The 107,500-nt window shown below is 38.2% G+C and overlaps 2 protein-coding genes across 4 annotated transcripts in view; one reads left to right on the forward strand and one right to left on the reverse strand.

Annotated features, from left to right (window-relative positions):
* The first annotated feature begins 20,380 nt into the window (after positions 1-20,380).
* LOC121390760 (ER membrane protein complex subunit 1-like) lies at positions 20,381-64,333 on the forward strand. The gene is made up of 25 exons (XM_041522667.1): positions 20,381-20,477; positions 24,537-24,667; positions 27,933-27,998; positions 30,088-30,190; positions 31,076-31,107; positions 31,827-31,917; positions 33,675-33,833; positions 35,629-35,737; positions 37,342-37,506; positions 38,084-38,155; positions 39,431-39,529; positions 44,493-44,586; positions 45,525-45,641; positions 46,047-46,102; positions 48,448-48,618; positions 49,655-49,819; positions 50,070-50,240; positions 52,736-52,861; positions 53,357-53,441; positions 54,257-54,379; positions 56,089-56,210; positions 57,177-57,387; positions 60,267-60,351; positions 62,217-62,365; positions 63,829-64,333. The coding sequence occupies exons 1-25, from the start codon at positions 20,386-20,388 to the stop codon at positions 63,987-63,989; spliced, it is 2,955 nt and encodes a 984-aa protein (XP_041378601.1). The 5' UTR covers positions 20,381-20,385; the 3' UTR covers positions 63,990-64,333.
* Positions 64,334-69,500: 5,167 nt separating this feature from the next.
* Positions 69,501-107,500, reverse strand: part of LOC121389920 (sodium- and chloride-dependent glycine transporter 2-like) — a 46,959-nt gene continuing 8,959 nt past the window's right edge. Inside the window, exons 2-15 of one of the 3 annotated variants that reach the window (XM_041521586.1) lie at positions 107,007-107,202; positions 106,126-106,257; positions 105,101-105,228; positions 87,998-88,185; positions 86,649-86,787; positions 84,245-84,379; positions 83,387-83,490; positions 82,534-82,658; positions 81,709-81,821; positions 80,211-80,339; positions 76,298-76,397; positions 75,571-75,677; positions 71,817-71,987; positions 69,501-71,281 (exon numbers count right to left, since the gene is read on the reverse strand). In XM_041521586.1, coding sequence (XP_041377520.1) covers positions 71,138-71,281; positions 71,817-71,987; positions 75,571-75,677; positions 76,298-76,397; positions 80,211-80,339; positions 81,709-81,821; positions 82,534-82,658; positions 83,387-83,490; positions 84,245-84,379; positions 86,649-86,787; positions 87,998-88,185; positions 105,101-105,228; positions 106,126-106,257; positions 107,007-107,202 — 1,911 coding nt within the window. In that variant the 3' untranslated portion in view covers positions 69,501-71,137. Of the gene's footprint in view, positions 71,282-71,816; positions 71,988-72,008; positions 73,817-73,878; positions 74,094-74,192; positions 74,471-75,570; positions 75,678-76,297; positions 76,398-80,210; positions 80,340-81,708; positions 81,822-82,533; positions 82,659-83,386; positions 83,491-84,244; positions 84,380-86,648; positions 86,788-87,997; positions 88,186-105,100; positions 105,229-106,125; positions 106,258-107,006; positions 107,203-107,500 lie in introns of those variants that run through there. The other 2 variants (XM_041521587.1, XM_041521588.1) reach the window with 2 other exon arrangements.

Raw genomic sequence — 107,500 nt, forward strand, 5'->3', positions numbered from 1 at the left:
TAACCAAAACCGTTCTAATGCCAAAAACAATAGGTTATAAAAAATAAATGTGTCAAATTAACATATTTGAGTATAAATACATGGCATACTTCAACAATAAAACTTGTAAAATAATCCCCAAAACAGTAATATTTTTTGGTGAAATTTTTTTACCCTCCTATAAGTCGACCCCCCAAGTTATAAAATAATTTTTGGGTGAAAAAAATTCGACTTATAGGCGAAGATATACGGTAGTGTCTGTCATTTTAAAACTAGTGTGTCTGTCATTTAAAACTAGTCTGTCATTTTAAAACTAGTGTCTGTCATTTTAAAAACTAGTGTCTGTCATTTTAAAACTAGTGTGTCTGTCATTTAAAACTAGTGTCTGTCATTTTAAAAACTAGTGTCTGTCATTTTAAAACTAGTGTGTCTGTCATTTAAAACTAGTGTGTCTGTCATTTTAAAAACCTAGGGCAGGACGTAGCCCAGTGGTAAAGCGCTTACTTGATGCACGGTCAGTCTGCGATCGATCCCCGTCAGTGGGGCCATTGGACTATTTCTCGCTCCATCAAGTGCTGCACAACTGGTATATCAAATGCCATGGTATGTGCTATCCTGTCTGTGGGATGGTGCATATAAAAGATCTCTTGCTATTAATGATTACCAAATGTTTGACATCCAATAGCTAATTAATAAATCAATGTGCTCTAGTGGTGTCATTAAACAAAACAAACTTTAACTTTGAAAACCTAATTAAGGTTCAAGCACGCTGTCCTGGGCACATACCTCACCTATATGGGCCATCTGTCCAGGACAGTGGGTTAGTTTTTACTTGATTAGTGAGAAAGAAGAGGGTGTAGTGGTCCTACGCCTACCCACTGAGCTCTTAAGAACTTGCTCTGGGTTGGAGCCGGTACCAGGCTGCGAAACCTGTACCTATCAGTCTGTAGTCTGATGGCTTAACTACTGCGCCACCGAGGCCAGTTCATGTACATGTACATGTCTGTTTAAATTGAAAGATAAAACAAAACATGATTGTCAGAATAAGCTATGAACATATTCCAGACTGAAATTGGCAAAGGTCATTACTGTAAACAAAGAACAGCTAGAGAAATCCACAAAGTAAACAAATTTCTCCACCTCAAAGCACAGGGCAAACATTTTTGACAACTAATTTTAACAAGAGCCAAAGCTGTGAAATTGTACGGATTGTGTCCCACCTTCTGACGTGATGCTTAGCAACTATAGGTACCGTTAGCATGGAGTACAGATCTGTACTAGTACATGTGTACCACACGGCAACTTTACAATGTAGGTACTCAGGGACGGATACATGATTTTATTGGGGGTGGGTGGGGGGTTGGGGGTAGGGAGCTCACAAAATTTTGAAGAAAACAAAATTGAGTTTGTCAAGGAAGGAAAGGAAATGGTTTATTTAACGACACACTCAACACATTTTATTTACGGTTATACAGTTTGTCAAAGGCAAATAAGCTCTGTAAGGACTTCAGGGGCATGCACCTCAGTGAATTTCAAAATAAAGATGCTCAAATTGGTGTTTTCAAGGCCACTTAGTGTTGTACATGTATGTATGTGTGTATGTATGTGTGTGTGTGTGTATGTATGTATGTATGTATGTATGTACTAATGTATGAATATCTATATATTGTATGTATGTCGAGGTTGACTGTTACATACATAGATATTAACGCACTGGCACAGGGGGATAATTAAATCCTTTCTGGCCTCACAAATGGTCCCATGCCGTTGCTGGGACTCGAACCTGTGGCACCGATTCGCTTGCAAATTGCAAGACTAACCACGATGCGCTCTGAGCTATCGAGGCATCCATAAAAGGATGCTCTTTAACTCAACCACATGCATGGGGCCTACAATCTATGCGGTCGATCCCGCTTACATGCATGCATGTATGTATGTATGTATGTATAGTGGGTGATGGATTACAAGAATAAATTTAAAAGGATACTTTAAAGGAATTGGGGGTTATGGCACAGGTACCCCCAAACAGAAACCCCTAATATAAATACTATAGTTACAGATATATATATTTATCATATTATATCTTACATTTTCAGTGAATCAAAGTACCGTATTGTTCCTATTTGTAGCGCCCCCTCTAATATAAGCGCCCCCTATGATCACGAGAAATGTATCATGAAACGGTACCCGTAAAATAGTAAAACTGGCTTACCTGACTGCCGACTTGCAATGATTATAATAGGTAAACAAATAAAATCCAAACAGGTGAAGCACTACGACACTAGTATGGGCGAACAGTATGTCACACATGTCGTTTATCAAATGTATGTCGCTGTTATCTCCACGCAGAATGAACGCACGACACTCCGTTAACGCTGTTCAAAACCGGAAGTACAAACATACTGGTAGGTATTTACACCGACACCGTAACACCGTTTAAAAAACGGGTAAATGATAACTTTAACTGAACTGCAAACTGGAGTCAAATGTCAACAATTTAACTAAACTTAAAACTGGAGTCAAATGACAAGAATTTGTGTACACAGTGACAATCAAATACACTCCGCAGGCCCTATATGCCTATGTGCACAGTACCATGTATTTCGACAAATCAGCTGACGATGTACGGTACGCTACGTCATTTCAACAAGAAAACGTCGTTGGTGGAGTGACTCGGCGGCAAAGCTTTTGATGTCTCAGCAAGCCAGACGCATTGACAGTTTGATACGAGGATTTTTCACACGTATTACGAAACGTGTTCTAGTACTCTAATTAGCGCGCCCCCTTTGTGTTTTGTATCGCGCCCGGGCGCTACAAATAGGAACAATATGGTATGTGATATTTTTCAGATCACATACTTTAAGAATTTGATAACTTTGCAAATTAGATGCAAATTAGTCGAGGTCTCAGCACTAGGTTTATTGACATTTAAGCAAACGTACTTGGGTGACACTCCATGATTGACTTATGCATTCATAGTCATCAAATAAAAACATTTCAATGGCAATTTGACACTGAAAGTTGTCCAGCGTTCAAAAAACAAAAAAAATTAGGCACAACTTCATTTTGATGTAAGGACATCCAAAATGACGTCATTCGAGTTTGACGTCATTTCCATTCAAGAACACACTGCGACACATATTCTTACGTCATTTGAATATCTGGTAATGGCGGACTGGAATTAAAGTTGCGTGTACAGTTTACAAAAACATGTTGTATTAAGTTTGAGCTTATATGATAAAGATATTATTACCCTCGTGTATTTCGGTATCGTCAATATCATATATTAGGAATAAAAATAATGTATTATGCTCGCCAGAGGCTCACGTAATACAATTTTTATTCCTAATATATGATATTGACGATACTGAAAAAACACTCTGGTAATAACCTCTATATATATATATATATATAAAGAGTACTCTTTATTATATAACATTACAATAATATATTTGACGTTATTGATTGGGGATACCTGTGGGTTATGGGATCCCTGTGACCCTACTCTGGATCTGCCAACAGTGCATTTTTGCAGCTAGGGATGATTCGTACAGATCCATTTTCTTTCCCATATATATATATATATATATATATATATATATATATATATAGGACATAGATAGGACAGCACAAAATCCAATGCCAGTGGGACCCCCAAGGAGGATTCATCCTATGCCTGAAGCACCTTAGCCGAGCACTGATGGAAATTATCACCCTCGATGACTGGGGTATTTTCCATTCCCATCCACTGGCAGTGCCCTTGAAGTTATTGAGTATTCATACTCTTGTCTGTGGGGAAGGTCCATATAAAAGATTGCTGGCAAATTGTTCATAGCAAAAGTTAAAGTTTGTTTTATTTAACTACACCACAAGATCAGATTGATTAATTAATCATCGGCTTTTGGATGTTTGTGGGTAACAGTTCAAATAAACATGTAAAAGTAAAGCTTGTTTTATATAACAACGCCACTAGAGCACATTGATATTTTTATCTTATCATCGGTTATTGGATGTCAAATATATGGTCATTCTGACACAGTTTTTTTAGAGGAAACCCGCTTTCGCCACATAGGCTACTCTTTTATGACAGGCAGCAAGGGATCTTTTATTTGTGCTTCCCACAGGCAGGATAGTACAAACCATGGCCTTTGATGAACCAGTTATGGATCACTGGTTGGTGCAAGTGGTTTACACCTACCCACTGAGCCTTGCGGAGCACTCACTCAGGGTTTCGAGTCGGTATCTGGATTAAAAATCCCATGCCTCGACTTAATCTGAACCCAGTACCTGCCAGCCTGTAGAAGATACACATGTAATTACAGTATGTGGTACTTGCAGCCCTGCTTCTCTCTCATTTGTGCAATAATTACTTACAATTCATCCATACATGCATGTATTCACATTTATCATCCATTAAACTTAAAGGCTTTTGTAGGAGATATTGCTGGCACAACAATTTGCGGTATCTCCTGTGATATTCTCCTAGGAGATATTGCGTCTTGTGTTACGTCACTGTGTATGTTTCAGCGCTAAACCTATCATTAGTGACGTCACGCCACTGTCGTTCTGCTAGTTGCCAAATATATAGCGACATTCAACCCACAATACTGATATTGTTGCAATTGTTGCAAATGAAAATAATGATAATGGATGATAAAAAGAATATCCCCTCGTGTCTTGTGATATCATACTTACAGGCCATCGGATTTCACAGTAACGATCGTTTCCGGTAGCGTGTCGGCAAAACCACGGAACCGAAATTTCTTTTCCCATGATTATTATGTCGATTAAAAAAATACATGTATATATATATATTATACAAATAATAATGTTTCTCATATAAAACTACTGGATAGTTTTCAACACAATCACGACACCCGATTCGGATTTTAGGGTTCGCCATACTTCTCAGTGTTCGAGTAAGCCTGAATCAGAGTTCGACACTGAGCTCAAATCAAACCCGACCAAAAATTGTAATATTGACATCAAGTACCTATGTTCCAAAAAAGAAGTCTGTGTCGAAATTAGTGAGTTTGAAAACGTGTTTCTTTCCACGGGTTTGTGCGTTGGATAATCGGTAGCTTGGGCGGACTCAACCTTTTCAGCCCAGAACTGGCTGTAATGCAAACAGATCGATGTATCTTGCGTTCAGCACTCGCCATGACTCGGTGTATCTCGGTGATGGTGCAAACGGCCAGTTGGGGACTTGGTGATTTTCAGAACTACTGGGCATCATTAAACTTATTAACATATATAATAATCGACAATGATGAATTTCCACATTTAGTTTATTCAAGGACAAACACAAAGCCTCAGAACGATGCTTACACATAGGTCACCGCAGCAGGTGGAATTAAAGGTGCATCATAATCATCATATAACATTAATAAAGTAATTACACTAATCTGACAGAAAAGTCAGTGTTAAAGATGAACAGTTATAAATATATTGAAAAATAAAGATTACTGCTGGCTTAATATATATATATATATATATATTAAAAACCTTTAAACCTGGATTGGAACCTTTATTTCATTTTCTTGTTAAACAAAAGCACAGTAAGTTGGCTGGTTTGGAACCTTTATTTGTTGTAAAAAAAAAAAAAACCCAGTCAGTTGGCTGGATTGGAACCTTTATTTGTTGTCATTTAAAATAAAAAGTCAGTTGGCAAGATTCGAACATATTACTCAACCTGCATAGCATTTTGACAATCTATTGCATTATGGTATAAGAAATGGGTTCCCATAACTTGTTTTCATGAAACCTAAAAACAGCTTCCGATGGGTTCCCATGATCTCAGGGCACGGAACCTAAAAACAGCTTACGATGGGTTCCCATGATCTCAGGGCACGAAACCTAAAAACAGCTTACGATGGGTTCCCATGATCTCAGGGCACGGAACCTAAAAACAGCTTACGGTAGGTTCCCATGATCTCAGGGCACGGAACCTAAAAACAGCTTCCGATGATCTCAGGGCACGGAACCTAAAAACAGCTTCCCATGATCTCAGGGCACGGAACCTAAAAACAGCTTCCCATGATCTCAGGGCACGGAACCCAGAAAGTGTTTCCCATGAAATTTGAAATCCTATAGCTTGTACTTTATCATCACTTGTTGATAAAAGTATAAAAATCCTTGGCAAGCCTCAGATTTCAAACTTTTATCAACTCGTGCTGATATCACAAGACACTTGGGGAGTATAATCTGTATCTCTCGTTCTCTCTCAATTTCGTTCTCTCTCAAATCTCTCTCGTTTTCTCTCTCTCGCACGCACTTTCTCTCTCTTTCTCTCCGTCTCCCTGTCACATACACCCTTAAGGCTTAACCACGTTAGATATTAAATAATTATAGTTTGTAATATTCTGAGGTAGTACTATCAACAAAATTAATTTCCTTTTACTTAACATCACCTGTCTTTTGAGACAGGTACATTGTAACATTTATAAAGATCATGCATTCCCATCTTTATCACCACTCGATCATGATCTTGCCATTTAAGAGCTACATTGTAACATTCATAAGATATACTCACAACCATGCACCTTCTATACATCCAAAGTTTACACCGAATCCTGTACCTAGGTACATACCTACAGGTATTAACCTTGACTAGCCACTGAGAAATACATCTGTACTTGTATGTATGATATAGGTATCGCTGCGACAATCAGTTGGTTCAGTGACAACAATTTGAGCTAGCTGTCCAGTAGTGATACAAGTGCTAGATCCAAATAACACTGCTAATATCGTTGAAGAATGCAACACAAATAGGACGCTGGTGGAGCCACACTGCTAATGCTCTTTCCACCTCTATTTTGGGGAGTGTCCATACATACATGTTTACTGTATGATAAGTAAATGTCTGACAACATATCAGCATCCACATAGCCAGAGTTCAAGCTATATATGTATTGGTATTACATGTATATTGTACAGTGCTACACTGTAGTTGAAGCTGAATTAAGCCACATAAAAAAATTACTTGTTTAGCATCCACCCATTTCAATTTTTCCAGGTTGGGAGGGACATTTTTAAAAAGATTTTGGTATGTAGAATGGCGGAAGGAAGGAAATGTTTTATTTAATGACGCACTCAACACATTTTATTTACAGTTATATGGCGTCAGACATATGGTCAAGGACCACACAGATACTGAGAGAGGAAACCTGCTGTCGCCACTTCATGGGCTACTCTTTTCGATTAGCAGCAAGGGATCTTTTATATGCACCATCCCACAGACAGGATACTACATACCACAGCCTTTGTTACACCAGTTGTGGAGCACTGGCTGGGACCTGAAATAGCCCAATAGGTTCTCTGACAGGGATCGATCCTAGACCGACCGCACATCAAGCGAATGCTTTACCACTGGACTATGTCCTGCCCCTGTAGAATGGCGGAGTGCAGGACGAAGACATCTAATGAATTGTTACCACTATTTATAGACAAATTAAGGCATGTTTTAACCTATTCACTCACTCCATTGTATGATTGTTGTACTTACATGATAATGATTCAATAGAAAACCAAACAAATGGTGTTGATGTTAACGCGCAGGTGCAAGTGGTACATACTTTGTCCGATACAAGATACAAAACAAATGGTGTTGATGTTAACGCGCAGGTGTAAGTGGTACATACTTTGTCCAATACAAAATTTACGTCATGATGAAGTTCATCGGTGAATGCGCAAGAGGGTTTTTTTTAAATAAAAAATAAGAAATATTTGGAGGTTGGGGGCATTTCTCAGGTCAGGTTAAACAAGTCATTTTTTAATGTATGCTTAGGGCAATACATTTTGTTATAAATTCACCAAAATAATAATGATAAATAATAAATAATAATAAGGCCTGGTGCAAATAAGACTCAATTTTCTCGTCTCCAGTATATTTCAGCTTCTGAAAATTACTATTAATGTGATATTGATGGTTCTTTGTTGTCAATTAATTTGTATGTACCCAATTGATATATGTTTTAAATTTCAGACAAATCACATTAACGGAAGTAAAGATACCTAGAAACAAAGTTGATAACACCTGTGAAAAACGGCAACTTTTTGCATTCATGACAAGCATATTTGAGAAAAACTGTAATTATGTGCAAATTAAAATAACACACTTCCTTAAGTGAATATAATATATATGCTTACATAGTAATTACCGCAAAATTTGTAATCGCAAAAATCAATGAAATCGGTCAATAAATAAGATTTCTGCGGTACATTTTTGAAAAATGGGTAATTGTCTGGGGCCCAAAAACACCTTTTTTCCCATTTTACTTGTTTCTGCATGAATAGAAATTAAGATAAATCAGTTATTTGTGCCTAATATGAGTAATTTCATAGTGATAATGTAAATAACTAGGGTAGTTTATCCTTTCTATGCTTGTCACACACTCTACTCGTTTCCTTTGGTAGCATGTAACACCTGTCCCAACCATAACGGTGGTGGTTCTTCCTTATATATTGTTGTGTAGAATACTATTAGTTACACTATTCATCCAATTCTCTTGGACACATTTCTGTAACCCCATATTATTATTTTCTCTTACAGTGGGCTTAATTCTCAAAGACAGTTCCAGACTAAGGACCCAAAACTAGTGGTGTCCCAACCATAACGCTTCTGTCCCAACCATAACGCTTCTGTCCCAACCATAACGCTTCTGTCCTAACCATAACATCAACAATATAGATTATTTTTTAGCAATAATATCACTTTACATGCCTCTAAAAGCTACCAAATTTAATAGCAGTGAATGTTTCAAACATGTTTTTATGTCATAAGAAGATTATAATGTACAATATTTTTTACTTGATCATAATATTGACATTGGTGTCTTAATTGTGTTGAATCACAGAAAATATTTAATTCAAAGAAATTTATTACTATATAACATTGTATAATAAGTTATAGGACATAAACAATGCAAATAATACACGTATTTGCTACAAACATGGATTGTGAGCACTTCCTTTGAAGCTACAGTTTGTTGTTTAATATTGTGTGTCAACCATAACGGTCATGGGCAATGGGCCTTTGAGTGGCAATGTATAGATAATCATAGATTAAATGTACATTGTTGGTGTTTGATTGAGTAGTTAAGCTGTTTTATATTCATGTGCACATGCATTACAAGTATGTGGGTATCCAATACACATTTAGATTTATTGACAAAGTTCAGTTTATGTTCAATCATTCGTAAACTTTTTCATTGAAAGCACCAAATATTTGATATATGAAGGTTATGCATTCTAAAATTCATTCAAATGAGGTACCAAACATTATTTAGTGAATAATATGTGTATATGCTATGAAACATGGATTGTGAACAATTCTTTTGAAGCTACAGTTCGTTGTTTATTATTGTGTCCCAACCATAACGGTCCAGGGTAACGCTATTGATGTGGGCATTTGAGTGGCAATGTATGACTAATCATAGATTAAACGGACACTAAGTACATAATTAAGTAACTTTGAACTATTTTTATGTTGTCCTGGTATTTAGTTCTGTGAAAGTTTAATTTCATTTGACATTTTGGGATGTTCAAAATGTCACAGTTCTTTGAAATAACACTTCTATGATCACATTTATGTGAGTTTTTAGGAAGCTAAGATTGTTTTAAATGATTATCATATGAATGTATTATATGTTTTTATGATAACTAATACAATGTCAACTATTAAATGTTAATTTGTTCAAATTACTATTGTAAAGCATGTGTCCCAACCATAACAGTGAAATCCTATTCAGAATGAAATATTCAACAGCTTATATTCATGCACTTACAAGAGATATCTTCTTCAAATTTTCAGGAAGTTAAGTAAGCATGTTAAGACATTTTTACCAATCTAAATATCTGCCTTGTTATTTAAAAAAAAAATTCTCCATAATTCCAGTTTTTGAAAATACATATAATGTTCTATGTAAAATGTCAATATCTTTTTTATCAGCAACCATTTATAGATGTATAGATGTTTATAAAATTGCATTAGGTCCATGCCAACATATCAACACTAAGAAACTGTGAAGATAATAAATAAAACTTGTATTATTAACTGGTCAGAATATTACAATGAAATTATGTCCACTGTATTCAAAATAGATACAAATTTTCCTAGTTCTATACATCTTTGCCACAAAATTTATTTTTGTCATCAAAATATATACTATTCCCTGTAATAATTGCTGAAAATCGGACTATTTGTTAAGTTGAATTTTTGGTCTAGTATACTTTTATAACCAGTGACCATACTGTCAACAACATTGTTTATCCTGATGTTGCTAAGTCTGGTGATTTTAGTCTTACCTTTACATTACAATACATGTACAAACTAAAAAGATGAAGCATAGGTATAATGTTTTCATTGGCTGTGGCATAAATGTTTGCATTTACATGTAGCTCAATATTGATTGTACAAATGTAGCTACATTTCTCATAAATTACATGTCCTGCATCAGTAAAGCTTCATTTATAGTTCTATCTATGAATGTTCACCTCAGTACACATCAAAATTTGTTTTTCAACTTTATTATTTTAAAATTTTAATTTAATTTTTTGAAGTTTAATTTTTTTTAATGTTTAAAAAAAAAAATTAACATGCATTAAGATAGATATCTACAGATACACTATCAATGACACTGATTAAGTTTATGGCAGGCCAGACATTAAATTCTGTAAAATTCTTGTTTGCAATTTACCATATATATTTTACAATTAATATATTATTATATTTTGCTTTTTGTTGGTATTTTTATGATCATCTGATTTAATTGGAATTCAAAATAAGAAACCCAAGTCAGTACAGAAATTATAGTTTTTGGACAGTTTCTTCTTTCTGTTCATCATTATCTGATAGGCCAAACTATTAACAATGTATATTAATATAAACTGTTGATAGATGACAATAGCAAAAATCTCAACAACACAATTGATTTGAATTCCCCCAACCCAAGTTTTATCTTCCACATATATCTTTATCAATTACATCCTTCACTGGAAAAATGTTGGTTTATATATGCCAATTCATGTTTGGATACCTGTATCTGCCAAGGAATAAACTTAAGATTTTAGCAGCACATTGTATTTGAATACAATATTTATTTTATTTGTACACCAGTTTGAATTCACAAAATGGAACATTTGATATAATACAATATTCTTTAAATTGGTGGATTATCAATAATTCATTGTTTGGTCAAAACATAGAAGCATAGAATTAATTGATAATAGTATTTTTGTATCTACATAAATCAGTGTTAAATATCTGAACATGTTCCCACGAACGTCCAATTTTTCCGTTTCCAATTCTTGGTGGTGAGAGCAAAAATATTGAAAATAAAGGCAATTTCTTTTAGGTACATGTGCATTATCTAGTCAGTTTTGCCAATTTCTCTATACAGAGAGATTTAATACATTTTTAATCTTTACTCAGTTTAACCAGCCATCTTGAATGTCACGTCCTGGCCCAATGTCACGTCCTGGTTCAAAGTTTGAGGTGGTTATATTTTAATCATTTAATACAACCAGTCATCATTATACCTTTTATTTATACTTGGAACATTGAGAAGAAGGAGAATTAAAAGGTATTTTTATTTCTGAAAAATAGTTTTTAAATAAAACTAACTTTTATATGTCAAATCAGCCAGGACATGACATTATATATTTTAAAAAATAATTTAATACACTAATTATGATATGAAAGAAGGGAAAGTAGTATTTTTATATGCAGTATATTATAGATATGATGTCCTGATACCTAATTTTTAAATTTGACGTAATGAAATATTACCAAAAAAACAAATGTCACATCCTGGCTTACAATTTTTTTTTCTCCAAATAAAACTGTCATTAAAACATAAGTAAATTGGCAATAAAAGTATATTTGTATGTGCTTAAGGGTGTTAACTTTAAGCTATATTAAAAACTTAGTTTAAAAGATCATTTTGAAATGTCCACACCCATGGACCAAATACCACGGAATGGCCCTCAAATGTCACACTTTATTTGGCCATAAATAACAACATTCATTTTTTTTAAATCAAGAATTACCTACAAAAAAAACGTAGCATATTAATGAGCCTTTATTTTATAGTACATACATACATGTTTAGCTAATTCCTGCCATACAAAAATATTCATTAACTTTTGCTCTTAAATTTAACAATTGTATCTTCAACTATACATATAATGCATATGAATATATTCATCAAAACATTATCTAGAACTTAATACGACAATCTAATTTATTGGAAAGAGGAATAGTTTAACTTGTCCTGTCTTGCTTAGCACTCTTGCCCCTCCCCCTCCCCCCCCCCCCCCCCAAAAAAATACAAAAATATTATAATAATAAAATGTATAGATATAGAATATAGAATATATACTACTCAAAAGAATTTAAGGGTCAAAAATTTATAACCAAATAAGTTTCAGAGTGTATTAGATTGATGATGTAAACTACACCAAAAATTTAATTTATTGTTCCATATTTACAAAAAACCACAAATAAACGTCACTGTATACAAGAAAGTCACATGACATTCTGTCAAAGTTGAAGGTTGTCAAACATGGATTTTACACATTAGAACATTCGTTTAATAGTGTGTGAATCCACCCCTAGCGCGAATACACTCGACACATCGTTGCCTCATGCTGTTGATCAGACGTCTGAAGAACTCTTGGGGAATGGCCTGCCACTCTGCCATAAGAAGTTGACCCAGATCATGAAGGTTGGCCGGAGGGGCATGGTTATCCCGAACTCTCCTGCCTAATTCGTCCCAGGCGTTCTCTATTGGGGCCAAGTCAGGCGAATATGCTGGCCAATCCATCCTGGCGATACCTTGTTGTCTGAGAAAGTCTGTTACCACCCTGGCACGGTGGGATCTGGCATTGTCATCCTGCAGAACTGCCCCGCCGCCAATCTGCTGAAGGCCTGGGAGAACCAACGGCCGGATAATCTCATTCAGATAGCGGATTCCATTCAGATTGCCATCCACCACATAGAGGGGGGTCCTGTGGTGGATAGAGATGCCGCCCCATACCATGATGCTGCCACCACCGAACCGGTGACGTTGTCTAACGTTAACGTCAGCGAAGCGCTCCCCAGGACGTCTGTAGACACGAACCCGACCGTCGTTGAACTGGAGACTAAACCTGGACTTATCAGTGAACATCACTCGACCCTACTGAACACGTTGCCACCGCAGATGAAGTGTGCACCAGTGACGTCTGGCCGTTCTGTGATGTGGTAGGAGTGGTGGTCGAACAGCCTGGCGACGGCAGCGTAGATTATTGGTTCTCAGACGATTGCGTATGATTTGATCAGACACTCGAGTTCCAGTCGCAATCCGCAGATTGTCACGTAATCGGCGTGCAGTGGTTGTGCGTTGACGTAGAGCCATATTGGTGATGTAGCGGTCCTCTCTATTTGTAGTGCTTCGGGGTCTTCCCGAACGTGGATGATTTCGAACAGAATTCGTTGCTTGGTACCGTTGCCACAGTCGGCCAACGACACTCTGACTGACACCAAGTCTCAGAGCAACATTTCTTTGCGTATTGCCATCCTGAAGCCAAGCAACAGCCCTTCCTCAATCTTCGATAGTCAGTTGACGTCGTACCATTGTCGAATTTGGAGTGTGCACCGTACATGAACGCAAGCTCCAATTATACAGAAATTCAGCATTGTGAACATGGAATACACATGCAAAGCGTGCAAATGAAGCGCTTTGTGAAAAAGCAAGTTATGGGCACTTAGCAGACCTTTTGCTTTCGCCCTAATTTACGTGCAAATGTAAGCATGTTTTCGCCATTAGAACTAGTCGACAGTGTCAATGACAGTGGATTTTAATTCATTTATGGGTTGCTTAGACCCACTTTCGTCAAAATGGAACAATACCATGTGTGACATTATGGTCTAACTAATATAATTGACATTCAGAAAATAATGTCGAAAATATCGTCTGACCCTTAAATTCTTTTGAGTAGTATAGAATATATAATATATAATATAATATAATATAATATAATATAATATAATATAATATAATATAATATAATATAATATAATATAATAGAGTTCTGGCCAGACCAAAGTTCCAAAATTGGTATTTTCCTTTTTGAAAAGCATGGATGGGACAGAAAAGGTGTGATTTTTTTTTTTTTATTAAATATATATATATATTTGTTTTAATGTCCTCCTCATCTGCCTTGGTCCGTCCTCATTGGCGATGTTTCCCTCTCATTTGCTTTGGTAGCATAAATACTTTCTTTCACATTGTCCATATATAGCTGCTTTAAGGCAACTTTAATGACTTTGCCCCTCATTTCAGCCCAAAATGTCATGCTGCATCAAAATATTATTAGGTGATAGGGTGTTGTATTATTTCTGGTATATATGTTGCTGTTGTAGCTACCACTGTAAATTTTAAAAAATAAAAAATGTTGACAATATTTTGGGGGAGGGGATTATATACATGTTACATGCATTGTCCATTGTACTGTACTTGATCATAACTATGTTAGACAGAAGCATAAACAATGCCATGCCAGCTCATCAGGCGATAACTGTAACTGGCCTTGGTGGTGTCGTGGTTAAGCTATCAGACATAAGGCTGGTAGGTACTCAGTTCGCAGCCCGGTACCAGCTCCCATCCCGAGCGAGTTTTAATGACTCAATGGGTAGGTGTAAGACCACTACACCCTCTGTTCTCTCCCCAACCACTAACCCTCTGTCCTGGACAGCCAGCCCAGATAGCTGATGTGTGTGCCCAGGACAGTGTGATTGAACCTTAATTGGATAAAAGCAACACAATAAATTGAAATGAAAACAAAATGATACCTGTAACATGAAATCTGTGGTACACACACACCTGATCTCACTTTAAAACAACATTTCACATGGCTTTAGATCTCATTAATTTAGCTTTTTGTGTGTCCGAAGCACAGTGAAAGTTTTTTTGGGGGGAGGGGGGTTGGTGGAATAAAAAGCTGTACATGATGTTACTAACACTGTGTAACAACTGCTGAATGGTTATAAATAACTGCAAATGTACATTGTATTAAGAAGAAATCTGTTTCCATCATCTTGATATATATATATATTATTATATATACTAAAAATGTGTTGTGATTTAAAAAAATAGTGTTAAAAATAAGGAATTGAATGAAGGAAGAAATGTTTTATTTCTAGGCTATTTCTCGTTCCAACCAGTGCACCACTACTGGTATATCAAAAGCTGTGGTATGTGTTATCCTGTCTGTGGGATGGTGCATATATAAAAGATCCCTTGCTACTAATTTAGAAAAATATGGTGGATATTCAAGGCTAGCTCTGGCACTCGCCAAATATGCCAATTGCGAATTTTAAAAACAATTGGCGAATTTTATGTTAATTTGGCAAAATAATCTGAATGTAATAATTGATATTTTGTTAAAAAATAACTGAGTATCTACAAAATTTGGAAGTTTAATAAAAATTTGGCAAACTTTTCTGCTGGTCCTGGGTATTCTCTTTAAGTTATCGAGTCTAAGACTGTATGGTAATGTGTCAAAATTACCACGTTTGACATTCAGTAGCTGATGATTAATAAATCATTGTGCTCAAGTGGTGTCATTAAACAGAACAAACCTCTCCTTTTTTGTGGCATCCACTGAATGTTAATTCAAAAACCACATTTTAGCACAATTACCAGGGTTCAATTTGGCCCAGAAATCAATTTTAAGGAATTAAGGACTTTTTAAGTAAAATTAATGCTTTAGGGGTTTTAAAGGTTTTTATTAATTTGTTCTTGTTCAAATTTTATTGTCGATGAAAATTATTCTGAATTATTGTCATGGAAAACTTTAGAAATGAAAGACAAGCAGACGACAACAAATATGATGTTGAATGCACGAATCATACATGTACGTGTATATACATCAGTGTTCTCGCTGCTCCATTTAAGCAGGGCAGCCTGCCCTGCTATTGCATTTTGCCACCCTCCTTTTACGTTCTCCGCCCTCTTTATTTTTCTGCACCCCTCTTTATTTTCCAGCACCCTACTATATTTTACATCACCTATCTCCGCTATTTCCAAATGCACACTTTTTTTCACACATAAAAAAACAATGATCAGTCTGCACACTGGACATCAAAGGAAACAGGTCGCGTTGTATTCGAAAAAGCAATTGACGAAACATTTATGACAGTTACGGTAACGTAATTTATCAGTATCTTTAACAACCTCTATTTTTCCACATACCTGTATCCATTTGTATGTTTAATACACACAATAAAAGTTATATTTTATTTGAGCAATGAAAACATTTTTATTTTTTATGGATTCGGCAATCTCCAATTGAAAAAAACCCCACTTATTTGGTGGCAAATTTGTCACGTGATCAGAACGGTCATTCTGTCTTTGTTTCCACTAACTATCATCTGATATTTTGTCCTCAAATGCAGATGTAATTGGTTGTAACTGATGATTTTTACTTTCTGTCATTTCTGTCATTCTGTTTACTCAGCAGTTCTTTATAAAATATTGTAAACTTTTCATGTTGAGGGGATGTCACCGCTTATACAAATAACAAAGTGGTAGTGTTTATTATTAAAATCAGTTATCTTGGGTGCCAAATAATATATTCACCGCCTTGACAAAAACGAAACTACTGTTTATCAGCTGGCGATAATATTTTATCACAGCGATCGATTCATTCGATGAAGATGGAAATAACAAAAAAATTATCCGACATTAGGGGATCACTTTACAAACATCTTTATTGTTTTTCGTATATCTTGAAATCTTAAAATAATAATATTAAAACTTTTATCGGTTCAGCAAAACCGGAACTGCCTGTGAATATCAGACCAATAACATCTTCAGTTCAATTAAAAGACGAGTCTGCTTATATTTTGTATAAATAAGGAGTATGTCTTTCCACAAAGTCTACCAACACACAACAGTATAGTAACCAAGCTCCCCCCACTCCACTCCCTTTTTTTCTTCTTTTTTCGAAGGGTGTGGTACCACACGGCCGCCCTGCTTTAATTTTCACCCAGCGAGAACACTGATACATATATATCCAAGAAAACATACCTCACAAACTTTGAAGCATTACAGAGTTAAACTATGAACCACATTGTTTAACAACTTTGGTAACTTACTCTCCTATCTTTAATGACTGTTAGATTTTACCAACATTTTGTCCAGACACAAATCGTGAAAAAAACCCATTACAACATGACATAGTTTCCACTTACTACATTGTAATATCTATATCTATCTCGACTTTGCTGTGAAATCCTAGGACAAAATACATGGAAAGAAATCTACTTGTTACACACACACACACACCCATTGTAGTTATAAAGAGGGAACCTCACCATAGCCCTAAATCGAACCCTAACCCTAGATCTACCTAACCCTAGCCCTAAGCCTAGTATTAATCTAAAAATTTAAAGTTGGGGGTAACAGGCAGATATTGAACCCAGACTTTAAGGGCACTGACAATACATATACAGGTTTTTGGATTGGAGGTTTTTGTTGTTTTTCATATTCATGATATTATTGTGACTGTCACACTTGTGCAGTCTTGCATTGTAAACACAAATTTGTGGTCTGAAATTAAGATAACATGGTGTGCATTAAAACCAGGCATTAAAGTAAACACGAATGGCAAAAGAAGCTGACAGTCACAGTGGTATTGTTTGGTTCTGAAAGTATAAAACTGCCACTGGTCCTGGAAACTGGAAAGAATGGTTATAAACTTGTGAAGTTGTGCATGACAGCCTACATAAAACATAAACTAGAACAATAAGGAAACGTTACTTTAACTAAATAATTACCAAATCACTTACCAAATACGATTGTATTATCCAATATTTCACAAAGAATGTTACATTATTCCTAAACAATACAAAATACTTGAAAAAATTTTCCTCGCCTTGGATTAAAAATACTTAAGTCGGCCATGACACCGGAAATTGAAAGAAACTGAAAGAAAACAACGGAGATCCAGTTCGATTTGTTTGTTCTGGGTCTGTACTAGATCGGGTACTCTGTCTTTCGAGAGCTAGATGGACATTTGGACAGTTATAATCGCTCTCTCATTCAAAGGATAACGTTTTGATTCATAGCTGTTAGTGACTGCATTTTTTATTTTTTTTATTTTAAACAATATTTATTCATTTAAAATAAATGAAATGGATCGGCAAACAGGCTGTAGGCCTTTGTAAATGCCTCATCTCTGACTGCATTTGTTTAGATATGTATGTAACACAAGGGAACGTGGCACGTACCCCCCCCCCCCCCACACACACACACACACACACACGTACATACACTTTTTTGGCACCTTCCTATTAACAGATCTTGTTCATATCTAGAATAATAATTAAAAAAACATTATTGTATAATCACAATTGGATTATTTTAGTGGAACATACAATTATATATAAAACTATCTAAATAGATAGTTAATGTAATCAGTAGGACATGTAGCGTACGTACGTACATGTAGCGTGTGTACGTCAAATCTGTATGTGTAAATCGCTGGCACAAGCTGCTGTATATTATGTAATCAGTTTTGTATGTGATGTTTATATATGTTCTATGGATCTCTGATCTGAAATAAAAATCTATTATTATTATTATTATTATTACTACTAACGTAGACAGCGGTGTTCATTTCACTGCATTGGTGGTGTTTGTACTGAATTAATTTGATACCGAGTCAGACACTGACATTATAAATTTTAACTGTCTGACTTAAGATCAATAACGTGGCTTAGATTTCAAACAAAAGTAAAGAGATCGAGTTATATGCATACAAATATCTACTAAATAAATACTATCCATTCATTCAGAATATTTATTTAGCGTTGTTACATGTGTTTTCTTTTAGGATACTGATCCACGTTCCTGATTATTACTGGAGAAAGAAACAAACGTTTGGAAATATGTCTCACGGACGTAGGAAGGTGCCAAATAGTTGGGGGGGGGGGGGGGGGGCACACACATACACAAGCACACATATATATTATACATATATATATATATATATATATATATATATATATATATATATATATATATATATATATAATTTAGAAAAACCCATCGCTGCTCCCACAAAGTGGGGACACCTGCCACCCACCCCCTTGCCGGCTTCCTACGCCAGTGGGTCACACAGTCTTATCTTTTATTCAAAACTCCCGCTGCGATGGCTTCCTCCAGGCACGGCGGAAGCAAGTAGACACTGGGTGGCTGACTGAGATCGATGGCGCAAAGCAAAGTTTCGGGGGTGGAGAGGAGTCGGTGGTATGTTCCCCCGTAAAATTTTGAAGAAAACTATTTGTCCTGTAATTGATGCTATATTCTACAAGTAAAATTCCTCTAAAAAGAAAGAAGTTTGTTTTGTTTAACGACACCACTGGAGCACATTGATTAATTAATCATCGGTTGTTGGATGTCAAACATTTTGTAATTCTGTGGTCATAAGAGGAAACCCGTTATATTTTTTTCTAATGCAGTAAGGGATCTTTTATATGCACTTTCCCACAGACATGAATTAAAGCACATACCACGGTCTTTTTCCAGTTGTGGTGCACTGGTTGAAACTAGAAAAGACCCAATCGGCTGAATGGATCCACCGAGGTGGTTCGATCCTGCGACGCAAGCACCTCAAGCGAGCACTCGCCCGACCGAGCTAAATCCCGCCTCACTAAAATTCATATCTGCCTTAAGAATTACTACCAATAATATTTTCTATTCAGAATTATTGGGGGAGGGGGGGGGGGGGGGGCTAAAGCCACCCAGCCCCCGAACCCCCACCATGCTCCGTCGTTCCTGTTCTTCTAGAGTTAAATGTAAGAACTGCAATAATTTAAGGTTGAAACGAATAACAAATTGCAGAAGTTCAATCTTTATAATTTATTTTTTCTTTAATGCCTATGGCATTGTAAAACCCAAGGAATACAACTTCAAAGTTGTCCGACTCTGGACAGATCGTGTCCGACTATCAATCTGGGTTTTTTTTCGACTAGCAGCGATGGATCTTTTTATGCACCACCACACAGGCAGGGTAGTACATACCACGGTCTTTGATATGTCAGTCGTGGTGCACTGGCTGGAACGAAAAATAGCAATCTCTTTTACCGTACTGGCTTTTTAGGCTACACATTACACTGAATGACTACGTCGAGAACCAAAAAAACACCCCCACAAAAAACCCCAACCCCAAAACCAACAAAACGACTGGTTGACCTTCCAGGTGCCACTAAGGAAGGACATTAAATTTTTAAGTGCGTCATACTTATTTAAATGCCGATGTTATGAATATCGATCGAATGAGACGCTTACATTTTCACGACTGAGCACGTTCTGGATGTTCCGAATAATGAATCGAATACCACTGGCTAAGCCAATAGCAATGGCGGCAACGTGGTTATATGTGGTGTGTTTTGCACATCTGATATTGCAAATTTGTGCAACTTACGAAGATCAAGCAGGGAAGTTTGATTGGTATGTGTAAAATCAATTCTACACATACGTATGTAATTTATATATCGATACCAGAGAATTTGAAGCTTTGGTTTTTTAATATTTTATAACTATAAGCCTATCTCAGTGTATCTGCCAGACTAGCCCGAGTACTCTGACTGTAAAGAGAGCTAGACGGACATTTGGACATAAACACGCTCTCATTACAGTCAGAGACCAACCTATGTCTTTTTTTGGCAATTCCTGACTACCAAACGGTAGGCAACGAGTCCCGCTCTAATACCATAACAATCCTATGTTTGACGTCAAATACCTTTACATCAATAATTTTCGAGTTAAGTGATACAAAAAAATCCACATATTAATAACTAATACACTTACTACAGAAAGAAACCCGACAGCACCCACATTCAGCTACGCTTCGTGACACTCCGTCGCAACAATTGCAAAGCTCGGCGATCTATTTCGAGACGTAGACCACGTGATCACGCACTGGGCGATTCCGCCTTGTGCAGCAGTTACAGGGGCCATCTCATATCAAGCGAAGTTACAACATGGAAGAGTTGGCTAATGCCGTTTTGGATGAATTTGAATTTCATTACGTCATTAAACCAAAACAATTACACATTATTGATTCCATTTTGAATTTGAAGGATACATTTGGGGTGTTATCGACAGGGTACGGCAAAAGTATGTGCTACGTACTGCCTCCTCTTATGAGATGACCCCTGTAACTGCTGCACAAGGCGGAATCGCCCAGTCTCGAAATAGATCGCCGAGCTTTGCAATTGTTGCGACGGAGTGTCACGAAGCGTAGCTGAATGTGGGTGCTGTCGGGTTTCTTTCTGTAGTAAGTGTATTAGTGATTAATATGTGGATTTTTTTGTATCACTTAACTCGAAAATGATTGATGTAAAGGTATTTGACGTCAAACATAGGATTGTTGTGGTATTAGAGCGGGACTCGTTGCCTACCGTTTGGTAGTCAGGAATTGCCAAAAAAAGACATAGGTTGGTCTCTGACTGTAATGAGAGCGTGTTTATGTCCAAATGTCCGTCTAGCTCTCTTACAGTCAGAGTACTCGGGCTACTGCCAGACAAGCTTAGAAGTTAGTCCGTCCAATCATTATGTAAACATGGTTTTTTGTAAATAATTTCAGTTTGGTTTGACATAAGAAGAAAAGCAAAACATTTTTAAAAATAACAAAAATATACAATTTGTATGTCCAATTTACAAATTAGTTGGCTCAGACGTAAATAACTTGTAGTAACTTTATTCCATAGTATGAAAAAAGGTGTTCCCTGTGGGATTATAAGACTATATATAGAAGCTACTTCAGACTGCATTTCTCCATTTGTCACTTTTACTGGGTGTATGGGGATAATTTGATATCTTAGCCCAAGTATTCAAGAGTAAGATGGACATGTTTTGGATTGATATAATGGATTGCTTGTCAATTCTTACCATAGGCATAGTTATTTTGCACAACTAGTCCGTCCCTTCCTCCTACAACTGTGCATGTGAAATATGACGTCATTTTGTCGTCTCCATCTAGTTGTGGATGAAACAATTGAAGACGTTCTTTGTTATTCATAAACATTTTTTTTTAATAATATAGATAATAAAATAATTATTACACTCACAGAGACTACAGAGTCATACTGATTTTTACAAAACTTGTATGAGGATTCATGTACATGTATTACACTCGCTATCGCTCGGGCAATACAAAAATCAAGAGTCGTTTCGTGAAATCAGTATGTCACACAGGCTCGTGTAATAATCTATATAATAGTTACATTTATTATCCACATGGTTCAACATAACCGAGTTAATAATAATCATACGAAGCACACATGTAATAACAAGTGTAATGACGTAATTGTGGAAAGCAACAACATAACATGACGTTGCTTCTCCAGTCCTAGCTCAGACTGCATTTGAACTATGAGTCGTATGACGTCATTTCGTTGTCTCCTTCTAGTTGTGGCTGAAACATTTTGAGTGGGTCTTGTTGAACATGTGTTCATAAAGAAAACAACAATAATAATATGGATAATAAAGAAATTATTATACTCGCGTGTGAGTCGTACTGAGTTTACAGAACTTGTGTCATGATTCATGTATTACCCTCGTTCTCGCTTGTGCAATACAAAAATCCTGACACTTGTTTTGCAAAATCGGTACGACACACAAGCTCATATAATAACAGTTGAAAATTAACATGAAAACCTTGGTCTCCAGCAGGGCCAGTTGAAGAAAAATCTTACAGGCCCTTCTCAAATTCAACTAGCCCTCCAGTTATCACATTCCAATTTAACTGCACAGCCAAATTCAAAAATAAAATGTTCTTTGTTGAATAATAACCATGTGCTCATCGTATATAGTCCGTTTGCTTCAAACGGAAACCGATGAATTGGCATGTAACTTCATAATGAGTAAAGTTAAAATTCATGAATATAAACTTAAAAGCATGTTATTAAGTTTCTGTTAGGTCTTCATAATCTAGGTGTCAGTCAAGTGCATGTGTTTTAATGGAATTTGTTAAAGGGGTAGAGGTACTCTGACTATCTTTTTGTCTCTCCATATAAACCTGAGTACACACCCAACTGACAGTAAATATCTTCAGGAGGTTTATTTTAAAACATTTCGTTGTTTAATATGACATATTGCATTTGTACAAAACTGTATGCAATATATATATATATGCCTTATGAAGTGTACATTATATTAGGTTGCGCTGTAGAAACAAGAACCTGGTTGTCACAAACACACATAGCTGGACACTTTTTTGAAAAATGTATGTTATCAGTATAGGTAGTACTAAACCAAATAACTTCCGGCTGGGTCAAAGTTCGAGGTGCACCCAACTTTTGATAGAGAAATCCTGTGATTTGTGATTAAATGTGAGTGTGTTGGTTGTAAAAAAAAAAAGATTCATCTGGGCAAAAAAATGTATGCAATTTTATTTCATCTAGTAACCACTGTGTCAAGTAGTCTTATGCTTGAAACATGTATGGGGTACCTGTAAAAAAAAGTACTCAAACTGTGTGCAGAATTAGGGTAGTCATAGATGCTACCCGTTATCTCAGAAATGAGCAACTTGACTCCCATTTTTTTCTGATTCACTTTAAGGGTGAGGGGTGGTAGTATTTATATCCGTGGCATTTATGTCGATTGATACGTTGCAGGTAGGAGTTTTAGCCACATATGTTACTATTGTCGTCTATGGGATTTGATTTGATAGTATACACCCTATAATAACTCAAATAACACTTTTTGAAAAAAGAAGTCCAGTATAAATAAAAATGTTTCTTTACAAATTATTATTAAATTATACATATTAAATATCATTTTTAATATACGGGTCGAGACAAAATGCTAAAACAGCCAAGGTATGCAGTTTGACTTGCATTGTCTCTGAAGTAAAACAAATAAATAATGCAGTACAAATAGAATAAAGGTATCTAGAGCTGCACGTGCTGTGGTATATAAACTAGTCTAGAGTGGCAGTCCTCGTAGCGATAAAAGAGAGATGAAATAAACTTCATGGCGATGCAAGGGGGGGGGGGGAGGGGGGGTAACATTTCCAGTAAAGGATTTCCTCTGGAGTGGCTGTCCTCCTATAGACTAAGTACACACACATGTGCATTTAATTTGGATATTGTAATAAAATAAATATCGAAAGAAAAATAAATCTGTGAACAGCAAAAAAAACAACAACATTTTACCAAAATATAGGATGTGTCATATTACAAAGAATAAAAACATGCTTATTGTTTAGTACGATCAGTAATATTTGGACAGTTATGTCATCATGTAAGTTTTGGTGTCACTTTAGATCTGATCTGTTCTTATTTCATGCAGATCGCTTAAACTTAAAACGATACTAACAACGATAATAAAATTGATGGTCGCCAAACGGACTACCTTTGTAAAATTCTTAGTTGCCCTTAGCCAATAAAGGTCACCATGGGCGACCGGGCGACTGCTAATTTTCAACCCTGTAATAATCTCTATGTATGTAAGTTTCATTGTGCAATAAGCAGGTGCCAGACAATTTTATTTTGTTCATTTCAGGAAGCAGTCGTATGTTGGACGAGTTGAACATCTTCACTGGGATCAGTCGGCTGCGTACAGTGGAAAACGATTTCTAGTGGCCACGGACAAACACGTCATTGCGTCTATTCACGCACACAATGGCAGCTTGGGTAATTTGCCTTGCATAACGTGTCATCAGTTCCGGGGTCAGTGGGTAACGTAATTCGGTCGTAGAGATCTCACCTGACGTGCCATGGGTCACAGAATTGATTAGTGTTTGACAAATGTTTAAAAAGAAAGTCACTCACCCTCGTAGAAGCTTTAGCTAGTGTCCTATGTATAGTAATAAAGTTGATAATTTCCAAGAGTTGCTCTTGGTGAGCAAAATATTTCCCAAAATTATCTATATTAAAAATCCACAACAAAACAACATTTTTCCAATAAAATACCAAGTATTACATGTATGTAATTTTTCTTCCAAATTAGAATAAAATTCGGCAGTTGTTCCTAAAAGTAAAAGCCCTGATTTTCACTAGCTCAGACCAAAAATCAGTTGGTGGAAGCGAGGGCTAGTGGATTTGTTGAACCTTGACTTATTGCCCTTGATGGACTTGATTCCCCCCCACACTCAGTGCCAATAGGATTGCAATGACTAGAACACCAAACCGTATACATGTGTACTGTCCTGTCTGGGCAAGTGAATATAAAAGACCCCCTGCTTTCTTACTATGAGTGGCCTAGATGTAGCAGCAGCGGGCTTCTTCTGTTGCTCTTTACTTGATCAATTGTCAGAATAACAGTATGCATTAAAGACCTTTTACGTGGTAAAGTGCAGGCATCGAAATAAGCATTGTGTTTGATAACCCATTTACAGGTTACCACAAAATATAGCCTGGTAACCTATGGGTTACCACAACTATATGAAAGTTAGAATTGAATTCCTGTTACTACTACTTTTAACACCCTTACATGTGTGCCAGATGATTATTGTAGTATAATTCAGGGCAAAATATTTCACGAGAACCGTTGTTCTGTTCGCGTGTCTGTTACGCAACTTTAAAATCACAAGAACCGCCAATCGGTTTGTGTGGTGAACAATTACATTATAAAATTAAAACTATCATAATTTTTTATATCAGTAGTCATTTCCCTAGAAATTAGTCAAGGCATGGTAGACCAAACACTTTTGGGGCATTTTCACCATTTTCGGGGCACTTGTTTTTCATTAAAAATACACAAAAATTAATTGAAATAAACATTAATGTAATTTATGTGCTTGCTTTAATAAATGATTAGCAAAAGATATAAAATGCATATTTTATTGATTAATAATACCTTTTTTGGTGTTTTATAAAGGCAATTTTAGAATTAATTACTGAAAAAGGCTTGTTTAATCTCAGGACAGCATGGTGCTGATTAAGGCAAGATGGTGCTAGACTATTGAGGCATGGTGCTGATTAAGGCAAGATGGTGCTAGACTATTGAGGCATGGTGCTGATTAAGGCAAGATGGTGCTAGACTATTGAGGCATGGTGCTGATTAAGGCAAGATGGTGCTAGACTATTGAGGCATGGTGCTGCACCATGCTAAAACAAGCTAGGGAAAACACTATATCAGTAATGAAAGTGAAAATCAATTGTTTTTAAATACATTTCAACCTCCAATGTAGCACAGAACCGTAGTTAAGTGTTTTAGGATTATGTAGGCCTAACTCATCGGTTACGAGAACTATATTCACATAACCGAACAATTGGTTACCTAAGTAAAACTCACGTGAACTGACTTCCGGTTACCTAATATTTTGAAATATTGTCCCCTGTAATTGCTTGCAGTTGCATAAGTGCACGCGAACATTGATGCAATTCCTTACGAGAAAATGATTCGCGGAAGTCCGGAATGCATTGCCTGGTTTATGTCGGGAAACGAAACTACCGTTATGTTGAATTTTTTTTCGGGAACGAAACACTGTTCTCAACTTTTCTTACATGTGGTAACCTCCCGGTAGCCTGAGCAACCGTTCTCGACTTATTTCTTACATGTGGTAACCTCCCGGTAGCCTGAGCAACCGTTCTCGACTTATTTCTTACATGTGGTAACCTCCCGGTAGCCCGAGCAACCGTTCTCGACTTATTTCTTACATGTGGTAACCTCCCGGTAGCCCGAGCAACCGTTCTCGACTTATTTCTTACATGTGGTAACCTCCCGGTAGCCCGAGCAACCGTTCTCGACTTATTTCTTACATGTGGTAACCTCCCGGTAGCCCGAGCAACCGTTCTCGACTTATTTCTTACATGTGGTAACCTCCCGGTAGCCCGAGCAACCGTTCTCGACTTATTTCTTACATGTGGTAACCTCCCGGTAGCCCGAGCAACCGTTCTCGACTTATTTCTTACATGTGGTAACCTCCCGGTAGCCCGAGCAACCGTTCTCGACTTATTTCTTACATGTGGTAACCTCCCGGTAGCCCGAACAACCGTTCTCGACTTATTTCTTACATGTGGTAACCTCCCGGTAGCCCGAACAACCGTTCTCGACTTATTTTGATGCCTGAAAGTGCTTGCTTGATGCACGGTCGGTCTAGGATCGATGCCAGGGCTTCTAAAATTTTATATAAAATCCACTAGCCATGGGATCAGTGATTTTTTAAATTTACTAGCCACGATTAAAAATTCACCAGCCCTACTTTACATGAAGTTAATACGATTTTTACTTATAGTAATAATGTCACCTAAAGAGGGAGCTAGATCTTAAAAACACAAAAATTGGGGGATGGGGGAGGGGGCAGGGGCAGGATATTCATATTTACAAAATAAACTGAAATGAAGCATTTCACAACTTGTTTTTCACTAGCCATTGGGCATGGCGATAGTAGTTCTGTACCAGCCCAACATTGAATATCACTAGCCATGGGAGTGGGGCTATCATAATCTAGAAGCCCTGGATCCCTGTTGGTGCCATTTGTCATTCTAATGACTGGTATATCAAAGGACATAGTATGTGTTATCCTGTGTGCGACAGTGCATGTTAAAGATCCCTTGCTACTAATGGACAAATGTAGCGGGTTTCTTCTCCAAGACTATACATGTCAAAATTACCAAATGTTTGACTTCCAGTAGCCCTGTGATTGATAAATCAATGTGCACTAATGGTTAAACATTAAACAACATAAATTAGCTCTCTCTCTCTCTCTCTCTTTCTTTCTCTCTTTTTTTTTATCATCAAGTGTTGAAATAACTATGAACATGTATTAAGGTCCTTTTGAGATTTCATTAAATAAATACTGTTTTTCTCTCTTACACGTTTCATTTGATGAAGAAAGAAAGAAAGAAATGTTGTATTTAACGATGCTCTCAACGCGAGTGCTTTACCACTGGGCTATGTCCCGCCCCCATTTGATGAAGATGTAATTGACACGTTTGTTTTTCGTTGTTTCAGTGTGGAGGAAAGTGTTTGAGCAGTCGGTCCGGGGGAGAGTCGATTGTCTGCTGCACCAAGGCAACCGTAAGTTTCTCTTCAACATAAAACTTTTAACCAGGGCTAGCTCCAAACTGTCTATAAAACTTGAAAAATTGCAGAAATCGCCAGTTACTTTCTAAAAAATGTCAATTTTTACCTGAAATTATTTCGCCAAATTAAAATAAAATTTGCCAACTACTTTCAAAATTCGCAATTGGTGAATTTGGCTAGTGCCAGATCTAGTCCTGTTTTGACTATTCTTCTCAGGGTTAGCTCTGGCAGTTGCCAGATTTGCAAATTGCAAATTTTGAAAACAACTGGCGAATTTTATTTTTAGTTGGCGAAATAGTTTTACTATATTTTATTATAAAATAACTGATTTTCTGCCATTTTTGAAGTTTAATAGATAATTTGGAGAAACTTTGTGTTAACCCAGAGCTAGCCCTACTTCTAAAACATTGTGTTCACCCACCCTACTTCTAAAACATTGTGTTCACCCACCCTACTTCTAAAACATTGTGTTCACCCACCCTACTTCTAAAACTTTGTGTTCACCCACCCTACTTCTAAAACTTTGTGTTCACCCACCCTACTTCTAAAACATTGTGTTCACCCACCCTACTTCTAAAACTTTGTGTTCACCCACCCTACTTCTAAAACATTGTGTTCACCCACCCTACTTCGAAAACATTGTGTTCACCCACCCTACTTCTAAAACATTGTGTTCACCCACCCTACTTCGAAAACATTGTGTTCACCCACCCTACTTCGAAAACATTGTGTTCACCCACCCTACTTCTAAAACTTTGTGTTCACCCACCCTACTTCTAAAACATTGTGTTCACCCACCCTACTTCGAAAACATTGTGTTCACCCACCCTACTTCGAAAACATTGTGTTCACCCACCCTACTCTAAAACATTGTGTTCACCCACCCTACTTCTAAAACATTGTGTTCACCCACCCTACTTCTAAAACATTGTGTTCACCCACCCTACTTCTAAAACATTGTGTTCACCCACCCTACTTCGAAAACATTGTGTTCACCCACCCTACTCTAAAACATTGTGTTCACCCACCCTACTTCGAAAACATTGTGTTCACCCACCCTACTTCGAAAACATTGTGTTCACCCACCCTACTTCGAAAACATTGTGTTCACCCACCCTACTTCGAAAACATTGTGTTCACCCACCCTACTTCGAAAACATTGTGTTCACCCACCCTACTTCTAAAACTTTGTGTTCACCCACCCTACTTCTAAAACATTGTGTTCACCCACCCTACTTCGAAAACATTGTGTTCACCCACCCTACTTCTAAAACTTTGTGTTCACCCACCCTACTTCTAAAACATTGTGTTCACCCACCCTACTTCTAAAACATTGTGTTCACCCACCCTACTTCTAAAACATTGTGTTCACCCACCCTACTTCTAAAACATTGTTTGTGGTTGGGCCTTGGCTCGGTGCCAGAGTGATTGCTTGAAAATCAAAATATTTCACGTGAACTGTTGTTCTTTTCACTTGTCACGTACGCAAATTTATCATTCAGGTATCTGAAAATTACGAGAGCTATAGTTGAGTTCGCGCCTCGCTCGCTTAAGTAAAGTTTTGCGTAACCCATTTTTGTTTCGCGATTTGAATTTATGACATCTTTTACATGGTCATGACGGGTTACGTAAAAACGAAATGGATTATTGAATTTGTTTTTGAGTAACCCGTAAATTGTTTACTCAAATATTCCATTCTCAGAGGCCTGCCAATTAGATATGTGGTAAATTGTTGAACATTCGGAAATTAAAAGTCGCAAGCTTCAGAAGATAAGAAATTTTAATTTCGAGGCAATTGATTGGGTTACTGTACTGTGTATCTTCACCTATAAGTCATTTTGTTTTTCATAATAATTTTATTTTATAAGATTTTTTGGGGGGGCAGGTGGGATTGACGTATAAGGGGGTAAGCCAATAACACAATAAATATTCCCGTTTTGGAGCTAATTTTGCACATTTTATTGTCAAATTATGCCAATTTTTAATACTCAAATATGTTAATTTGAAAATGTCCTAGGTATTCTGTTTTTAGTCACTTTTGTACTCAAATTTTGTTTCATATTTTATGATGTGTGTTTTTCAGTTCTGTTCAGCGTACACTCAGGAGGTTCCCTGGTTCGAGGCTGGTATTCGGGCAGCGGTAACATGATGTGGGAAGTCATGTTACAGTCTCACCTCAGTACCAAGTAGGTTTTAACATGATGTGGGAGGTTATGTAGGCTCATCTCAGTACCAAGACGGTTTTAAAATGATGTGGGAGGTTATGTTATAGCTCATCTTAGTACCAATAAGGTTTTAACATGATGTGGGAGGTTATGTTATAGTCTCACCTCAGTACCAAGTAGGTTTTAACATGATGTGGGAGGTTATGTTAGTCTCACCTCAGTACCAACATGTGAGAGGTTATGTTATAGTCTCACCTCAGTACCAAGTAGGTTTTAACATGATGTGGGAGGTTGTTATAGTCTCACCTCAGTACCAAGTAGGTTTTAACATGATGTGGGAGGTTATGTTATAGTCTCACCTCAGTACCAAGTAGGTTTTAACATGATGTGGGAGGTTATGTTATAGTCTCACCTCAGTACCAAGTAGGTTTTAACATGATGTGGGATGTTATGTTATAGTCTCACCTCAGTACCAAGTAGGTTTTAACATGATGTGGAAGGTTATGTTAGTCTCACCTCAGTACCAAGTAGGTTTTAACATGATGTGGGAGGTTATGTTATAGTCTCACCTCAGTACCAAGTAGGTTTTAACATGATGTGGGAGGTTATGTTATAGTCTCACCTCAGTACCAAGTAGGTTTTAACATGATGTGGGAGGTTATGTTATAGTCTCACCTCAGTACCAAGTTGGTTTTCAGAAGTCTTAACATTAAGAGTTGTTGAGGATTTGTAAGAAATAGAATAATACATTCGTGTCTGTTAGATACCATTTATCTCACAACTCGTTGTTTAAAAACGTATCAAACTGGCTTTCGCTCGTTAGATATATTTTAAAACAACTTGTAATGAGATAAATGGTATCTAACGGCCACTCATGCATTTAACATTTTGTTGTTTCTGTTTCAGACCGTCTGCGGTTCTTGTCGGGAAAAACAAAGGTAAGTTACACTTCTGTATGAGTCAGTATCAGATGAGATCAAGTTCCTTAATGGACAGACCCCTTGGGCTTTTGTTATTCCAACTGGTATACAGTGAAATATCTCAAGACCGGACCCTCTGTAAACTGGAATCTCCTCAAAACCGGACGTTTCTGAAAACCAGGACAGAACTTAACCTCTCTAAACTGGATCCCTCTTAACACCGGACATCTGTCTTGGTCCCAAGGGTGTCCGGTTTAGATGGGTTTCACTGTATATCAATAAAATGGTAGTATTTGCTGTCCTTTGTGTGGGCGGGATGTAGCCCAGTGATAAACAACTTGCCTGATGTGTTGTCAGTCTGGGATCGATCCCCGTCGGTGGACTCATTGGGCTACATGTATTTTTCATTCCATCCAGTGCACTATGACTGGTATATCAAAGGTTGTGGTATATGCTATCCTGTCTGTGGGATGGTGCATATAAAAGATCCCTTGGCAGTTGCCACTAATGGAAACATGTAGCAGGCTTCCTCTCTAAGACACATGTCAGAATTATCAAATGTTTGACACCCAATAGCCGATGATTAATAAGTCAATGTGCTCTAGTGGTGTTGTTAAAGAAAACAAACTTTTAACTTTTGCTGCCTATATGTGGGAATGCAAAGGACACCCCACTTCACCAAAAATAAGAAAAAGTGACCTTTTTTGTTTAAAAATGACAGTTTTGTTCTTTTGCAGCGGAAAAAGTAATTGTTGCAACAGCTCACGGCTTGTATGCTCTGCAGTCAAACGATGGCAAAAGGTTGTGGGACGTTGATTTACTTCACAGGTAAGAGGCATTACAGTTTTCACTAAAAAAAATCTTGTGTCACTTCAAAATATCCCTTGCTACTAATGAAATTAATGTAGCAGGTTTCCTTTCTAAGACAATGTCAGAATTGCCAAATGTTTGACATCCGATTGCCGATGATTAAGAAATCAATGTGCTCTAGTGGTGTCATTAAACAAAACAAAGTTTTTAAAAACACTTCATTCAGCTCCTCATTACATTTTTGTGGTCAATTCCATTTCTCACGATTATTGCAGGGTTTTTGCCACAGGGTAAAACGGGTATGGTGCCATACCCAAATACTTTTGCAGATTTTATTTGTTAAAGTTAACTTTTTGACAAAATTAATTACTCTTATCATTACCCTATGATTTTCTTAACCCTAACCTTGAACTTAACCTATTTTCGTTCTGGGGGAGGCCATCCCATACCCCATGTTGACTGGTTGCATTCAATTCCATTGCGCCATACCCAAAAATTTCTTTTGGGCAGAAACACTGCACAAACTGTAAGTCTAAATCGGTAAAATGTGATTATAGTTGTAGACCTCGCTGTTTACGGTGAGCTGTCACTCTCACTTCCCATCACTCGCCTAAAACTTAGTTCAAGGAGAGTAATTTTTAGCTCCCCTTACCATGTGAATTAAAAAAAAAAATTGGTTAAGAAGGTTTAAATATTGATGCTCAATATTTTAAATGGCTCCCCTTTAATCCTAAGTTCCAGCCAGTGCTCCACATCTGGTGTAACAAAGGCTGTGGTATGTAGTATCCTGTCTGTGGGATGGTGCGTATAAAAGATCCCTTACTGATAATCGAAAAGAGTAACCCATGAAGTGGCGACAGCGGATTTCCTCTCTCAATATCTGTATGGTCCTTAACCATATGTCTGACTCCATATAACCGTAAATAAAATGTGTTGAGTGTGTCGTTAAATAAAACATTTCGTTCGTTCCTTAGTTATAAGAACAATTAATCACTACCCTCAACCTTTTTTTCACATCACGGTCTGTAGTTGTACCTGTGGATGTTCATCTCAGTGTATGTTTAAAAAAAACTAAACAGTTAAATTATTTCATTTTCATTGCACTAATAAATTAATTTAGAATTTTACATCTCAAATTTCTTTTATAAAATTATAAGATGTGGCTTCTTTAAATGTTTCATATTGCTGAATTAGTATTGCATAAAAATTTATTATTATTTTTTATTTTTTTTATTTATTTTTTTTTTTATTATTTTTATTTTTATTTTTTTTTTTTTTTTTTTTTTTTTTTTTTTTTTTTTTTTAATGAAATATTCTTTTAGATTGGGATGAAAAGGAATATTTTATTTTTAAAATTTTGATTAGCGACATTTCTAATGAATTGAAAATTGATTAGGCCTATAAAAATGTGTTTCAGGTTTCATTACAGTAGGGTAGGTAGGTAGGAATTTTTTATTTTTTTTAAATCGAATGAAACCAAGAAACCGTAATTGGTCATGGTGTTCTGAATCTTGTTTGCTTATTACAAAAAATCAAGGATTATGATTTAAAGAATTTTTTTTTTTTTTAATTATTTTTAAATTTTTTTTTTTTTATTAAAAAAAGTTCATGGTCACTACATAAAATTAGGGTAGGTCGGGAAACTGGAAATGCATATATATTTTTTAGACCTTAGCAACTAGTTTAATGTTTTGATATTGTGTAGCGATTTATGAAACATGTGTAGCAAATTGTGCCGTGATACTGAACATAATGTTCCCTGTGTAATATTTCAGTGATACGGTGGCCCACTGGTTCATGGTAAACCGTGACCACGACGTGCTCTTGGTAGGAGTCTCACCGGGATCCAAGGTCACAGTCGTTAAGGTCGACCACGAAGGAAAGAAGGTGACAGAGTACTTGGTTCCTGCGATGTGGATCACAGAAAAAACAAGGTAATTAGAAAATAAAGATTGCCGTTACTCTGGTGGAATCTTTGTTTTGTAAAAAAAAATGTTTTGTATGGGGTGGGAATTCTCGTCGGATCAGCTTTTTTCCTCTCATGGAACATTTCATTTCCTTGCATTTTAATAGTCCTTTCCTCCAAAATGTGTCAGATGGCATAGATTTTAACCTAGGATTTCAAGAATTTCCGAAACCCCTCTAAATTTCCTCTTTTTATTTTTTACAGTTCACCAATTCCCACCCCTGTTTGTAAAGTGTAGGGTGAGACCTTACTATGGACATTGCCTGTTGGTCAATCCCCAACATATTAACATTAATAAATAGTTTTTAAAAATATCACTTCCGATAAATAAATCCGTATATAAAGAATTAAACCCTTTTTTTTATCTCAGCTATTTGAAAATAGAAAACCCTAATATTTTCCTTCTGTTCCCATTAAAGGGACATTCTTGAAATTGCTGCACTTTTTAAGATGTTATCGACTAACAAAGAATTTTTTAACAATTGTAATTACATATCAAATATATTTTTCTGCATAAAATATTAGTGGCTGTATATTAAACGTGTTTCTGATCGTTCTAATATTTGTACTAGGTTAAATTTCATTTTATTTCCAAAAATATAATTTTTTCATACGTACGAAATTATTTGAAGACAATCCAGTTTGGGCTTCTTACAAATATTAAGATGACCAGAAACACATTGAATATACAGACACTGATATTCTAAACAAAAAAATATATTTAATATGTAAGTTTAATCATAGAAGTATTTTATAAGTCCGGAACATCTTACAATGCAACAAACTCAGGAATGTCCCTTTAAGATATCAGTATCCCATCATTCTCTTTTCCCTTTTCTCTCTTCAAGTTTTCTTTTTTCTCGTTTATTTTATGTTTTCTAAATACAATTTATGATTCTTTTATTTTAATTTCTGGAAAGATACGTTCATAGTGATTCTATTGTTCTAATAAAGAGACACTTCAATGTTTGAATGGTTTTGTCACTGAAGTTTAAATTGTTGGGCAGGGCTTCTAAATTATGGTAGCCCCACTCCAATGTCTAGTGATATTCAATGTTGGGCTAGTAAATAACTAATATTGCCAAGCCTGACGGCTAGTGAAAAAAAGTTGTTAATTGCTACATTTAACACTATTTTGTAAATATGAATATCCTAACCCCCACCCCTATATCTAAGGTTTTTTAAACTCTATCTCCCTCTTTAGGTGACATACGAGTATTACTATTGGTAAAAATGTATTTAATTAAAGTAAAATAGAGCTAGTGAATGTTTAATTGTGGCTAGTCGATTTTTAAAATCATTGATCCCATGGATCCCGTGGATTTTTATAAAAATTCTAGAAGCTGTGTTGTTGAGTTGCATATTGCAATAAAGATTTGTTTTATTACTCTAAATTCAAATTCACCTGAGGTGCTTTCATCATAGGATCGAACACCCTCGGTGGACCCATTATGTGACTGCAATTTTCCCAGTCCCAACCAGTGCCACACAACTGGTATATCAAAGTCCATGGTATGTGCTATCCTGTCTGTGGGATGGTGCATATAAAAGAATCCCTTGCTACTAATGGACAAATGTAGTGGGTTTTCTTTAAGACTATATGTCAGAATGATCCAATTTTTTACATCTAGTAACCGATGATTAATAACATCATTGTGCTCTAGTAGTGTTCTTAAACAACTCAGACTTTTACCTAAATTCAAATATTGCTGCTGCTGCTGTTTTACGTGTAATGTTAACTGGACTGCTTTGTTTTGTTACAGCTGTCTGATTTTGGGCCAGTCTCACTTTCTCTGTTATGAAGACGCATCATTGAGATTCCAGCTCCTCCAACTGCGAGAGGACAAATTGTTTGCTTCAACACCCCTACAGGTCTGTTCACCAAACACTCTTCACAGTCGTTTACAACCTTACAATTACAGCACTGACGTTGATTATCCATAGTTCATCCATTTCAGGGAGGGGTGAGGCGTAGCCCAGTGGTAAAGCGCTCGCTTGACATGCGGTTGGTTTGGATCGATCCCCATCAATGGGCCCATTGGACAATTTCTTGTTCCAGCCAGTGCACCACGATTGATATGTCAACGGCCGTGGTATTTGATATCCTGGCTATGGGATGGTGCATATAAAAGATCCCTTGCTGCTAATTGAAAAGAGTGCCGACAGCGGGTCTCCTCTCTCAATATCTGTGGTCCTTAACCATATATACGACGCCATATAACCGTAAATAAAATGTGTTGAGTGCGTTGTTAAATAAAACATTTATTTCCTTCCTTCCTTCCTTTGTTCCTTTTCAGGGCTAGCTCTAAGTGAGCAGACAATTTCACCAATTATCTATTAACCTTTACAAATTGCAGAAACACAATTATTTTCGAATAAAATATAAATTATTTCATAAAATTATTTTGCCAAATTAATATAAAATTTGCCAATTGGTTTTAAATGTCGCCAATTGCGAATATGTCAAGTGTCAGAGCTAGCCCTGCATTTTCTTCTGATTGACATTAACTGATTAACAACACCACTAGAATACATTAATTAATCAACAACTATCAGGGAAAGTTGTATAAAATTACTATTTTGTTCCCATTTAAAATAACACTTTGTCAAGTAGAGTGGCAATCCACATTAAAAAGCTGTAATATTATCTGGATGACAACAAAACCTAATTTATAAATAGAGAATAATACATGAGTTTCCATTTCATACCATTTATCTTACATGTTTATAAATGTATCTAATGAGCGAAAGCTCGTTGGATACGTGTTTAAACAACGAGTTGTAAGATAAATGGTATCAAACGAACACAAATGTAGTATTCTATTTCTTACATACCTCGAAACAATAAAAATATAAACAATATAATGAACTAAATTATGTTGTTACAGAACGTAGCCTAACTGGGTCATGGCATATGGATACTTGACTTTAAGCATACAAACCACATCATAACCAAATCACAACTGTATTAACAGATCAGTTTTCCTTAAAAACTAGACCACTCTAAAACATTTGCCAACCACTCAGAAAATGAAAAGCGAGCATTTTAATGTGGTGAAGCATTGTAATAATTCCGCTAATTTTGAAGTTGAATGATGTCAGTATTCCAATGACGTCACTTTACATCTCCCTACAATAACACTAAACTGGGTCATGACCTCTCAGAAACGATCTCCAACATACGTTGTATATGATTTTGATACACAGTGGTGGTCGTCTTCTACACGGGTGTGTAAGAATTACCAGTAAAAATGTCATTAAATAAGTGTTTTCATTTCATTTACCAGTAAAAATGTCATTAAAGAGGTGTTTTCATAGTTTTTCAGTTATATGTCCTCGGGTAGTTACATTGGTTCTCGGCCTGTATAAATCCTAGTATCTATAACAAGGCCAGTATGAAAACATCCACTTAACAGCATAACACTATTAACCCAGTGATACAAAGATTAAATGCAAAAACATTTTCTTCCTTTCAGAGTCTTGGTTTGAAGCCAACGACGGACTCGAGTCTTCAGCAAGGACTACCGAGATCGAACACGCTGGAACCGCTGTTGGAGGCTGTGTTCCGCGTTGCCAGGGACCACGTGGCCGTCTTACAGATATCAGAGTCAAACATCAAAGTGCTCAGAGACCTGCCCGAGGTATAAACCAGTCAGTGTAGTACTCATGGCCCAGGAAATGATAGTAATGTCTTTTTAACAACACCTAAGCAAATTTTAGCTCAGGTCGTTTAGTGTCGAGCAGATGGTTATTTTAATACCTTGGCTAGGCAGAAACAAGGTGCTGACGTATGGGTACTATACTGTATGTCTGTATGCTCTCACTCTCTCCATCTCTCCATCTCTCTCTCTCTCTCTCTCTCTCTCTCTCTCTCTCTCTCTCTCTCTCTCTCTCTCTCTCTCTCTCTCTCTCTCCATCTCTCTCTCCATCTCTCTCTCCTCTCTCTCTCTCTCTCTGTCTCTCTCTCTCTCTCTCTTTTTCTCTCTCTCTCTCCCCCCCCTCTGTCTCAAACTATCTCCCTTCATTGTCTGTCCCTCTCTTTTCACCCATACAAAATAACTATGTCATGATAATGATACGTGTAAAAAAAAAACGATGCTCTTGATATATGTTTCGGGAATAAAGTGATGCTATAGATGTGTATAACGATTCACAAATGAAACGTTGATATTGATGTGTCACAAAAGATACTGATATTGATGTGTGGGTTTTTTTCAGAGTTCAGCTGCACAGATTGTAACATACGATGACATGGACATACTACAGACTGTCCAAGTAAATGGGTCAGAGGTCAGTTGTAATGTAGTTCAAAAGAATGACTGTATCCCAATTTGTCTTACATATGTTGTTGTTGTTCTTTTTTCTTTCTTCTTCTCCTTTTCTTCATCATCATCATTTTCTCCTCCTTGTTCCTCTACTTTTTTTACCGGCCTCGGTGGCGTCGTGGTTAGGCCATCGGTCTATAGGCTGGTAGGTACTGGGTTCGGATCCCAGTCGAGGAATGAGATTTTTAATCCAGATACCAACTCCAAACCCTGAGTGAGTGCTCTGCAAGGCTCAGTGGGTAGGTGTAAACCACTTGTACCGACCAGTGATCTATAACTGATTCAACAAAGGCCATGGTTTGTGCTATCCTGCCTGTGGGAAGCGCAAATAAAAGATCCTTGCTGCCTGTCGTAAAAGAGTAGCCTATGTGGCGACAGCGGGTTTCCTCTACAAAGCAGTGTCAGAATGTCCAATAGCCAGGGATGAGAATTTTCCGCGGATTTTGGACCCCCAGGGTCGATCCTGTGAAACGTGTAAATTCGTTGAGAAAATTGGGGGTAGGGTAGAATATAGGTATATGCCTTGCAGTTAAAGTTGAGGTTGTTGTGCAGCTGCTATCGTAATGTAGCGGCCACCATGTTTATTTCGATGCACTATGTACGAAAATGAAACAAAACTAGCTTTGTGTGTATGTGTTTAGTACTGTTTACTACGACCACTGTGATTGGCTAAAATTGAGACGTCTGAGGTATTGAGATGTCTGAAATATTGAGACCAATCAACGTAGCCCTTACAGTTCTAGGCCTTGCAATTATAAAAAAAACCTATAGCTTCAGGGTGACCCCGGCTAATTTCAGCTGAAAATACAAATTGTCATTCTCATCCCTGAATAGCCGATGATAAGATAAAAAAATCACTCTAGTGGTGTTGTTAAATAAAACAGACTTTACTTCTACTTCTTCTTCATCCTTTTTTTCTTCTACTTTTCACCCATTGTCTTCTGTTTCCTTCTTCTTCACTTTCTGCACCTGATGCTTCTTATTATTTTCAATCGGGTAAATGACTAGTATATTTTTAATATTTAAGCATCTTTTTTTTTTATATTAAAGATATTAAGAGATATTATAAAGATATTAATCCTGAATATAACATCACAAATTATGTATTTGTTCAATTTATCAGATTACAGTAGGTATGGCTGATAGTATATCTTTTGATAATGTATAATACATATCTCTATTAGATAATTAACTTAATAATCAGGATTTAATGGTTGTATATATTTACTCTTGTTTCTAGTTCCTCACTATATCGGCCTATAACCTGAAGACGGAGGAAGAACTCGTCGATCTCGTTCAGACTCACTCGTTTCCCCACTCGTACGGCCTGCCACAGGAGGTTTGTTGTAATGTGTCATCTATAGTGACTCGTTTCCCCACTAGTGCGGCCTGCCACAGGAGGTTTGTTGTAATGTGTCATCTATAGTCACTCGTTTCCCCACTCGTGCGGCCTGCCACAGGTGGTTTGTGTAATATGTCATCTATAGTCCATCCAGGGCGGAACATAGCCCAGTGGTTCAGACTCACTCGTTTCCCCACTCGTACGGCCTGCCACAGGAGGTTTGTTGTAATGTGTCATCTATAGTGACTCGTTTCCCCACTAGTGCGGCCTGCCACAGGAGGTTTGTTGTAATGTTTCATCTATAGTGACTCGTTTCCCCACTCGTGCGGCCTGCCACAGGTGGTTTGTGTAATATGTCATCTATAGTCCATCCAGGGTGGAACATAGCCCAGTGGTTCAGACTCACTCGTTTCCCCACTCGTACGGCCTGCCACAGGAGGTTTGTTGTAATGTGTCATCTATAGTGACTCGTTTCCCCACTAGTGCGGCCTGCCACAGGAGGTTTGTTGTAATGTTTCATCTATAGTGACTCGTTTCCCCACTAGTGCGGCCTGCCACAGGAGGTTTGTTGTAATGTTTCATCTATAGTCCATCCAGGGCGGAACATAGCCCAGTGGTTCAGACTCACTCGTTTCCCCACTCGTACGGCCTGCCACAGGAGGTTTGTTGTAGTATGTCATCTATAGTCCATCCAGGACGGAACATAGCCCAGTGGTTCAGACTCACTTGTTTCCCACTCGTACGGCCTGCCACAGGAGGTTTGTTGTAATATGTCATCTGTAGTCCATCCAGGACGGAACATAGCCCAGTGGTTCAGACTCACTCGTTCCCCACTCGTACGGCCTGCCACAGGAGGTTTGTTGTAATATGTCATCTATAGTCCATCCAGGGCGGAACATAGCCCAGTGGTTCAGACTCACTCGTTCCCCACTCGTACGGCCTGCCACAGGAGGTTTGTTGTAGTATGTCATCTATAGTCCATCCAGGGCGGAACATAGCCCAGTGGTTCAGACTCACTGGTTCCCCACTCGTACGGCCTGCCACAGGAGGTTTGTTGTAATATGTCATCTATAGTCCATCCAGGGGGGGTTCACATAGCCCAGTGGTTCAGACTCACTGGTTCCCCACTCGTACGGCCTGCCACAGGAGGTTTGTTATGTCATCTATAGTCATCTATAGTCCATCCAGGAGGTTTGCGGAACATACGCCCACAGGAGGTGTTGTAATATGTCATCTATAGTCCATCCAGGGCGGAACTCCCAGTGGTTCAGACTCACTCGTTCCCCAGTCGTACGGCCTGCCACAGGAGGTTTGTTGTAGTATGTCATCTATAGTCCATCCAGGGCGGAACATAGCCCAGTGGTTCAGACTCACTCATTCCCCATTCGTACGGCCTGCCACAGGAGGTTTGTTGTAATATGTCATCTATAGTCCATCCAGGGCGGAACATAGCCCAGTGGTTCAGACTCACTCGTTTCCCCAGTCGTACGGCCTGCCACAGGAGGTTTGTTGTAGTATGTCATCTATAGTCCATCCAGGGCGGAACATAGCCCAGTGGTTCAGACTCACTCGTTCCCCAGTACGGCCTGCCACAGGAGGTTTGTTGTAATATGTCATCTATAGTCCATCAGGGTGGAGCCCAGTGGTTCAGACTTTTCCCCACTCGTACGGCCTGCCACAGGAGGTTTGTTGTAATATGTCATCTATAGTCCATCCAGGGCGGAACATAGCCCAGTGGTTCAGACTCACTCGTTCCCCAGTCGTATGGCCTACCACAGGAGGTTTGTTGTAATATGTCATCTATAGTCCATCCAGGGCGGAACATAGCCCAGTGGTTCAGACTCACTCGTTCCCCAGTCGTACGGCCTGCCACAGGAGGTTTGTTGTAGTATATCATCTATAGTCCATCCAGGGCGGAACATAGCCCAGTGGTTCAGACTCACTCGTTCCCCACTCGTACGGCCTGCCACAGGAAGTTTGTTGTAGTATGTCATCTATAGTCCATCCAGGGCGGAACATAGCCCAGTGGTTCAGACTCACTCGTTCCACAGTCGTACGGCCTGCCACAGGAGGTTTGTTGTAGTATGTCATCTATAGTCCATCCAGGGCGGAACATAGCCCAGTGGTTCAGACTCACTCGTTCCCCAGTCGTACGGCCTGCCACAGGAGGTTTGTTGTAGTATGTCATCTATAGTCCATCCAGGGCGGAACATAGCCCAGTGGTTCAGACTCACTCGTTCCCCAGTCGTACGGCCTGCCACAGGAGGTTTGTTGTAATATGTCATCTATAGTCCATCCAGGGCGGAACATAGCCCAGTGGTTCAGACTCACTCGTTCCACAGTCGTACGGCCTGCCACAGGAGGTTTGTTGTAGTATGTCATCTATAGTCCATCCAGGGCGGAACATAGCCCAGTGGTTCAGACTCACTCGTTCCACAGTCGTACGGCCTGCCACAGGAGGTTTGTTGTAATATGTCATCTATAGTCCATCCAGGGCGGAACATAGCCCAGTGGTTCAGACTCACTCGTTCCACAGTCGTACGGCCTGCCACAGGAGGTTTGTTGTAATATGTCATCTATAGTCCATCCAGGGCGGAACATAGCCCAGTGGTTCAGACTCACTCGTTCCCCACTCGTACGGCCTGCCACAGGAGGTTTGTTGTAGTATGTCATCTATAGTCCATCCAGGGCGGAACATAGCCCAGTGGTTCAGACTCACTCGTTCCCCAGTCGTACGGCCTGCCACAGGAGGTTTGTTGTAGTATATCATCTATAGTCCATCCAGGGCGGAACATAGCCCAGTGGTTCAGACTCACTCGTTCCCCAGTCGTACGGCCTGCCACAGGAGGTTTGTTGTAGTATATCATCTATAGTCCATCCAGGGCGGAACATAGCCCAGTGGTTCAGACTCACTCGTTCCCCACTCGTACGGCCTGCCACAGGAGGTTTGTTGTAATATGTCATCTATAGTCCATCCAGGGCGGAACATAGCCCAGTGGTTCAGACTCGCTCGTTCCACAGTCGTACGGCCTGCCACAGGAGGTTTGTTGTAATATGTCATCTATAGTCCATCCAGGGCGGAACATAGCCCAGTGGTTCAGACTCACTCGTTCCACAGTCGTACGGCCTGCCACAGGAGGTTTGTTGTAATATGTCATCTATAGTCCATCCAGGGCGGAACATAGCCCAGTGGTTCAGACTCACTCGTTCCACAGTCGTACGGCCTGCCACAGGAGGTTTGTTGTAATATGTCAGCTATAGTCACTCACATCCTACAAAAAAGTTTTGGTAAATAATTTCAATTTGGTTTCATGTAAGAAGAAAAGTAAAAGTGTTTTGGAAATACCAAAAAAAAGTCTATTTGTTTATTCAATATAGAAATCAGTCGGCTCCAAAATAAATAACTTGTAGTAAATTTCATAATATGAAAAAAGGTGTTCACTGTGAGACTGAATGTAGACCATTGGTAAATAAATGAATCTTTAAGGATGCAGGAGCAGGATGTATTTGAGTTGGTAACTTTGGATTGCTATTCTATTTAAATGGATATTATAATCAGTCCTCCAGATTAGTTTGAGCAGTTAGTTATTTCCTCAATGTTTGAACGAATTGAATATTACCACCTGTTCTGTTTGCATTCGATTATATAAAAACACCTTTGTGAGGTAAAGTTTTTTTTTTTTACTTTTTATTACTGCCATATTTTTCCAGAATGCCCCCCCCCCCCCCCCACCCCCCTTTACTTTTCATCCTAGAATGAACACTGGGGGATCAAATATGAATCTAGTAAACTCTTTTGTCTGCATTTTCCCTGGACAACTACATGAATAGCCCAATACTGAATAGCCAATTGCATTGTAAAAACATGCTTTGACCTCAGCAGGAGATTTGTTTCGAAACCCCCTCCCCTCTCCCCCCCCCCCCCCCCCCCCCCCCCGCCTATGCCCATGATGACACCACTAATGAATGAATGAATGAATGAATGAATGTATAACGACACCCCAGCACGAAAAAATACATCGGCTATAGGGTGTCAAACTATGGTGAATGCAAAACTAGTGATGATCAACATCAATATAAAAATACAAGAGGTAAATAACAACACAGTGTAAAGAACTGTGCAAAAAAAGAGAACCTCCCCCACACACACACACTTAAAGCAGATTGATTAATTAACCATGAGCTATTAGATGTTGAACATTTGGTAATTCTGATACTTAATCTTTAGAAGAAAAATTGCTTCCAAAGTATTAGATTTGTTAATTGTAAAGTTGTGGGAATCCAAATGGATTCTGGGAGACTTTGTTGATAAAATAAGCTGTGGAATGTAAGACAATAAACTCTCACAACTCGCAGTGCAGTGCAGTGTAAAATGACTTGCAATGACGCTATGATGTTGCTTAAGAGTGTAAGAGAGCTTTGTCAATTACATGTAGGTAGTACTAAACCAAAAACTTCTGGCTGGGTTAAAGTTCGAGGTGCACCCAACTTTTGATAGTCCTATGATTGGTTATAAATGTGAGTGTGTTGGTTGTAAAAAATAATAGTTTCATCTGGGTAAAAAAATATGCAATTTTATTTCATCTAGTACCAATGTGTCAAGTAGCCTTGTGCTTGAAACATGTATGGGGTACCTGTAAAACACAAAAAAAAGTGCTCGAATTTTGTGCAGAACTAGAGTAGTCATAGATGCTACCCGTTATCTCTGAAATGAGCAGTTTGACCCCCAATTTTTTCTGATTCACTTTAAGTGTGAGGGGTGGTAGTATTTATATCCGTGGTGTATATGCTGATTGATACACTGCAGGTAGGAGTTTTAGCCACATATGTTAGTACTGTCGTCTATGGGATTTGATTTGGTGGTATACACCCTGTAGGCTTTTGGATTGCATTATGTTGAGAGATCTTGTTTGTGAAAAACACTGGCAGGATCTTATTTAAAAAAAACCCTTATTTACAGATATTCTCTTTGGTGTTTGCACGTAAGAAGGATCATCGTTTGGGCTGTAAGATTGTCCTTCTGGGGGAAGACTTTTGTATTCATTATAAATCAGGTGAGTGAAGTCGGCCATTCAGCCTAGTGTATAATGTTGTCTTATCTTGTAACTTGTCCATAATATCAATATCAATATAAACCCATTTAATATTTTGATGTATTAACATTGTTATTAATTTTCTTTGCTGCCAATGGGTCATGTTTACAAGCCAATAAGACTTGTATACCTCAGCGTAACATTTTGTGCTAATTGTGATGATGTCATTTTACTAACTAAGGCAACTTTAGAACTGTGATTTACTTAATATTGAATTAAAATTTTATTTTTGATGTGTTATAGGATAAATAGAATTTGCTTTTCATGTTTTTAGTCATCTGTCCAACCGGAGGAGACTGTAGGTTTGGTGTCCGTCTGTCCATCCATCCGTCCGTCTGTCTCACATAGTTTTCCGGTCTTTTTTGGACAGTGCCTCCATATACAGAGCTGAAATATTGTTTATAGATTTATCATGTGCTGTTAAAGATCACATTTGACTTCCATGACGGTATACCAACTTTTCAGAGTTACGGACCTTGAACTTAAGGCATACAAACATTAATTTTGTTGGTCCTGGTCCTGGATGGGACTGTGGGTTTCATCTCCATCCTTCTGTCTGTCTGTCTGTCTGTCTGTCTGTCTGTCTGGAGAATTGAAATATTGTTTAGCAGACTTTTTTTCGCAATGTGTGAAGATATTGAGCTGAAATTGTGTGTGTAGCTTTATCACGTACTGTAACCGATCAAGTTTGACTTTCCTTGCATTAGGAGTTACCCATTTTTGACAGAGTTATGGCCACATCAAGTTTGTCTTTCATGGCATTTTATTCAGGGGCCATAACTGTCAAAATGGAATTTAAGAGTTATGGCCCTTCCTTGAACTTAAGAGATTTGTTGGGCCCGGTAGGGACATATAATGTGTTAGTAGTCCTCTCAGAATGCTTGTTTTTCTTGTCACAGGCAAATCTTGGTGGCACAGAGAGGAGTCTCTGGCGTACATATCGGCTGTGGAAATGGTTGATTTGCCAGTGTCTGAAAACCAGGCCAAGTTCGAGGACGAATTCGGTTCAAGAGAAGGTAAGTAACTTTCAGTTAATAAATACATTGTCTTCAGATATCCAAGAAAAACACATCCCAGGGTTAACTCTGGCTTTTAAAAAATTGGCAAATTTCAAAAATAAAATTCCTGTCCAGTCCGAAAAAAACATCTTTAAAAAATCATTTATTCTTACTTTTTTTTTTTTTTTATATAGAACAGTAAAAAAAACCTTGATGGTATATTGATTTTTTTTACATGCTTTGACAATTTTAAATTGAAATTCTAGTGAAGTATAATAATTGGATAATATAAAATTTTGGGTCTCTTTTTTTAGCACTAATATTTTGTTAGAAAAAATATTCAATGATTTGTGAAGGTAAAATATTCGTTGCTCTTTGACTGATAGTAGTTGTGTAATGTTTGTTTCAACTTGAAAATTTCAGGTGATGTGGCTGCCATGTTTTACAAGAGAATATTAACCCAGTTGTCACAGCTACAGGTGAGTCAAACACTTTGTTTTCTTAGTGGCAGGCGGGGCAGGATGTAGCCCAGTGGTACAGCGTTTGCTCGATGCGCGGTCGGTGTGGGATCGATCCTCGTCGGTGGGCCCATTGGGCTATCTCTCGTTCCAGCCAGTGCACCACGACTGGTATATCAAAAGCTGTGGTATGTACTACCCTGTTTATGGGATGGTGCATATAAAAGATCCCTTGCTCCTAATCGAAAAGAGTAGCCCATGAAGTGGCAACAGCAGATTTCCTGTCTCAATATCTGTATGTTCCGTAACCATATGTCTGACGCCATATAAAAGTAAACAAAATGTGTTGAGTGCGTCGTTAAATAAAACATTTCTTTCTTAGTGGCAGGCATGAGGTGTGATTGGTCTAAGGATCGATCCCAGTCAGTGGCTTGACAAGGGCTTACTCTGTTGATAGCGGGTTTCCTCTCTAAGATTATATATCAAAATTACTAACTGTTTGACATCCAATAGACGATGGTTACTACATCAGTATGTTCTAGTGGTATCATTAAACAAAACAAACTTTTAACTGTTGGTAGTTAAATTAGCCAAATGCACATTAATACAGGCTGAGTGCTTGCTAGACTGATTTTTACACATAGCATTAATTGAATGTGATGGGACAGGATACGATGAAAACCAGTTGTTTGCATGTACTCACTCTTCAGAACTGGGTTCTTAGTAAGAGTTGTAACAGTTCAACTGTCCAGGGCCCTCAGCATGCGGATATACATGTAGCTTCACTTGAGGGGTTGAAGTATATAATGAACGATTGAATGAATGTTTGACAACACCCCAGCACGAAAAATACATCGGCTATTGGGTGTCAAACTATGGTAATGCAAAGAAATAAGGTGATGATCAACATCAATACAAAAATTCAAAATTCAAATAAAAACACAGTGTAAAGAACTGTGCAAAAATACAAATATCACAGATAGATACTGACTTTTACTCACAATTTCAATTTGTGCTGTATTAGCCATTCTCAAAGAGAATGTTACACCCCTGCACCACGGTGAGGTTACAGCATGCGCAGGCGTGAAGTATATAATGGAAGGTCTTCTATATTATGGTAGCCCCACTCCCATGGCTAGTGATATTCAATGTTGGGCTAGTAAATAAATACTATTGCCTTACCCGACAGCTAGTGCATTTTTGGGGTTAAATGTTGCAGATAAGTATTTTGTAAATATGAATATCCTTTCCCCACCCCAAGCCCCCCCCCCCCCCCCCCCCCCAATGTTAGTGATTTTAAGCTCCATCTCCCACTTTAGGTGACATATCTGATTATTACTATTATTTAGTAAAATTGTATTAACTTAAAGTAAAGTAGGGCCAGTGAATTTTTAATTGTAGCTAGTAAAAAAATTTAATCACTGATCCCATGGCTAATGGCTTTTATAAAAATTCTAGAAGCCCTGATAATGGTGTTGGTATAAAGTGCTCCTACTGGCAGTAGCTAGTGGGGATTTCCCTGTGAGGTCAGCTAGTAGAATGCACAGCGCTAGCTCCGCCTCACCTGATTTTGTCCTGCATATTTTAAAAATCATTTTATTTTAATTTGGAAAAATAATTTCATGTAATGATTGATATTTTGTTGGAAAATTTGATACCGTGTTGGAAACTAACTGTGGTTTTGTGAACATTTTAAAAAAGGAAAGAAAGAAATGTTTTATTTAACGACGCAACACATTTTATTGATGGTTATATGGCGTCAGACATGTGGTTAAGGATCACACAGATATATTGAGAGGAAACCCGCTGTCGCCACTTCATGGGCTACTCTTTTAAATTAGCAGCAAGAGATCTTTTATATGCACCATCCCACAGACAGGATAGTACATACCACGGCCTTTGTCACACCAGTTATGGTACACTGGCTGGAACGAGAAATATCCCAATGGGGCCACCAACGGGTATCGATCCTAAACCAACTGTGCATCAAGCGAGCACTTTACCACTGAGCTATGTCCCACTCCGAACATTTTAAAAGTTTAATAGATAATTTGGCACAATTTTCTGCCCACCCAAAGCTGACCTTGACATAGCATTCTTATTCATAGAACAGGCATTGAAATTAAGGATGTTTTCGCTTTTGATTTGCTAGAATTGAAAAAATTATGCATTTTATATATTTTGGGCTTCCATCATAATTTTATGCTTCCGACTTGAACTCTGGGATTCGCGGAAGCATGGAATCTCTAGTCACAACCTTTTCTGGCACCCAATAGCCGATGTGTATTTCATTCATTTATTCTCTGGAAAAACTCCGGTTCGAATCCTCTCATTGGATATTGATTTATGTGTTACATCTATTTTAGACGTTCTTCGAAAACATCATCCACAAACTGCAGGGACCGCGCCACCAGCATGCACCAATGATGGACGATGACGAAGATGTTGATGATGAAGAGGACGAAGATGACGAAGATTTGACGAGAGATGAGTTTAACCTTCACAAGATCATTGTCGTCGTCACGGAGGCCGGAAAGGTTTGTTAGCTTTCTTTTACATATACAGAATATTGTATCAGTGGTCACTAGATTTGATGAGAGACGAATTTAATCTTCCCAAGATCATCATCGTTGTCGTTATTGAGGCTGGAAAGGTTTGTTGCTTTGTTAGGTTTTTTATATATAGAGAGAATATTGTATCAGTGGTCACTAGATTTGATGAGAGACGAGTTTAATCTTCCCAAGATCATCATTGTTCTTATATATAGAGAATATTGTATCAATGGCCGCTAGATTTGATGAGAGACGAGTTTAATCTTCCCAAGATTATCATCGTTGTCGTTATTGAGGCTGGAAAGGTTTGTCACTTTGTTAGCTTTTTTTTCTCTCATTTATTGAGGTTACTGTATCAGTGGCTGCAAGATACTAATGATGGGTATTATGAGGTTACTGTATCAGTGGCTGCAAGATACTAATGATGGGTATTATGAGGTTACTGTATCAGTGGCTGCAAGATACTAGTGATGGGTATTATGAGGTTACTGTATCAGTGGCTGCAAGATACTAGTGATGGGTATTATGAGGTTACTGTATCAGTGGCTGCAAGATACTAGTGATGGGTATTATGAGGTTACTGTATCAGTGGCTGCAAGATACTAGTGATGGGTATTATGAGAATTTTCAATACGGTGTACATGCTCTTTTTATGCCAACACAGGTAGATACAGTTGTCCTTTTGATCCTTTTAAGGTATTACTTTTCCAGCTGAGATGACATCAACTTTGTATTTAGGTCTGATCTTACGTTTTTACATTTAGGTCCATTCCCCACAAACTATTAAGTCCTAGATCAATAAAACTTGGTTTATAGCTGCATCTAGATGAATGAAATTTTCAATGCATGTTTAAACCATTTAAAAAAAAAACATTTTAAAATTTAATTTAATGTTATTTTAATTTTTATTTTAAAAGAACTGTATAAATTCTAAATGGCACGTGACAAATTATATCTGTATTCACTGAATCAGTTTATCAAAGGTTAGACATTTAATTTCACTGAATTATTTTTCTTGTAGATTTTTGGAATTCGAAGTCACACTGGCAGGATCATTTGGCGTCAGTACCTGCCAGACTTGTGTCCCTTTGACCGATACGGCCGTCACAAGATGCTGCTGTACGTACAGAGAACGACGGCTCACTTCCCTCATCCCCCACAGTGTGTGGTGCTGGGCAAGAACAAGGTAACGATATAATACTCACTTTCCTCACCCTCTGCAGTGTGTGGTGCTGGGCAAGAACAAGGTAGTGACACAAACACATTTATTATATAATACAATATAGAGATTATTGCCCGTATGTGTTTTTGGTAGTGTTAATATCATATAAAAATAATTTCACACTCTCGTTGGATTAAATTTTTATTCATAATATATAATATTGATGATAACGAAACAGGCTTTTGTAATAATCGATATCGTTTTTTCCCTTCAGAAAACTGGCAATGGAATGCTGTATGCTTTCGACCCCATCGCTGGCACGCCAGAGGCGGACATTTTTCCTGGTGGGATGGACATTGGCTTTGAGGTCTTCCAGCTAGCCCTGATGTCGGAGGTCAACGAAGAATTCCTGAAGGGCTTGATTATTGTCGGAAATGACCTCAAGGTGAGTGGGGTTCTCCCATACTGACACCAACATTGTACAGTTTTGGCAGAATTGATGTGATTTTTATGATTAAATTAAAACCTAAAGTTTTTGTCTGTTTACTGAAGGGGCGGGACGTACTTCAGTGGAACGCGCTTGCTTGATGCGCGGTCGGTCTGGGATTGATCCCCATCAGTGGGGACATTGGGCTATTTCTCGTTGCAGCCAGTGCACCATGACTGGAATATCAACGGCTGTGCTGTCCTGTCTATAGGATGGTGCATATAAAAGATCCCTTGCTGCTAATCGAAAAGAGTAGCCCATGACGTGGCGACAGCAGGTTTCGTCTCTCAATATCTGTGTGGTCCTTAACCATATGATCGACGCCATATAACCGTAAATAAAATGTGTTGAGTGCGTTTCCTTCCTGTTTACTCAAATAATTATTGTTGGTTTGTTTTAAAAAATTGAAAATTAAAATTTTTTAAAGTTAAATAAAGATTATATGGTAAGACCTTTGGAAAATAAATTTGATCTGGTTGTGACAAAAATTGAGGAGAGTGATTAATTACTCCCCTAACTTAGATTATGGGGAGCAAGTTAAGATATTACCATTTCTTTCTTTCTTTTTACTTATTTTTGTGCTCATATCCAATTATGGTTCCAGCACGCTGTCCTGGGCACACACCTTGGCTGTCTGGGCAGCACAGTGGGTTTGTTGTTAGTGGTTAGTGAGAGAGTGGTCGGTGTAGTGGTCTTACACTCTCTCTGGGTGGGTGGGCTGTGAACCCTGTACCTACCAGCCTTATGTCCGATGGCTCAACCACGACACCACCGAGGACGGATATTATATGTTGTAGAAGCATCACGAGGGGTATATGGCTTTTTATGTACCCTCTGCGTGTTCTTTTACCCCGAGCCGAAGGCAAGGGGGTAAAAGAGCACACAGAGGGTACATAAAAAGCCATATACCCTGAGAGATGCTTCTACAACGAATTTATCTTGCCGACATGTTAAACCATATAGCCAAATAATCAAAATAACGCCAGACAATAATTGTTAACAATTTATTAACGGAGCCGTACCACGCGGACGCGAACGAAACCACTTGCCAGTGACGAAAAATAGTTCCATCGATAAACGAGTTTTTAACTTCAAATGTTTGTAATAAGAAATTGTCTGAAACAGATATTAATAAAAAAAACCCACAAAAAAACCCACTTTTTTTTATCAGAAATGTATGTAATAAAAAAAAATAAAAAAAATAAACTGTTGCTAATCGCGCATTAATACAATAACACTACGACCGTAATTAGGTGGCCGAGTTCAACATTGCAGCTTTTAAAAGTATTGAAAAAGTGTATTTTATAGTAAAAATAAAATTAATTATGTATACTTGATTGATTATCAATGTTATTTATAATCTAATTATTGCTTTAGCATTAACTGGGGTGGCTGGAAACTGTGGAAATTACAGACGGGGTATAAGAGAATTTGGCTCCGCCCACAGGGGTATAAGGGATTTGTCCAACGGCAAACAACCAATGAGATTAAAGAATTTTACATGAAGGCGAGATAATACCATTTATTCCGCAATCACTGTATTCATTGTCAAGATATGATAACTAGATAATCTCTATTTTTTTGATCAGTGACCAAAAATATAGGTCATGTGACATAAGCCCGACTCGACTCGAGTATTTCAGACTAGATTTTCAATAAACATACTCTTTAAATCATTTGTTTTAGTACAGTAAATGCAAATAAATTTTAGTTTCGAGATAACAATACAAAACTTGTATATTTGTTTATGAATTGGAAAGGAAATGAAATGTTTTATTTAATGACGCACTAAACACATTTTATTTACGGTTATATGGCGTCAGTGTTTATGAATTGGAGTTTAGAAACGCTTTTTGCATGTGACAGAATCTAGCTAGCGTCTTACAAAGAATGACGTTATGTATCTTGTATGACGTCATATGGCAAAAGCCTTGCTAGGTTGACGATACTTAATTTGCGTACACAAAAATGGAATAAATAATGATTTTCCAACTATTCCTGTAGGATTGCAGGATAAAAGAAATAACTGGTTACTGTCTTAAGATGTTGGCTTTATCCTTGCTCAGGTTGAATGGCGAATGCAGCTTGGCAGGGCCTCGCCACCAGCAAAATCAAGGTGAGCTGAAGATGACTTTCCTGAAATTGTTCTAGGCGAGCAATCACATGATATGTCAAATAAAATGCATTAAATATTTTAGTGAGAGGCGATCAGTTTGCCACTCTCCTAAAACCTTCCAAGCGAGGGTGGAGGGGAGCGGGAGTCATCACTCGCCTTTCCTGACGAAGACAGAGTGATAACTCACCTTACAAAATGAGCTGTGATAATTAAATACACTTTCGATTGCAGGTTTGGACATACACTACCATTAATACCACCAGCATTAATTCTAATAAAATTAATTGCAGATTTGAACATGCCCCAGTGTTAAACCAATATTAAACTTACCTTTCAGATTCGAACGTACCCGGAGTCCGTGAAATCTGTGGTCAAGAAACTAGCACCGAAATTGTTTCTACACCTCACCAATGTGGACACTGGGACTATGACCGGCTACAGAGTTCTTGTCAACGATCACGAGGTATTGCTTATTCAGGCGAACGTTTCATATGGGGATTTATCCAGGCATTCAATGCGTCTGAACATAGACCCCTTTACAAAAGAAAGTGGCACTGAAAATTCTCAATTTGTGTACTAAATATTCCCAATATATATATTTAATTATGTGTGTTCTAATAATGTTTTCCTCATCTTTTGTTTTCTTCTTGTTTTTAATGTGTGGTCGGTTTATGATCGATCCCTGTCGGTGGGCCCATTGGGTTATTTCTCGTTCCAGCCAGTGCACCATGACTGGTATATTGAAGGTTGTGGTATGTGCTATCCTGTGCTGGATGATGCATATAAAAGATCCCTTTTACTAATGGAACAATTAAGTTGGTAACCCTCTAAGACTATATGTCCGAAGTACCAAATGTTTGACATCCAATAGCTGATGATTAATATATCAATGTGCTCTAGTGATGTTGTTAAACAAAACAAACTTTTAACTTTGTTTCTGCTTTTGTTTTCTTTCCAGGGTATAAAAGCAGATCCTATGTGGAACATAGATCTACAAGAGCAGTACCAGAAAGTTACAAACGTTATCTCCAAGAGGGTCGATGGTAAGTACTGTCTCGCCTTAATGAAGTAAAAAGGCGAGATATACAGGTATGTGAGAGCTACGCGGAAATGGTTAAATGTGCTTTTCCATTTCGTCTAAAAAAACCACCCAAAACATGATGTTCAATACTGTTGACCACACATGATTCATTTGCATGTTTTCACGGTTTCAAGTTTATGATGTGTGCCTTATATTAAAGTTATAACCAGTTTAGATTTGTTAGCATTGAATGCAATTTTTGGCAGTTCCTGGGGTTGCAAACAATAATTTTCCTTCAGGGGCCCTTGAGCAGTAAGCTTTTTTGTTTCAGCCCCTCTCACATCCCTGGATATAGGTGTTGGCCTACGTTTCCGACAGCATTGGCGACAGGGTCACATTTTGTGTTTAGCTGAACATTACAGCTTGACATTTAACTCATTTAATACTCACAAACTAATAAGTTTGATAAGTCCTAGATCAGTGAAACTTGATTTGTAGTTATGCCTATGGATGTTCATCACAGTGCACTTAACAAAATATGTAAAAAACAACAAAAAAACAACAACATTCTTAAGGGAATACTAAATTAAGTCTTTTGGACTGTTACAGACTTTCAGAGATATATATTTAATGTGATATTGCTATAACAATAATTAAAAAAAAGCATATTGAATTAAATAGCAATAGCATATGGAATTAAATAATTGTCAAAATCCCTTTTTATCAAGAATACCTTTATGATAATTATTTCATCTAGGGATCATTTAATTTTGTCAGGTTTTCATATTTCATAACAGTTTTTGTATTTTTTCAATTAAAATTTATTTTGTCTTTCAGAACATGTACACTCACAAGGTCGTGTCCTCGGTGACAGAAGTGTGTTGTACAAGTACCTCAACCCTAACTTGGTTGTCGTGACAACCGAGGGAGAAGAACCAGGATCTGCCCAGTCTCATAAGGGTATGTGTCAAATGGTGATTGTGGGAGGTTGGGGAGGGTAGGGTCTTTACAAGTACTCGACCCCTGCGCGTGCTGTAACCTCACCGTGGTGCAGGGGTGTAACATTCTCTTTGAGAATGGCCAATACAGCACAAATTGAAGTTTAGAGTAAAATTCGGTGTCCGTAAAATTCTGTGATATTTGTATTTGTATTTTTGCACAGTTCTTTACACTGTTTTTGTTTAAACCTTGAATTTTTGTATTGATGTTGATCATCACTTTATTTATTTGCATTACCATAGTTTGACACCCAATAGCCGATGTATTTTTCGTGCTGGGGTGTCGTTAAACATTCATTCATTCATTCATTCCCTTTTCGCCTTTCAAAAAAATCTTATTCGAAGTATGCGTCAATGAAAACTACCCAGAGCACACCCACATCTTCACTATAAATTTTAGTTATATTGATATTTGTATTTTATTGTTTTTATTTACCTGTTGAATTTTTATATTGATGTTGATCATCACTTTGTTTTTCGATTAGCATAGTTTGACACCCAATAGCCGATGTATTTTTCGTGCTGGGGTGTCGTTAAACATTCATTCATTCATTCATTCATTACAAGTACTCGAGTACTTGGGGCCCGTGCCGAGTTTAACAAGACTCGAGTCCATTCACATACCCGTGCAAGGAAGAGCACTCATTTAATTATATTTTTTACATCATTTTGCCATATGTTTTGTGCAGGTTACATTATAGAGCTATGAGATATGGAAGGAAAACAAAAGTTGAATGTGTGGAATGTAATACTACGGCATGATTTGGCTTCCATGTTCAGCACTGGAATTAAGATACATAATGCTATTTTACTTTATTCCTTAGTCTCATTATCATCGGGTACTCGGGTCCAGGTCGAGTTTGACCCTCGAGTCCTCGAGTCCAGTATTTTGGACTCGTGGAGATGCTAATTGGAGGGATGTAATCTGTATGAGGTTATTTGATTTATTTAGATATTTGCAGGGCACTGAACATGCCATTAAGGCATTTTCTAGAATTGATCATGAATGTAGTGGTATCGTTGTTAAGCCATCGGACATAAGGCTGGTAGGTACTGGGTTCGCAACCCGGTACCGGCTCCAACCCAGAGCGAGTTTTAACGACTCAGTGGGTAGGTATAAGACCACTACACCCTCTTCTCTCTCACTAAACACTAACAATTAACCACGTGTCCTGGACAGACAGACAGCCCAGATAGCTGAGGTGTGTGCCCAGAACAGCATGCTTGAACATTAATTGGATATGAATGAAGTAAATGTAAAGAAGAGGCAGTAAGCATTATAATTTTATTTCTAGTGTGGTGGGAATACTCAAAAAACATTTTCCTTCTGCCACTCACGTTATGATTGATTTTGGGAGAGCACTAGCAAGAGTTTTTAATGAAAATATTTCTATAGTCCATCCCATCATTCTATAAAAAAAAAATTTGTAAATAATTTCAGTTTGGTTTTACGTAAGAAGAAAAGTAAAGGTGTTTTGGAAATAACAAAAACAGTACTATTTTTGTGTACAATTTACAAAACAGTTGTTTCAGAAATAAATAACTTGTAGTAAATTCCATGGTATGAAAAAAGGCGTTCCCTGTGGGACGGACTATAGTAATGTATGTCATGAATAAATAAAAGAGAGGAATGTATAAAAAATACTGTCATGTTTCCTTCCTTTCCTTTAGGCCCTGTGAACTACTTCAACGTGTATCTGATAGACGCAGTGACGGGACACATCGTCTTCCATCTCAACCACAAGCGAGCTAAAGGACCAGTGGTCGTCGTACACTCAGAAAACTGGGTCGTGGTAAGTTCATCACTCTGCCGTCATTGTACACAGGGGCGGGATGTAGTCCAGTGGTACAGCGCTCGCCTAATGCGCAGTCTGTCTTGGATTGATCCCCGTCGGTTGGGCCCATCAGACTATTTCTCATTTCAGCCAGTGCACCACAAATGGTATATCAAAGGCCATGGCAAGTGCTATCCTGTCTGTGGGATGGCACATATGAAAGATCCCTTGCTACTAATGGAATTTTGCTGGTTTCTTCTCTATGACTATATGTCAAAATTATCAAATGTTTGACATTCAACAGTTGATGGTGGCTGGATTTATCCAAGTTGGTTTGGGTGCTTGCTTGATCCATTCAACTGATTGTGTTTTTTCTCGTTCCAACCAGTGCACCACAACTTGTCAAAGGCTGTTGTATGTGCTTTCCTGTCTGTGGGAAAGTGCATGTAAATGATCCCTTGCTTCATTATGAAAAATGTAGCAGGTTTCCCCTGATGACAACTTTCAGAATTAGCTGGTGTCATTAAACAAAACAAACTTTACATTTTCCAATAGCCAATGATTAATAAATCAGTGTGATCTAGTGGTGTCGTTAAACAGAACAAATTTTTGTTTTAAATTGTCAGTTATTTATTCAATTTGAGGCATGATGTAGCTCAGTGGTACAGCGCTCATCTGATGCGTGATTGATCTAGGATCAATTCCCAACGGTGGGCCGATTGGGTAATTTTTCATTCCAGCCAGTGCTTCACAACTGGTGTAACAAATGCTGTGGTACATGTATATGCTATTCTGTCTGTGGTGGTGCATATAAAAGATCCCTTGCTGCTAATCGAAAAGAGTAGCACATGAAGTGGCGACAGCGGGTTTCCTTTCTCAATATCTGTGTGGTCCTTAACCATATGTCTGACACCATATAACCATAAATAAAATGTGTTGAGTGCGTCGTTAAATAAAACATTTCCTAATTGAATTTATTTTCAGTATTCCTTCATCAACGAGAAGCACCGGCGCCCCGAGATCGCCGTCCTGGAGATGTTTGAAGGGAAGGAGCAGAGCAACTCGACGGCCTTCACCTCATTCAGCCCTCCCCCACAGCCCCTCATCCTCCGCCAGTCCTACATCTTCCCCCTGCCCATCTACACCATAGCAGCCACCATCACCGAGAAGGGAATCACCAGCAAGAACTTGATAAGTAAGTATACGTATTATCACAGGGCTAGCTCTGAGTGAGCAAAACAATTCGCCAAATTGTCTATAAAACTTAAAAACATTTCGCCAAATTGTCTATAAAACTTAAAAACATTTCGCCAAATTGTCTATAAAACTTGAACAATTGCAGAAATTGCCAGTTACTTTCTAAAAAATGTCAATGTTTACATGAAATTATTTCGCCATATTAAAATAAAATTTGCAATTAGCGGATTTGGCGAGTGCCAGAGCTAGCCCTGTATCAGATAAGGTCATTTCTTACACACCCGTTGGTGAGAACACTATGCATTATTTCTGTTAACACATACCCTGTTAACACACGTACACAATGTACATTTCTTTACACACCCGTTGGTGAGAACACTATGCATTATTTCTGTTAACACATACCCTGTTAACACACGTACACAATGTACATTTCTTACACACCCGTTGGTGAGAACACTATGCATTATTTCTGTTAACACATACCCTGTTAACACACGTACACAGTGTACATTTCTTACACACCCGTTGGTGAGAACACTATGCATTATTTCTGTTAACACATACCCTGTTAACACACGTACACAGTGTACATTTCTTACACACCCGTTGGTGAGAACACTATGCATTATTTCTGTTAACACATACCCTGTTAACACACGTACACAGTGTACATTTCTTACACACCCGATGGTGAGAACACTGCATTATTTCTGTTAACACATACCCTGTTAACACACGTACACAGTGTACATTTCTTACACACCCGATGGTGAGAACACTGCATTATTTCTGTTAACACATACCCTGTTAACACACGTACACAGTGTACATTTCTTACACACCCGTTGGTGAGAACACTATGCATTATTTCTGTTAACACATACCCTGTTAACACACGTACACAGTGTACATTTCTTACACACCCGTTGGTGAGAACACTATGCATTATTTCTGTTAACACATACCCTGTTAACACACGTACACAGTGTACATTTCTTACACACCCGTTGGTGAGAACACTATGCATTATTTCTGTTAACACATACCCTGTTAACACACGTACACACTGTACATTTCTTACACACCCGTTGGTGAGAACACTATGCATTATTTCTGTTAACACATACCCTGTTAACACACGTACACAGTGTACATTTCTTACACACCCGTTGGTGAGAACACTATGCATTATTTCTGTTAACACATACCCTGTTAACACACGTACACAGTGTACATTTCTTACACACCCGATGGTGAGAACACTGCATTATTTCTGTTAACACATACCCTGTTAACACACGTACACAGTGTACATTTCTTACACACCCGTTGGTGAGAACACTATGCATTATTTCTGTTAACACATACCCTGTTAACACACGTACACAGTGTACATTTCTTACACACCCGTTGGTGAGAACACTATGCATTATTTCTGTTAACACATACCCTGTTAACACACGTACACAGTGTACATTTCTTACACACCCGTTGGTGAGAACACTGCATTATTTCTGTTAACACATACCCTGTTAACACACATACACAGTGTACATTTCTTACACACCCGTTGGTGAGAACACTGCATTATTTCTGTTAACACATACCCTGTTAACACACGTACACAATGTACATGTGTTAACAAGTTCAAGACATAAGATTAGCTGCTCCTAGGTGATGACCAGTTCACCAATGCCATATATCCAATGAAAAACAACATGATTGAAATCGATTAGACTGTGACTATAGTTAACCTGACAATTGTGTGTGTGTGACATGTAAGTCAGCTACAAGTGCAAAGGGTTGTAAATATCTTTTAGTAAAAAAATATGTTAAAATGTAAGAAATAGAATAATACATTTGTGTCCGTTAGATACCATTTATCTCACAACTTGTTTAAAAACGTATCAAACTTGCTTTCGCTTGTGAGATACATTTTAAAACACTTCGTTGTGAGATAGATGATATCTAACGGCCACTCATGTATTATTCTCTATTTATATAAACAGGGTTCTTATGCGTCCTGGAAATCCTGCAATGTCCTGGAATTTTGTGATTTTAAAATCTAGGCCTGGAATGTCCTGGAAAAGGCCTTAAATGTTATTGTGTCCTGGAAATTTAGGCCAAAAATTTGGTGGTTTATTTTTTTTTTGCATCTTTACTTTTGTTGTCATAACCTGTCTAAATTCAGATTACAATTGTTTATTGACTGAACATTTAATGTCCTGGAATATTTTTTTAAATGTCCTGGAAAAGTCCTGAAAATGTTTTTTTCAAGTGTAAGAACCCTGATGAATAATGTTTGCTTTGCTTTAGCCTAATCCACCATTTCTAGTAATTAGGTAATGTGTTGAACAGAAATAAAATGGAAGAAGAAATCGTGATCAATTGAAAGAAGTTGGAAACAGGGCGGGGGGGGGGGGAGGGGGGGAAACTCGCAATTGTGTCTAAATCAAAGGAGTTGAAAATAGTGGAGGGAGGGAAAAAAGAAATAAACAGGTAAAAGCAATTGTGGCTAATTCTAAGGAGTTGGGATAATTTGTGTCGTTCTGTCTCAAATGTTGATTTGTCAGACACCAAATATCCATAGTTTAAAATGTGCTCAGTTGTTGTTAAACAAGTATTCATTTTCTTCATTTTGTTTTTGATAGCAGATTTTTAGGATATTAAACAAGCTTCCATTTTCTATCATGTTTATGTACCGAAGAAATAATTTTCATGAGGGACATAAACATAATATAAAATGGTAGCGAATTTAATATCCTATTTATTAACCATAATCGATCTTAATTTATATAACTCAACTCGTTTGGTTGACGTTAGTGTATTTTTAACCATGTGGGTAATAATAACTATTCTGTGTATTAATTTCAGTTGCCTTGAAGGTTGGAGGTTTGTTGTCTTTACCGAAAGCTCTGCTTGATCCGAGACGACCTGTCATTCCAACTCAGGAAACCATGTAAGTAGAGAGTGGAGTAAACTACATGTTTCTTTCTCATCTTGCAGGATCTTATCAGATCTTGCAGGATCTTATCAGATCTTACAGGATCATATAGGATCTTAAAGGATTATATAGGATCTTACAAGATCATGTAGGATCTTACAGGATCATGTAGGATCTTACAGGATCATATAGGATCTTACAGGATTTGTAGGATGTTACAGGATCATATAGGATGTTACAGGATCATATAGGATGTTACAGGATCTTATAGGATCTTACAGGATCATATAGGATCTTACAGGATCATATTGGATCTTATAGGATCTTACAGGATCATATTGGATCTTACAGGATCATATTGGATCTTACAGGATCATGTAGGATCTTGTAGGATCTTACAGGATCATATAGGATCTTACAGGATCATATAGAATGTTACAGGATTTTATAGGATCTTACAGGATCTTGTAACTGTCTGTCTATCCGTCTGTTCCTCATAGTTTTTGAGACATCTTGAACAGGGTTCGACAAATCCACTAACCCTCGGTTCCGGCTACTGAATATTTGGTCTGAGCTAGTAGAAATTTTCAACTGTGTTACTATAATACATATGTCACTAGCCAAAGCTTCTGTGAGGGATGGTGTCTTTTTCAAACATTTGTCAAACACATGTGCATTTCCTTCTCAAGATATTGAGCTGAAATTCCGTTTATAGCTTTAACATTTACTGTTACAGACCAAGTTTGACTTAAATTGCAATTTACCTATTTTTAATCGTTTTGGCCCTTGAACGTAGGAGATACAATAATTTGTTATGCCAGGTAGGGGAAATTTATTGCTTTAGCAGTACTCTCAGAATGCTTGTTTTACCTGATTAAAGGCCAAAGTTGTATTATCTGACTCACTTAACCGTTTTTTCTTTTAATGTGAAGGCATCACCAGTGTTTAGTATTACTTGATTTCAATGTTATGTTGTTTTCATGCTGCAGGGAGGAGGGAACCATTCTGTATATCCCCGAGATCCCGCTTTGTTTTTCCTTTATAGCCAAGATACGACCAGTGACTAGTATTGCTCGATTTCAATGTTACGTTGTTTCCATGACGCAGGGAGGAGGGAACCATTCCCCGAGATCCCACCTTGTTTTTCCTTTATAGCCAAGATACGACCAGTGACTAGTATTGCTCGATTTCAATGTTACGTTGTTTCCATGACGCAGGGAGGAGGGAACCATTCCCCGAGATCCCACCTTGTTTTTCCTTTATAGCCAAGATATGACCAGTGACTAGTATTGCTTGATTTCAATGTCACATTGTTTCCATGACGCAGGGAGGAGGGAACCATTCCCCGAGATCCCGCTTTGTTTTTCCTTTATAGCCAAGATACGACCAGTGACTAGTATTGCTCGATTTCAATGTTACGTTGTTTTCATGACGCAGGGAGGAGGGAACCATTCCCTGAGATCCCACCTTGTTTTTCCTTTATAGCCAAGATACGACCAGTGACTAGTATTGCTTGATTTCAGTGTCATGTTGTTTCCATGACGCAGGGAGGAGGGAACCATTCCCCGAGATCCCGCTTTGTTTTTCCTTTATAGCCAAGATACGACCAGTGACTAGTATTGCTTGATTTCAATGTCACGTTGTTTCCATGACGCAGGGAGGAGGGAACCATTCCCCGAGATCCCACCTTGTTTTTCCTTTATAGCCAAGGTACGACCAGTGACTAGTATTGCTTGATTTCAATGTCACGTTGTTTCCATGACGCAGGGAGGAGGGAACCATTCCCCGAGATCCCACCTTGTTTTTCCTTTATAGCCAAGGTACGACCAGTGTTGTCTTGTACTACTTGATTTCAATATTACTTTGTTTCCATGCTGCAGGGAGGAGGGAACCATTCCATACATCCCTGAGATCCCGATCAACACGGAGGCCATTCTCAACTACAACCAGAGTGTGTTCAACATCGACGGGATCCACACAGCTCCGGCCGGGCTCGAGTCCACCTCACTGGTGCTAGCTTACGGCATAGGTGAGTCGCATTCAGTTTTAAAAGTTTTTTTTTTTTTTTTTTTTAACACAACCACTACAGCACATTGATATATTAATCATCGACTATTCAACATCAAACATTTGGTAATTTTGACATATAGTCATCGGAGGTAACCCTACATTTTTCCTCATGCAGCAAGGGATCTTTTATATGCACCATCCCACAGACAGGATAACACATACCATGGCCTTTGATATATACCATTCGTGGTGCACTGGCTGGAACGAGAAATAGCCCAATGGGCCCACTAACGGGGATCGATCCCAAACCGATTGCGCATCAAGCGAGCACTTTACCACTGGGTTACGTCCCGCTCTCAGTTTTGACAAAGTCACAAAGGCAAGATATAGGACCTGGTATTATTCACTCTCAGGACAGGACGTAACCCAGTGGTAAAGTGTGGTCGGTCTGGGATCGATCCCTGTCGGTGGGCCCATTGGGCTGTTCCTCATTTCAGGCAGTGCACCACGACTGGTATATCAAAGGCCGTGGTATGTACTACCCTGTCTGTGGGATAGTTCATATAAAAGATCCCTTGCTGCTAATCGAAAAGAGTAGCCCATGAAGTGGCGACAGCTGGTTTCTCCTCTCAATATCTGTGTGGTCCTTAACCATATGCCTGACGCCATATAACCATAAATAAGATGTGTTGAGTGTGTCGTTAAATAAAACATTTAAGTCTACGGGGAAGAGATTTAGCTCAGTCGGTTGATTGCTCACTTGAGGTGCTTACGGCTGAGGCTCGGACCATCTCGGTGGATCCATTCATCTGACTGGGATTTTTCTCTTTCCAACCAGTGCACTATATATTAAGCTGAAATTTTGTGTATACTTTATCATTTACTACTACAGATCACGTTTTTACTTTCCTGGTGTTGACACTTTTGACAGTTATAGCCCTTGGTTGTACTATACCAAATAAAATCCCATAGGCGACCATGTTAACATTTGTGTTTAAAAACACTATATGCAATATATCAACCAAACTATGACCCATTAGTATCAGTACTACATCCCTACCTCAAAGTATTAACTGAAGAAAATGGTAACTTTCATGGCTCATTTTCGGTATGACCAGAGGTTTTTACAACATCCCTAGTTTTGCACAAAATTTGTGTACTTTTTTTTACAGGTACCCCATTCATGTTCCAAGCACAAGGCTACTTGACACAGTGGTACTAGATGAAATAAAATTGCATACAGTTTTAGCCCAGATGAAACTAATTTTTTTGACAACCAACACACTCACATTTATAACCAATCACAGGCCTTGTGGTGTTAACTTCTCTATCAAAAGTTCGGTGCACCTCGAACTTTGACCCAGCCGGAAATTATTTGGTTTAATGTTACCTTGAACTTACGACATGTATTGCTTTAGCAGTACTCTGAGAATGCTTGTTTTAAATGTTTTATATAAAATGTTTTCTTTCTTTTTTCCCCAGATCTTTATTACTGCCAAGTGACTCCATCAAAGATGTTTGACGTTCTTAAAGAAGATTTTGACTTTTTCTTCATCGGACTGGTGCTAGTGTTAATGATCATAGTTTCCGTCGTCTCACAGAAATTTGCTGCCCGCAAGGCTTTAAATAGAGCATGGAAATAATAGGCTGTTTGAATTGTTAGGCAATCTTTTCAAATTGTTATTTATTCAGATAACGAATAATGTATTTTGTGTTTACCTGGGCATTCCTTCTGTATGAAAAAAATGTTGTGTATTTATGTGTGTGTATAATAATGTGTATTTGCTGTTGGTGTGATATGAGAAGAGTTCAGGCATTAAAACCGATAAACGCCATTTTATCCAAAAAAAACGACTTCTAGTTCTATTACTAGGGACGGGACGTAGCCCAGTGGTAAAGCGTTCGCTTGATGCGCGGTCAGTCTAGGATCGATCCCTGTCGGTGGACCCATTGGGCTATTTCTCGTTCCAGCTGGTGTAACAAAGGCCATGGTATGTACTATCCTGTCTGTGGGATAGTGCATATAATCTTGCTGCTAATCGAAAAGAGTAGCCCATAAAGTGGCAACAGCGGGTTTCCTCTCTTAATATCTGTGTGGTCCTTAATCATATGTCCAACGCCATGTAACCGTAAATAAAATGTGTTGAGTGCGTCGTCAAATAAAACATTTCCTTCCTTTCTTCTAGTTCTACTATCATTACTCAGTTCAAGCGTTATGTTCTGATTTTCATACTTTTCATCCCTGAACATCTGTCCTTTATTTACTTTACTTAGTTCAACTTTAGATTGTCCCTTGTGGACTTGATATGTTTTACATAACAAAAAAACCTTCTATTGCAAAAAATTACTAAAATAACTTTATCGGGTTTTGCACCTGAACTCTTCATGTGTTACTGCGAGAAGTGTGGATAATGGGATAATGTGCATTTTAAATGTATTTTAGACCTTGGAATAAAAGACGGTGGAACCAATTGATCGCCTTTAGATCGCCTGAATAAATTTCTGCGATTGAAGCAACAATGAAACTGCCCCACAACAACAGTCTTATCACTTCATCTTGAGTGATGCGGTATATATACAAAACTTCACATACGTTGTTTTTGCTTCCTGTTTATTGCACTCATTTATTTTGCGCAATAATATATACCATGAGACCATGTAGTAGTCGAGTGGTATGTTCTTTGGCAAAATATATGAGTGCAATAAATTGGAAGCGAAAACAACATATGTGAACTTCTGTATTTATTACATACCTTCTTTTATGTTTTAGGAAAACGTTTTTTAATTTAATGTCATAACAACACTGTTAAATCTATGATCAAAACTCCTTTCATGGATTCATTTAACGTTAAGAATCATACTCTGCGGAAGCCCTGTGTAATGTTTCAAATACGATGTGATGTAATTTGTAAATCATATATGACGTCAGTAAGTAAAATGTGCTAACTGCAGTAAAAATAAAAAGGAAATTCCCCATTTAAAAGTTCCGGTCCATATCACACATGTGCGATACAAAATAATAAATTTATCACACGGTAAGATTGAATAGGTATGTAATAAAGAGGTTGATTCAGGGACTCAATTTGTTACTTGGTGGTCTTTTGAATAATCAAAAATTAATTACCTGAAGCCAAAAATCAGGGGATAAATTTTTGGAACCCCTCAAACTGCCTTTTATTTCAGGTGATGCATTTTATTACAGTTTACTGTTTCAAATACGTACATTATACACACGATTTACTGCCAACAGAATTTACATTAGTGGTTTTGTACCCAGTTCATTGACATAAATTACATTTAATCATTCCAATTGTTACCATGACACTACACCAGAGAAGAACAAATCAATCATCACCATATATCAGAATTTGTAACTAAGCACTCGTGTCGCCAAGTGATAAATGTGTAAAACATTACTGGATTGGCCTCGGTGGTGTTGTGGTTAAGCCATGTTAGACAGAAGCATAAACAATGCCATGCCAGATCATCAGCCGATACCTGTAATAACTGGCCTAGATGTTGTTGCTAAGCTATCGGACATAACGCTGTTAGGTACTGGGTTTGTATCCCGGTACCGGATCCCACCCAGAGTGCATTTTAATGACTCAATGAGTAGGTGTAAGACCACTACACCAACTTCTCTCTCACTAACCATTAACAAAGTAATAACTAACCCACTGTCCTGAACAGACAGCCCAGATAGCTGAGGTGTGTGCCCAGGATAGTGTGCTTGAACCGTAATTGGATATAAGCACAAAAGTAAATGCAGTGAAACCTGTGTAAACTGGACCTTATTTTGACAGGATTCTGGTTTCTTCAGGGTCCAATTTAGACAGGTTTCACTGTATATAAACACACACACACACCCCAAAAAACCCCCCACAAAACAACCAACAACAAAATCAACCAAACATTGCATTGTTTTTAAACTGTTTACATTTCAAACTAAAAAGAAGAAGAAATTATCTTGAGAATGTTTTCAATTACCTCAGCGAGTTTCACTTTCATTTATTCATCAGTGCCATACTTTGCCAAAAAATAACTTGGGGTGGGGGGGTGTAGTTGTGAATGGAGGGACAGTAATTGAGTGTCTCCTCCAGCAAGACAGAAACGGCACTTTTAAGGAGAAAAGTATTTTCTCTTGGGGTTGGGGGAGGAGGGGTGCCCTTTCCTCAGCTATATTTGGCTCTGTACATGGTTTATTATGTGGGTACTGACCAATAACTTTCCGTAATTAATGATCATGATCGTGTGATGTTGTGTGATCATAATTAAATCACTTACACCAAAATATTTTGCAGACCCTAAATTTTGGGATCAGGGGCCTCATTCACTAAACTCGTAACTTTGCGATCTCGCAGTGCAGCGCTAAAAGACTTGCAAAGAGGATGCTTTGTTGTCTAGCAGAGCCTAAGAGAGCTTTGTGAATTAGGCCTCTGTTTATTTTAGGAGTCTGCCGGAATTGTAAATATGATGTGATGTAGATATTCCTGGATTCCATCTCCTAATCTTGTGTGTCTGGTCAAAAATCTGGGATTCTTGGAATCACGGATTTCTGTGTTGTGTATATATATATATTTACATGTATAATTGGTGTGTAATCGGTGATTATCTGTCAATCATGTTTAATAAAAAATTAGTGTTGTTAAATTATGTTTTAATTAGGGGCTGGTCACAAATATGAGTATTTTCACAAGTATACAACATGCGTGTGTATGTGTGCACGAGTGAGTGTGTGAACAACTTGCTTAGTACGCTTGGCCTTTTTGATATAGTACACTTCATGGACAGTGAGTGGTGTAGTAAAAAATGATTTGCAGACTTGTGAAACACTGATAATTGTGAATGCCCCTTGTTTTTTTTCTTCATTTTTTTCTCTTTCATCATTGTTTGTAAGTTAATACTGACCGCTTTCACTGTACACTTATGCGTGTGTGTGTGTGTGTGCGTGCGCATGTGTGTGTTTGTGTGTACGTACATGTGTGTGTTTGTGTGTACGTACATATGTGTGTGTGTGCGTGATCATGTGGGTGTTTGTGTGTACGTACACGTGTGTGTGTGAAGATGGATATGTGTGCTCACTGGTGTGTTAAGACTTTCAGGCCTTCGGATTTCACGGAAATGATCGTATCTGGTACCATCGGTAAAATCACAGAATCAAAATTTTGTTTCTTGTGATTATTATATCAAGTCGTGCGCTATTCAACAAAAATAATATATATATAATTATTTTTAAAAAACAGTTTCCGATAGGTCTCATGATCACAAGGCACGGAACCGAAAAAGTATTTCCCATGAAATTTTAAATCCTATGGCCAGAGACTCGTATAGACTCGTACCATCCAGCTAAAAATATTAAAATATGTTACTTTCAATGAAATTGTCTAGACTGAATGTGTGTGATGTGTTTGTCTGCAAAACGGATGCTTTGCCAGCCGCAATGAATTAATCATATATATGATGTATATGCCCAAAACGTAAGCCGCAGATGCAGAGTCAGAATGCACGCATGCGCCACATTCATTATATACTAGCAACTGTGGTCAAACTGTGGTTAGGCAGCCACCTATCTTAAGCAGTGTGAAATCTTTGTGAATACACTTCTCCCAAATTCACGCTCCCGTCTAAACATGAAGTTGACACAGAATGGAATGAAAATTATTTACCATGTTTGCAATGATGTTATGTGTATATTGTGAAGATGGTGCACAGATTTAGTCATACTCAGATTTTTGTATTGCGTTTTACCTCAGTTGTTAAATTGGTGTTTTTCAATCATATTTGTCTGCTGATAACATACATGTATATGTGCAGCCAATTACAAACAAATAGTACTTAAGAAATATCCAATTTCTAAGCACACCCGAAGATGTCGGTCGTATCCATTCATTGATTTGACTCTGAACAGCATAATAAAATGTGATGGCATTCTGGTTGAAAAAAAACAATATAACATTGTAAAACTACTGTATAAATCATGTTGAAATACTTTTGATTTGTTCCTTGAACTTGATTAAATTGTCTTTTTTTTATATGTATGTGAAGGTGTTGTTTTTCTTACAAGTCACAGATTGTTTTGGGGTTGTTGTTTTTTTACATCATTTGAGATGAAATATACACAAAGTTTAATTGATCTAGGACTTATAATTTGTGAGAAATGGAGTTAAATGAAATAGTGACCGGCCTCGATGGCGGCGTGGTTAGGCCATCGGTCTACAGGCTGGTAGGTACTGGGTTCGTATCCCAGTCGAGGCATGGGATTTTTAATCCAGATACCGACTCCAAACCTTGAGCGAGTGCTCTGCAAGGCTCAATGGGTAGGTGTAAACCACTTGCACCAACCAGTAATCCATAACTGGTCAACAAAGGCCATGGTTTGTGCTATCCTGCCTGTGGGAAGCGCAAATAAAAGATCCCTTGCTGCCTGTCGTAAAAGAGTAGCCTATGTGGCGACAGCAGGGTTCCTCTAAAAAACCCAGTCAGAATAACCATATTATGTTTGACATCCAATAGCCGATGATAAGATAAAAAATCAATGTGCTCTAGTGGCGTCGTTAAATAAAACAATCTTTTTTTACTTTTTAAATGAAATAGTTGTCGCTATCTGGAGTGGGGTGGGGGGCAAGTAATACCTGTATTTCGTCACAAAAAGTAAAAAAAAAACCCACTAAAAAAGCAACAACTTGGTAACGTCTTAAAAACAATTCCAATCAAGAAAATGAAATCTGTTTATTCATTAAATGTAAAATTTGTAAAATAAAAAAACAATATGAATATAAAAAAATTTGAAGCATGATTTACAGCTAAACTCCTGAGTGGCTTTTTACAGCAATTTGTTTTTTAAATGTTAGAAAAAGCGTTAAATTTAAAACTACTAATAACAACAAATGTATTTGTAAAAAACCCATCAATTTAAAGCCTCTAATAGCAGCAGCTCTTTTTAAATGGTTTTTAAACACTAAATCAAATTATTTTTTTACTATTTTAGCCGTTTTTGATAACTGAAATCATACTTAGATTTTATGGTTTAGATTATCTATGTCTGTACATTTGAAGTGTTTTTGGTCATCCTGGTGTTTTTAATGACAAAATGCATTTCTCATTTTTAAAAACGCACGTGCGTCTCAGAAGTAACAGTTATGGAGTCGACTTTTAGTCTATTTTTAGAGGGTATTTCGCCATTTCAAAGTCACAGACTCCTGTTTCACTCAATTGTAACTTTATCCAAATGTGTTAGTGTTAATTTTCACGCGTTGAAACAAGGGTCTGTCCCTTTAAGCTTATACATTGTATTATACAAGAAATATAAACCACTTTGAAAGACTAAAGTGAACATTATTATTTCTATAAAATGTAATAAATATATATATATATAGTGTTTTCCCTAGAAATCTGGCATGGCATGGTAGACAAAACACTTTGGGGCATTTTCACCATTTTCAGTGCACTTCTTTTGCATTAAAGACAAAAAAAATTAAATTGAAATAAACATAAATGTAATTAATGTTTTTGCTTTAATAAATGAATGGCAAAATATATAACCAAAATATTTTTATTAATTAATAATACATTTATTTAGTGTTTCATCAAGGCAATTTTGGAATTAATTATTGAAAAAGGCCTTTTTAATCTCAATGCAGCATGGCACAGGTTAAAGCAAGATGGTGCTAGACTATTGAGGCATGGTGCTGCACCATGCTAAAACAAGCTAGGGAAAACACTAATATATATATAATGGTTAAAGATGCAATCTCAATTATATTTTTAATATAACAGTATGAATAATAAATCAAGTGATATTTTTGTGGTCCCCCTCCCCATGACATTCTGTGATTTCTGTTGCTATTTTTTAGTCATAAAAATAATTCACAAAGTTGTTATTCGAAAACTACACCTCATAAATTTTTATCATTTGAGTGTTACTCAAACATAAATACACATGCATGTACAAGTATCAGTCCAAGAACAAGGATTTACTACTGTCACTTTGAAGGAGGTCATAGACTTGTCATTGTCACTTTGAAGGAGGTTACAGACTTGTCATTGTCACTTTAGGAGGTTATAGACTTGTCACTTTGGGAGGTTATAGACATGTCAGTCACTTTGAAGGTTATAGACTTGTCATTGTCACTTTAGGAGGTTATAGACTTGTCACTTTGGGAGGTTATAGACTTGTCATTGTCACTTTGAAGGAGGTTATAAACTTGTCATTGTCACTTTGGGAGGTTATAGATGTCATTGTCACTTTGAAGGAGGTTAGACTTGTGATTGTCACTTTGAAGGAGGTTAGACTTGTCATTGTCACTTTGAAGGAGGATATAGACTTGTCATTGTCACTTTAGGAGGTTATAGACTTGTCATTGTCACTTTAGGAGGTTGTAGACTTGTCACTTTGGGAGGTTATAGACATGTCATTGTCACTTTGAAGGAGGCTATAGACTTGTCATTGTCACTTTAGGAGGTTATAGACTTGTCATTGTCATGTAAAGGAGGTTATAGACTTGCCAATGTCACTTTAGAAAGATTACACGCTTGCAAATTTCATTTTAGAAAAGGTTATAGACAAGGTTATAGACTTGTCACTGTCACTTTAGAGGAGGTTGTAGACTTGTAAATATCGCTTTAGAACTGGATACAGACTTGCAAATATCACTTTATAAAAGGTTACACACTTGCAAATGTCATTTTAGAAGAAATTACAGACTTGTCAAGGTCACTTTATTGAGGAGGTTATAAACTTGCCATTGTCACTTTAGAGGAGGTTATAGACTTGTAAATGTCACTCTATAAATTACAAGTATTTATCGGACTCCAGTGCGGGATTGAATACCCCGAATTTGTTGTTCATCTGGAAGTGGTCGGGGTTGAGTGCGTAACGGTCACCGCCATCCTGAGGTTGCCAGTGAGGAGTTGGAGAAGTGATTGTCCGCAAGCGCTGGAATAATGAAAATGGAACACATGTCAGTTGTTATTAGTTTCGTAGGGCTTCTAGAATTTTAAAAAAAATCCCAAGGAATCAGTGATTTACAAAAAATGTACTAAATACGATTAAAAATCCACTAGCCCCTACATTCAGTAAATATAATTTTACTAATAAAAATAATCGGCTGTGTAGCCTACAGATGGGGATATAGCATAAAACCCCTTAGATATTGGGGGGTGGGAGGGAGGAGGGGGCAGGATATTTGTATTTACAAAATAGGCTTAAAGGCAGCTTTTGACAATTTGTTGTTGTTTTTTACTACCCATCAGGCATGGAGATGGTAGTTATTTATTAGCTCAACGTTGAATATCACTAGCCATGAAAGTGGGGCTACCATAAGAAAAATATGCTGCCAAAAAAGAGGAGAAAATATGCTTGAGTGTGTGTGTGTGTGTATGTATGAATGCCTGTCGATTGAACAACAGCATTCCCCCCATCCCCCGCCATTCATTAGGTACAGATGTTGGTAAATACTAAATATATATACCTGTCGAAAATCTCCCTTGGCCTTGTAGAACTGGTATATGATGTTAATTGGCAGCGGACTCAGAACTAAAACACAGAGGGCCCAGGCGATGATCTGAGCGAACACTGGGAAAGGGTCTTTATTGGGGTACTTCAGTGGACTGTACTGCACCATCCTGTACACAAACATGAGCTGTAACGAAAAACACACCATATGTGGCTTGTACTGCACCATCCTGTACACAAAACATGAGCTGTAACGAAAAACACACCATATGTGGCTTGTACTGCACCATCCTGTACACAAACATGAGCTGTAACGAAAAACACACCATATGTGGCTTGTACTGCACCATCCTGTACACAAACATGAGCTGTAATGAAAAACACACCATATGTGGCTTGTACTGCACCATCCTGTACACAAACATGAGCTGTAACGAAAAACACACCATATGTGGCTTGTACTGCACCATCCTGTACACAAACATGAGCTGTAACGAAAAACACACCATATGTGGCTTGTACTGCACCATCCTGTACACAAACATGAGCTGTAATGAAAAACACACCATATGTGGCTTGTACTGCACCATCCTGTACACAAACATGAGCTGCAACGAAAAAAAAACCATATGTGGCTTGTACTGCACCATCCTGTACACAAAACATGAGCTGTAACGAACAAAAAACACACCATATGTGGCTTGTACTGCACCATCCTGTACACAAACGTGAGCTGCAACACAAAACACACCATATGTGGCTTGTACTGCACCATCCTGTACACAAACTTGAGCTCTAACGAACAAAAAACACACCATATGTGGCTTGTATTGGACCATCCTGTACACAAAACACACCATATGTGGCTTGTACTGCACCATCCTGTACACAAACATGAGCTGCAACAAAAAAGACACCATATGTGGCTTGTATTGGACCATCCTGTACACAAACATGAGCTGTAATGAACAAACAACACACCATATGTGGCTTGTACTGCACCATCCTGTACACAAACATGAGCTGCAACAAAAAAAGCACCATATGTGGCTTGTATTGCACCATCCTGTACACAAACATGAGCTGAAACAAAAAACACACCATATGTGGCTTGTACTGCACCATCCTGTACACAAACATGAGCTGCAACAAAAAACACACCATATGTGGCTTGTATTGGACCATCCTGTACACAAACGTGAGCTGCAACAAAAAACACCATATGTGGCTTGTACTGCACCATCCTGTACACAAACATGAGCTGTAACGAACAAAAAACACACCATATGTGGCTTGTACTGCACCATCCTGTACACAAACATGAGCTGCAACAAAAAAGACACCATATGTGGCTTGTATTGGACCATCCTGTACACAAACATGAGCTGTAACGAACAAACAACACACCATATGTGGCTTGTACTGCACCACCCTGTACACAAACATGAGCTGCAACAAAAAAACCACCATATGTGGCTTGTATTGCACCATCATGTACACAAACATGAGCTACAACAAACAACACCCCATTTGTGGCTTGTATTGGACCATTATGTACATTGTACACAAACATGAGCTGTAACCACAAAACACACCATATGTGGCTTGTACTGCACCATCCTGTACACAAACATGAGCTGTAATGAACAAAAAACACACCATATGTGGCTTGTACTGCACCATCCTGTACACAAACATGAGCTGTAATGAACAAAAAACACACCATATGTGGCTTGTACTGCACCATCCTGTACACAAACATGAGCTGGAACAAAAAACACACCATATGTGGCTTGTATTGGACCATTATGTACATTGTACACAAACATGAGCTGTAATGAACAAAAAACACACCATATGTGGCTTGTACTGCACCATCCTGTACACAAACATGAGCTACAACAAAAAACACACCATATGTGGCTTGTACTGCACCATCCTGTACACAAACATGAGCTGTAACAAAAAACCCACCATATGTGGCTTGTATTGCACCATCCTGTACACAAACATGAGCTACAACAAAAAACACACCATTTGTGGCTTGTATTGGACCATTATGTACATTGTACACAAACATGAGCTGTAACCACAAAACACACCATATGTGGCTTGTACTGCACCATTCTGTACACAAACATGAGCTGGAACAAAAAAACATCATATGTGGCTTGTATTGGACCATCCTGTACACAAACATGAGCTGTAACAAAAAGGCCCACCATATGTGGCTTGTATCACACCATTCTGTACACAAACATGAGCTGTAACAAAAAGGCCCACCATATGTGGCTTGTATTGGACCATCATATGTGGCTTGTACATTGTACACAAACATGAGCTGTAACCCCACCAAATCACACATTCCATAGCTGTAACAAAAGGCTTGTACTTGTATCACACCATTCTGTACACAAACATGAGCTGGAACAAAAAAACATCATATGTGGCTTGTATTGGACCATCCTGTACACAAACATGAGCTGTAACAAAAAGGCCCACCATATGTGGCTTGTATTGGACCATTCTGTACACAAACATGAGCTGGAACAAAAAAAACCCCACCGTATGTGGCTTGTATTGGACCATTCTGTACACAAACATGAGCTGGAACAAAAAAAAACCCACCGTATGTGGCTTGTATTGAACCATCCTGTACACAAACATGAGCTGTAACAAACAAAAATCACACCATGTGACTTGTATTGTACCATTCTGTACACAAACATGAGCTGGAACAAAAAAACCACACACCGTATGTGGCTATGTTAATCATAACAATTTATAATGGTAACTATGGTGATAATGTTGGTGATCATCATGATGCAGGTGGTGATAATATAAGTTGTAGAAGCATCACGAGGGTATATGGCTTTTTATGTACCCTCTGTGTGTTCTTTTAAGAACACACAGAGGGTACATAAAAAGCCATATACTCCGAGAGATGCTTCTACAACGAATTTATCTTGCCGACATGTTAAACCATATAGCCAAATAATCAAAATAATGCCAGACAATAATTGTTAACAATTTATTAACGGAGCCGTACCATGCGGACGCGAACGAAACCACTTGCCAGTGACGAAAAATAGTTCCATCGATAAACGAGTTTTTAACTTCAAATGTTTGTAATACGAAATTGTCTGAAACAGATATTAATTTTAAAAAATAATTTTTGATTGATTATCAATGTTATTTATAATCTAATTATTGCTTTAGTATTAATTGGCGTGGCTGGAAACTGTTGAAAATTACAGACGGGGTATAAGAGAATTTGGCTCCGCCCACAGGGGTATAAGGGATTTGTCCAACGGCAAACAGCCAATGAGATTAAAGAATTTTACATGAAGACGAGATAATGAAAATTATGAGCATAAGCTTTAATAGCCCGAGTACTCTGATGGTGAGAGAGCTAGACAGCCATTTGAACAGTTATGACACTCTCTAACCGCCAGAGACCACTCTATATCAATATTGCACAATCTCTGCCTACCAAACGGTAGTCAAAGATTCCCGCTCTAAAACAACAACAATCCTATGTTTGACATTCTTCTCTTTAGTTATACCCACAACTGTTCTCATTGGTTACACTTAGATCTATTCCCAGTGGTTACACTTACAACTGTTCTCATTGGTTATACTTAAATCTGTTCCCATTGGTTACACTTACAACTGTTCTCATTGGTTACACTTAGATCTATTCCCAATGGTTACACTTACAACTGTTCTCATTGGTTACACTTAAATCTATTCCCAGTGGCTACACATACCGTTATTCCCAGCGGTGAAATAACAGCCCAGCAGAACACCCAGTATGGCCATACAGACGGTTTCTTCCCAAGCATGTACTCAACATCTTTGAGGAATTTGCGAACACCTAAAAATAAGAATAATAAAGGTACTTTACCCTCTTATAACATCAAAATGTGACATGTCGGTCTAAAACTTGCTTTCTTGCCTGAAAGAGCACATTTTGTATTCTGAAAGTATAATCATGTTCAAATTCGTATTTTCAAAGGATTTGTTAAAAGGCGTATACTGAGCCTGTTAGAGAGAAAAACAATTTCGAACCCTGAAAATGTACTCGACCCTCTCATAACATCAAAATAAGATGTGTGTCTAAAAATCTGTTGCTTGCCTGAAAGAGTAATTTTGTATGATTTACTCATGTAAAGTATATTGTTGAACGTATAATCACATTTAAATTCATATAGCATTTATATATATATATATATATATATATATATATATATATATATATCCAGAGAGAGAGAGAGAGAGAGAGAGAGAGAGAGAGAGAGAGAGAGAGAGAGAGAGAGAGAACAGACAGACAGACATACAGAGAGAAAGGTTTGTCAAAAGCCCTATACTGAGAGGGGGAGGGAGATGGGGGAAAGAGAGGGGGAGAGACATGGGGGAAACAGGGGGGAGAGACAGAGATGGGGGAGAGATGAGAAGAAGATGCTAATTTTGAACCCTGGCCATGTAAAAACTCACCATAAACCCACATGATGCCTACACACTCGCAGCTAGCCACAACTAACACGGAAAAGTCAGCACCATAGTCTGCCATAATAGAAACGACATAATCACCTCCCTGTAATAATAGAAAGTATTCAAAGTGCCACGATCAGAATTAATATTCATACATTTAATATATCTCGACTCTGTACAACACATAGCTATGTCTTAAGATATTAACATATGGAAAAGTCAATATCATAATCTCCCTGGCCAGGGCCCCATTCCCACAAAATATCGTAAGCCTAGTTTTGCACGTAAACGTAAATCTACGACTAAACCATAATAATTATTACTATAAACAACACAACTAATATAGTCTGAAGTACACATATTTAAGTTTTGTTTGCCTTTAAGAGTCTCATCTTTCGTAAAGATCTAATAGTCTGCGCGAAATAGATGCCAAACCCATATAAACGTATGATCTGTATAACTGCTAGTTACAGACGTAAACTTGTGATGTTTTGTGAAATAGATGCCAAACCCATACAAACGTATGATCTGTATAACTGCTAGTTACAGACGTAAACTTACGATGTTTTGTGAAATAGATGCCAAACCCATACAAACGTATGATCTGTATAACTGCTAGTTACAGACGTAAACTTACGATGTTTAGTGAAATGGATGCCAAACAAACGTATGATCTGTATAACTGCTAGTTACAGACGTAAACTTACTATGTTTAGTGAAATGGATGCCAAACACGTATAAACGTATGATCTGTATAACTGCTAGTTACAGACGTAAACTTACGATGTTTAGTGAAATGGATGCCAAACCCATATAAACGTATGATCTGTATAACTGCTAGTTACAGACGTAAACTTACGATGTTTAGTGAAATGGATGCCAAACACGTATAAACGTATGATCTGTATAACTGCTAGTTACAGACGTAAACTTACGATGTTTAGTGAAATGGATGCCAAACACGTATATACGTATGATCTGTATAACTGCTAGTTACAGACGTAAACTTACGATGTTTAGTGAAATGGATGCCAAACACGTATATACGTATGATCTGTATAACTGCTAGTTGCAGACGTAAACTTACGATGTTTAGTGAAATGGATGCGAAACCCATATAAACGTATGATCTGTATAACTGCTAGTTGCAGACGTAAACTTACGATGTTTAGTGAAATAGATGCCAAACCCATATAAACGTATGATCTGTATAACTGCTAGTTGCAGACGTAAACTTACGATGTTTAGTGAAATAGATGCCAAACCCATATATACGTATGATCTGTATAACTGCTAGTTGCAGACGTAAACTTACGATGTTTAGTGAAATAGATGCCAAACACATATATACGTATGATCTGTATAACTGCTAGTTGCAGACGTAAACTTACGATGTTTAGTGAAATGGATGCCAAACACATATATACGTATGATCTGTATAACTGCTAGTTAGTGAAATGGATGCCAAACCCATATAAACGTATGATCTGTATAACTGCTAGTTACAGACGTAAACTTACGATGTTTAGTGAAATGGATGCCAAACACGTATAAACGTATGATCTGTATAACTGCTAGTTACAGACGTAAACTTACGATGTTTAGTGAAATGGATGCCAAACACGTATAAACGTATGATCTGTATAACTGCTAGTTGCAGACGTAAACTTACGATGTTTAGTGAAATAGATGCCAAACCCATATATACGTATGATCTGTATAACTGCTAGTTGCAGACGTAAACTTACGATGTTTAGTGAAATAGATGCCAAACACATATATACGTATGATCTGTATAACTGCTAGTTGCAGACGTAAACTTACGATGTTTAGTGAAATGGATGCCAAACACATATATACGTATGATCTGTATAACTGCTAGTTAGTGAAATGGATGCCAAACCCATATAAATGTATGATCTGTATAACTGCTAGTTACAGACGTAAACTTACGATGTTTAGTGAAATGGATGCCAAACACGTATAAACGTATGATCTGTATAACTGCTAGTTACAGACGTAAACTTACGATGTTTAGTGAAATGGATGCCAAACACGTATAAACGTATGATCTGTATAACTGCTAGTTGCAGACGTAAACTTACGATGTTTAGTGAAATAGATGCCAAACACATATATACGTATGATCTGTATAACTGCTAGTTGCAGACGTAAACTTACGATGTTTAGTGAAATGGATGCCAAACACATATATACGTATGATCTGTATAACTGCTAGTTAGTGAAATGGATGCCAAACCCATATAAACGTATGATCTGTATAACTGCTAGTTACAGACGTAAACTTACGATGTTTAGTGAAATGGATGCCAAACACGTATAAACGTATGATCTGTATAACTGCTAGTTACAGACGTAAACTTACGATGTTTAGTGAAATGGATGCCAAACACGTATAAACGTATGATCTGTATAACTGCTAGTTACAGACGTAAACTTATGATGTTTAGTGAAATAGATGCCAAACCCATACAAACGTATGATCTGTATAACTGCTAGTTACAGACGTAAACTTACGATGTTTAGTGAAATAGATGCCAAACCCGTATAAACGTATGATCTGTATAACTGCTAGTTACAGACGTAAACTTACGATGTTTAGTGAAATAGATGCCAAACCCGTATAAACGTATGATCTGTATAACTGCTAGTTACAGACGTAAACTTATGATGTTTAGTGAAATAGATGCCAAACACGTATAAACGTATGATCTGTATAACTGCTAGTTACAGACGTAAACTTATGATGTTTTGTGAAATGGGCCCCTGGGCCCATATTTTTGAAGCAATCTTAGCCTACGAAATCGTAAAACCATCGTAAACTATGACGTGACTATGGCGTGTGCTGTAGTGACGTCACAACCTGCGATGGTTTTATGATTTCGTAGCGCTAAGATGGCATTGAAAATATGGGCTCTGGTGCTTATAAAACGTTTAGAGCATAAGTAAAACAACTTGTGTCCCCAACACATACACGTACGTGCCAGTGGTCCAAACAACTTGTGTCCCCAACACATACACGTACGTGCCAGTGGTCGAAACAACTTGTGTCCCCAACACATACACGTACGTGCCAGTGGTCGAAACAACTTGTGTCCCCAACACATACACGTACGTGCCAGTGGTCGAAACAACTTGTGTCCCCAACACATACACGTACGTGCCAGTGGTCGAAACAACTTGTGTCCCCAACACATACACGTACGTGCCAGTGGTCGAAACAACTTGTGTCCCCAACACATACACGTACGTGCCAGTGGTCGAAACAACTTGTGTCCCCAACACATACACGTACGTGCCAGTGGTCGAAACAACTTGTGTCCCCAACACATACACGTACGTGCCAGTGGTCGAAACAACTTGTGTCCCCAACACATACACGTACGTGCCAGTGGTCGAAACAACTTGTGTCCCCAACACATACACGTACGTGCCAGTGGTCGAAATTAGACCGAACCAAAAACTACGAGACCAAATATGATCATTAGGAAGGAAATGTTTTATTTAACGACGCACTCAACACATTTTATTTACTGTTATATGGCGTCGCACATATGGTTAAGGACCACAGAGATATAGAGGGAGGAAACCCGCAGTCGCCACTTCATGGGCTACTCTTTGCGATTAGCAGCAAGGGTTCTTTTGTATACACCATCCATACCACAGACAGGGTAGTACATACCACGGCCTTTGATATACCAGTCGTGGTGCACTGGCTGGAACGAGAAATAGCCCAATGGGCCCATTGATGGGGATCGATCCCAGGCCAACTGCACGCTTTACCACGGGGCTACGTCCCGCCCACAACTAACAATAAAAAACATTTAATTTTTTTTTTTTTAAATACCCGCAACAGAAGAAAACTAAAATGAAAAGAAAAAAGTAATAACAGTACCGGACATATACACGGCAAAGCCAACACGAAACAAATGACGCCCAGAACGACACACATTATACTTTTATACTTTCTCAGTTTCGGGAACTCGTCTTGTATACAAGTTAGAACTGTCTCCATCAACCCAAACTGTAGCAAAGAGAAAATAATATATTATAACTATCAAGTAAATGGCAAGTGTCAAAATGATTCAGTTAAAACCCCTATTGCATTCTGTCTATATATTAGTACCATAAAAACTAAATAAAATGGCATTTAGGGTTACAAAAACTGTCTGTCTGTATGTACCTTTGTATATATCTCTCTCTGTCTGTATATATCTCTCTCTCTCTTTCTGTCTATCTTTTTCTGTCGCTCTCTTTTTGTATCTCAACCTCCCTTTGCTTCTCTCTCTCTCTCTCTCTCTCTCTCTCTCTCTGTCTGTCTCTGTCTGTCTCTCTCTCTCTCTCTGTGTGTGTATGTATGTGTCAATGCCTGTGCGCTCACTCATAAATCTGTTGTTGTCTACTTGTGTATATAATATTAAAATATATGTGTAAAAACCCCAAAATACACACCCTCCCCAAGACCCCCCCCCCCCACACACACACACACACGCACACTCACATCAAAAAAGAAGAGAAAGAATAGTGTATCCACCCCTGGACTAGTATAGTGTGAACAGCATGAAGAAGATGACGGACCAGAGTTCGGGATGGGGAAGTTGGACAATGCCTCCCCCACCCCTCCCCCTAGAAAGAATAGTGTATCTGCCCCTGGATTAGTATAGTGTGAACAGCATGAAGAAGATGACGGACCAGAGTTGGGGGATGGGGAAGTTGGACAACGCCTCCCCCACCCCCTCCCTCTAGAAAGAATCGTGTATCTGCCCCTGGACTAGTATAGTGTTGTTATTTACCTCGCTGTCGAGCCCGAGTGTGAACAGCATGAAGAAGAAGATGACGGACCAGAGTTGGGGGATGGGGAAGTTGGACAACGCCTCCCCCACCCCCTCCTCCTAGAATGAATCGTGTATCTGCCCCTGGACTAGTATAGTGTTGTTATTTACCTCGCTGTCGAGCCCGAGTGTGAACAGCATGAAGAAGAAGATGACGGACCAGAGTTGGGGGATGGGGAAGTTGGACAATGCCTCCCCCACCCCCTCCCCCTAGAAAGAATCGTGTATCTGCCCCTGGACTAGTATAGTGTTGTTATTTACCTCGCTGTCGAGCCCGAGTGTGAACAGCATGAAGAAGAAGATGACGGACCAGAGTTGGGGGATGGGGAAGTTGGACAACGCCTCCCCCACCCCCTCCTCCTAGAATGAATCGTGTATCTGCCCCTGGACTAGTATAGTGTTGTTATTTACCTCGCTGTCGAGCCCGAGTGTGAACAGCATGAAGAAGAAGATGACGGACCAGAGTTGGGGGATGGGGAAGTTGGACAATGCCTCCCCCACCCCCTCCCCCTAGAAAGAATCGTGTATCTGCCCCTGGACTAGTATAGTGTTGTTATTTACCTCGCTGTCGAGCCCGAGTGTGAACAGCATGAAGAAGAAGATGACGGACCAGAGTTGGGGGATGGGGAAGTTGGACAATGCCTCAGGGTACGCCACAAACGCCAGCCCGTACCCTGAAATAAACACAAACCACGTGATGGCTCATACTTAGCTATGTTACTAGGTCAAAATGGTATATCAAAGGCCGTGGTATATACTATCCTGTCTGTGGGATAGTGCATGTAAAAAATCCCTTGCTACTAATGGAAAAATGCAGCGGGTTTCCTGTCTAAGTCTGTATGTAAAAATGACTAAATGTTTGACATCCAATAGCCGATGCCACCCCACCCCGTCTTGTACGCTTATGAACAGTGTAGGTGTATGTTATGAAGGCTAGTATTCTATTCTTTAGACCCTACATAATATCCTTTTAAAAGAGAGGTTTAATTAAATTTAAACATATTTTCCAACTAAAACATATTTACAGCGTTTTCTTTTAACTTATACATCACATTGCAATCAGTTTTGGTCGAGCATATTTTCATTGGATGGTATGGCTGTGGCTATCGGGTTATCACCACAAAGCAACCAATTGCAAATCTCAAATGTTATCTCCAACATTAACCAAAGCTCCATCGCCCATCTCCACAAAACGTTTGGACCTACATGTATCCATCTCAGCGTTACATATTATTTGAATGACCCTTACTATTACATTCAGACAAGATATGTTTCATAACTCTGGAGTTACAGATAATGGGTGTTTAACCATTTCCCACCCTGCCCATACCCACCCATACCCACCCATTCCCCGCCCATTCCCCGCCCATTTAGAAGAGCTCTAACCTGCTTTTGCAACCTCTGCGACTGTAGTTCCAGCTTTGTGCGCCATCCCGCCGAATGTTGTAAATATCACAAACCCGGCAATGATGCTTGTCACCAAATCCATTATGCTTATCAGTAACGCATCTCTGAAACGAAAAACAAATAATTAATTATTTAAAGTGGCAGTCAAACATTGTAATAGTGACCTCTAAGGATATCTCGAAGTTAAAAAAAAAGAGTATATATCTTTAATTGCTATAATCCAATGACTCAAAATTTACCAACAATTAGTTTGTTTATCCCGAGTCATCGTTATCCCGAACTATTTGATTCCACACTATCTTAAAGGTGGAGTCGCTGGGATATTTTTTAATGTTTCAACGTTTAGGGCAGATCTTCAAGTTTTGTTTTCTTCTTCTGAAGTGCTATTCTTCAATTTCCTTTGGATCTTATTTGCAATCTAGGACACATTCCAATGCTCTTCACGTGAAATAAACAAGGTATACTTAGTCTCTGCGAGAGAATTAGCTCGAGTAACCTCTAGCCCACCCTTTGTTTATATGTTGTAGGGGAAAGCTAGAGATGACTGTGCATAATACTTCGGCAATCGTCAACGATCAAATGGTAGCCAGCTACTGTGTCTGAAATACACTTGTTTTTTTTACTAAATCTGATGACACAGAGCTTTAGTTTGATTATTCTCAAGTCCAGTCTTGTAGTGGTACTTACAATCATGGAAGCCATCTTGAAATTCAAAATGGCCATAATTTTAGGATATGTTTTACATATATCTCGACTCCCAGTTAACATAGAAACATGATTTTCATGTGAACCATTCTAATAAGACTCGTCTTGCAGACTAAGTATTACTTACGCATATACATTGTTTTTAAACTTGTTGTAACTGCCAAACATTATTATTCCTCCGAAAGAAACAGACAGGGAGAAAAACATTTGACCTGCAGCAGCCGACCATACCTGTAAAAATAAAAAAAAATAAAAGAAAGAATGACATACACACCAGCTAAAACAGATATGCACCTAAAAATTAATTAAGCTCCACCTGAATTGTATTGCATCCAAAAAGGGGCCTAGAAGTAAATGTCTGTGTCGACGAGGTCTAAACTTAATATTGAGAGTTTTTACATATTCTACACACCAGCTAAGACAGATATACACCTGGAAATTAATTCAGCTCCACCTGAATTGTATTGCATCCAAAAAGGCGCCTAGAAGTAAATGTCTGTGTCGACGAGGTCTAAACTTAATATTGAGAGTTTTTACATATTCTACACACCAGCTAAGACAGATATACACCTGGAAATTAATTCAGCTCCACCTGAATTGTATTGCATCCAAAAAGGCGCCTAGAAGTAAATGTCTGTCGACGAGGTCTAAACTTGATATTGAGAGTTTTTACATATTCTGTATTTACTTGGTGCTTTCAAAAAGTTTTACTTGGTGTGTTCCTTTGTCTTTTCATCTTTTTGCTTTCAGAGGTGGCATGATTAAAATACTTATAAAAACATCAGTGTCATTCCAGCCCCATAATTAATTAATACATGTTCATGAATATTTACGGTTTCTGTTTGTTTTTTCTCTAGGATATTCAAATCCAGCAGCTTAAATTAAAGGTTAAAATGAAGTACTATGCCAGTACACTCCAACACAAATAAGTGTTAATTAGTACATACGATATTTGATTTATACGTGTTATAAAACATGATCTTACTTTCAAATCCAGCAGCTTCTCCCACTTGGGCACTATGAAATATATCACCCCGTCTATAGCGCCCTCTAGCAGCGAGCCTCGTATAAGCAGGATTATGAGAATGACGTAAGGAAACGTAGCAGTGAAGTAGACAACCTGAACGCAAAGAAAAGAAAAGAAATGTTTTATTTAACAATGCACTCAACACATTTTATTTACGGTTATATGGAAAGGAAATGTTTTATTTAATGACGCACTCAACTTACGGTTATATGGCGTCGGACATATGGTTAAGGAAGGAAGAAAATGTTTTGTTTAACGACGCACTCAACACATTTTATTTACGGTTATATGGCATCAGACATATGGTTAAGGACCACACAGATATTGAGAGAGGAAACCCGCTGTCGCCACTTCATGGGCTACTCTTTTCGATTAGTAACAAGGGATCTTTTATATGCACCATCCCACAGACAGGATAGCACATACCACGGCATTTGGTAAACAAGTCGTAGTGCACTGGCTGGAACGAGAAATAGCCCTTTACCACCAGGCTACGTCTCGCCCTCAAAGAAAAGGAAGGTTGTTTTAAGGGATTTTCTTATACACCCTTTGGTGAGAGCATTATTTTACGATAACATTTACAGGCATACGACTGGCTGCACCTAGGTGATGACCAGGTCACCAGTGTCATACCATCAAATGAAAAAGCATGATAGAAATCGATCACTAGGTGTACAAGTTAACCTGAAATTGACTATTAAAACTGTTTTCTGAAGATATGTAAGAAATAGAATACTACATTTGTGTCCGTTAGATACCATTTATCTTACAGCTCGTTGTTTAAAAATGTATCCCACTCGCTTTCACCCATTGGATATGTTTTTAAACAACTTGCTAACACGTCCCTTATATGGCCCCACACATGTTCATAACTCCCAGGGGGCGGAATATAGCCCAGTGGTAAAGCACACGCCTAATCCATGGTCGGTCTAGGATCGATCCCCGTCGATGGACCCATTGGGCTATTGTTCGTTACAGCCAAAGACCGTGGTATATGCCGTCTGTTGGAAAGTGTATATAAAAGATCTCTTGCTACTAATGGAAAAATGTAGCGGGTTTCCTCTCTAAGACCATATGTCAAAATTACCAAATGTTTGACATCCAATAGCCAACAATTAATAAATCAATGTGCTCTAGTGGTGTCGTTAAACAAAACAAATGTAAATTTTTCATGACGCGTAAGTTCAAGGGCTATAACTATGTAAAACATGGATAAATTCCATTTTTAACAGTTATATCCCTTTAATAAATTCTCATGAAAGTCAAACTTGATTTGGCCATAACTGTGAAAAATGGCTAAAGCCACATGAAATTTTTTGTTTTGTTTAACGACACCACTGGAGCACATTGATTTATTAATCATCGGCTATTGGATGTCAAACATTTAGTAATTCTGACACATAGTCATCAGAGGAAACCCGCTACATTTTTCCTAATGCAGCAAGGGATCTTTTATATGCACCATCCCAAAGGCAGGAAAGCACATGATGCCACGACCTTTGATATACCAGTCGTGGTGCATGGAGCCACATAAAAGTTAAACTTGATCTCTAACTGTACATGATAAAGCTATATATGGTTAGACCATTAGGAAAGAAAGAAATGTTTTATTTAACGACACACTCAACACATTTTATTTACGGTTATATGGCGTCAGATAAATGGTTAAGGACCACACAGATTTTGAGAGGAAACCCGCTGTCGCCACATAGGCTACTCTTTTATGACAGGCAGCAAGGGATCTTTTATTTGCACTTCCCACAGGCAGGATAGCACAAACCATGGCCTTTGTTGAACCAGTTATGGATCACTGGTCGGTGCAAGTGGTTTACACCTACCCATTGACCCTTGCGGAGCACTCACTCAGGGTTTGGAGTCGGTATCTGGATTAAAAATCCTATGCCTCGACTAGGATCCGAACCCAGTACCTACCAGCCTGTAGACCGATGACCTGCCACGACGCCACCGAGGCCGGTAGACCATTAGGCGACTGATAAAAATTTTTCTTAACAAATTACAGTGAAACCTCTCAAAACCGGACCCTCTGTAACCACGAATTCCTCCAAAACCGGACATTTTTCACGGTCCTTTTTTAAAAAATCAGTAGAGAAAATAACCGCTCTAAACCGGACACCTCTTAAAACCGGACCTTTTACTATGTTACGAGGGTGTCCGGTTTAAAGAGGTTTCGCCCCCATGTGTTAACAAGTATGTGTTATCAAAAATAAGTATATGCTATATTAAAAAAAATAACGAACGATGTTCTCACTAATGGATGTGTAAGAAAAGCAACTATCAATCTCTTGCTTTTTTTTTTTTGCTTTTTTTTAATGCGTTAAGTTTTAAAATGTGAAAGACCTACTTTTCCGGAAGACTTGACTCCCTTGATAAGACAGAGAACTACGACGACCCAGGACAGTACAAGACAGAGGAGAAGTTTCCACGACGGGTAGCCAAAGTTTTCCGGTTCCAAGCCTGATGACCGTTGGATCACCTCGCGACTACACAAAGAAAGCAAAAGTAATAAATATAGGCACGGTTCCAGTATTAGCTACAATTCGACAAACTAGGTAAAAATTACTCAAATAACTCCATTTCGTTTCGATGAACCATTCTAAATTATGCGCCAAACTACCTCATGAAAACTACGCACATTTTTATATTTTGGACTTAATCCTACGGTACATTCAAAATTCATTAACACTGTCCTCTACCGACATTGGTCGGGCTGCTGGTGATCTATTGGACTTGCCAGTGCGGGTGGTCTCTTCTCCTGCCCACCCCAACCCCTTTCCTGTCCTGGACTGAGGAGCCGGCGAAAGTCCACACATGCGCCCATGACAGGCGTGCGCTACAACAGCTTTCTCTGTAAGTGCACGTTAAACTCTAAGACCTGACCTGACCTAATAAACATACCTCGATGGTGTCGTGGTTAAGCCATCGGAATTGAGGCTGGTTGGTACTGGGTTCGCCTCCCGGTACCGGCTCTCACCTTGGCAGAGCCAAGTTTAACGACTCAGTAGCTAGGTGTAAGGTCACTACACCGACTTTTCTCTCATTAACCACTAGCCCACTACTGTCCTGGGCAGACAGCCCAGATAGCTGAGGTGTGTGCCCAGGACAGTGCGTTTGAACCGTAATTGGATTTAAGCACAAACATAAGTATAAATCATTTGGTGACACTTAAAATATAGCTATTCGTGTATAACGCAATATTTTATATTTTATTTTACACTCAGCAGAAAGAGAGAGAGAGAGAGAGAGAGAGAGAGAGAGAGAGAGAGAGAGAGAGAGAGAGAGAGAGAGAGAGAGAGAGAGAGAGAGAGAGAGAGAAGGGGGTAGGGAGAGAGAGAGAGAGAGAGGGGTGCAGCAAGAACTCTTTAAGAGAAAACTAAACTGAACGATGTATTCTTAATTCTTTAAAAGAAATTAAACTGGATGCTCCATTCTTGATGCTTTAAAAAGAAGAAATCTAAAGTAGATGATCTTTTTTTGCGCTTTAAAAATAAGAAATTTAAACTGCCCGATGATTTGTTCTTAATGATACAATTAAACTGTATTATCTATTTTTAATGATTTAACAAGAAACATATTCCTATTGTTTTAACAAGAAGAAAATATACTGGTTGGCTTGTCCGTAATACTTTAACAAGACGAAATCTAAACATTAACCTTAAAAATATAATCGAAAATGCACCTTTAAAATCTTACAAGAAAAAGTGCTCCGAGGCAGTAATGGGTTTGCCTGTGTAAGTAAGGTTCGTGCAGTTCACGGTGAGGATTGAATCGATAGAGTAGTTCCCAGTACACCGGCAGGCGTCAAGTAAAGCGTCATAGGTGGCGTTACCCGTGCAGAATGCAGGGGGCGCAACTCTTGTGGTAACACAGTTCTCCCAGCCCTAAAATAACAAACAATCAAATAAACAAGTAAAAAAAAACGAAAGAAAAAAATGTAAAAACTACTATTTTGTTGTTGCTGTTGATGATGACGAGGATGGCTATGATAATGATGATGATTTTGTTAATGATGATGATGTCGATTATGATGATAATGTTGTTGTTGTTGATGACAATGATGATGACGATGGTGGTGATGATGTTGTTGTTGATGGTGGTGGTGATGTTGTTGTTGTTGATGGTGGTGATGATGATGTTGTTGTTGATGGTGATGATTATGACGACGATAATATTAATAAAATTAAGGGAAATTAGTGTCCGATTCAAATTCATTGACTGCCCACCACACAATATTAAATGTATTGATTTTTCAAGTTAAAAGTGTTTTTTTTTAATGACACCACTAAGAATTATCGATTTTAAAGTATCCTTAAAATAGCCAACATGCTTATCTTTCTTATTTAATATTTTATAATATGCGGTGTGCTTCAAATGCCAAGAAATCAAGTTCTACATCGTCCTGAGATATCGTGGCCGATGAGACGGGGGTGGATCCAGGATTTGTTTTGGGAGGGTGCATTTCAAAATGGGGGCTTTCAGAAGCAGGATGCGCATGTGTGTGTGAGTTTAATTTTGAATTGTCTCTTTTTTTTCTTTAAGAAAATAAAATAAATGCGACGTCACACTGTATGAGTGCATCGTACAAGAATAACAGATTGCACAGAAAGACTGTATGTCTTGTCACAATCGGCTATTTTTGTGGTTATTCTCCTATCATGTGATGTTGCCTTAAGAATCCTACAAAATATTATACATTTGTGAAATACAATATATACTCTTCAAAAAATGAAACTTGACATTGATTTTCAAAGCTTAATTAAAAAAGAAAAGAAAAAGGTAGACATGATACAAGCCATCAAAGATCAAGATGTCATTGGAAAGGGATTACTCTGTACATGTCCGAAACAGTATCTATGGGAATCCACCTGAAAGAGGCATATGTGTGACATAGGAGTGGGCAAAATGTCTGTATCGGTTATGACCACCAGAGTCCTGATGATAGCATGACAACGGTGATGCATGGAAGTAATCAAATGTTGCACAACACATTGTGGAATGTTCTGCCAATCATGCTGAAGTACCGTAAGAAGTTGCGGAAGTGTCTGGGGTGGTGGATTCCTCCGGTGAACACGCTGATCCAGTGCATCCCATAGATGTTCTACTGGGTTTAAACCCGGCGAATGGGCAGAAAATTGTAATGTCTGGATGTTGTGGTGCTGCAGAAACTCCTGACTAACACATGCAACATGTGCTCTGGCTTTGTCATGCTGAAACATTCAACCGTTGACGTTCATTAGCGGAATGACGTGATGCTGCTGGATCTCGTCTCGATATCTGATGCCTGTCCGTGCACCTGCCACATGCTCAAGAGCCGTCCTACCACCATGATAGATTCCTGCCCACACCATGACACTAACACCACCAAAACGCAGTTTGGAGCATAACATTCCCCTCAACGTCTATAGACACGTGCGCGTCTATCAGCACGTGACAGGAGAAAACGTGTTCATCTCACCCTCTGCTGTGGAGTCAAAACGTTACGTCGCACTGGTCTTCTAGGGAAAATTCCTGCCTCCCTCAGCCGATTACGAACTGTCTGGTCAGAAATTCAGGGATTTGTGTCGCTGTAGTTGTTGCTGTTGTGGTTCGATTTCGAAGATGAAGCACCCGGATGTATAGATCTTGAGCGGCGGTGGTTACTCTGGGACGACCTGACCGTGGCCTGTCATTAACACTTTGAGTGGTGTTATACCGTGCCTATAAAACAGAGATGGACTGTCTGGAGAAGCCAAAGTGCCTTGCCGCAGCTTGTTGGGTTGTCCCTAGTTCACCAAGGTAAACATCTACGGTCCGTTTTTTAACATTTTGACATTTACGGCACAGCAATAAACATCACAATAATAAATATCGTGCCGGAGACGTTTATCTTGATGAACTAGGTTGTCCCTGCTTGCAATTTCCCATTGGCATTATTGCGTTGAGCTGACGTCAATCTTGGCATTATTGCGTTACCTACACTGTCGTTATGCAGTCTGTTTGAACCACTGCTGATCTAGCTTTTTATGCCCCACCAACGGAAGGTTCGGCATGCAAAGTTACAGAACTTCATGATGCACGTGCTTCTCTGAGGGTTGTTTTTTGCGTTTCAGTACAAACGTTAAATATGGATACGTTTATGCGAATCGAACGTCTTTTCTAATGTTTTTGCATCATCATTCGCTCACTTACTTAATTGTCTTTACGATGTCTTTGATTCTGTAAAAATAATCCGATAGCATTATGTTTACCAATGTCAAGTTTTTTGGGGTTTTTGAAGAGTATATCACCCAGCGTGTGATATTTGGACTACATGACACGTGTGACACAAACGGACTATAATTTATTATCCAGGACCAAAGATTACTAGGAAGTACTACACCACATAACATTCTGATAACATTTTGATAGAACAGTAAATATTGGCAGTCTTGCCATTGGTCATAAATATGTAAGGAGTGTTATAGATCTACAAACATCCTGTTGTATATAAAAAATATATTGTGAAATTCTGGGAGAAGTCATACTTCTCTATCACTAACCAAACCGGCCTCGGTGGTGTCGTGGTGGTGACGCCACATAGGACATAAGGCTGGCAGGTACTGGGTTCGGAACCCGTTACCGGCTCTCACCCAGAGCGAGTTTTAACGACTCAGTGGGTAGGTGTATGACCACTACACCCTCTTGTTTCTCTCTCTCTCTCTAACCACGAACAACTAACAACTAACCCACTGCTTAAGTACTTGGTTCCTGGCGGGATGTAGCCTAGTGGTAAAGCGCTCGTTATATGCGCGGTCCGTGTGGGAAAGCTTACAGCATTAGGAAGAATTACAATTCTCAAAACTTTAATAATACCTAAAATCACATACTTATTAATATCATTACCAAATCCACCAAAACACATTATAGAAGATTTAAATAAAATGTTTTTCAAATTTATTTGGCTAAATAAACCCGAAAAAATTAAGCGAGATATATTAACACAAGATTACAAATATGGTGGTTTAAAAATGCCAAATATACATCATAATATGACCTCGTCTTGGATGAGAAGACTTTTTCTAAACAACACAAAATGGGTAAATTTATTTAAGTCAACCACCGGTCTGACTACAAAAGATCTTATTATTCATGGAGATTATTTCATTATATTAAAGCACAAAAATATCCAAAATAGGTTTTGGAAAGATGTACTTATCAGCTGGCTGTTAATACATAAAAACCAAAATCTTAAAAATACAGAAGATATACAAGGACTGAATATTTGGTACAATACAAAAATACTAAAAGACAATAAACCATTTGTGTATATCAAGTATATAAACAAAGGGATTTTGTTCATAAATGACTTACTTGATGATGAAGGAAACATTTTTGATTATATTACTTTTAAAGGAAGATATGACCTAAAGACAAACTTTTTAAATTACGCATCGCTAGTGAATGCTGTAAAATCTTTCTTACACTCATCACAAAACATTAGCAATACAACATTCACCCCTACAAAAATACCTATATTACCTTTTAAAATGAAAATTATGCTAAATGAAAACACGAGAAGTAAAGATTTGTACAATATTTTAAATAATAAATATGTAATACCAAAGTCACAAACAAAATATGCATCTAAGGGTTTAACATATGATTGTTGTATATGGGAAAAGTTTTATGCTCTACACTTCAAATGTGTAAAAGATACAACCCTGTTATGGTTTCAGTATCGATTGCTCCATCGGATTTTAGCTACAAATTGTTTCTTACAGATGATACACTATGTAGATTCAAATAAGTGTAGTTTTTGTAAAAATGTCCCTGAAACCTTACAACACTTGTTTTATGATTGCGATAAAATAAAATATATATGGAATGCATTGGAGAAATGGATATTTGAAAAAAATTGACGTTAGAATTTCTCTGAATAAGCATACAGTTATGTTTGGTATGATAAACAGTGATATGAACCAAGTAATTAACTGGTTAATAATCAATATAAAATATCACTTTTATAGTATGAAAATTCTAAACAACAGTCTTAATTTTAATGTTATAAAAAAGAAATTACAAAACAAATTTCAAATAAAAAGATATATATATTTTAAAAATTGTGAGTATCAAAAATTCGACGAACGTTGGGGAAAGTGGCTTAACCGTTTTAGTGCTGATTGGCCTACATAACATTCTAAATATTTCTTTTTATAAGGAGTGTAACCTTTTCTTTCTTTATAGTCTGCTTTAAAAATATAACAGAAAAAACAACACAATAAACAAAAAACCCAACAACTTTGTAACTTGTTTGGAAAAAAAACAAAATCAAATAAAAAAAACTGTTTTCCATTCTTCTTTTTGAAGCTAGCCTATTTTTACCATACTTCATTCATATTTCTAGGATACCAAGTGATGTTCTTACTACATTAGACACCCACTTAAAGCAGTTATTTAGCAAAACCCCAAAACATTTGGGTGTTGATAGACAAACCTTTCCTTTCTATCCTTTCTTTCCCTTTTCCCTTTCTTTTCTCCCCTCTATGCTCGTTTTATCTATCCATTTTGACCCTCAGATCATAAAAAAACCCCTCAAATATGGATATGCCTGTGCAATATAGACGACAAATGAAATGAATGTAATTACCATATGTATCATATATGTATGTATGTATGTATATACCCGTATATGCATGTATATGTGTGTATGTGTGTATCCTCGAAGGATCGTGAAGCGTCATATTAACGGGAAAATGGCTACAACGCACACGCATTGTAATCGCACGATCAGTTTGATTATTTGATCTAGTACCTTATTCAATTAACTACAAATATCAATTAATAAAATGTTTATGACCTTACAAGTGTATTCTGTCGATAGATAAAACACATGCCACATTTGAATGTGTACATTCCAAGGCCTGAATCGGAAAGCATCCTATAGGTAAGATGGGCTTCCATAATTAATTTTTTCTTGAAAGACTACATACGTCACGTGACCTGACCCGAAAGCAGACATGACAGCGACAGGATTCTTTCACTGTTGACAAGTGCTGATTATTTAGATGCAGGTAGGTATCAATGTAGCATATGATTTTATTCGATGCTACTATTTAAAATAACGATCGTCTATAATGCATTTTGTATAAAAATAACTTTTTACCCATTTTTTCCTTCTTTTTTTTTCTTTATCGGTAGCAAGTACTTCCTGATTCAGAATTAATTGTGTTGTCAAAGTTCACGCGCGCGCAGATTCGTAATAAACAAGCCGTACGTAAAATAGGACGCTTCTTGACTTAGGACGCCTTTTGATCTTTAGCGATATATGTGTACATTTATTACATACCCATTAAATCTTACTATATAAATACAGCCCTGAATACAAAAATGAAACATACTTTTCCGTATTCAACTCAACTGCCGGAACTATACCGTATTCAACGCTACTATTTATAGCACATGGTTACCGGGAATGCCCTTCGCGATATGTAAACAAAGTTTGTGCTTGGTTTGTTTAAAATGCTTTTTTTGTGGAAAATTTGAAGTGAAAACAGACGAAAACGGTGACAAATATTTACAATTTAATGAGCGCGATACCAAAACTTGAGACGGGAACACTACTAACCAACGAGCTTTTAATCCACAATAGTTAAGGTCGATGACAGTCACATTTTGGACCCTTGTTTTGGCTTCGTACACAATTCTTATTCTTATTCAATAAATAAAACATCTCCAACCGTAATTTTGTGATATGATATATTTGACAAAAGGTACCTTTTATTTCTTTCATCTTTCAAAACTTCAAATTAATATTTTGTCCAGAACTATGAGAAAAAAAAAAAGAGTACCGACCTGTAAACAGCGTTGTCTGCTTGTTATAGGAATTTGACAGGGGTCAAGGTTAGTAGACTAGTTTTTATTTTAATGTGGCGCAGCATTGTAATAATACAGCTAATTTTGAATTTAAATGACGTCAGTATTCCAATGACGTCACTTTGCATCTCCTTACAATAACCATAAACTGGGTACATGACGTTTCCTTTTTAGAAAAATTCCAATGTAAAATTGCTATTGAATTTTTTTTTTTTTTAATATTACTAATGCACCTGGATGTGTTTGAACAAAATCTTGTGATTAAAAAATTGTACCTTTTACGAACTATGGATTTCTAGTGAAATTACGGTAAGATATGCTATATTTATTGTGTACGAAGCCAAAAGAAGGGTGTGAAAAGTGACTGTCGTCGACTTTAGCAACAATGCCGTCGCATGCACCGTCTCCTCATGTAGAAAACTTGAATGTACTGTCAACCGGATTATTCAGTGGAGCGATGATTTATGGAGGCACATTTAATATAAACTTAAACTTTTCAGCAACGAATAATTCCATGAACATCAATAAAAGAAAACACACCGATGACGACTCAGACACTGAGTGAACAATTCTTGACATTTTTCTTCGTTGATAAAACTGGCACGCTGAAGGTTTTCTGACGTATTACGAGCAAATTAAATATTATATTGTTCGTGAATTTTAGCTATTGAATTGTCTTTAAAACGCATTTCAAACAATATCATTAAAATTAGGCTATAGGTAACTTTTCACTCGTTCTTTCTTATTTCTTATTAAATATAACTATATTCATATGTGTAATAATTGGTGGTTCTTCGGTCCGCGTAGTAACACAGCTGACCTAGTACATTTAGAAATCCCCGTCATTAGCTAGCAGTGTTAAAATTTTTAAATTATTCTTTGGAAAAAAAATTCCAATTTAGGGTATGTAATAAATAAAAAACTGCATATATGTGGTTTTGTCTATGTATATGTATGTGTATGTATGTGTATGTATGTGTGTATATGTATATGTATATGTATATGTATGTGTATGTATATGTATATGTGTATGTGTATGTCTGTGTGTGTGTGTATATATATATATATATATATATATATATATGTATGTATGTGTGTGTGTGTGTGTGTGTGTGTGTGTGTGTGTGTGTGTGTGTGTGTATGTATGTGTGTATGTGTGTGTATGTATCTATATGTATGTGTATGTGTGCATACATGTATATATGAAATATGTTACAATTTTATTATTATTGTACATTTGTAAGACGATGACTCAAGGCAACCCAACCTTGACATTGCCAGTGATCTGGGGTAATAAAATTTATTGGTCATAAATATGTAAGGAGTGTTATAGATCCACAAACATCCTGTTGTATAAAAAAAATATATTGTGAAATTCTGGGAGAAGTCTTAATTCTCTATCACTAACCAAACCGGCCTCGGTGGTGTCGTGGTGGTGACGCCACATAGGACATAAGGCTGGCAGGTACTGGGTTCGGAGCCTGTTACCGGCTCTCACCCAGAGCGAGTTTTAACGACTCAGTGGGTAGGTGTATGACCACTACACCTTCCTGTTTCTCTCTCTCTAACCACGAACAACTAACAACTAACCCACTGCTTAAGTACTTGGTTCATGGCGGGATGAAAGCCGAGTGGTAAAGCGCGGTCCGCGTGGGATCGATCCCCGTCGGTGGGCCCATTTCTTGTTCCAGCCAGTGCACCACTACTGGTATACCAAAGGCCGTGGTGTGTACTATCCTGTCTGTAGGATGGCGCATAAAAAAAAAAAATCCCTTGCTACTAATGAAACAATGTAGCGGGTTTTCTCTCTAAGAATATTATGGCAGAATTACCAAATGTTTGTCATCCAATAGTCAATGATAAATAAAACAATTTGCTCTAGTGGTGTCGTTAAACAAAACAAACTTTCACCTTTCAGTACTTGGTTCTCTTATAGCATTACTTCTGACTAAAATCTGTTTTTATCGTTTATATATATTAATATATTAATATGATCACATTGGTTCATACAGATTTATTTTGAAATGATTGACCGACAACAAATTCGCCCGCACTTTCCCCATCTCAAAATTATAAAATGGTATCTAGAAAGAAGCAAATTTATGATAATATTTCAACGATCAATTAAAGATCCTGATGATGCCGCGGAATTTATTTTCAAAAAGTAGTTTAAAAGAAAAAAGAAAGAAAGAAAGAAAAAAAACTTATAAAACCCCCCCAACAAACAAAACCCCCAAAATAATCCCGACCAAAAACACACACAAAAATCCCCTAAAACCCCCCCAAAACAAAAACAAAACTAAAAACCCACAAGTAAACACACACACACACACACACACACACACACACACACACACACCTACAAAACAACACACACACACAAACCCACACACACACACAAAACCCACCTACAAAAAAGCAACAAAAGAATAGGAAATCAGCTGAGTCATCATAATAAATAATGTCAGCGCCACCACCTCGACGCAGTGTCTTTTTGTAATTTAAACTATTAGAACTAAGAATACATTACCTACAACAATTTATTTTCTAAGCGTGAAATGGTATACCGTAAGTTTCGGCCAGGCGGTGTACTTATAAAAATTAGTTCTAGAGTCAATATTCTAATACGAATCTGAGATCCTAACACCATGGCAACGCCATCAAATTGTTTGCATGTGTCGTCATTAGAGATTTGAGTCTAAAGTTTTATACAGTGAAACCCCTCTAAACCGGACACCCTTGCAACCAAGACAATTGTCCGGTTTTAAGAAGGCTTCGGTTTAGGGATGTTACGTTCTTTACTGATTTTTAAAAACGGACTCTGTTAAATGTCCGGTTTTAAGGAAATTCCGGTTTACAGAGGGTCCGGTCTTGAGAGGCTTCACTATACACTATTCAAATAGGACACGGACCTTTAAAAGCACAATATTGTTTTTTAAATATTAAAGCAGCAAGGGATCTTTTATATGCACCATCCCACAGAAAGGATAGCACATACTACGGCCTTTGATATACCAATCGTGGTGCACTGGCTGGAACAAAACATTTCCCAACGTGGATCGATCATAGACCGACCGCGCATCAAGCGAGCGCCTTACCATTCTTATGGACTACGTTGTCCAGGTTAAGACCGAAAGGATTCTGTCAATTAGGATTTTTTTAAAAGTTATCCTTCTTATATATATATATATATATATATATATATATATATATATATATATATATATATATATATATATATATATATATATATATACATAATTACATAATTTGGCATCCACTTTAAAAATTTAATGAATAATTGATGAATTTGGAGAATGTTCTCGAAAGTGTTGACTCGAGAAACATAATTAACTACAGTACTCGTGAATTATTTTTTACGAATCCACACTTACTCGTATATTCTCCACTAGATTACAATGGCATCAACCTGCCACAGCAGTTTAGTGGTTAAACCATGGGACGTACGGCTGGTAGATAATGGGTTCGAATCTCGGTACTGGCCACACTTACTCGTACATTCTCCACTAGATTACAATGGCATCAACCTGCCACAGCAGTTTAGTAGTTAAACAATGGGACGTAAGACTGGTAGGTAATGGGTTCGAATCGCGGTACTGGCCACACTTACTCGTACATTCTCCACTAGATTACAATGGCCCTAATCTGCCACATCAGTTTAGTGGTTAAAGCATGGAACGTAAGGCTGGTAGATAATGGGTTCGAATCGCGGTATCGGCTCCCACACAAGGCGAGATTTAACGACTGATCAGTGAGTGGGTAGATGTATGGCCACTACATATACTTGTCTCACTAACCACTAACCAGCTGTCTTGAACAGCCCCCCGCCCACCCCTCCCACCCCCACCCCCGCACGTACTGTAACCTCACCGTGGTGCAGGGGTGTAACAGTTCTTTACACTGTGTTTTTATTTAAATCTTTTTATATTGATGTTGATCATCATTTGTTAGCATTACCATAGTTTGACACCCAATAGCCGATGTACTTTTCGTGCTGGGGTGTCGTTAAAAATTCATTCATTCATTCATTGAACAGGCGGCCCAGATAGCTGAGGTGTGTGTTCAGGACATCGTGCTTGAACCGTAATCGGATATAAGCACGAAAATAACTTAAAGTCACAAACACAAGTCTTTACACACTACGGCATATTTTTCATTGTTAAACGGGTAAAACGGGTGTGGCGCCATACCCAAATATTTTGAACCGTTGAGATTCAGGTAATGTTTGGTCATGCTCACATACCACTACGGTTTCGAGCATGTCTGTCCCGGGGCCGATCTCTGGATTTTAAACCTGTGGGTTTGATAAATGAATGACAGTCTCTTTAGCAACATGCTTGTGTTTATATTTTGCACTAGTGTTATAATATGCTGTTACAATCATAGTTAGCCGAGACTGCACCTTTAAAATGACAACTGAAAAAAACTAGTCACGTGACTGAGACGTGACATGCACATGGTCTCACAAGTTTTTCAGTTCAAACAACTTTCATGTACTGTTTAGTGTTTGCAGTGATAGGTGAACCGGTTCTGTAAACATCGCAGGTAAATGCCGCCATGGTAACATACCATGAATAAAACAGGATGTCCCCCTAAACTGCGAGGACAATTTTAGTATAATTACATACAAAATTGACCGTAAATTTTTGAGCGGATCTTTTTATTGCATAATAAAAGTACTTACGAAGCTAAAGAAAGAAAAGAAAAAAAAGGTGCCTAATAGTTAGGTCAATATCAAAAACAAACAAAAAATAGTTCTGATAAACCAAAATGTTTAAAAGCTGACAACCACGTGGAAAGGGTTATTTACACATTACTGATTAAAATAAAACCGGTTGACAAATGCTGTTTATGGGTCACAAAGTCGACACAAGGTCAAGATGACCCCTTTGTATGCAACTATTAAAATAAAAGTATATTAACCCTAAATATTTGTTAAAAGACACACATATTTTTTTGAAATGTGTCACCTCTATAGTTCAGGCACAACTGTCATGACAATACAATATCATTTTAATTCAGTGAATCATGAAAATAATATTTTTGCTTTATAACAATAGGAAAAATAGCATATTAATGGGTGAAAAAAAACCCATCAGAAAGGTAATACTTTCCTGACTATAACTAGCCAGAGGATTATAACCGTTCAAATGTCCGTCTAGCTCTCGAACGGTAGTGTACTTGAGCTAAAGTCCCCGTCACACTGTCAAGGATCAGGACGCCGCGTTAGCCACGGATATGATCCGGCATCATTCATGACAATCCATTGTGGTCCGTACTAAACTGTATCGATCCTTAGCGATCCGTAGCAACCCGTGGCGCTTCCCGTTGTCGACTAACCCCTATCCTTAATAATCCTTGGTTTATTCGTCGAAAACCGTAGTTAAACCGTGGTGCATCCGCAGGGGACCGCGGATAGATCACTATCCGGAGTCATCCGTGATGTTTTCATCCGTCGTGGATCCGGCCACATGATCCTTAACAGTGTGACTAGGGCTTAAGGCCTAACTAGATGGAATTGTCGCTGTTTAAAATGTTTATATTTGTAAAATAAATTAATGTACATGTATAAGTTTACTATCTCATTCAATGCACGTATTTTATTATTTATTTAGTTTTTAAATTAATTGTTTTCATTGATCATTGGCAGATCCAGAAAGGGGATTACATGGGTCCCGTCACCCTTTCAGGTCAGGTCAGGTCACAGGTCAGGTCAGGTCAGGTCAGAGTGTTTAACGTGCACATTCAGAACAAGCTGTTGTAGCGCACGCCTGTCCTGGGCACAGGTGCCGGCCTCGGACTGCTCCTCTGTCCAGGACAGTCACCCTCTCAATAATGTTCCGGTTTCTTCGTGAAAGTGTGTATTAATGATTAATATATGAATTTTATTCAATGCAGGAACTGGAAAATTATCGATGTAAAGGTACTGAACGTCAAACATAGGATTGTTGTTGTATTAGAGCTGGAATCTTTGACTACCGTTTGGTTGGCAGCGATTGCACAGAATTCATATATATTGGTCTTTGACATGTTAGACCGGCCTCGGTGGCAGGCCATCGGTCTACAAGCTGGTAGGTACTGGGTTCGGATCCCAGTCGAGGCATGGGATTTTGAATCCAGATACCGACTCCAAACCCTGAGTGAGTGCTCCGCAAGGCTCAGTGGGTAGGTGTAAACCACTTGCACCGACCAGTGATCCATAACTGGTTCAACAAAGGTCATGGTTTGTGCTATCCTGCCTGTGGGAAGCGCAAATAAAAGATCCCTTGCTGCTAATCGGAAGAGTAGCCCATGTAGTGGCGACAGCGGGTTTCCTCTCAAAATCTGTGTGGTCCTTAACCATATGTCTGACGCCATATAACCGTAAATAAAATGTGTTGAGTGCGTCGTTAAATAAAACATTTCTTTCTTTCTGACATGTTAGAGATCGTTGATAACTGTCCAAATGTCCGTCTATCTCTCGTACCATCAGAGTACTCGGGCTAGTTATGTAGATGATTGAAAAAAGGTTTACTTTTAGGGACAAAACAAATGTATATTTTTTCAGGTAATACTTTTTGGGGCCATTAAATAGGCCAATGGTCTGTGGCAATATACCTTTAACGTATAGCTTGGACTATTCTGTTGCAAGTTAAATTAGAAAGAAACGAAAAAACGTGCTTCAGAGTCATTAAAAAAAGTGTATTATATTCATTTCTTTTTAAAAAGACGACAACACGGAAAAACACACGCATTATGGCGGCCACCGAACGAGAATGTTTTTACGTAGACTGGTAGTTGTGTCCGTGTTAGAATGTTAATTCGTATCCGCCCACTTTTGTTCCGCCATTCTAACCGCGCACCGCAGTAAACAAATATGTACTTTACAGGGCCATATCTAAATTAACAGAAGTGAGGATGACAGTGCCAAAAAAAATAAAAAAATAAAGAGACACTGTGACAGTATAGGGACAGGTGCCGATCCAGGATTTGTTTTTAGCAGGAAGAGGGTCTACATGCAACTACTTAAATTGAAGTTGTATATTAGCAGTCATTGCACTTAAAAATAAGTGCAATTTTTGTTTTCAGTCGTGAGCAGGAAGGGGAGTCCAGACCCCTCAGACCCTCACCCTAGATCCGCCCCCAAGATAGTCTTTTGGTACGCAAAAAAACGGTGCAGTTTTGAAAACAAAAATGAGCTTCCCCGCAAGGCACAGCCCTGACGTAAGAGTGAAATCCAAGGTCATGACATAGCATTATTTGCCCTGCGGAGGCAGTCAAGCGTAACAGACATATAAATGTATCTAAAGGGAACAAAGTGAAAAGTTTGACACCACTAGAGTGCATAGATCAATCACCAGGTAATGGATGACTCACCTCGTAAAAATAAACACTAAGTTTGGTTAAGTTACAAACCTGTAACACATTTAGATAACGTTATAAGAGAGTGAAACAAGCTCCGTGACTTTGAAACGGTGAAATATCGTTAAAAATAGACTAAAACTCGATTCCATAACTGTCATTCACTGTTTTTCAAAAATATGAAAAATGCATTTTGTGGTATTAGAAACACCAGGATGACCAGAAACACTTCGGTTGTACGGAAATGGATTATCTAAACAATAAAATATAAGTAATGTTTGATTTCAGTGATCATAAACGGCTCTAATAGTGAGTGTCACGGGGATTCTATAATTCCCGTAACTGAATAAAACACGATTATCCAAATATCTCTCCTAACTGTATATCTATTAGATCTCTCTGTAACAGGCAGTTCAAAACCGCTTTGGCTCGTCTAGGTATGATCAGAGATACGATCTTATATAAGTATATATTATTATAGCACGTTTAGTTCACTAGAAAACACAACAAAAACACAATACACTTTGGAATCTGTATTAACCTACGCTGACAAATGTACAGCCGCAGTAGTTAATTAATAACAACAATAATAACAACCCAGAACTGATCACTTAATTAGTTAATCTCTAGGTGTTTAGATTACACAATATGCTAATCACTTCACCGTGCCACAACACCCACACGTGTGATAATTGAGAACCGCTTCCAGGGGAACTTAATTAATAAAGGAATTATAGCTCTATTCCTAACTGGTTAATGTTTAATTAACCCTTACTACTCATTCAGTAACCTTGTAACACAGAATTAATACTGGTACCTATCACAATAAAGACAATAACCTACAGTTTACCTAGGTCTTCTAGGATGACTGGCTAAGCTTTATATTACCAAATACTCGTATAAATTTAGAACAAAAAGTCTACGATTTACTTCGTCAGATGACCGAAGACACTGTCTAAAGAATATTGGTATAATACAGTATTAAAATATTTAAAGTCACATCAGTCACATCAAGGTTATACAACAGAGCAGAAATAAAATATTTACCAAAGTCCAACCGGACTAACGTTCCCGGGAAGCCTTCCTTGTTCTGTCCTTTTTGCTTCTCTCATAACTCTAAAATTCTAGCTATTTATTATAAAAATCAGAATATCGCCTGGGGCTAAATCGCGGCACCGAATCTTATCATCTGATATTCCACCTCTACCAGAGTCGGTATTTTTCTCTCTGATCGTCAGTCTGGCTGTCACCAATCCGCGACCAATCCCCTGGCCATAAACAGCACTACCGGAGATATTACGTAACTACTAGCCACATGGCTCCGCACCTGGGCTGTGTGTTAGGCGTACCGATCGGGGACTGTCGCGCAGAAGTATTACGTAACAAGTTGCCCACCTGAATAAGTGCAATGAACTGCACACGGCCCTCTAACACAATTAATATCGCCACAGGCGAAAAGAAATTAAGAGCATGTACCATCACAGTGAGAAATATGCATTTGTGTTTAAAAAGCACGGTCTGTCTCTTTAAAGTGCATGTTCAGAGCAAACTGTTGTAGCACACGTCAGTCACGAGGGCAGATGTCAACTTTCACCGGCTCCTCCGTCCAAGACGGGAAAAGGTTAGTGGTGGTGGTGGTGGAGTGGGGGTGAGGTGGGGTGGGAAGAGGGGGTCGCGCCCCCTTGGTAAGTGCAAGAGAGCATCAGAAGCCCGACCAATGTCGGTAGCGGGAGCGGGCATTTGTGGTGCTATGAAAAGAAATATTTTATTTAACGACGCACTCAACACATTTAATTTACGGTTATATGTCGTCAGACATATGGTTGAGGACCACACATATATTGAGAGAGAAAACCAGCTGTCGCCACTTCATTGGCTACTCTTTTCGATTAGCAGCAAGGGATCTTTTATATGCACCATCCCATAGACAGGGTAGTACATACCACAGCCATTGATATACTAGTCGTGGTGCACTGGCTTGAACGAGAAATAGCCCAATGGGCCCACCGACGGGGATCGATCCCAGATCAACCGCGCATCGAGCTACATCCCGCCCTGGTGCTATCGAATTTTGAATGTCCCGTATTAAGTCTAAAATATTAAAATCATCGCAGTTTTCATGAGGTAATTTTGCGCATAATTTGGAGCGGTTCATCGAAAGAAAAAGAAAGAAAGAAATGTTTTATTTAACGACGCACTCAAAACATTTTATTTACGGTTATATGACGTCATACATATGGTTAAGGACCATACGGATTTTGAGATGAAACCCGCTGTCGCCACTACACGGGCTACTCTTTCCGATTAGCAGCAAGGGATCTTTTATTTGCGCTTCCCACAGGCAGGATAGCACAAACCATGGCCTTTGTTGAACCAGTTATGGATCACTGGTCGGTGCAAGTGGTTTACACCTACCCACTGAGCCTTGCGGAGCACTCACTCAGGGTTCGGAGTCGGTATCTGGATTAAAAATCCCATGCCTCGACTGGGATCCGAACCCAGTACCTACTAGCCTGTAGACCGATGGCTTAACCACGACGCCACCGAGGCCGGTCGGTTCATCGAAAGAGAAATAGAGCTAATGGGTAAATTTGACTTCGCGGGGGTGTTTGTGGTGCTATTGAAGTTTGAAAATGCCTCATAGGATTAAGTCCAAACATGAAATAGCTTGCGCAATTTCGTGAGGCAATTTTTGCGCATAATTTGGAGTGGTTCATCGAAAATAATTTGGAGCTGTTTAAGTGATTGTACTTAGGGGCCGTCCATAATTTTCAAAAGTGTACATCCCCAAATGAAAAATGTCGATCGACATTTTTCATTTTCAAAAATGGTGTACGCTGGCCCCTTAACCCCCTTACGGTTTGTACGCTCGTGAAAATGTTGAAAATTATGGACGGCCCCTTAGTTGACCGAATTTTAGCTACATTTGTTCATCAGAAGCAAGGGTACTTTTATATGCACTTTCCTGCAACATACCACGGTCTTCGATGTGATCGTTGGGATGGGAGAAAACAATATATGGGTCTGCCGATTGTAAAAACACGAATGACTAAAAGTTGTAGCTTTAGTGTGTGCTTGCGTGTGCTTGTGTATGCACACGTGCGCGTGCGCGTGTGCGTGTGCGTGTATGTATACGTGTTTGTTTTGCATTAGTAAAATATGTTATAGGATTGAGCGTCAAGGCTACAGTTTTAAGTAATCGGTACTTTACGTAATCAGTCTTGTCTCACCATACTAACTAACTAACATACTAATGTAAAAATGAAATGAGACCCTACAAAATCAATACAAGAAAACAAGAAACAAACAAAACAAAACACAGAAACAAACTAACAAAACAAAACAAACACACACACCCAAAACCAAACCCAACAACACCCAAACCCCACAAAAGTAAAAAAGCAACAACCCCCAAAACAACAAAACACAAACACCCACTCTCCCCCCCCCCCCAAAAAAAAAAAGTATCCCCCACCAAAAAAAAACCCACCCCTCACAACCCACCATTCCCTCGGCCTCCAACAAAAACACTCTATAAGCATGCGGTTTTTTTTTGCGTTTGACCTATGACCCGGAAGACAATATACTTATTAAAGGACTCACCTCTTTACAAACTGTCCATGGAAGAGTTGTCTGCATGGAGGCAAAGAAATAATACAGAGTGTAAGCCATGATGACGTTGTAGAAAATAGCGACATCTAGCGAGATGACCGCCATGGCAATACCAACACCTGGAATTAAAAACATTTTTTTTTTTTTTTAAATTTACACTCATGTCCAGTCGACTACCGTACAAACATTGTGATAAATGCTGCTTACAAAGATGAATTCCATAAATACAACCACTGTGGTCGCCGCCATCTTTGACTTAACATAGTGGTGGCTATTTGCACGGCGACTGTGTGTACAGTATCGGCTAATGGTCGTTGGCTATCTACACGGCGGTGTATTATTTTCGGAAAGCCCAGTGTTAGCTAGGCCAGCAAAGCCCATCTAAACTTGTTAATGTAAAGAGCGGGTTACATATTGGTAGTATATGTTAGTTGTATATGCATAGTTATAGGATATTAAACGAGATTCCATTTCGTATCATGTTTATGTCCCGAGTGAAATAATTTTCACCAGGGACATAAACATGATAGGAAATGGTAGCGATTTTAATATTCTATTTATTACCCATAATCGATCTTTAATTTATATCACTTAACTCGTTTGGTTGACGTTCCTGTAAAGTTGTAATGTGCCAATCGATGACGTCACCGTGTGCCGTCGAAATGTTACATCCCACTTGGCGTTCTAGTGGGACATATCACTTTGATATGTACCAAACTATTTTTAACCATATGCTACTAATAATAGAAATTTCATGTTAATTACATAAACATGATACGAAATGGTAGTGAGTTTAATATACTGTTTATTATCCACAACTTAACTTAACTTCTATTACTCAACTCATTTTGTTAATGTTCCTGTAAGGTTGTACTGCGCCAATCGATGACGTCACGAAGTGTTACGTCCCACTTGGCGTTCTAGTGGGACGTATCACTTTGTTATGTACCAAGCTATTTTTTAGCCATATGGGTGATAAATGTAGATACAGAATATATTTTCGACTTACTACAAACCTTTAGCACTGGGATTCATATGCCAGATAGCCGTGGGACCTTTAGCAGAAAACTGGCCAACTGCTAGCTCCATGAAGTACATTGGTTTACCAATCAACAGCTGTAGAACAAGATAGGCGATAACGAACGCCGCTGAAAAAACAAGTTAAACATACATTTAAACGTGTATTACTTTATAGAAAATGGTTTTCTTGTTTTATCTTCATATTATAGAGGAAGCAAGAATTTATTGTTTGTTTTGTTTAACGACACCTCTAGAGCACATTGATTTATTAATCATCGGTTATTGGATGTCAAATATTTGGTAATTATAACACATAGTCATCAGAGGAAACCCGCTACATTTTTCCTATTGCAGCAAGATATATTTTCTATGCACTTTCCCCATAGACAGGATAGCACATACCACGTCCTTTAATATACCAGTTGTGGTGCACTGGTTGGAACGAGGAAAACCAATCAGTTGAATGGATCCACCGAGGTGGTTCGATCCTGCGAAGCATGCACCTCAAGCGAGCGCTCAACCAACTGAGCTAAATCCCGCCCCATGAATGAATGAAGGAATAAATATTCCGCGAGCCTTTAAATTAGTTTTTCCTCCCGAAATTCTGTATTAAACCTAATACGTTAAATAGAGAAGATAAAAAAGAAGGAAAACAAAAAGACAAAGGTTATTTTTAAACTAAAGACTTCATTACTAATTAAATGCATCTATAATTAGAGTCGCCACAAGACGAATCTGGCGTCTTGGCCATATAGCCGACTGTCGTATATTCGAGGTTTGATTCATCAGTTTGTATGGAATTGGCTATTCTCGTATGAGGCACTCATATCGTGTGTCGACACCTTTAAAAAACAGTTCGGAGTGAAGTTTTACCAACCACCACCATTTTCGTAAGCCAAGTACGGAAACCTCCAGACGTTTCCGAGACCGACCGACAGACCGATGCACGACAGAATAAACTCGGCCTTGTTTCCCCACTGTCCCCTCTCGTATTCCTCTCCGGTAGTTTCCGTGTCCGTGGCGGTGTCTTCCGAACGTTCGTCATTGCGCTGTTGATAGATATCAGTCACAACCTAAGGATAAAAAGCACAGACCTTCGTTAAACAAAATTAAAGGCACAAAATCAGGCGCGGATCCAGGAACTTTTGAAGTGTATGTGTTTGGGGGGGGGGGGGGGGGGAGTTTACAAGCAACTACATAAATGGAAGTTGTATATTAGCGGTAAATTCACTTTTAAACAAGTGGGACACTTTATTTTGACGTGAGCCGGGGGGTGGGGGGTAGGGAGGGATCCAGACCCCATTGACCCCGTGGATCTGCGCCAACATTTAACTATTTCAGGTCACAAGAAAAGAAAAAGATTTTTTTATT

The sequence above is a fragment of the Gigantopelta aegis genome, chromosome 15 (genome assembly GCF_016097555.1).
Source record: "Gigantopelta aegis isolate Gae_Host chromosome 15, Gae_host_genome, whole genome shotgun sequence".
NCBI lineage: Eukaryota > Metazoa > Mollusca > Gastropoda > Neomphalida > Peltospiridae > Gigantopelta > Gigantopelta aegis.

Coding starts and splice junctions, on each gene's coding strand:
- LOC121390760 (XM_041522667.1), top strand. CDS start 20,386: ATGGCGGCAACGTGGTTATATGTGGTGTGTTTTGCACATCTGATATTG. Junction 44,587..45,524: donor TTGTATTCATTATAAATCAG/GTGAGTGAAGTC, acceptor TTCTTGTCACAG/GCAAATCTTGGTGGCACAGA. Junction 62,366..63,828: donor GGTGCTAGCTTACGGCATAG/GTGAGTCGCATT, acceptor TTTTTTCCCCAG/ATCTTTATTACTGCCAAGTG.